This window comes from Lonchura striata, chromosome 35 (assembly GCF_050655825.1).
Source record: "Lonchura striata isolate lonStrDom1 chromosome 35, ASM5065582v1, whole genome shotgun sequence".
NCBI classification, from domain to species: domain Eukaryota; kingdom Metazoa; phylum Chordata; class Aves; order Passeriformes; family Estrildidae; genus Lonchura; species Lonchura striata.
The window spans coordinates 1612222-1751343 of NC_140737.1; the positions used below are offsets into that span (position 1 = coordinate 1612222).

Sequence of the window (139122 nt, forward strand, 5' to 3'; positions counted from 1 at the left end):
TGTATACAATAGAACAATATAAGTTTAATAATTAATATGTAAGTTATATAATGATAGAATATAACATACGTTCAGCTCGAAAGCCATGTCGGAGTCAGATTTGGGTCTGTACCCCTGATTCCCAGAGATCTTCAATAAAAGCACCTGCATATAATCATATCCTGTGATTATGTGTGTTCCTGAACGCCAACATGCCCCTGGTGGCCCAGAAGGCCAACGGCATCCTGGCCTGTATCAGGAATGCTGTGGCCAGCAGGAGCAGGGATGTCATTCTCCCCCTGTACTCAGCACTGGTGAGGCCCATCTTGAGTGCTATGTCCAGTTCTGAGCCCCTCAGTTTAGGAAGGACATTGAGATGATTGAGTGTGTCCAGAGGAGGGCAACAAGGTTGGTGAGGGGCCTTAACCTCCCATGACCGAGCTGCTGGGTATGATCTGTCAGATCCCCTTGAAGGTACCTCTTCCATGTATGCCCAAGAAAGAAATAATAACCAGGGTTAAGGGGGCCCTGCCTCTAGCCAGGAAGAGGCATGGGAAAAACAGACTGTTTTGTTTTGTTATCAGCCTGCTCACACCCCCACGGTCTGCTGGACACAGACGGCAGTACATAGTGCAGCTTTTTTGCTTTTTACTTTTGCTTTGACTCATGCTTTTGCTCTTGCTCTTGCTCCTGCTTGTGCTTGCTTTTGTTTTTTGTTTATTAGTCAGTTTACCTAGGCAGTCTGAATTTTCCCTGGACTGTTTTTCTTTCCCATTTCTTGGAAGCATTCAAACCTGCTCCAGACTGGGACCTGGGAAAACACCAAGAGTTTTGCACTTTGTGGCCTGCAGCAGCCATTCCCAGCATCGGAGGGACTGATAACAGAGCGACCACTCCCAGGAGAGACTTTCTGAATTTATCATCTCTCCAGAGCAGTGAAAGAGTTTTGTCATCTGGTATTGTTCATTTTGTGTGCTGGGGAGTGCTTGTTAAATAAACAGGGGTCTTTTTCCCTTCTCTCCAAGGAAATTCTTCCCAAACCAGGTGAGGGGAGGCACTGTGAGGATTTGCTTCCTGGGGGCTCCTTTTGGAGGTTTTCTCCCAAATTTGCCCTAAACTAGGACAAATACTTTGGCACCCAATGTGTGGCTCAAGAGAGTGATAAAAATGCTCTTCTAATTGTATTTTGGTTGCAATTACTCTGTGTTGGTATAGAGCAGTTAGTAGCCATGTTGTCCAAATTCATAATGTCTCTTGGGGTGGAGGCTTGCCTGTGTTTCTGGTCCCTAGGCTTTTTTGAGGTCTTAATACCTCTATCATCCCTAGGTTTATTTTCTTATTCACTAATAACTCCGGTACTGTCCCTAATACATAATTTTTGCAGCAGAGGGGCACTGACCAGCATATCCATCAGGCAGGGCTTGGTTGTAATGGCTTGTAGGAAATTTATGAAGGTACTGGAATCTGTTCCAGGAATGTATGGTTCATGGGTATGGTTATGCACCCAGTTGGTTAGAGGGGAAGCAGGGGATGAAGTTTTTCAGCTTTTGCTTTCCTTCTTCTACTCTGAATCTGTTACATCCCGACTGCAGAATGTTCAGTTTCCCTTGAATGTTAAAAATACCATCTTTCCTCTATTTAATGTTGCAAGCTTCCTCTATAAAATCTGCAGTTTCTCTGGAATGAGGGCTGAGATTTTTAGAGGGGCTGATGAGAACCCTGACCCAGGAGTAGACCCAGGTGTGAGAAATCCTGAGTAGTGTAGGAAACTGGAGGATATGGCCAAATCTTAATGAATTTTCTGACCCTACAGTCTGGGACTTAGCATGTGAATGAATTCAGAACCCAGCTGAGGTGGGGAAATACCTGAAAGATAAGTGCTGTGATAACTCTAAGGAGGAAAATATCATTGCAGTGAGCTGGGCCCTGGCATATGCTCATTGCACCCTGCTAGATACTGTAGGGCAGCAGACAGAGGAAGGGGGGCAGGGAGATAAATCAGCAGCTATCCCAGTCACTCAGGCTGCAGCCAACACCCCAGGCTTGAAGCCAGCAGCTAAACCAGAAAGTGAGCCTAAGCCAGCAGCTAAACCGGACTCAGCAGCCAAGCCTCAACCAATGGCTGTTGCTACTAGCACGAGAAATGGAAAGCGCACAGATAAGACCGATCGACCAGTGGATGGCAATGATGATTATCATGCAGGGTAAGGACCCTCAACGCCTCCTTACATAAAATCAGAAGTCAAAGCAACTGGTACAAGATCAGAGGCCAATACTGAGTCCTTTTCCCTAAAGGACCTTCGTGGCCTAAGAAAGGATTACACTCAATGACCTGATGAGTCTCTAATTACTTAGTTGGTCCGTCTTTGGGATGCTACAGGCGAGGCTACAATTCTGGATGGCACTGAAGTGAGACATTTGGGATCCCTGTCACATGATCCTGTCATCGGCCAAGGAATTATGACGGGGGCTAACCTCATAGGCTTTGGGCAAGGGTCCTGGGAAGTGTATCACAAAGATACCTGTGTGCAGATGATCTTTATATGCAGCAGACCCAGTGGAAGACTATAGAACAAGGGATCCAACGCCTGAGAGAAATGGCAGTGGCAGAGATTACCTTCTCAGATGAAATAACAACTAGGAATCCAGACTTGCCACTATGTACATCTGTGATGTGGCGAAAACTTGTACAGCTTGGGCAACATGAATACGCTTCTGCTTTAGCAATAATGAAGCGGGATGAGAGGGATGAGACCGTGCTCAACATGGCAAGGAAACTCCATGCATATGCAGATGCTGTACATGGCCCAACCCATGCCAGAATTGCAGCAGTGCAAACACGTCCGCAGAAATTAGAAGGTAAGATAGAGGAGAATCATAAGAGACTCAGGGAGGAGATTAAGGAGGACCTTCTCCAAATCTTGGCAGTACAGATCAGAGGTTCTGGTATCCAACGCAGACGTTCCTCAGATGGGGAAAGAAGGTACACCCCATGAGCTGAGCTGTGGTTCTTCCTGCGTGATTGCAGAGAAAATATGAGGAGATGGGACAGAAAATCTACTGCTGCTCTGGCACAACGGGTGCATGAATTGAAGGAAGGCAAGACTCAGAGAGGAAGTGCCACCAAAAGGAGAGTAGCTCCAGTTGCCCGTAGCCAAACTGCCAGGCATGATGATGATGATGACATGTCCAATCCCCTTGAAGGAACCTCTAAGACATACGCCCAAGGCAAGAAGGATAGCCAGGCTTAGAGGGGCCCTGCCTCTAGCCAGGTAGAGGCGAGGGAAAACCGTGTTTTCTGGACTGTGTGGATTCACTGGCCTGGCACATCGGAGCCACAAAGATAAAAGGCTTTGGTCGATACTGGTGCACAATGCACGTTAATTCCATCGAGACACGTAGGGGATCTGTCTCTATCGCCGGTGTGACAGGGGGATCACAGGACTTTACCTTGCTGGAAGCTGATGTAAGTCTGGCAGGAAAGGAGTGGAAGAAACACCCTATTGTGACTGGCCCAGAGGCCCCATGTATCTTGGGCATAGATTACCTTTGAAGGGGGTATTTTAAAGACCCAAAGGGACTCAGGTGGGCATTTGGGATGGCAGCTGTAGTGACAGAGGACATCCAGCAATTGAACACCTTGCCTGGACTGTCCAAGAATATAACTAGAGTAGGACTTCTGAAGGGAGAAAAGCAACGGGTACCAATTTCCATTTCAACAGTGCTTTGCCAACCGTACAGAACAACTGGAGATGCTGTGGTTCCCATCCATAAGATGATCCAAGAGCTGGAGAGCCAAGGAGTGGTCAGCAAAACCCACTCACCCTTCAACAACCCCATCTGGCCTGTGCGTAAATCTGAAGGAGAATGGAGATTGACTGTGGACTATCGTGCATTGAATGAAGTGACTCCAGCATTGAGCGCTGCTGTGCCAGACATGCTGGAACTCCAGTACGAGCTGGAGTCCAAGGCAGCAAAGTGGTACGCCACTATTGATATTGCAAATGGATTTTTCTCCATTCCTCTGGCAGCAGAATGCAGGCCTCAGTTCGCCTTTACATGGAGGGGAGTGCATTACACCTGAAACCAACTGCCCCAGGGGTGGAAGCACAGCCCCACCATCTGCCATGGACTGATCCAGACTGCACTAGAAAAGTGTGATGCTCCAGAACATCTACAATATATTGATGATATCATTGTGTGGGGGAAAACATCAGCAGAAGTGTTTGAGAAAAGAGAGAAAATCATCCAAATCCTCCTAGAAGCTGGTTTCGCCATCAAGAAGAGCAAAGTGAAGGGTTCTGCTCAAGAGATCCAGCTCCTGGGAGTGAAGTGGCAAGATGGACGGTGTCAGATTCCTACAGATGTCATCAACAAGATCACAGCTATGTCCCCACCCACCAGAAGAAGACAGAAGCTTTCATAGGTGCCATAGGTTTTTGGAGAATGCTTTGCTTTGCTTGATGGCTTTTGCTTGCTTTGATTTGCTTGCTTCTGCTTTTACCTTTGCTTTCTAGTTAGTTTAGCTAAGCAGTCCAATTCCTTCCCTGGACTGTTTTTTTTCCCTTTCCCTTTCCTGAATACCATCCAGCCTGCTCCGGACTGGGACTGGGAACACCGAGGAGCACCGGGAGCCTGTGCTCTGTGATCTGCAGCAGCCATCCCCAGTGCCCAGAGCAATCCCCAGCGCCCAGACCCGGGCGACCACTCCCAGGAAAGACTCTCTGGATTTGCTCATCTCTTCAGAGTGGTGGAAGAGTTTTGTTGTCATCTGGTGTTGTTCATTTGGTGCTGAGGAGTGCTTTGTTTGTTAAATAAACAGGTTCTTTTCCACTTCTCTCAGAGAAAGTTTTTTCCTGAACCAGGTGGGTGGGGCGGGGCTGTGGGGGTTTGTTTTCTGGGGGCTCCTTCCAGAGGCTTTTTCCCAAATTTGCCCTAAACTAGGACAATTTCAAATATGCCCTGCCAAATATTTTTGAGTCATGCCTTTTTTCATCAGAACACACAAGCACTGATGCGGACATTTTGCATTTCAAAGACCAAGCGAAAATCATCATAGGTGTTTGCCTTGATTGTCAGCTCGTGCAACCTCCTCTCTCCACAGAAGTGATCAATCTGAGAGGACTGCAGAGTCTGCAGTAGTGGCAGACAGATGTCACAAAATACCCATCTTTCAGGAGACTCAAAAATGTTCATATGTCAGTGGACACCTTCTCAGGCATGGTCTTTGCCTCCCTGCAGACAGGTAAAACAGCAAAGCATACATGTCAGCATTTTCTGCAGGCATTTGGATCATTGGGTGTTCCTCAAGAAATCAAAAGAGACAATGGCCCAACTTACAGATGCGGACAGACTCTTGACACATTCTCTAAGAAATTGGGGTGTTTGTCACAGTTTCGGCACCCCTCATTCTCCCACGGGCCAAGACATGATTGAGAGGACACACTAGACTTTGAAATCTCTTTTGGATAAACAGAAAAGGGGGGAGGCAGAGGCCACACCTCAGATGCAGTTGAACAAAGCTCTGTATGTTTTAAACTTCTTGAGCAGCTCCTTTACAGAACTCACTCCACCAATCTTCAGGCATTTTTTGAACAGTACCCAGGTGAAACTAAAGGAAAATCCTTTAGTTTTGATCAGAAACCTAGAGACAGGGTAGCTCGAAGGTCCATTCCAGCTAATAAACCTGGAGCAAACCTGTCTCCACAGGTGCAGAACCAAAGTGGATTCCAGCAAAACATGTAAAATCCTATCGAGTCCAGAGAAAAGCAGGCGGTGACCCCGGGAACAGAGAGGCAAGCACACAAACATGAACCACAGTCAAGACTGCGGTTGACATCACAGACATCAGTCATCTTTTCAACTCTCGTGCAAAGATTGTGGACTGGTGTTGGAACTCAAAATGTCCCTCAGACATTTTTAGAGGTTCCAGGCCTTGGTCAGAAGCATTTTAGATCCCAGCAGGCAGCTGGAAACAGCTGTGATTTTGAGTTTGAGCCATGGAATGAGTCACCAACTTTGAAGGTGGAACAAGCAGTCACAAAGGGTTAGATAGTATAGTAAAAGTAGTTACAAAACAGAGGGAAAAAAATTTTAGTATTGTACAGGGGGGTTTTAGCACCTGTACAGGGGGTTTTTACTTTGTACATGGGGGTCAGAAGTTCTAAGATGGAGGAAAGTGGGCTGATCTTGTTCTTCTTCCTTCTTCTTCCTTGCCTCCATGTTCTTGGTGATGCTGCCACTCACAGATTGGTTTAGAGTAGAAAAGCACTTGGTAATATAGGTAGTAGGTATTGGGGAAAAACTATAAACATGTAATATGTAATATATCATATAAAAGATAGCAGCAGCCCTGGGTGGGGGGAGAGAAGAAGAAGACACGGGACAGGGAGGATGTCAGTGTGTGTGTGTGTCTCTGCTTGGGCCACTGATCAAACAGCCTCAGCCCGCAAAGACAATCTTTTAGATAACTTGCAATAAACTGCCTTGAGACCAAACAACAAAAGGCTGCGGAGTTTTTCTTTGGAAGCACAGGTTGGAGAAGAGACTTTACCACCACACGAGACCCCAGACCAAGCCCGGGGTTCTCACACCTGGCGTCCCTGTGTGGGCATCAACAAAAAGAATGAAAAGAAACATCAAACAACCTCCAACCTTCATCAGCAGAGGAAAAAAAAAAAAAAAGAGCAGTTCATACACACTCTCCGCAAATTCCAAGAAGAGAGGGAACGGAAAGCTCAAGATAAGAAACTGACCTTCACCAAGGCAACTTGTCTCGGGGACTTTCCAGGGACGAGACAACCCAGAAGCGCTGCTGGGATCTCTCACTTGTGACCTGCTGGATGGTGAACAGTGCCATCTCCAGACTGACCTCGGGCTGACTCAGCTTTTGGTGAGAAAGGTCAAAATTAAGAACATGGGTGGGGAATTCTCCCAAGAGGAAATACAAATTGTATCTGCCTTCCAGGGCATCATCTCTAGTCATCCAGTAGAGATAGCTCAAAAGGAGCTGAAAGATTTGTTATTGTGGGTGCGGTGTAACTTCCCACACTCAGACCCAAATCTGTTGTTTTAGCCAAACTTTTGGCAGGAAATTAATAAGCAATTATATCAAGCTATAAAGAAAGATAAGCTTGCCACAAAACTTTTATCTTCAGCGAGAAGTTTTAGAGTGACTCTCACAACGCGGCAGCTCAAGCCAGGCAGCTAAGGCTCCTGGGGAAAAACAGGAGGGGGGGACAGTCGAGCCAGCAGCTTGGGACAGCCCCTCTCAACACAGGCACAGGACAGGCAGGATTGCTTCCTGTGGAACATCAGGGAGATGATACCCCTCTCATCCCACGTCCCCGGGTTCTCACTGTTCCTCAGTTTCCCAAGAGTCCCTAAAATCCTCCGACACAGAAACTCCCCAGACAGAGGCAAGCGAGCCAGGCACAGCCGCGACCCTCAGTGGGAGGAAGGCATTGCCCAAGTCCAAATCCGCGGTGGGGGCAGCAGCGACGGCGGTGGCTCCGGTGGGGGAGGGTGCAAACGTGAGTGCAGAGCAGGGGGAGAAGGGAGAGGAGAGCACTCTCGCAGCTGCGTGGGCTGAGAGTTCAAAACAGCCCATGCAGAAAGCGAAAGCGAGGAGAGCGGCGGGGGTGGGATGGACCAGGGCAAAAGCGGGGGCATGAGTGCGGTGGTGGTATGCTCGGAGCACTCAGTGATGTGTTCGGTGTCGAGAATCCATGAGGCCGCAGAAACGGCCACCCAAAAGGCACGGGAGGACAGCTCCCTAATTGCAGCAGCCAGATCTGCCAGGGGAGCAGCAGAGGGACAGCAGGAGGCTTCCCTTGCTGCAGCTCTGGCAGTGGGCATGCACGTGAAGGTTGAGCGGAACTCAAAAGCCACAGGGGGAGGGGATTTTTTGCATCTCAAATGCGTAGCACGGGTGCATGCAGAGCAGAGCCAGCACACGTGGGCTGTGGGTGCTGGCACAGAGCCAGGAGAAGGGCAAAGCAAGGCAGAGACATCGGGGCTGGAATGGGAACAGGAGAGTGGTTATGTCAGTCTCGGGGGGGATGACAGTGGCTCTGAATCAGAGGCGGTGCGGGCTGGAGCTAGGTGAAAGCATGGCCGGGGTCGGAGCAGAAGCATCCACACCCCTGTAATGATGCAGGCAGGGACGGGGCGTGGCCAGGATGTAAACATTCCCCAGGGCACAGTTCCATTGCAGTTCCCATGGCGACAGCCCAAGCCCATGGCCAATCCCTGTCAGCTTCAGACATGGCCAAATTTCACCGACTGCAGGGATTGCAAACGTGAATCAATTGTTACAAGAAATGCTCAAAAGTTTATCAGGAATTACTGTGGGGTTTGCAAATGTAAATCATTGTCAGAAGAAATGCTCAAATGTTTGTCAGAAGTGCAGATTGAAGAGCAGAGTGCAGTTCCAACCTCAGTTGGTCAGGTGGTATTGCCACCTAGTGGCGGAACCACAACATTGCAACAGGCTTCACAGAACTCGGCCAGTCAAATCACTGCACCACCCAGTGGTGGGACTATAACATTGCAGGACTTTTTTCCAGTTTCTTATAAGAAAAAATCCAGGGTGAAAAAAGCTGCATCTGCACGACAGCAGAAATCTCTGCTGACACCAGAACAGTGCGGGACTCGGGACATTTCTGCTGAGGCGCAGCAACAGGATGAAACGATACGTATCACTGCTTCGGAGGGTATCCCAGCTTCGACAATTCCAAAATCAAGGTCTGCCAAAATTTCGGGGCAGGGAGAGTCAATTTTAATACCAAAGGGAGTTGTTGAATTTCTTTTATGATATTTAAGCACAGCCTTGGAGTCACAGCCAGAGCTGTTGGTTCATCTTCCAAAAATTTTCCAAATAATGCAGGGCAGTCGTGTGTTCTCCTCCACAGCAGATGCTCCATTTTCTCCAGAGGCTCCCAGCCTTCATCTTCGCAGATGCTGCAGATGCCGTTGGTATCAGTGAGTGCTGCTGCACCAAAGCTGCAGTCACAACAGATGACTCCACTCTACAGGCAAGTACCCACTGAATTTCCAGCTTTGCAGAGTGCAAAAGTGGACTGGCAGGACATTCGAGCAGAATTGGAAAAGGAGAAAGGTTTATTACAGGGCTCGGGAAACATAATGATGCCAGTGAACTGACGCTTAGGGCCAAAACCCGAGATGGGAACGCCTGGATCGTGGAGCAATCAAAGATTTAGCTAAGGCCATTTGGGACAATGGGTTGTCATTACCATATTTCAAGCAGATGTTGAAAAGCATTTTTGGCATGTATGATTTAACACCATATGATCTTAAATATCTTGCAACATCAGTCCTTACAGACACCCAAGCTCTCGTGTGGCAGAAGGCGTGGAGGAGATCCCTGGAGGAGCTGAGAGCCAGATACCAGGGCAAGCCAAACGCGAACCTCACCATGGTGCAGCTTGCTGGTGATCCTCCTGAGGACGATCCAACTCAACAGGCAGTGAGGCTCCCATGCCTCGTGCTCAGCGACATCAAAGAGGCAGCACGGAGGGCAATTCTTCAAATTGCTCCAGCGGGAGTCTAGGACAACATCTACACCGAGATCAAACAGGGTCCTTCGGAGCCATTTTCTTCATTCGTGGATCGTCTTTCCCAGGCGGTGGAGCAGCAGGTGACCAAGGAGGGAGCGAAACCACACCTGGTCAAAAGCCTCGTGTTCTCCAATGCCAATCCGGAGTGTAGACGGATCATCAGCATGATGTCGCACCAGGCCACCTTGGCAGACATGATCGAGGTGTGCAGAAAGGTGGGGACACCACAACATGTTGTTTCCATCATGGAGGAGCAGTTGGGGGACCAAAGTGAAAAGCGTGTCAAAGAAGCTCTTGCAAATTATACAAAGGGCAACACTAGTGCAGAGAGACGGTGCTTTGTGTGTGGGGCACAAGGACATATTAAAAGGAACTGCCCACAACTTGCAAAGCCCAACAAGCCACCAGGCCTTTGTCCTCAATGCAGGAGAGGGAGACATCTCACAAGTGAGTGTCACTCACAGACAGACGTGGATGGAAAACCTCTTCCGATTCTGGGAAACGGGAAAAGGAGCGCGAATCAACGCCAGTGTGCTCCAACACAAATCCTGGCAGTGACACAGAACCAACAGGAACAATCCTCGGGGAACAACAAACAGAACCCCTCGGCAGAGCAATCTCCAAAATCCCCAGTGACCCAGACTTGGTACCACCCAGATTCCAATGCAGATTCCAACCTCCAAATTGATGTGTTTTTTGGACAATAGTCATGCAGTGATCCCCACAGGTGTCACAGGGACATCTTGGAAAAAACAAGATTTTTTAATAATGGCCAGGGACAGAAGCAGCATCCTTGGACTTGTTGTTTATCCATCTTTGATTTCAGTGAACCTTAACGAGGAGCTGATGGTCACAGCAAAAGCCTTGCGACCACCTCTGACAATTCCACAAAATACACCAACTGCTCGAGCCATGGCTTTGCCATCTCACCCAGAAAGGCAAGCCATGCCAGTGTTCAACAAACGGGACTCTTTTCCTGGTGATCAAGCAGAAGTGCATGCATCTTGGGTGAAACATCTGAGCCGAGATCGGCCCATTGTTACTTGTCAGTTGACTTGTAACGAAAAGACAATTGTTATCACAGGAATGCTTGACACAGGAGCAGATGTTACAGTTATCTCATAAATTTTTTGGCCCCGGGAATGGGACTTGGTTGCACCTTTGGGTTCTCTCACAGGCATAGGGGGAAGTTCCCTGTGCATGCAGAGTGAGAATGCAATTGTTGTCACAGGCCCAGGAAGAAAAACAGCAATCATCCGTCCTTTCATCATGCAAAAGCCCATCACAGTGTGGGGAAGGGACCTTTTGGCACAATGTGGACTGAAATTAGAATTGGATTTTTAACAGGGGTCACTGTGGCACTTGCCAGTCTGAAATTGACCTGGAAAACAAATGATCCTGTTTGGGTGGATCAGTGGCCCCTGGAGCGGAAAAAATTGAGTGCGTTGAAAAAGTTGGTTCAGGAACAGCTGCAGAAGGGACACATCAAACCAACAGACAGCCCATGGAACTCCCCAGTGTTCGTCATTTGCAAGAAAACTTCAGGATCTTGGAGACTGCTTCATGATCTCAGGAAAATCAACGAGGTCATCGAGGACATGGGGCCACTGCAGCTTGGGCTTCCATCTCTCTCGATGATCCCGAGGGACTGGTCGCTTGTGATCATCGATCTCAAGGACTGTTTTTTCAGCATTCCACTTCATCCAGATGATGCTCCACGCTTTGCATTTTCTGTCCCAAGCATCAACAGAGAAGAACCTCTGCAAAGGTACCATTGGACAATTCTTCCACAGGAACTCAAAAATTCTCCAACTATTTGTCAATGGTACATGACCCAAGCTTTGCATCCAGCATGAGAGAAACATCCAAAACCAAAAATTATCCATTATATGGATGATTTGCTCATTGCAGCACAAACAAAACAGGAGGTGCAAGAGGTTCGTGACTGTGTGATTGCACAGGTGCAAAAAGCAGGACTGGAAATCAGTGCACCAAAAATACAAGAAATTGCACCTTGGAAATACCTGGGATGGAAGATCACAAAGCAAACAATAAGGCCACAGAAACTGGAAATCGACACAAAGGTCATCAATCTGCAGGACTTGCAGCAGCTTTTGGGGGAGATCAACTGGATAAGACCAATCCTGGGAATCACCAATGATGACATCTCATCATTGCTCAATCTTTTGAGAGGGGACAACAACATCAAATCTCCCAGAACTCTGACGCCTGAAGCAAAAAGAGATCTTGAAAAGATCACAGACATGATTCAACAGACACAAGCACATTGCTTTGTAGAATCATTGCCTTTTCATTTAGCAGTGTTGGGGGAAACAGCACAGTTATATGGGTTGATTTTTCAGTGGGATTTGTCTCAAATGGACCCTCTTTTGTTGATAGAGTGGGGTTTTTTAGCTTACAGGCCCTCAAAAACAATTCTCACAGATTTAGAAATGATAGCACAAATTATTATTAAGGCGAGGACCAGGTTGCTGACAATGTCAGGCAGAGATTTCTCAGTCATTCATGTACCTTTAAAAAAAGTGTATTTTGAATGGGCGAGGCAAAAATCACAGGATTTTGCAATTGCTTTGTTAGGATATCCAGGAGTTTGTACAGTTCATTTTCCAGCTCACAGGATGTTAAATGCAAAAGTAAGTTTCAGGGAAAAACCAAAAATAAGCCAGGAACCAGTGGAAGGGGTGAGTGTTCACTGATGGTTTGGGAAAAACTCACAAATCAGTAGTCACATGGCAAAACCCAAAAACAGGGGAATGGGAATCAGATATTAAAATCGTACAGGGTTCACCACAAATTGTGGAATTGGCAGCAGTGGTCAGTGTTTTTCAATTGTTTCAGGAATCTCCCAATCTGATCACAGATTCAGCATATGTTGCAAATGTGGTCAAAAGATTGGAGGGATCACTTTTGAAACACACTGACAATGAAATTTTATATTCATATTTATCATGCATGAGAACAATCCTAGAAAGCAGAGAATACAAATATTTTGTTGCACATATCAGGGCACATTCCTCACTCCCAGGGTTCTTAGCAGAAGGAAATGCTCACACAGATAGACTCACAATGACCATACCACAGACATTGCCAGATATTTTTGAGCAGGCAAAATTGAGCCATGCATTTTTCCATCAGAATGAATAGGCATTGATGGAATCCTTTCGCCTTTCTAAAAGTCAGGCAAAGGAGATCATCAGTGCTTGTCCAGACTGTCAGCTTGTGCAGCCTCCTGCGTCTACAGGAGCTGTCAATCCAAGGGGATTGCAGAGTCTTCAGCTCTGGCAAGCTGATGTCACAAAATACCCATCCTTTGGGAGGCTCAAAAATATCCATGTCTCAGTTGACACATTTTCAGGGGCGATTTTAGCATCATTACATACAGGGGAGACCACAGAACATGCCTGCAGACATTTTCTACAAGCATTTGCATCACTCGGTGTGCCACAAGAAATAAAAACAGATAACAGTCCAACTTACAGAGGCAAGGTCCTTGACAAATTTCTGAAAAAATGGGGAGTGAAACACATTTTTGGTATTCCTTATTCTCCCTCAGGTCAAGCAATCACTGAAAGAACACATCACACCCTGAAATCCTTCTTGGATAAACAGAAAAGGGGAGAGGCAGGCACAACACCATATATGCGGCTGAACAAAGCTCTGTATGTGCTGAATTTTTTAAATGGTTCTTTCTCAGAGCCCACACCACCAATTGTCAGGCATTTTACAAACAGTGCACAAGCAAAGCTAAGGGAAAATCCTTTCATTTTGATCAGAAACCCAGAGTCAGGACAAATTGAAGGTCCATTTACATTAATAACTTGGGGCAAGGATTTCATTTGTGTTTCTATAGAACGAGGAACAAAGTGGGTGTCGGTGAGGCACATGAAACCTTATCAGGTGCAGATGCCAGTGAACGTGGACCTGAGAAGCAGAGAGGCAAGCACGCAGACGGAGACAGACAACGACACTGCAGACATCTCGTCAGACAACGATTGATTACCCAGAGACTTGGGGTTTTTTCAGGGAAATTAAGTGTTGTTTGGGTGTTGCTGCATCGCAGGGTTTTTCACAGAGGTTGGGGACATAGACATGGAGTTTAGACAGGCAGTGTTCATGTGTTTCATTCTCTTGCCTGTTGCCTTGGACAATGGGACAGACTTTCCCATGAAACAACCAAGGGAAAATGTGGGGGAAACTTTGGCAAAGGCAGCAGGTCTGCACAGTATTTGTCTGACTCATTCAAACCCAGGAAAACCATTTTCGACATGCTTGGTAGGTGTGCCTGTGAAGGAATGGCCAATCCCAAAAAATATCCCTCCAAAGGTTCTGAAATCTTTTTCAGATCCTGTGGGAGGATGGCATGTTTGGACAGAATACCTTCCTGTGGCTCACTTGGAACCTCCAGAGTTAGACATTTTTGGGTCAACAAAAATGAAATTCTGCATCAAATTTAATCCATTGGGAGTGGCAAAGACAGATAATCATAAAATAGATGTCACTCCAAATCAGCTCTTTTATAGAAATGTGTCCTCCTGGTGCAGTTACACCAAAGTGACGAGCAAAGCATCCTGTCCTGGTTTGTGAGATAAGCTTGTACTCTATTTGCCATCTGTTGGAGGTTGGGGCAGGTTTGTTATCTCTCCCAAAGACAATGGTTTGCCCGGTAGAGGTAATGGTTTGTTTATACACTACTGACTGACTCACTGCAGGGCTGGTAAATGTAACACCATCCCATTGTGAGAGGTTCCACCCAGAGGGGGAGGCCAAGCACTCCTTTATGGTATAAGGGGGTACCTTTTTGGGGACAGAGCAGCTCTCTCTTTGGGGGATTGCCAGAGAAGCAGCTCCTTCGGCGGCACTCGCTGAGAAGCAGCTGGAGCGCGGTGAGGCAGCGGCGTCAGAGCTCAGAGGCGGCTCCGGCGCAGAGGAAGACCGACCTGACTGCCACCAGATCTTCAGAAAAAACTATACCCTTAAAAAGATCACCACTGCAGCTGCAATTCATCAGCCACTGCAAGAGGAGCAGCTATCATTTCCACCGGACTACTACCAACACCCTGACTACTCAGGTTGTGGACTTTATCACTAGTTTTTGTTTGTACCAATTGCATTTGCCTTTTTAAATTGTTATCTAGTTTTCTCCTAGTAAAGAATTGTTACTCCCATTCCCATATCTTTGCCTGAGAGCCTTTTAATTTAAAAATCCTGGTAATTCGGAGGGAGGGGGGGTTGCCTTTCTCCATTGCACATGAGGCTTTAGCCCTCCTTCACAGACTCCTGTCTTGTCAAACCAAGACAGATTTTGGTGCATCAACGTGGGGCCCGAGGGCATTGAGAGGGAAAAAGGATTAACAGTTCTTAAGTAATCTGTTTTTGTTTTTTGTTGTTGTTGTGTGTAGAAACATCTTAAGCATCACCATGTGGTCTAGTTTACCTTGGTTTGGGTGGCATGTGATCGTAGCTGTACTTTTCCCATTTGCAGACCCTTATCTAAAAATGGGTCCTATAACTAAGGCTACTGTGTCTGTTATCAAGTTTGGCTTCTGGGTTAATTGGGTGAGGAATTCATGGATCTTTAATTTCCTCTGGAAGGCAGGTACATGGATTCATAGCTATCACACATTAACTGTATGTTTTTGGGGTTACTTTAATAACGGTACCTACTGCAAGGAAATAGCACGTGGGCAAACTTTCTCCCAACCTTTTAGCCATCTTTTTGGGTCTGCTCCACCAGTTCTCAAAGGGTTAAGATCCTTTCTAAGTGCTAATGATACCATACAATGGGTGGTGTTGCTGATAGGCCTGTTATATTTAGCACTCAGAGATAAGGGAAGATTAACCTGGATAACTACCCTCACACCCACACCAGAGGCTAGGTATGCTCCTGCAGAACCTGACACTGCCCCAGAGACTCGAGATGCTGCTGCTCCAGAGCCTGACCCTGCCCCACAGCCCGCCTCAGAAATGAACCGCCCAGATTGGGTGAGGGTTCTGGTTAAGGAGATACGAGAGATGCTGAAGGAGTGCATTTCCCCAGCTGGTGAGAAACCCGCCCTTTGCCTTGAGGAGGGACAGTCTATTAGTACAGCTGTGGAACCCAAAAATGTTACAACTGTCCAGGTTCCAGCTGAACCACAAAGGCAGTCACGGTCAGCAGCAGTTGCCCCAGTAGAAACAAGGAAGTCTAAGATGAAAGCAGAGCACCCTGCAGATAGGGACAGGAATGGAGGAACCTCACAACCCACAGGAGAGCCAGAGATTGCTATCATCACTGAGTCCCTGATGTACAAAAGTCTTCGTAATCTGCATAAAGACATTGTGCGACGAGGGCGTGAGGCTTATGCTACCTGGTTACTCCGGGTTTGGGATTTTATGGGTACAGGCGTGCAGCTGGACGGTGGTGAGGCAAGGAACTTGGGACCCTTGACCCAGGACTCGGGTATAAATCAGGTTTTTGTAAGGGAACCAGGGTCCCTTTCTCTCTGGGAGCGGCTTTTAATGAGTGTCAGGGAGAGGTTTGTCCACAGGGAGAGAATGCAGGAGCACCATCATAGAATGCGCTGGAAGACCCTCGAGGAAGGGATCCAACAGCTGAGGGAAGTGGCAGTATTGGAGGTACTCTTTGGGAGGGATGGACGACACAATAATGACCCCGACAAGGTCAGGTGTACGGGACAAATGCTGCGGAGTCTAGCAAATCTTGGGCCATCTCAATACACCACCTTCATTGCAACAATCAATGCTGACGCTCACCGAGAGACAGTGGGCTCTGTTGCCAACAAACTTAGGAATTATGAGAGTATGATTAATGGCCCAATGCAGGCTCATATCTCAGCTGTGATTAAGGAGTTCAAAGAGATGAGGGAGGAGATAAGGAAGGTTAATGCAGCACCTGTGAGAGTCACAGGCCCCAGAATCAGCGCCCAGCAATCCCCAGCTAGAGAGAGAGGGTACACCCCAAGGGCCAATCTGTGGTTCTTCCTGCGTGACCATGGGGAAGACATGGGGAGGTGGGATGGGAAACCCACTTCTGTCCTGGCAGCACGGGTGTGTCAACTTGAGGGAAACTCTAACCGGGGGAGTTCCACCAAAGTGAAGGTAGCCTCAACCTCCCGTGACCAAGCCTGTGGGTACGATCTGTCAGACCCCCTTGAAGGGACCTCTAGTATGTATGCCCAGGAAAGGAATGATAACCAGTGTTAGAGGGGCCCTGTCTCTAGCCAGGGAGAGGCACGGGAAAACCGGATCTTCTGCACAGTGTGGATCCGATGGCCTGGCACATCAGAGCCACAAAAATATGATGCTTTAGTTGATACTGGTGCACAGTGTACTCTGATACCATCGGGACATGTGGGGGCAGAGCCTGTTTCCATTGCTGGTGTGACAGGGGGATCACAACAATTGACTCTGGTGGAAGCCGAGGTGAGCCTGACTGGGAAGGAGTGGAAGAAACATCCTATAGTGACTGGCCCAGATGCTCCGTGTATCCTAGGCATAGACTTCCTCCGGAACGGATATTACAAAGACCCAAAGGGACTCAGGTGGGCTTTTGGAATAGCTGCTGTAGAGGCAGAAGACATTAAGCAATTGAACACCTTGCCTGGACTGTCAGAAAACCCCTCTGCAGTAGGACTCCTAAGGGTGGAAGAACAACGCGTGCCAATTGCGACCTCGACAGTGCACCGCCAGCAGTATCGGACGGATCAAGGTGCCGTGATCCCCATCCACAAAATGATTCGGGAGCTGGAGAGCCAAGGGGTGGTCAGCAAAACCCACTCACCCTTCAACAGCCCCATCTAGCCTGTGCGCAAATCTGACAAAGAATGGAGATTGACTGTGGACTATCGTGGCTTAAATGAAGTGACTCCACCGCTGAGCGCTGCTGTACCGGATATGCTGGAACTCCAGTACGAGCTGGAGTCCAAGGCAGCAAAGTGGTATGCCACCATTGATATTGCTAATGCGTTTTTCTCCATTCCTCTGGCAGCAGAATGCAGGCCTCAGTTCGCTTTCACCTGGAGGGGCGTGCAGTACACCTGGAACCGACTGCCCCAGGGGTGGAAACACAGCCCCACCATCTGCCATGGACTGATCCAGACTGCACTAGAAAAGGGTGAGGCTCCAGAACACTTGCAATACATTGATGACATCATTGTGTGGGGGAGCACAGCAGCAGAGGTGTTTGAGAAAGGTGAGAGGATCATCCAGATACTACTAGAAGCTGGCTTCGCCATCAAGAAGAGCAAAATCAAGGGACCTGCCCGAGAGATCCAGTTCCTGGGAGTGAAATGGCAAGATGGACGGCGCCAGATTCCCACTGAGGTCATCAACAAGATCACAGCTATGTCCCCACCAACCAGCAAAAAGGAAACACAAGCTTTCCGAGGTGCCATACATTTCTGGAGAATGCACATTCCCGAGTATAGCCAGATTGTGAGCCCTCTTTATCTGGTTACCAGAAAGAAGAATGATTTCCACTGGGGCCCTGAGCAGCAACAAGCCTTCACCCAGATCAAGCAGGAGATCGCTCATGCTGTAGCCCTTGGCCCAGTCAGGACGGGATCAGAGGTCAAGAATGTGCTCTACTCTGCAGCCGGGAACCATGGGTTGTCCTGGAGCCTTTGGCAGAAAGTCCCTGGGGAGACTCGAGGCCGACCACTGGGATTCTGGAGCCGAAGTTACAGAGGGTCTGAAGCCAACTACACTCCCACAGAGAAGGAAATCTTGGCTGCCTTTGAAGGAGTTCAAACCGCCTCGGAGGTGATTGGCACAGAAGCACAACTCCTCCTGGCACCCCGACTACCGGTGTTGGGGTGGATGTTTAAAGGAAAGGTTCCTCCTACCCACCATGCCACTGATGCCACATGGAGCAAATGGATTGCCCTCATCACTCAGCGCACCCGTATTGGAAACCTGAATCGCCCTGGGATTTTGGAGATAATTACGAACCGGCCAGAAGGTGAAAACTTTGGTCTCACTGATGATGAGGAGCAGGTACAAGTGACAAGGGCTGAAGAAGCTCCACCATACAACCAACTACCAGCAGAGGAGACCTGCTACGCTCTTTTCACTGACGGTTCCTGTCGCATTGTAGGGATGAACCAGAAGTGGAAAGCAGCCGTATGGAGCCCCACACGCCAAGTTGCACAAGCTACCGAAGGAGAAGGTGGATCAAGCCAACTCGCTGAACTCAAGGCCGTTCAGCTGGCTCTGGACATTGCTGAAAGGGAGAAGTGGCCAAAGCTCTACCTTTATACTGATTCGTGGATGGTAGCCAATGCTCTGTGGGGCTGGCTGGGAAGGTGGAGAAAGGCCAACTGGCAACGTAGAGGAAAGCCAATCTGGGCTGCTGATATATGGAAAGACATTGCCTCTCGGGTGGAAAAGCTAACGGTGAAAGTCCGTCATGTAGATGCCCATGTCCCAAAAAGTCGGGCTAATGAGGAGCACCGAAACATCGAGCACGTAGATCAGGCAGCAAGAATAGAGATGTCAAAGATAGACTTAGATTGGCACCATAAGGGGGAGTTGTTCCTGGCTCAATGGGCTCATGATGCCTCAGGCCATCAGGGCAGAGATGCCACCTACAAGTGGGCACGAGACCGAGGGGTGGATCTAACCATGGACAGTGTTTCTCAGGTTATCCATGACTGTGAGACGTGTGCTGCCATCAAACAGGCCAAGAGAGTGAAGCCCCTATGGTATGGTGGGCGGTGGTCCAAGTACAAGTATGGGGAGGCCTGGCAGATTGACTACATCACACTGCCCCAGACACGCCAAGGCAAGCGCTACGTGCTGACCATGGTGGAAGCCACCACTGGATGGCTGGAGACTTTCCCTGTACCTCATGCCACTGCCCGGAACACCATCTTAGGCTTGGAAAAGCAAGTCCTGTGGAGACACGGCACCCCTGAGAGAATTGAGTCTGACAACGGCACCCATTTCAAGAACAGCCTTATCAACACCTGGGCCAGAGAACATGGTATCGAATGGATATATCATATTCCCTATCATGCTCCAGCTGCCTGCAAAGTTGAACGGTGCAACGGACTCCTTAAGACTACCCTCAAGGCACTTGGTGGGGGAACATTTAGAAATTGGGAAATTAACCTGGCAAAAGCAACCTGGACGGTCAACACCCGAGGGTCTGTCAATTGAGCTGGCCCTGCCCAGTGAGAACCCTTACACACAGTAGATGGAGATAAGGTCCCTGTAGTACATATGAAAGGAATTTTAGGGAAAACTGTTTGGATTACTCCCACCTCAGGCAAAGACCAACCCATTCGTGGGATTGTCTTTGCTCAAGGACCTGGTTACACTTGGTGGGTAATGCAGAAAGATGGGGAGACCCTCTGTGTACCACAGGGAAACTTGGTCTTAAGTGAGAACTGGGTGTAAGATTTCATTGTGTGCAGATGGAAATAGAATAAGGGGTGGATAATGTCCTGGTTTGTAAGATAAGCTTGTATTCTATTTGCCATCTGTTTGAGATTGGGCAGATTTGTTATCTCTTCCAAGAACAATGATTTGCTACGAAGAGGTAATCGTTTGCTAATGGGCCATTGACTGACTCACTGCGGGGCTGGTAACAAAACACCATCCCATTTTGAGATGCTCCACCCAGAGGGGGAAGCCAAGCACTCTTTTATTGTATAAAGTGGTACCTTTTGGGAGACCAGAGCAGCTCTCTCTCTTTGCGGGATTCCCAGAGAAGCAGCTCCTTCGGCAGGACTCCCGAGAGAAGCGGCCGGAGCGCCGTGAGGCGGCGGCAGCGGAGCTCGGATGCAGCCCCAGCGCAGAGGAAGACCGGCCCAACTGCCACCAGATCTTCAGAGAAAACTATACCCTTCTAAAGATCACCACTTCAGCTGCAATTCATCAGCCACTGCAAGAGGAGCAGCTATCATTTCCACCGGACTGCTACCAACACCCCGAATCCTCAGGGTGTCAGGTTGTGGACTTTATCACTAGTTTTGTTTGTACCATTGCATTTGCCTTTTTAAATTGTTATTTAATTTCTCCTAGTAAAGAATTGTTACTCCCATTCCCATATCTTTGCCTGAGAGCCTTTTAATTTAAAAATCCTGGTAATTCGGAGGGAGGGGGTTTACCTTCTCCATTGCACAGGAGGCTTTTGCCCTCCTTCACAGACTCCTGTCTTGTCAAACCAAGACATTCGGCAACAGACCCTGGCTCATCCTCTCACCTTTCAGCTACCAGTGTGCCAGGAGAAAAGGAGAGAGGATGGTCTGCTGATCGGGACTTCAGATACAGACTGGACACCTCTTCCCCTCCGGCTACCAGTGTGCCACGGAGACTGCAGGGACAGACTCTGCATGCCTTCTCACCCTTCAGCTACCAGGAAAAAGCTACAACAGCAGGGCGAGATCCATGTGGAGCCCCCTGCCCAGCTGATCTTTTTTATAAAGAGCTGAACATTAATAAAGGCATAAATTTGGAGGCTTGTCCAGGATAGTAATGCCCAAAGAGGGCTCCCAGATAGCTGGACAGCTCGACCACCTGCTTCAAGGTACGTTTGGGATTTGCTGGCTACCGGACCCTAGGATCAGCGTGAGACGAGCCACGTGGAGGAGCAATGCAGAGGGACAATGGATTGGTGAGAAAATCCGGGAGAGGAGAGAGCGAGTGAGTGAGTGAGTGAGACGGGGGCCGGCAGCTCGGACCCCTGAAGTGAGAGGGACCTGCTAGTACCATGTTTCCGGACTCCTGCGAAGGGGCCAGCTAGGAACAGGGGGAAGTGAGTGGAACAGAGGAGTGACTGAGGTGTCTCCTTAGAGGTAAAGGCCCTCCTCTGGGCATGTGGAGATTCTCTAGGGATAAAGTAAGTCCCTGGCAATCAGGGCAGGGGGGTTGTTCACAGCCGGGCAGGTGGGATGTCCCTGGCAGGTGGGGAAGGATGTCCTGGCAGGCAGGGGGCATGTTCTGGCAGGAAGGAGCAGCAAGTTCCACGAGGCAGAGGGCATGTCCGTGGCAGGCAGGACAGGATAACAGGGCATGTGAGATGTCCCTGGAAGGCAGGGCAGGATGTCCTTGCAGAGCAGGTAGAGGGCACGTCCTAGCAGGCAGGGGCATGTCCTGGCAGGTGGGGCAGGATGTCCTGGCAGGCAGAAGTGGCAAGTCCCACCAAACAGAGGGCATATCTCCAGCAGGCAGGACAGGATAACAGGGCATGTGAGATGTCCCTGGAAGGCAGGGCAGGATGTCCTTGCAGAGCAGGTAGGGGCATGTCCTGGCAGGTGGAGGGCATGTCCTGGCAGGCAGAGTAAGTAAGCAAGTAAAGAAGCAGGTAGGAAGGCAAGCAAGCTAAGCCTAGTAGGAGAGTTAGGTGAGGGGACTTGGCCGGAATTCGAGTGTAAGGCTCGGCAGGACGTTCGACCTTACCTCGGCAGGGAGACCAAGCTTCCTAAGCCTAGTAAGAAGATTGGGCAAAAGGCCAAGTAAGAACTGGAGAGAGACTTAGCAGGGGTCCAAGCCTAGAAAGTCCATCAAGAAGTCCAAAAAAACTTAGGCCAAAGAACAAAAGAAGAGACAACAATATATGTGAGTGTGATTAGTGGTTATCTTGGCCAAGAGATAATGTAAAGTGTCCACAGAATAGTACCAAGAGTGGTAATTAATTAAAGATTAAGTTCAGTCAAGAGATTTAAAATACTAAGTTGTGAGAGAGAACCAGATGAACTGTAGTTGCATGTCAGTTATATTCCATTTTAGACAGAGGCACCATTTAAGGTTTTTTTTTTCTTTTCTTTTTGAGGCCTCAAAATGGGAAGAGTTATAGTAAAGGAGCAGATCCTTCAAAAGAGAAAGCAAAGAGAATTCCCCTAACAGTCCCTTGGAGTAATTGTTAGACCAATGGGATTCTTGGGAGACCACAAAGGGTCTGGACGAGAGTAAGATGATACATTACAGTACAGAAGTATGGCCGAAATTAACATTACAGGGAGAGTGGCCATAGTATGGAACCTGAGATCAGTAGATGTGTAATCAGTTAGACCAACACCTAGAAGCCCTAAGAGTATATTTAAGGAGGAAAGAAGAAAAAGCTAAAAACTAAAGCTAGAATTATGGTCGCAGTTGCTTGAGAAAGTATAAGAGCAAACAGATCACCAGCACTGCTGTCTAAGTCAAGTTGGAATAGACCGGGGCTATTACCAACAACAAAAAAAAAAAAAAAAATAGAGACCAACCAGCACCATCATATGAAACAAATAAGAACTTTAATGAGTTCAAGAAACCTGAAGCTTCACAAAGCAACAGGAGGTGTTATTACTGTGGTGAGCTAGGACACCTTAAAAAGAATTGTAAAAAGTTTCAGTTTGATGAGGTAATGCATAAAGAACAAGAAGTCTTAGAAGAGATTTCAACGGGAGACGACTAGGAGTGTCAGGGGTTCTATAAGTTAGGGGATCCAATGAACCATCAAGAAGAGCCCTTGGTAAACTTTGAAGTAAGTCTCCACTATGAGGATTTTGAGTTCTTAGTTAACACAGGGGCAGATAAGTCCAGCATAAACAAATTACCAGTAGGAGTCACCATTGGGAAGAAGATCTGAGAGGTTTTAGGAGTGGAGGGAAGGCCATTTAAAGCATCTATAGCTCAAAATATAGAAATCAAAGGGAACAAGGAGAATGGTTAACTCCTGATGGGTGTAAGTTCCTAAATAAAGCCCTGGCTTGAAGAGTGTTTAAGTAGAGTTATATTAATTGACCCGCTGGGGAATCCAAAGTTTGTGCGACCACTTTTTATGGGAGAATTTATGTATTGGAGTGTATGACCTGGCAAAAGCAGTCACAAGAGGGTGTGTGATTTGCCTGAAAACTGAACAATAAGTAATGAGAAAAACAGCACACGGGGGAGGAAAACTTGCTTTAAGACCTTTCCAAAACATACAAGTAGATTTCAGTAAAGTGCCCTCTGTGCAGAGGTACAAACATTTTCTAGTGATCGTAGATCATCCCACTCATTGGGTGGAGGCTTTCCCAACCAAAAAGGAAACAGCACAAGAAGTTACAAGAATAATCTTAGAAAACATCATACCTCAATACAGGCTAGTCAACAATATTGACTCGACCGAGGTCCACATTTTGTTGCTCGAACTTTGCATCAGGTAACAAAAAGCCCTGGGGATAAGGTGGAGATTGCACACCCCATGGCATCCTCAGAGCTCGGGAAGGGTAGAAAGGATGAATAGAACTCTTAATAATGTAATAACCAAATTAATTAAAGCAACAAAAATGAATTAGCTCAAGTGTTTACCTCTTACCCATCAGAACTAGACCTTGGTCTGACAAAGGGGTCTCTCCTTATGAAATAATGTTTGGACTCCCTGTTCTAATCACCCCTTTCAGTACTGCAGATTATTTAGCAGGGGGGGCAGCAACTCAGAAAAAAAAAAATCATAGGCAAATCCCTAGAAGGCCTCAGAAAGAAGGGGTATCTCCCCCAAACCTCCCCTCAGGATACCAATGCCCACAACATCAGTCCTAGAGATTAGGTGTTAATAAAATCCTGGAACACCACCACTCCACTAACCCCCAAATTCGAAGGACCTTTTCAGGTGGTACTCACCACACACACTGCAGTGCGAACCCAAGAAAAAGGCTGGATCCATATCCCCAGAGTAAAAGGACCAGTGCCACCCCCAGACGCCAGACCAGACCCAACAAGGTCACCCACCTCCTCTTGTGCATTAACGGTAATTAAGGGACCAGAAGACTTAAAATTAACTTTAAAGAAGACTTGCTAGAAGCTGATATACAGTAAGGTAGTAATAACCGTTTCTGAGTTAAGGTACTGTTTGATTCAAAAATTATTTTAAGTTTTTCAAAGATTAGGTTTATTTAGCTGACAAAGTTTAGTTGTTTTTCTTTAAGGATGGGAAGATTTCGACTGAAGGAGCTCACGAAACAGTGATGAGCATTGATTTAAGGAGAGGACAGTTTGTTGGATCCTTGGTTTTTTTTTAGTCTTTTCTGTTTTATTATAAGTTTGTCAGTATATAAGAGTTGTAAAGGAATTTATTTTGAGTTTTCTGCGATTGATTTCATTGTTTAATAGTCAGTTTTATAGTCTGTTATTTCTTTGTATAATGTTACAAGAGGTGTTTGTTTCCAAATCCTTTCTTTTATTTTTAACTATTTAAGTGTTTTATCAATGTTGTTGTTAAGAAATTTTATCATGTCATCAGGTGAAGCCTTGTGCTTTGTTTTTTCATAGCAAATTTTCATATGTTTTATTGTCATTTATGCAATCTTATCCAGGTTGCATGCTATTCTGAAGTCTCATTTTGGATTTTAACTGTATTGTGCTTTCTTCTAGGTGGACCTTCTGGTTTGTTTTTTTATCTCTTGTGAGTGGAATCATTGCATTTCTATATTTTATCATTCTCAAATGTTTTTCAGAAGATCTCAGAGGGAGAGGCCCAAAGCATTTTGACAGCCTTTTGTCACTGTTAATCTTATGATTTCTTCTAATTGACATCCTTTTCCCTCAAAGAAGTTTCAAGAAAAATGAATCCTTGTGTCATCTGATCAATTTATCATCTTGAACTTCAAGTGTTTATTTTATGTGAAAATGTTATAATAGGTTGTTATGTTTTAAATATCATATATGTATTGTTGGTACAAGCTTTGTTTTAGATAATATGTTAGGGGACATCACTCCAGTTTAAAGTTTGGGTCCTGGCCAGACCCTGATTTTAACTTGGACAGATGAGTTTGCCAGCAAAATCCAGAGGTTTCTGCACAAAAATGAATGTCATGTAGATAATTTTGATCCACCGATTCGATCCTACAAATGTGACAGCTGACACAGCTTTGAGGTGAAACTTGTCAGCCTTGCCCGGGAAAGGATGCCAAGGGTTTTCACTGGAAACAAACGTTTCGGCTGTCTGCAGACTCTGAAATGCTGGCACAATGTTTCTAATGATTATGCTTTGCTCAATTTTATATATGTTATTTAGAATCTTTCTTTTGAACTTTCTTGAATTGTTACCGGTTTTGATAAGTTTTATGCATTTTATCATTGAGGTATTTTGTCTTATTTTATATTGTTTTATATTTTTCAAGCTTCCTGTTTCAAAAAGGAAGGAGAAAAAAAAAAGAATTAATAAGTGCCTGAAATAAGGCTGGAATGAGGCTGAAGATTTTGTGTATTTTAATCTTTTTGTAGAGCTCATTTCACTGATCATCGAGAGAAACATGAGGAGAGTCCCAGACACTGGACAGATCAAATTGAAAAAAATCATTCAAATTAATAACTTTGGGCAAGGATTGTGTTTGTGTTTTCACAGGAATTGAAAGTGGGTGTCAGCAGGATGTGCAGGATCTTGTCAAGTTCAGAGGAGAGCAGAACCTGACTCCAGAAGCAGAGAAGTCAACATGCAGACGTGAGCGGGGTCAAGACAACAGACATCTCTTTGTTCTACATTCAAAAAGAGGACTTTGCGACTTGGGTTTCTTTTGGGACTTGAGTTGTCATCTTTCCATTTTAGGAAAGGGAGATGTTGATGTTGCATTCCAGATTCCCATGGGGAATGAGGCCTGTAGTTTGATCAAGTGTTATATTTGTGCCTCATCTTCTCACTGACTGCCTTGGGTAATGGGGTGATTTTGTCCATGTTTCAAACAAGAGAAATGTCTGGGAAACTCTGGGCAGCTCATCAGGGTTGACACCATCAGTCTGAAACACTCAAGGCCAGAAAGGCTCTTTTTAACATGCTTGAATTTGCCACTGAACAAATGGCTGATTCCAAGAGACACCTCTCCAACAATTTTGCAGGAGCATTCTCAATTTGGAGAATGGAGGTGGTGTTTGGATGGGGTTTCTTCCAGTAATTCCTTATGAGCCTTGAGAACTGGAAAGTTGCAACAAAAATGAATTTTTATATAACAATTCAGCTTTTCGAAGTGGCAAAAAACAAAAATAAAATCATAGAAGTCACTCCAAACCACAGAATTTGTAAAGCAACATCATCTTGGTGTATCTACACTAAGATGTTGAACAAACCATCCAACCACATTTCAAAATTATTGCCACGGGAAATTTTCTCACAGTTTGATTTGCTATCCCTGCAGATGTCGGGGACAGTCCATGCAGCATTGGGAGATCTTTTGTTAACACGCAACATGACTTTGATAAAAGAGTAAGAAGGAAAAAATCTGATTAATGAAGTGATCCAGATTGTGACAATGATAATGTTAACACCTAGAAAAAAGGCTCGGAAAAATGGAATGGTTCTGCTTTCACAGCAGGTGGCATCAAAAAGAGCCTTGGTACAGTTGGATCAAAAGAGGCTGTGGACAGAGTAAGGAAGTCCATGCCGTTTCTTTTGCATCAAACGATTTGTTAGCTAGCAATATGAAATGAGAACAAAGCAGCAATTGAACATTTATTGCGAACACATGGACACAAGAGTGATAAATTTGAAGAGGTATCATAAGAGAAAACACATCTGGAGAAAAATTAAATCTTACATGGATGGTGTGTTCAAATTGTTTTACCTTTCACAGTTGCAGCAGATTTTGAAAACAGCTGTATATATTTATAGAGTATTGTAATTCTTCTGATGCTTGTGCTGTGCTTGCTTCAATGCATGCGGCAGACCATGGACAAAGTTGTCAAAGAAGTGTTCTTGGTTCAAAAAGGATGGGGACATGTGGCAATCCAGGGCTTCCCTCTGGCTGCCCTGGAAGGTCTGGGACCCTGGCAAGGGGGTCAGGAACCCCCCTGGACAGAGCCCCCAGAGACACTGTCTCTGATCTCTGTCCATGGAAAAGAGTTTTCAATCTTACAGGAAGAATTACAAGCTCTGAGTGTTTGATATAAGTAATAATTAACTGTGGCATGGGGGCAAAAGTAAAATTTTAGAATTCTAGATAAGGGGACCAAAGGGGATAAGATGGAGGAAATTGGGTGTGTCTTGTCCTTTTTCTTCTTCTTCATGCCCTCCATGTTTCACTGTGGTGTTGGCATTTTTCTGTTGGTTCAGGCTGGGGACACACTGTTCAATGTAGGTGACAGATATTGGCACGTTAATGTAAATCCAGCCCAGGGAGTTTCTGGTATTTAATGTTTGTAACATCCCACTGAGGGGCAGAGCCCCACACGCTGCCCTGTAGGACAGAGCTGTGGCAGGGCAGCAGAACATGTTAGAGATGAGCAAGAATAAATAACCTTGAAAACCAGCACAGATGAATTACGACTTCTTTGGCTGCGGGGCTGACAGTGACTTTCTACAATCCTGGAATCATCAATACCACAGATTCCAACAGAGCACTCACAGCCTCTGGGCATGGATTCTGGAAAGTGTAGTACAAAGATACCTGTGTGCAGATGATCTTTATATGCAGCAGACCCAGTGGAAGACTATAGAACAAGGGATCCAACGCCTGAGAGAAATGGCAGTGGCAGAGATTATCTTCTCAGATTAAATAACAACTAGGAATCCAGACTTGGCACTATGTACATCTGTGATGTGGCGAAAACTTGTACGGCTTGGGCCACACGAATACACTTCTGCTTTAGCAATAATGAAGCGGGATGAGAGGGATGAGACTGAGACCGTGCTCGATATGGTGAAGAAGCTCCGAGCATATGCAGATGCTGTACATGGCCCAACCCATGCCAGAATTGCAGCAGTGGAAATACGTCTGCAGAAATTAGAAGATAAGATAGAGGAGAATCATAAGAGACTCAGGGAGGAGATTAAGGAGGACCTTCTCCAAATCTTGGCAGTACAGATCAGAGGTTCTGGTATCCAACGCAGACGTTCCTCAGATGGGGAAAGAAGGTACACCCCAAGAGCTGAGCTGTGGTTCTTCCTGCACGATTGTGGAGAAAACATGAGGAGATGGGACAGAAAATCTACTGCAGCTCTGGCACAACGGGTGCATGAATTGAAGGAAGGCAAGACCCAGAGAGGAAGTGCCACCAAAAGGAGAGCAGCTCCAGTTGCCCGTAGCCAAACTGCCAGGCATGATGATGATGATGACATGTCTGATCCCCTTGAAGGAACCTCTAAGACATATGCCCAAGGCAAGAAGGATAACCAGGCTTAGAGGGGCCCTGCCTCTAGCCAGGTATAGGCGAGGGAAAACCGTGTTTTCTGGACTGTGTGGATTCACTGGCCTGGCACATCAGATAAAATATAAATATAAATAATAAATATAAAATATAAAAATATAAAGCTTTGGTAAGTACATTACATTTGGTCAGCCCAGTGCACATTAATCTCATCAAGATATGTGGGGCAGAATCTGTCTCTATCGCTGGTGTGACAGGTGGATCACAGGACTTTACCTTGGTGGAAGCTGATGTAAGTCTGACAGGAAATGAGTGGAAGAAACACCCTATTGTGACTGGCCCAGAGGCCCCATGCATTTTGGGCATAGATTACCTACAAAGGGGGTGTTTGAAAGACACAAAAGGACACTCAGGTGGGCATTTGGGATAGCAGCTGTAGTGACAGATGGCATCCGGCAATTGAACACCTTGCCTGGACTGTCCAAGAATATAACTAGAGTAGGACTTTTGAAGGGAGAAGAACAAAAGGTACCAATTGCCACTTCAACAGTGCATCGTCAACAGTACTGAACAACTGGAGATGCTGTGGTTCCCATCCATAAGATGATCTGAAAGCTGGAGAGCAGAGGGGTGGTCAGCAAAACCCACTCACCTTTCAACAGCCCCATTTGGTCTATGGGTAAATCTGAAGGAGAATGGAGATTGACAGTGAACTACCGTGCATTGAATGAAGTGACTCCAGCACTGAGCACTGCTGTGCCGGACATGCTGGAACTCCAGTACGAGCTGGAGTCCAAGGCAGCAAAGTGGTATGCCACTATTGATATTGCCAATGCATTTTTCTCCATTCCTCTGGCAGCAGAATGCAGGCCTCAGTTCGCTTTCACCTGGAGGGGCGTGCAGTACACCTGGAACCGACTGCCCCAGGGTGGAAGCACAGTCCTACCATCTGCCATGGGCTGATCCAGACCGCACTAGAAAAGGGTGAGGCTCCAGAACATCTACAATATATTTATGGTAACATTGTGTGGGGGAACACAACAGCAGAAGTGTTTGAGAAAGGAGACAAAATCATCCAAATCCTCCTGGAAGCTGGTTTTGCCATCAAGAGTAAAGTTAGGTGATCGTGTCATGAAATCCAGTTCCTGGGAGTAAAATGACTAGATGGACGGTGTCAGATTCCAACTGAGGTCATCAACAAGATCACAGCGATGTCTCCATGTCCAAGATTGAAGACCAAAAAAAAAAAAAAAACACATTTTCCTATTACCATCTGAGTAGGCGTTGCCTCGGGGCAGTTTTCCATATCTGCTGTTAATGGCCCCATCAATGCCTGGCCACATGACTCAGAGATAATACTGTCCAGGAGGAGGTGATTAAGGACACACCTCGTGACTCATAATAACCCATTGTGAGATGCTCTGCCCAGGGGGGAGGAGCTAGGCATTCCCACCTGGATAAAACTGGGGATTTCTAGGCAGAGGGGCAGCCTTTTCACAGGTTCTCCAAGAAGACACAGCAACTACATCTGCCATCCCAAGAGGACTGCAGCTACTCCAGTTTGGACTGCTACCAGCACGCTGGCCAGGTTGTATTCTGACTTTGTCAGTAGCCTTTTCCTTTGTATTATTGCATGTATTTTTGTCCTTTTCCCTTTTCCCAGTAAATTGTATTTCTGACTTGGAGTCTCTCACTGTTTTTTCTTTCAAACCAGAACATATTTTTGGCGCCCAGTGTGGGGCAAGAAAGTACTGAGAGAAGTCAGAATTACAATTTTGTATTGTAGAGGGTACCTATTCACTGTGATGCTTAACATGCTTTTTTGGGTCTTATACCCAGCTCTTTATATTTTCCCAAATGTGGGGAATTATCTGGCAATTGTAATGCTCATGTGTAGACCAGGGTATGGTATAAGAATTGCTTTATTGGTCTACTATGTCTATTGCATTATGACCTCTGAGGCAATGAACATGATTTGGAATATGTACTGAATTCTGTTTGCTTGTCCTAATCTAGGCTGCTACCTCTGGGGCCTCGGCAACCACACCCAGCCCCTGGTGGGAGGGGTAAAGATTGATTTTTTCCAACCTTTCAGGCTTGACACAACAGTTTTTGAAAACATTAAGTTCCCTCTGGATGCCAAGGACAGCATAATGTTGTTAGTTCTGCTTTGTCTTCTCTGCACAGTCTGCAACATGCTTAGAAACAAAACACTACATAGTGTGGTGCAGCAAAACATACATTGTGTGATGCAGCGTCTTCTTGAGAGAGAGGAAACAAGAAGCAAAGCAGCAGTGTCCGTGCCTGTACAGAATACCACAACAGCATCCATGTCAACGCAGACTGCCACAGAGAAAGAAGGAACCAAAAGGAAAACAACAGTGTCCGTGTCTACGCAGGCTGTCATGGAGGAAGAAACCAAAAGCAAAGCAAAAGTGTCTATGTCTACACAGACCAGCACAGAGGAGGAAGGAACCGAAAGCGCCATCAGCATCTCCACACAAACCATCACCAAACCAGAGCAGCCTGAACTCATAGTAGTTGCCCCTGTTCAGAAGAAGAAATCGAGGAGCAAATCAGTCCGCATAGTGACTGATGAGGACACTGCAGGACCCTCGCACCCAGCGGAAGAGACAGAACCAGAGATCATCACTCGCTCTCTATCCCTGGGTGAGCTACGTGACCTGCGGAGAGAATTCACCCGCCAGACAAATGAGTCCATCCTGACCTGGCTTCGCCACATCTGGGATGCTGCAGCCAATGACACCATTCTGGATGGAAGTGAGGCCAGGCAACTGGGATCACTATCCCGGGATGTGGTGATTGGCACAGAAGCACAACTCCTCCTGGCACCCCAACTATCGGTGGTGGGGTGGATGTTCAAAGGCAAAGTTCTTTCCATCCACTGTGCCACCAGAGCTACATGGAGCAAGTGGGCTGCTCTCATCACACAGTGTGCCCATGTTAGTAAACTGAATCACCCTGGGATTTTGGAAGTAATTACAAATTGGCCCGAAGGTGAAAATTTTGGTGTCACAGATGAAGAACAAGAACAAGTGACACGGGCTGAAGAAGCTCCACCATACAACCAACTGCCAGCAGAGGAAGTTCGCTACACTCTCTTCACTGACGGTTCCTGTCACATCGTAGGGATGAATTGGAGGTGGAAAGCAGATGTATGCAGTCCCACACAATGGGTCACAGAGGACACTGAAGGAGAAGGTGGATCAAGCCAGCTTGCTGAACTCAAAGCTGTTCAACTGGCCCTAGACATTGCAGAAAGGGAGAAGTGGCCAAAGCTCTACCTCTACACTGATTCATGGATGGTAGCCAATGATCTCTGGGGGTGGCTGGAGAGGTGGAAAGAGGCTAACTGGCAGCGTAGAGGAAAACCAATTTGGGCTGCTGAAGATTGGAAAAACATTGCTATCCTGGTAGGGAGGCTACTTAAGAAAATCTGCCACATAGATGCCCATGTCACCAAGAGCAGAGCTATTGAGGAGCAGCAAAACAATCAGCAGGTAGATGGCTGCAAAGATAGGTGTGTCAAAGATAGACCTTGATTGGGAACACAAGGGAGAGTTGTTCCTAGCACGATGGGCCCATGATGCCTCAGGTCATCAGGGCAGAGATGCCACCTATAAGTGGGCAGGAGACAGAGGGGTGGATCTAACCATGGGCAATATTTCTCAGGTGATCCATGACTGTGAGACCTGTGCTGCCATCAGACAGGCCAAGCGGGTGAAGCCCATGTGGTATGGTGGGCGGGGGTCCAAGTACAAGTATGGGGAGGCCTGGCAGATTGACTACATCACACTGCCCCAGACACGCCAAGGCAAGCGCTACGTGCTGACCATGGTAGAAAAACATTTTTACAAATATATTAGTGGTAAAAAGAAGGGTAAGACCAACCTTTGTTCTTTACTGGATGAGGGAGAGAGCTTAGTAACTACAGATGACACAAAGGCAGAAGTGCTTAACGCCTTCTTTGCCTCAGTCTTTAGCTGGAAGACAGCTTGTCCCCAGGACAACTGTCCTCTTGGGTTGGTTGATGGTGCCAGTGAACAGAATGGTCCCCCATTATCCAACAGGAGGCAGTCAGAGAACTGCTGAGATGCTTGAATATTCATAAATCTATGGGACCAGATGGGATCCATCCCAGGGTGATGAGGGAGCTTGCAGATGAGCTTGCAAAGCCACTCTCCATCATTTACCAACAGTCTTGGCTCACGGACGAGGTTCCAGATGACTGGAAGCTGGCCAGTGTGGGACCCATTCACAAAAAGTGTGGAAAGGAGGATCCTGGTAATTATAGACCAGTCAGCCTGACCACAGTACTTGGCAAGATAATGGAACAATTTATACTAGCATCTACAGGATGGCCAGGGCATCAGACCCAGACAGCAGGGGTTTAGGAGGGGTAGGTCGTGTTTGACCAACCTGATCTCCTTTTATGACCAGGTGACCCATCTGGTGAATGCAGGAAAGGTTGTGGATGTTGTCTATTTGGACTCCAGCAAGGCCTTTGGCACTGTCTCCCACAGCACACTCCTGGAAAAGCTGCAGCCCATGGCTGGGAGAGGAGCACTCTGTGCTGGGTTAAGAACTGGCTGGATGGCCGGCCCAGAGAGTGGTGGTGAGCAGTGCTGCATCCAGCTGGGGACAGGCACCAGTGGTGTCCCTCAGGGGTCTGTGCTGGGACCAGTTCTATTTAATATCTTTACTGATGACATGGATGAGGGGATTGAGTCTTTCATTAGTAAATTTGCAGATTAAATTTGTTACAGTGCGCTCGGGCTATGACTTTCCCCATTTCCAGAGACCCCTGTGACTCTGATCAGATAAGCCTGGTCCCCTCCTTCCTGCCCTGATGGGGTTGGTGGAGAGACAGAGAAGCCCTCCCTGTCCAGAGCCTAGATAAACCCCTGACCTCTCTGGTTCGCTCTCCTTCCTCTGCTCTTTCCCCCTGGATCTCATGGAATAAAGAGCTGGACAACTATATCGGGGCAAGAGCCTCTTTTGAATCTTTGACCATCTCCTGATGTTCCTCCCCTCAAGGCCTCGTATCTCTGGGCTAGCCTAATGATTTAGGGGCTGAGAGAGGGTAGAGCATCAGAAACTGGTAGAGCATCAGAAACTAAGTTGAGAGCATGTGCCCATCTGTTGGAATGTAGGATGGCTCTGCAGGGAGATCTGGAATGGTTGGATGGATGGGCAGAGTCTAACAAGATGAAGTCTAATCCAAGTGCCCAGTCCTGCATTTTGGCCACAATAACCCCCTGCAATGCTATAGGCTGGGGACTGTGTGGCTGGACAGCGCCCAGGCAGAGAGGGTCCTGGGGCACTGGTCAGCAGACAGCTGAACATGAGCCAGCAGTGTGCCCTGGTGTCCAAGGAGGCCAATGGCTCCTGGCCCGTGTCAGGAATGGTGTGGCCAGCAGGAGCAGGGAGGTCATTCTCCCCCTGTACTCAGCACTGGTGAGGGCGCACCTCGAGTGCTGTGTCCAGTTCTGGGCCCTCAGTTTGGGAAGGATGCTGAGATGCTTGAGCGCATCCAGAGGAGGCAACAAGGCCGGTGGGTGGCTTGGAACAGAAGCCCTACGAGGAATGGCTGAGGGAGCTGGGGCTGCTCAGCCTGGAGAAAAGGAGACACAGAGGTGACCTTATCATTCTCTACAACTTCCTGAAGGGTGGTTGGAGTCAGGTGGAGGTCAGTCTCTTTCTCCAGGCAGCAACTGACAGAACGAGAGGTCACAGTCTCAAGCTGCACCAGGGGAAATATGGGTTGGATATTAGGAAAAAGTTTTTCACAGAAAGAGTGATAAAGTTCTGGAATGGTCTGCCCGGGGAAGTGGTGGAGTCACCATCCCTAGATGTGCTTAAGAAAAGACTGGATGTGGCACTCGATGCCAGGGTTTAGTTGAGGTGTTAGGGGACAGGTTGGACTCGATGATCTTGAAGGTCTCTTCCAACCTTGTGATTCTGTGTGATTCTCTGAAGCTGCCACTGGATGGTTGGAGACCTACCCTGTGCCTCACGCTACTGCCTGGAAAACCATCTTGGGCCTGGAAAAGCAAGTCCTGTAGAGACTTGAGACCCCTGAGAGAATTGAGTCAGACAATGGGGCCCATTTAATGAACAGCCTTATCAACACCCGGGCCAGAGAACATGGTATTGAATGGATATATCATATTGCTTATCATGCACCAGCTGCCAGGAAAGTTGAACAGTGCAACGGACTCCTTAAGACTGCCCTGAAGGCATTTGGCAGGGGAACCTTCAGGAACTGGGAATTTAACTTGGCAAAAGCAACCTGGATGGTCAATACCCAAGGGTCCATCAATTGAGCTGGTCCTGCCCAGTCTAAAACCCTGCACACAGTGGATGGAGATAAAGTTCCTGTGATACATATGAAAGGTATTTTAGGAAAGACTGATTAGATTAATCCCACCACAGGCAAAAGTAAACCCATCCGTGGGATTGTTTTTGCTCAAGGACCTGGTTACACTTGGTGGGTAATGCAGAAAGATGGGGAAACACGTTGTGTACCACAAAATTTTAAGTGAGACCTGTGTGTAAGGTTTCAGTCTGTATTTTTTATATAAATACATATGTGTATATATATATATCTGTAAGAGGGTTTGGGTATAATGTAGATGGTAAATAGAATAACGGGTGGGTTATGTCTCAGGTTACAATATAAAGATGTGCCCAACAGTATGTATTCTGTCAGCATCTTCATGAGCTCTTGAAACCAGGAGGGGCAATGTTTCCCTTGGCTCTTTCTCCTGGACTATCTCCTGTTAATGGGCCCATTAATGACTTGCCCCATGACTCTGAGGTAACTCCCTCTGGGAGCCATTTCTGTTTAACGGGCATTCAAGGATCCACTACAGGACTCATTGAGTTGTATCAGCCCACTGTGCGATGCTCTGCCCAGAGGGGAGGAGCTGAGCATCCCCACCTGGATATAATCTGGAGTTTAGTACAGAACAAGCTGCTCTTACCCACTGGTTTCCAGAGGACAAGAGCAACCAGACCTTTTCTACAAGATCACTACTTCAACAAGACCACTTCATCTGGACTGCTACCACCACCCTACCTAGAGAAGTGGCAGGTTGTATTCCGACCCTGTCACTGGTTTTCTTTTGTACTATTGCATGTCTTTTATTTTACTTTTTTTTTCTATAAATTGTTTTTCTGACTTAGAGTCTCTCACTGGTTTTGCTTTCAAACCAGAACACATGGAAAGAACAATCCTTAACTCCACAATGGGAAAGTCCTTTTCAGGTACTACTGTCTACTGAGGCAGCGATCCAGACCAGGCAACGAGGGTGGATCCACGCTAGCAGAATCAAAGGACCTGTGGAAGAACCTAAGAAGTGGACTGTAACATCTAAACCGGATGATACCAAATTGACTCTCAAATGAGGATGGGGTGGTAATGAACTGGGAGGTCCCAAATGATCCAAGGAATGTACCAAGAATTACACCTGACTGGGAAATAAGGCTGAGCTTATAACAGTAGTTTCAAATACCACCTGGACAAGTTCTGAGATGTCTCTGATACCCACCTTGGGGAGGAATACTTCCATTTCAAACAGGAGAATCAGGACTGTTTCGGTCAGGGAATTCTCATGTTCTGACCTTAGGCTTTGACTCATACAAAGAAGAGGAAGAATTACAACTTCCATCAGTGCCATATTGTCAGAACTCAAAATGTCCCTCAGACATTTTTGGAGGTTCCAGGCCCAGGTCAGAAGCATTTGAGACCCTGGCAGGCAGCTGGAAACAGCTGTGATTTTGAGTTTGAGCCATGGAATGATTTACCAACCTTGCAGGAAGAACAAGAAGTCACAAAAGTTTAGATATTATAGTAGAAGTAGTCATAAAGTAGAGGGAAGGATTTTTGAGTGCTGTACAGGGGGGTTTTGGTTTTGTACATGGGGGTCAGAGGTTTTAAGATGGAGGGATTTGGGCCTGTCCTGCCCTCCCTCTTTCTTCTCCCTTACCTCCATGTTCTTGGTGATGTTGGCACTCACAGATTGGTTTAGAGCAGAAAGGCACCATTTAATATAGGTAATAGGCATTGGGGAAAAACTGTAAACATGTAACACGTAATGTACCATATAAAAGACAGCAGCAGCCCTGGGCAGGGAGAGAAGAAGCAGTCGGGAGTCAGAGAGGATGTCAGGGTGTGTGTGTGCCTCTGCCTGAGCTGTGAGCAAACCACAGCAGCTCCAGAAGAAAATATTTTAGATAGCTTACAATAAAATGCCTTGAGACTGAACAACAGAAGAATACTGAGGTTTTTTTTTAAAGCATGGGTTGGAGGAGAGAAGTTTCCACCACACAGAGCCACCTGTGACCTAGGGTGAGCCCCAGCACCATACCATATAGCTTGTTTGATTCATTCTAATAATGGACGTGCTAGCTGGGTTAAATGTAAATGTTTAAATTGTGGGAAAAATTGGTATTGTAGCTCGTGCAATCGACGCTCTCATTGCAGGAAGTGTTGAGTACCAAATCTATTCCCTATCCAGATAGAACTCAGAACAACTGAAATAGTATCTTTGTTTTGTGGATGGGAATTATTAGTGCCTGTTGAATGGGAGATACCTGAGGAACAGTGGGAAACTACAGTTAGGGAGTGTCAAAAACTATTTGCCTAGAAATTAGCGAAAAAGGAAGTGACAAAGAAAGAAGAGGGCAAGCCTGGGTTGGCCACTGTACTCGCCAGGGAGAAGATCATATACACCTGCTATGGGCAGCAACCCCATAGGCATGGGAAGTGGAGGTATCAGCCATGCCAGACCTCTGCTACTCCTTTTTCTGTCACTCATGCTTTGTTTTTTTTCCTTTTGGAGTACCAGCAAAGTCATGTCACAGAGGTTACCGGAAGCTGTACATGGAAAGACACCAGGGTTCCTTTTTTGTTACACACACCCATATCAACAGTCACTGCTATTACACATCCAAATTAGGAAATTGTATACAAAATAGGAAAAAATACTGGATTGTGGAAAATTTAGGAACAAGTGGTAACAGGTTGGAAAATAAATGTCTGAAAGGAGAGAAATGGTTTTGTTTCACTTCTGCCACTGGGAGTAAAGTCCTGGACCTAGTTAAAGAGCAATTGGTAAACAAAAAGGCAAAGCCAATACAACAATCAAACCCTGTGCCAATTTCATTTCAAGATTTATATACAAAACTTGAACAGTAATTTTAAAAGGAAATAGACATCTCGAGACTGGGGAAAACTTTGTTTGTGGAATTGGAGGAGAGAATAAGTAAGGAACTTAACATAACCAACTGTGGGGTCTGTGCGGAGTTTTGATGGCAGAGGAACGGCCATGGAAAGGCAGCAGCTTAGGCCTGGTTGAACTCCTTAAGTGGAACCAGACAAATACTAGAGGGGAAAACTGACCAGAAGGATGGATTTGAAGTTCAACAGTGAGAGGGGATGAATGCCTCTGGCGTACTGAGGAAAATTTTCTTAATGAAGTAGGAAATACTCTCTGTGAGAGATATAAAGTGAGCAATGGAACTTTTAAATGGTGGATCCCAGAGGAACCAACTCAGTATTGGACTCGAGGAGAAATGAAAGAGAGAAACTGCAAATACAATAACAAAATTGGACTTTTTCAATGTAATGATACAGGCAGAAAATCCTTATTCTGGAATCCCAGAAATATCCAAATTTTGGGAGAATATAAATCAACAGAAAAATTACTATTGGAAATCACCAGACAGCTTATTTTGGATATGTGGAAAGAATGCATACCCAAAACTCCCCTGTAGTTGGAAAGGGAGATGCACTGTGGGAATTATACAGCCAGGATTTTTTTCTTCTACCAGGATCAAATGGAGATCAATTAGGAATACCAGTTAATGAGGAACTAAAAAGGAATAAAAGGGATTTGACTGAAGGATTCCAAAAATGGGGAGATGAAGAATGGGCCCCTGAACTCATACTGGAAATGTATGGGCCAGCCACCTGGACACAAGATGGGAGCTGGGGATATCAAACCCCAATTTGTATGCTAAATCATATTAGAAGACTCCAGGCAGTTGTAGAGATAATAACAAATAGAACTGGATGGGCAATGGAATTAATATCAAGGCAAAAATCCCAAATAATGGAGATGCCATCCTAGATATAGTTAAGGATATCAGAAAAATATATCCTGTACCCGTCCAAAAGTGGGAATCAAAGCTCAAAACGAGCTGGTAGGATAACATATTGGGCATAGAATGGTAAAAGGCTTCTTCCTTTTGTGTGCTACAGCTGGTTTGGTATTTCTTCCTTACTTGATCCCCAGTTTTATTCAGCTAATCACCAGCCCAGTCCAGGGCATGCAAGTGGTAACAATGCCTATAGACCCAAAATTGACTACATCTGGGACTGCACAAAAGATTATGGCATTAAAGAAACAAAAAAATTAAGAAAGGCCCTTGGAAGAAGCAGAAATTATTTATGGGGGGGGGGGGAAGGCAAATAATGGAGGATAGAAAACAAGAAATATTGCTCAAGCCAAATGATTTGTAAAAAGGGAGGAGGTGGGATTGTTATAAGTGCATATTATATTGTTGGCTTTTCATAAATATTAAGATGAATGTTGTATGTACAATGTTAAAATAACTTTGCTTTTATTTTTTCCTATTTACAAAAACTTAGACCTAGTAGTAGTGGTAGCTGATATAGCTAGGAGTGAACTGTCTGTTTGGTCAGGATAGCATCCAGTGAACATGTCAAGAGGACCCGGCTATTGATATGCCAATTATCAGCATCAGCTGTCTGAAGAAAGCATAGGCCAAGGCCCAGAGTGGAACTGATCAAGAGAGGGAACCAAAGCCACAGCCAAGAAACACGCATGCTCTAAAAAGCTGGAGCTGTGCAAGAGCCACGCTGAACAGTTCCTGGAATATGTAAACTAGTGGTGGATATGCATAAGGAGTATGAATATGCAACAAAGGCTGATGTAATAGAAATGGTACAAAAAGGGTGATTCCCAAATTAGCCGGGGTGCTCTTGGCTGAGTGCCAAGATGCACCCGGCCGTAATCCTTTGCTTTACTGTCTCTGCCTCCTATTGTCCATTATTAAACTTTGAAATTGTAACAGGGAAGTGAACCGTGTTTTTCACAAGGGAATATGGAACCTTTACATATATCGGCGCCGGGTTGCCCACTGCTAGTCATAACGGGGCTTGTCAAACCGGTTCTTTTCTCTTTCTTGATCTAGTAAGTTTTGCTATGGGGCTACACTCTTTGATGGCTTTTCTCACGATCTTTCCCCTCTTTCGCTTGCTCAAGGCTGCAGGGAGTTCATCAATTCCATCCTCCTCGGAACTACTTGAGCAAGAGCTCTCTGATTCGGCTGACTCTGTTGTACCATATAATCTATTTTACCTCCCCCCGGTCCTAGGAAGCACCACGGAGCATTTCCCGCATTTCTTAACCCGGGCTGCGAGTCTGCGTCATCGGTGATTTCATCCGGCGGAGCCGCTCAGGGTTGCTACGGAAACTCACAGGGCTGAGAGCGGAGAGACCCCTCCCCGCACGGGAGGTTCCCTCTCCCCTCTCCCGGAGAAGGCTCTGCCCCCGCTCCTCCTGGGCTGGACCGCCATCCATCCCCTCCTGTCCCGGCAGAAGGCTCTGCCCCCGCTCCTCCTGGGCTGGACCGCCATCCATCCCCTCCTCTCCCGCAGAAGGCTCTGCCCCCGCTCCTCCTGGGCTGGACCGCCATCCATCCCCTCCTGTCCCTGCAGAAGGCTCTGCCCCCCGCTCCTCCTCCTCCTCCTCTCGGGGCGGGGGCGGTGGCTGTACCGCCATCCATCCCCTCCTGTCCCGGCGGAAGGCTCTGCCCCCGGCTCCTCCTGGGCTGTACCGCCATCCATCCCCTCCTGTCCCGGCAGAAGGCTCTGCCCCCGGCTCCTCCTGGGCTGTACCGCCATCCATCCCCTCCTGTCCCGGCAGAAGGCTCTGCCCCCGGCTCCTCCTGGGCTGTACCGCCATCCATCCCCTCCTGTCCCGGCAGAAGGCTCTGCCCCCGCTCCTCCTGGGCTGGACCGCCATCCATCCCCTCCTCTCCCGCAGAAGGCTCTGCCCCCGCTCCTCCTGGGCTGGACCGCCATCCATCCCCTCCTGTCCCTGCAGAAGGCTCTGCCCCCGGCTCCTCCTGGGCTGTACCGCCATCCATCCCCTCCTGTCCCGGCAGAAGGCTCTGCCCCCGCTCCTCCTGGGCTGGACCGCCATCCATCCCCTCCTCTCCCGCAGAAGGCTCTGCCCCCGCTCCTCCTGGGCTGGACCGCCATCCATCCCCTCCTGTCCCGGCGGAAGGCTCTGCCCCCGCTCCTCCTGGGCTGACCGCCATCCATCCCCGCCCCTCTCCCGCAGAAGGCTCTGCCCCCCGCTCCTCCTGGGCTGGACCGCCATCCATCCCCTCCCCTCTCCCGGAGAAGGCTCTGCCCCCGCTCCTCCTGGGCTGACCGCCATCCATCCCCTCCCCTCTCCCGCAGAAGGCTCTGCCCCCGCTCCTCCTGGGCTGGACCGCCATCCATCCCCTCCTCTCCCGCAGAAGGCTCTGCCCTCCGCTCCGCCTGGGCTGTACCGCCATCCATCCCCTCTCCCCTCTCCCGCAGAAGGCTCTGCCCCCGCTCCTCCTGGGCTGGACTGCCATCCATCCCCTCTCCCCTCTCCCGGAGAAGGCTCTGCCCCCGGCTCCTCCTGGGCTGGACCGCCATCCATCCCCGCCCCTCTTCCCGCAGAAGGCTCTGCCCCCCGCTCCTCCTGGGCTGGACCGCCATCCATCCCCTCCCGTCCCTGCAGAAGGCTCTGCCCCCGCTCCTCCTGGGCTGGACCGCCATCCATCCCCGCCCTTCTCCCGCAGAAGGCTCTGTCCCCAGCTCATCCTCTCGGGGCGGGGGCGGTGGCATCCCTGCCTGCCCAGGCTCGCCTTTCTCCTCCTTCACTGCCCGGAGCCCGTCTGGGCTGCGCCTCCCCCGCTCCCCCGATCGTGTCGGCGGTGCCGGCGGGGGGGGCACGACCGACCGCACCCTCAGGGCGGGAGCAACGAGATCCAAGTCTTCTTCCTCCCTTGTTTTACTTTTGTTGTCCAGTCTTGGCTGTTTTTTCCTTTCTCCCCTTTCCCCCGTAGGACTGAGGTATGCTCTTTTGCTGTGCTGCTGGGCTCCGCTGACATGCTGACACCATAAAGAGCCTCGCATACTTTCGCTCACCTAAGTACCCTGAGTATTTATCCAGGGCTCTACCGGAAATCAAACTTGATACTAATCTCTTATCCAAACTACCAAACTCGGGCCTCGCATGATTGTCCTCTAGCTCATACCGCGACCAGATCTTTCCTGAGACTCTAATAAATTTGGATTTGAAAAACAAGGCTCCCCAGTTTCTCAGTACTAACCCCAGGGGATTGTCTCTCGGGTTATTATTTCTACAACACTCGCAGCAGAACACACACACACCGAATTGTAACAGACATGAGTAGGAATTAAAAGAACCAGCGAGAGGGAGAGCGACATTCAAACCCAAGCCCGCAGTGGCGACACGAGAGCGATCCTGCGAGCCAGCCCCGCCCGCATCCCGGAGCCAGAACAGCCCTTCCACCCGCCTGCCAAGCACAACACCCCCGGCACTCACGCCTGTCCCGCAGCTGCCGAGCTTCTTGGCCTCCGACACCCTCTGCATGCCCCGGGAGCAGCAGCCGGACCTTCCTCTGCCTCTGCTCCAGGGCTTGCCCAGATGCCGTGGCTCCCTTCGTGCTCGCCAGGAGCTGATGCCTTGGAAAGGCTCCCCTAGAACAGAGGCCAGAGTTCAAAAACAAAGGATGAGCCAAAATGATCACAAAATGGACGACTGGTCACAGGGTCTCTCACTTTTAGAGGTTCTGGTCCATTTGCATATTGGAGTTAATTGTCCAATTATACCTTTAGATGGTGAAGTCCCATCCTTCTTGTTTTCTCTCTTCAGACCACGTTGTTTATGTTCTTGGGCCTGAGATTTGGATTATTTGTCCTTGAGTCCCCAGCTAGAGCAGGAATTGTTTTGTCTCCCTGCTCTGTGAACAGAGCTCACCATCCCTTCATATGAAGCCCAGACCCACAGAGAAAAGCAGCACAGAATCTGAAACGAGAAAAGCCAAAACCTAAGGCATCAAATCCATGGGAGCCCCCTACACTCACCATGCCCCCCCTCAGCACCCCCTGGGCACCCCCCATTGATTGAACCCTCCAAAACGCCCCCAGGCCCAGGCCCCTTGGCCCCCCGAGTCCCCAGCCTGCATTCTCACCTGGGAAACCCCAAATCTTTGGGAATTCTCAACTGGGAAGGCCCAAATCCCTGGAAACCTCACCTGGGACCCCCAAAACCTCACTGGGACCCCTGAAACCTCAACTGGGACCTTCAAAACTCACCTGAGACCCCCAAACCTCACCTGGGAGCTCTCAAAATCTCCCCAGGACCCCCCAGAACCTCACCAGAGCTCCCAAACCCCACCTGGGACTCCCCAAAACCCTTCCAGCATCCCCCAAACTTCATCTGGAGCCCCTCAAACCCCTTCAAGGATTCCCCCAAATCCCCCAGGATCCCTCAAACTCAATCTGTCACTCCCCAAAACTCCCCAGGAGCCTCCAGACTCTACCTGGGACCCTCCCAAAGCCCCCAAAACACTGGTGACAGTGGGACAGAACTGGGTGGCACTGGGCTGGTGGCACTGGAATAATGACATGGGGCTGGTGGCATTGGGACAGTGGTGGGGACATTGGGGTGGTGACACTGGGACATAACTAGTGGCACTGGGATGGAACTGGTGGCACTGGGGGGGGACTGGTGGCACTGGGACAGGGATACTGGGACAGGACTGGGGACACTGGGATGGGGACATCAGGAAGGGACTGGGGACTCTGGGCTGGTGGCTCTGGGTTGGAACTAATGACACTGGGACACAACTGGTGACTCTGGAATGGGGACACTGGGATGGGACTGGGGACTCTGGGATGGAACTGGGAACACTGAGACACAGCTGGTGACAGTGGGACAGGACTGGAGACATTGGGCTGGAACTGGGTTGGTGACATTGGGCTGGTGGTACTGGGTCAGTGACAGAGGGACCGAACTGGTGGCACTGGGGTGGTGACAGTGAGATGGAACTGGGGACACCAGGTTGCTGGCACTGGAATGATGACACTGGGCTGGTGGCACTGGGATAGCCCTGGGGACCCTGAGGTGGTGGGACAGCAGCTTGTCACAGGGGTTTGTCACAGGGGATTGTCACAGGGGCTTGTCACCCGGCTGTGTTTGCCCCCCGCAGTGTCCCCGTCGTGTCCCCAGCGGCCACGGAGCCCCGCAAGGTGCCACAACCCCGGCACGGGGGGAATGGGAGGGGACAGGGAGGACGGAGGGGACACGGGGTTGACAGAGGGGACACAGGGTGGCAAAGGGGACAGGAGGGCGTGGCAGGAAGGAGGGAAGTGACAGAGGGATGGAGGGGACTGAGGGTGGCGGGAAGGGGGACAGCAGGGGATGGCAGAGGGGACGAGGGGTGACAAAGGGACAGAGGGGACAGCAGAGCCCTCCAGGGAGGGGACAAAGGGCACCCTGGAAGGGTACTGAGGCCACCCCAGGAGGCCACAAGTGCCACCAGGTCCCTGACACCTCCCCTGTCCCCTTCCCAGTGGCTGGAGGTGCTGGTGGCCGTGGTGGCCGCCCTGGGTGAGGTGGCAGCCACCATGGCCAGGCCATACAGGGGCGTGTGGCGGCGTGTGTCCCCAAAATCCCTGAATGCGAGCCTGGGGAGCTTCACCTGGCACCTCCGTAGGACCCTGAACCTCCACGCTGTCACCTCGCTGGGCCAGGCCCTGGCCACCCTCGGGGCCACCCCTGGGGCCACCCCTGGGACCACCTGGGTCGATGTGAGAGCCACGGGCAGCGCCTGGCGGGGGTCGGCTGAGGTGTTCAAACACAGCCGGGCCCGGCTGGCCAGGGAGGCCACCGAGCTCCGCGACGCCTGCAGGGACACGGCCACCGCCAAGGCCAGAGCTGCCATCACCACACGCCGTGCCTGGTACCTGCAGGACAAGGCCACCCGCCGGGGGACAGCTGGGGACAAGCAGGTGGCCGTGGCCCAGCAGCTGCCAGTGGCCCTGGGCAGGGAGGACGTGGCCTTGGCAGGGGCCACGCGCAAGACCTGGGTGGCAGCGGCCACCAAGGAGGAGCAGGCGGCTGCCATGGCCATGAGAGAAGCCATGGTGGCCAAGAACCAGGTGAGGGCAGCCACCCAGAAGGGACAGCGGGCAGAGGTGGCCCTGGGGCTGCTGAAGTGCTTGGTGGCCGTGTGTGACGAAGCCACCGCGTTCCCCCGGGAGCTGCAGTTCCGGCTCAGGGACATCGAGGCTACCCTGGAGGAGACAAAGAAGGTGTCCCCCATGTCCCCAAAGCCCTGGTGGCCACAGTGGCTGAGTTTGAGTAACTGTAGGAGGCCAGCAGCCATCTCTTCATGCGTCACCTGCTGGGGACACCTGGGGACATCCATGACCTCCTCTTGAGTCCCTGTGGTAGCTGCAGTGGTCCTGGTGGCACCAGTAGCTGCACAGTGGCCGAGCAGTGCCAAAAAAACATCGAGGACATCCTGAGGCTGCTGCAGGGACAGTGATGTCACCGCTGGGATGTCATGGGGGCAGATAACTGGGGAGACTTGTGGACACCTGAGTGCCACCAGTGCCTCATGTCACCAGGGCCTCGTACAAGGGAATTTGGGGGGCTCCTTGTGACACCAAGAGCCCCCCAAGTGTCACCAGGACCAGCCCAGCCCCCGTGTATAGGTCGCTGGTGTCACCAGGGTCTCTCTCTGTGTCACACACTGCCCTCAGGCACCCACCAGGACCCTCAAGCACTGGGACCCCTCTCCAAGCACTGGGACCCCCAAATTTCACCGTCCTTGTGCACCTGGAGCCTCCCTCAGGACCCCCCCTCAGGCATCAGGACCCTCAAGTTTCCCCTCTCGCCTCAGTCACCGGGACCTGAGCACCGGAACCCCCCCTGCATTGACCCTCCTTCACTGAGCACCAGGACAGGAACCAGACCCCCCCTTGTGCACCAACTCCCCCGAGCACCAGGGCTGGACCCCCCTTTGTGCCCCCCCACCCATCACGGGGGTTCCACCCCCTCCCCTTTGACCCTCCTGGAGCCACAGGACACCCCTAGAACAGCTCCAGGACTGGGGGGGTCCAGGAGCCGGAGTGGGGCCCCTGAGCACTGGGGGGCAGAGGGGGGTCCCCAGCACAGGGGGTTCCCTTCAGGCTCAGTCCTGTTCCCCCCCCATTGTCACCAGGGACCCCCCCCAGTTTACCCGGCCCACCCTATGCCCCGGAATCCCCCCATTCGCTGCCGCCCCCCGCTTCACCAATTCCCAAAGCGCTGGGACCCCCTGGGCCATGAGCCCCCCCTAGTGTGCCAGGACCCCCCCCTCACCGCCCCTCCCCCTTCCATGGGACCCCCTTCACTGCCCCCCACCACCAGGACCCCCCAGTCCACGGGACCCCCCACACTCACCAGGACCCCCCAATCCATGGGACCCCCCCCACTCACCAGGACCCCCCAATCCATGGGACCCCCCACACTCACCAGACCTCCCCCACTCTCCATGCCCCCACCCTCGGCACCCCCCAGGACCCCCACTGGGGGCATCGTGGGGGTTTGGGGGCCCCGGGGTTCCCAAATGATCCCAAATCCTGCTGGATCCCAAGGAACAACCCCAAAGGATCTCAGATCCTAAATCCTGGATCCCAGAAAATCACAGATCCTGAATGCTGCTGGATACACAAAACCAATCCCAAGCAATCCCAAACCCCAGATCCCAAATCCTGCTGGATTCCCACCAATAGTCCCAAATTATCTCAATTTCTGGATCCCAAGCAATCCCAAAATTACCCCAAATCCTGGATCCCTAGCAGTGTTAAAATCCAGATCCTAAATCCTGCAGGATCCCAAGGAATAGTCCCAAATGATCTCAAATCCTGGATCCCAAACAATCCCAAATCCCGGATCTCAAATCCTATTGGACATTCAAAACCAATTCTAAATGCTCTCAAATCCCAAATCCTGGATCCCAAAAAGTCCCAGACACCAAATGCTGCCAGATACCCCAAATCCGATCCTAAAAGATCTCCAATCCTGGGTCCCCAAACAATCCCAAATCCCAGACCCCAAATCCTGCTCTATCTGCAGAAACAATCCCAAAAACCAATTCCAAATCAGGGTCCTGGCAGGGAAAACAGAGCCCTGGTTGGGGTAAACGGGTCCTGAAGGGGCCAATGAGGTCCTAGAAGGATAAATGGGGTGTTGAGGGGAAAATGGTTCCTGAAAGGATAAATGTGGGCTCTGAGGGGTTCAGTGGGGTCCTAAAAGCATGAATGGGGGTAAATCAGAGTCCTGGCAGGGGAAATCAGAGCCCAGAGGGGTCAATGGGGTCCTGGCAGTGAAATGGAGCCCTGGAGGATGGATCTGTGCCTCAAAGGATTAAAGCCAGCCTTGAAAGGGTCCCTGAGGTCCCGGCAGGGCCAGTTCTGCCCCTCGGGGGAGGATCAGGGTGTGGGGCCCTCCCTCCTCCAGGAGCCTCAACACCCTCAGCCCTCAGAGCTCCGGCCACAGCCTCTGGATGAGGACAGGGATGGAGCACCAGGTGGGAACCCCAAAACCCCGGGGTCACCCCCATATGGTACCATAGGGGATCTGGGGAGATTTGGGGGGGATTTGGGGTATTTTGGGCCAGTTTGTTGAAGTTTGGGAATCCCCAGGGCCATGGGTGCGGCCAGGAGGGAAAAGGGAAGTGGAAAGTTCCGGAGTCTGGGGAGTTCAGAGGGGCCTGGGGAGGGGGAAAAGGGGGATGGGAGCTCCCAAATTCCTGGGAGGATTCAGGTGGAACCCGCTAAATCTCACCTGGGTACCTGAGAAGCCCAAAACCTCCCTGAAACCTCACCTGGAACACCTGGGAAACCCCAAATCCTTGGAAATTCTCACCTGGGACCCCCCCTAAACCTCACCTGGGAGCCCCTTGGGACCCTCACCTGGACACCTGGGACCCCCCAAATGCTCACCTGTGCAGCTGAGAAACCCCAAATCTTTGGGAAATCTCAACTGGGAAGCCCCAAATCCCTGGAGAACCTCACCTGGGACCCCCCTTGCCCCCTGTGCCCACCCTGACCCCACTGTGCTGTGTCCTCTAGATGTCCCCTGCTCATTTGTGACCCCCAAAACTCAACCTGGGACCCCCCAAAATCCTCCCATGACCCCCTAAAACCCTTCCAAGGCCCACAAAGCCCCCTCAGGATCCCCCAAACCCCCCCTGCGCTCATCCTACCCCCCAAAAACCCCACGGGGGACCCCCAGAACCCTGCCTGGGACCCCAAAACCCCCCCCCCCAGAACCCTCCAACCCCTCCCCCACTGCCCTAATCCCCCTCTCCTGTCCCCAGGTGTCCCCCCCTGCCCTCCCCCCTGAGGTGGACACAGCAGTGGCCGCGCGGCACAGGGCCCTGGTGGCCCTGGTGGCCTTGGCCGAGGCCCTGGGGACACCGGACAGTGTCCCAGCTGCGCTGGCTGAGGCCGAGGCTGCCCTGGACCAGGCCCAGGAGGCCCAGAGGGGGCTGGAGAGGGCCCGGGAGGCCGCGGTGGCCCCGGCGGTGGCCCTGGGAACCCTGGGGGATGAGAATGAGCAGTGGCTGCGGCAGCTCGGGGCCGTGGCCAAGGCGGCGGCGGCAGCACTGGAACGTGAGGAGAGACGGGCACGGCGGTGCCAGCGCTGGCTGCGGGCTGGGCACAGGCTGGCCGTGGGGCTGATGGTGCTGTGCGGGGCCGTGTGTGAGTAAAAACCAGTATGGACCAGTATAGACCAGTATGGACCAGTATAGAGCAGTATGGAATGGTATGGGGCAGTATGGACCAGTATGGGCCAGTATAAACCAGTACGGACCAGTTTGGATGAGTTGGGCTCTTGGCTGGGCACGGGCTGGCTGTGGGGCTGATGGTGCTGTGTGGGGCTGTGTGTGAGTAAAAATTACTTTGGACCAGTACAGACCAGTATAGACCGTTATAAACCTGTATGGACCAGTACGGACCAGTATAGAGCAGTATGGAATGATAGGGACTAGTATGAGGTAGTATGGACTGGTACAGACCAGTATAAACCAGTAGAGACCAGTATAAGCCAGTTCAGACCAGTATACATCTGGATCGTACTGTTTGCTGTGGGTCTGCACTGCCTCAGTGGGAGGCAGTATGGACCAGTTCAGACCAGTTCAGACCAGTATAGACCAGTATGAGTATCAACAGAGCAGTAGAGACTTCCCCCTGCCTGGACCCATACAGACCAGTTTGGACCAGTATAGACCAGTATGAATATTTACAGACAAGTAGAGACTTCCCCCTGCCCTGACCAGTATGAACCAGTACAGAGCCGTAGGGACCAGTTCAGACTGGCATGGACCAGTAAAAACCAGTTCAGACCAGTATGGACCAGTACGGACCAGTACAAATATCTACAGACCAAGAGAGACTTTTCCCTGCCCTGACCAGTATACGCCAGTTCAGACCAGTATAGACCACTACGGACCAGTGCAGAGCAGCAGGGGGCAGCAGGGGATGCAGGGAACCAGTACAGACCAGTTCAGACCAGTTCAGACCAGTATGGAGCCCTACCGACCAGTAGAGGCCTTCCCCTGCCCCAGGATGGGGACACTGGGATAGGGACACTGGGACAGGACTGATGACACTGGGATGGAACTGGTGACACTGGGATGACTCACGGGGACGATGACACTGGCACAGTGACAGCGCAGGAGACACTGAGCTGGTGACATTGGTGTGGGGACAATGGGGTGGTGGCACTCAGGTGGTGACAATGGGACAGAACTGGTGGCACTGGGGTGGCAACACTGGGATGGAACTGGTGACACTGGGCTGGTGGCACGGGGGCAGCCCTGGGGACACCGGGGTGGTGACAGTGGGATAGACTGGGGTGGTGGCACCGGGCTGGAACTGGGGACAGTGGGAGCGGATTGGTGACACTGGGACAGGGAGAGTGGGACAGGACTGGGGTCACTGGGAGGGGACACGGGGATGGGGACATCAGGAAGGGACTGGGGACACTGGGGTTGAACTGGTGGCACTGGGCTGCTGCTACGGGTGGTACTGGTGACATTGGCATGGTGACATAGGTATGGGGACAATGGCGTGGTGGCACTGGCATGGAGCTGGGAGCAGTGAGCTGGTGGTACTGGGACAATACTAAGGACACTGGGCTAGAACTGGGTTGGTGACACTGGGCTGGTGGCACTTGGGTGGTGACAGTGGGACAGAACTGGTGGCACTGGGTTGGAAGGGGGGACACCAGGACAGGACTGGTGGCAGAGGCACAGGGACACCGGGATTGAACTGGTGCCACTGGACGGGTAGCACTGCCATGTCCCTGGTGCCACCTATCCATTGTCCCCTGTCCCCACAGTGTCCCTGGACTCGGTCCGCGTTGCCCTGGGGGTGAGCGAGGACAATCACCTGCTGATGGCCCTGGCCGCGGTGGCCGTGTCCTGCGAGGTGGCCAGGCAGGGTTTGGGGACATCGCGGCGTCACCTGGCCACCGCCGCAAGCCGCCAGTGGGACATGGCCCTGTGCCTGCGGGACCGTGCCCGGCGGGTGGCAGCTGCCAGGGCCAGTGCCGAGGCCGCCGCGGCCACCAACAAGGCCACTGCAGATGTGCTGGGGCAGCTGGAGGAGGTGACACAGGCGCTGGAGAAATTGGTGGCCGCTGTCACCCAGGACAGGGAGGTGACACCGTGGGGGACACGGGGACAAGGCTTCCCCAGAGCTGCCCGGGCACTTGGGGACATCCTAGTGGGGTTGGACACATTGCATGAGGGGCACAAGGAGGTGATGCCAAGGCTGGAGGCGGCCCAGAGAGCGCTGGCGGGGCAGGGGTAGGGATGGGGTGGGGACACTGGGGTGGCACTGTCACCACTGGGGTACGGGGACACTCTGAGGGACAGTGGGGACTTCGGGGACAACCCCGTGTCCTTCCCTTGGGGACACCGGGACCACCCTGAGGTCCCCTGTCCCGTTTTGGGTCACCACGATGTCCCCGATGTCCCCACAGTGTCCCCAACAGGACCCCGGCATGTCCCCAGGGTCCCCAACAGGACATCGGGGGGGACACTTGGGTCTTGTTGGGGACATAGGGGGGACACTGGGGCCATGTGGGGACCCTGAGGGCACATCAGGTCCCGCTGGGGACATGGGGGGGGACAGCGGGGACTCCTCCCGGGCAGGGGGGAGGAAGGGGGGCGGGGACGTCACCTCGCCCTGCCCCCATCCGGCCGCGCCACTTCCCGCGTGTCCCCCGCGTGTCCCCCGGGCCGGTCCCCCCTCCCCGCCAGCATCTCCCGGAGTGTCCCCGCGGCGTCCCCGGAGTGTCCCCACGGCCATGGAGCCCCGCGAGGTGCGGCAATCCCGGGGCCGGGAGGGGACGGGGGACACGGGGCGGCGGCGGGGAAGGGGAGGGGACAGAGGCTGGAGGGGACCAGGGGTGACACAGGACGGGGGGACAGCAGAGCCCTCCAGGGAGGGGACAAAGGGCACCCTGGAAGGACACTGGGGCCACCCCAGGAGGCCACAAGTGCCACCAGGTCCCTGCCACCTCCCCTGTCCCCTCCACAGCTGCTGGAGGCGCTGGTGGCCGTGGTGGCCACCCTGGGTGAGGTGGCAGCCACCGTGGCCGGGCCCTGCGGGGACGTGCTGCTGGCTGTGTCCCCACGGTCCCTGAGCGCAGCCCTGGGGACCTTCCTCGGTCACCTCCGGGACACCCTGGACCACCACGGTGTCACCTCCCTGGGCCAGGCCCTGGCCGCCCTCGGGGCCACCCCAGGGGCCACCTGGGCCCATGTGTCAAGGGCGGCCAGTGCCTGGCAGGACTCGGTGGCCGCGCTCGGGGACCGCTGGGACCAACTGGCCAGGGAGGCCACCGAGCTCCGCGACGCCTGCAGGGACGCGGCCACCAGGGAAGCCACCACAGCGGCCACTGCCACCACCCTGGCCAGGGATCTGCAGGACAAGGCCACACAGTGGGGGACAGCCGGGGACAACCTGGTGGCCGCAGCCTGGCAGCTGCCGCTGGCCCTGGACAAGGAGGAGGTGGCCTCAGCGCTGGCTGCACACGAGGCCCGGGTGGCAGCGGCCACCAACAAGGTGGTGGCGGCCACCAAGGCCACGGAAGAGGCCGTGGTGGCCACCAGTGAGGCTGGGGCAGCCAGCAGGAGGGGACAGCGGGCAGAGGTGGCGCTGGAGCTGCTGGAGCACTTGGTGGCCGCGTGTGACAAAGCCACCGCGTTCCCCCGGGAGCTGCAGCGACGGCTCAGGGACATCGAGGCCACCCTGAAGGGGACAAATGAGATGTCCCCCGATGTCCCTGAGGCCTTGGTGGCCGCGGTGACCGAGGCTGAGCGGCTCTGGGAGGCCAGCGCCCGCCTGGCCACGTGTCACCTGCTGAGGACACTTGGGGACATCCGCAGGCTCCTCTCCAGTTGCCCTGGTGGCCCCGGTGGCCGCGCGGTGGCCGAGCGGTGCCAAAGAGCCATCGAGGACATCCCGAGACTACTGCGGGGACAGTGATGTCACCGCTGTGATGTCATCGGGGTGGTAACATCATCAGGGACATCGCTGGTGTCATTTGTCCCCGCCCCCATCTCAGGGCGGGATTTGAGACAAATTTGGGGAATTTTCTGGGAATTTTCATTAAAACTGCCCCAAATCCTGATGGGGATTCCTGGGGTGACATCACTGGGGACACTTGGGGACAGGGACCGACCCAGCAAGGCCAGTCACTTTCGTGTGCTGTTTCCATGATGATGGGGACACGAGGAGTCCTCAAAGGGAAAACAGGGTCTTGAGTGGGTGAGTTGGGTCCTGGCAGGGGAATGAGGGTCCTACAGATGTCACTTAGGGTCATGAAAGGGTAAACTGGGGGGCTAAGGGGGTAAATGGGGGTCCTGGCAGGTTAAACGAGTGTTGTGAATTCCATCTGTAGGACCCCATTGAACCCTTCAGAGCCCTCATTTACCCTTCCAGGACCCCATTTAGCCCCTCAGGACCTTCATTTCCCCAGCCAGGACCCTGAGCCCCCCACTCTCAAGGCGACCTTTCCCCTTCCAGGACCTCATTCACAACCCCACATCCCAGGCCGTGCCCCCAGGCTCCGCCCCAAGCTCTGATTGGTTGGATTGAAGAAAGGGGCGTGGCCATTGAGGTGGAAACCAAAATGGAGAAAGGGGGGAGGGGAAGAAGGGGTAGCGACACCCCAAAAATGAGACCAGGCTCCCCCAAATTCCAGGAATTCCATGGGAACCCCTAAAATACTGGAAATTACATAGAAATCCCCAAAACTGGGACTTAGCATTCCCCAGATGCCCCAAACTGGGATAAAAAAATTGATTTCCCAAGGGATTCTCAGTTTTTAATGTCCCAAATTGGCATAACAAGTTGATTTTCCAGGAAATTCCTGGATTTTAATGCTTCAGATTGGGATGAAACGTTGATTTTCCAGTGAATTCCCTTTTTTTCCAGCGAAACCCCATGAATTTCCTGGAAAGTCAACTTTTAATCCCAATTTGAGGCATTACAAAAACGGGGCCCTGGGGGGCTTGGTGGTCCTGGGGAGGATTTGGGGCTCCTGAGGGAATCTGGGCGTTCAGGAGGGTACTAGGGGGGATCTGAGGGGTCCTGGAGGACCTCAAGGGGTCCTGGGTGGGGTTTGGGAGGTCCCAAGTGATCCTGGAAGTTCTAGGATGGCTTTTGGGGAACCCTGGGGAGGATCTGGGGGGTCCTGGAGGGTTCCAGGTGGGGTTTGATGGTGGCCAGTGTGCTGCAGATGTGGCATGTGGTGGAGCCGTGCTTGCAGATCCTGCAGGAGCTGGAGGGGGATGGGGCTGGCTGGGGTCATGGGGAGGCACTGCCATCATCATGGAACGTTCATGCTCATGACGGGTCATCGGCATTGGCATCGTCACAGAACCTTCATGGCCGTGATGGGTCATCATCGCCCTTGTCAAGAACATCTGCAGTCATTAAGGGTCATCATCGTGGAATGTCTGTGATGGTCGTGATTCCATGCGTGGCCTTGATGGGTCTTCACTGTCATCATCAAAGATGGGTCCATCCATGGTCTTCAAGAGTCCATCCATGGTCTCGATGAGTCTTTGCCTTTGTCATCGTCATCATCATGGACCGTCTGTGGTCGTGAAGGGTCTTCACTGCCATCGCCAGTGACCATTTGTGCTCATGAAGGGTCATCATCGTTGTGGAATGTCCATGATGGAGATGAGTCCATCCACAGTCTTGATGGGTCTTTTGCTTTATCATCATCATCATCAACCATGGACATGGAGGGTCTCCACTGTCATCAAGGGCAGTCCATGGTAGTGAAGGGTCTCCATTGTCATCATCACCATCACCTGCGGTCCCAGTGGGTCATTGCATGCCAACCATGAAGGAGAAAGATCTTCATCATCCTTCTCTCCCTCCTGGACCCTCTGATGTGGCTCTGTGGCTCAGCCATGGTGAAGGACCGTCGTCATCAACGTTGTCATCATAGGGTTCCCACGGCAGTGAGGGGACAACCCATGGTGACATCAGGACCATCCATGGTGACACTAGGACTATCATCCATGGTGGGGACGGGACAATCCATGGTGACAATATGACAATCCAGAGTGACATTGTGACAATCCATGGTGACAGTGACCCTTCCTCCTCCTCCTCCTCCTCCTCCTCCTGGGCCACCTGCACTGCCACTGAGGAGCTCCTCCAGCTCCACATGGCCACCACCACAACCCTGTCTCTGCCATCCCAGGAGATCCTCAAGGTCCACATGGAGGACAGTGATGATGACAACAATGACGATGACAGCGATGACAACAATGAAGGCCCCACACAGATCATGCCAGATGACACCAATGCCCCTCTGGCTACGCCGCTGGACCCGCCCGCCATCGTCTACATCAAACCTGAGCTGGCCACCACCACGGTGACCACGCCGGACATCCCACTGCTGACCAACCCGACACCACCCAGCTGGATGCCGGTGGACCCGCACGGCAACGAACTCCCGTGCCGCAGTGGCCACAGGGCCCACGCGCCAGCGAGGCCCGGCACCATGCCAGACCACGGGAAGCGCTCGGTGGCACGGCCCAAGGGCAAGCGGCACATCCAGCTGAGCCTGGGCTGCGGCCGTTCCCGCTGACCCTCGGGCTGCGGCCATTCCCGTGGCCGTTCCCACTGACCCTCAGGCTGTGGCCATTCCCCTGCAGTCGCTCCCACTGACCCTCAGGCTGCAGCCATTCCCCTGTGGCTGTTCCCGCTGAGCCTCGGGCTGCAGCCATTCCCGTGGCCATTCCCGCTGACCCTCAGGCTGTGGCCATTCCCTTGTGGTTGTTCCCGCTGACCCTCGGGCTGCAGCCATTCCCTTGCGGGCATTCCTGCTCACCCTCAGGCTGCAGCCGTTCCCGCTGCCCCTCGGGCTGCAGCTGTTCCCACCATCACCAGCACAGGAAACACAGAGGGGCCCAAGTACAGCCAGTGACCAGTATGGACCAGTACAAACCAGTATGAACCAGTGCTGGGTCTGTGAGTGACCACTGCAGCCCCCAGATCATTCTGGGGCTCTGGTCCCAGTTCAGGTTCTGGTCACAGTTTATGACAGTTCCCAGTTTAGCCCCTACACTGGTTTGGGATCACTCCCAGTCCAGTCTGTACTGGTTCGTGCCCAGTTCCCAGTTTATCCCAGTTTAGTCTGTACTGATTCAGGCCCAATTCCGCGTTTAGCCCCGCCCCCTGCATGCCCAGCCAATGGCAGCATAGGACGGGCGGGACTTCTGTTACCATGGGAACGCACAAGCAGTGTCTTCATGGCAACGGGCGAAGGCGCTTCCGGGTTTATTGTTCCCGCCCTCTGCTGCTCTCACCCAATCAGCGCTCGCGGGGCCGGGCGCAGCAGCCAATGGCGATGCAGAAGGGGCGGGAGCAGCGTTGCCATGGGGACGGCCCGGGTGGTCGCCATGGCAACGAGGGTGAAGGAGCAGGAAAAGGTTAAAAACAGGAATAAAAACACGGGATTGGTGTGGGCTGGGAGAGACCGGGGGGCCCTGGGGACAGTGGGACCCCCCGGGGACACTGGGACCCCTCCAGGATGGGCCTGGGGCCTTCGGGGACTTCAACTGACCCTGCCAGGACCCAACGGCCCCTCAGGACCCTGAACTGGGAGGAACTAGGCTGTCCTCAGTGATGTCCCCATTGTCCCCATGTCTGTCCCCGGCTGTACCAGGCACTGTGGGTGGTACGAGGGCACCTTTGGGACACTTTGGGGGGTGTTGGGGACACCTTGGGGGCACTTCGGGGACAGTTTGGGAGCTCTTGGGGGCACTGGGAAGGGTTGAGGACAGTTTGGGGACATTTTGAGGCATTGGGGACACCTCGGGGACACCTCGGGGGAATTGGGGACATTCCTGGGACATGTGGAAGAACCTTTGGGACACCTGAAGGGCATTGAGGGCATTGGGGACACCAAGGAACCTCCTTGGGGACATCGGGGACTCTTTGGGGACCCTCTGGTGGTTGTGGTGGCTTTGGGGACATTGGGGGCTGGACAGGGACAAAGTGACACCGAGCCAGGGCTGGGATAGAGTTGTGACATCATCACCATCACTGTGATGTCATCACCGTCACAATGACATCATAAACGTCACCATAGTGACATCACCACCACCACAGTGATGTCACCTCTGTCCCCACAGTGCCACCGGTCCCTGATGATGTCACCTGTGTCCCCAGTGATGTCACCGGTGTGCCCAGAGGGGCGCTGGCTCCGCGGGGTCCCCGATGTCCCCAGTGTCCCCGAGGATGGCGGCACCGAGGGCCTGGAGCTGCGTCACCAGCGGGGCCAGGGACACTGCGGGGACACGTTGGGGACACATCGAGGGGACACTGAAGGCACTGGGGACGTTGAGAGACATCTGGGGACACTCAGGGACACTTTAGGGACACTGAGGGACATCTGGGGACACTTTGGGGACAGTGAGGGGACACTGGGGACACATCTGGGAGCTTTTAGAGGACTTTGGGAAGGACATTTGGGGCATTGGGGATACTCAGGGACATTTTTAGGGACACTGGGGACACTCAGGGACATTTTTAGGGACACTGGGGACACATCGAAGGACACTGAGGGATCCTTTGGGGACATTTAGGGACACTCAGGGACACACTTGGGAACACACTGGGAAATCTGTGGGGACATTCAGTGACACTGAGAGGACACTGGGGACATTTGGGACAGGTTTAGGGACACATTTGGGGACGCACCCACCTGTGCCTGGGCGTGGCCGGGTCCTGTCCCCGCCCTTGGTGGCCTGGGGGGGACACGAGGGTGACAGCCTGGGGACAGAGCCACCTCCGGTGTCTCCTCGGTGCCACCCTGTCACTTGCTCCGGTGTCACCTGTGGGGCCACCGCGCTGGGGACAGAGAGGGGACACAGAAGGGACAGGGAGGGGACAGAGCGGCTGTGTGACTGCCAGGTCAGCGCTGTCCCCAGGGCCGCCCCTGATGTCACCGGTGCCACCCCAGTGTTCCCAGGGCCACCCTGGTGGCACTCACCACTGTCCCCAGTGTCACCCTGATGCCCCCTGTGTCACTCACCCGCTGTCCCCAGGGCCACCCTCCAACATCCCCAGGGCCCCAGTGATCCCAGGGCACCTCCAGTGTCCCCTGGGTCACCCAGATGTCCCCAGTGCCACCCCGGTGTCCCCGGTGTCACTCACACACTGTCCCCCGCTGTCCCCTCCGGCTCCCGCTGCCACCGGAGCCGCCCCGAGGCCACCAGCGCTGGGGACAGAGGGGACACTGGGACAGGGACGTGGGCACAGCCACCACACTGTCCTCACAGTGTCCCCAGCCTCTCCTAAGGTGTCCCAAAGTGTCCCCAAGGTGTTCCAGGAATGTCCCAACCCCCCAAAGCGTCCCCAAAGTGTCCCCAACCCCCCAAACCATTCCCAATGTCCCCAAACTGTCCCCAATGTCCCGAGAATGTCCCCAACTCCCCCAAAGTGTCTTCAAGGTATCCCCAACCCCTCTCAGGTGTCCCCAGGTGTCCCAGATTCTCTTTGAACACCTCCAAAGTGTCCCCAAAGTGTCTCCACCACCTGCAATGTCCCAGTGTGTCCCAAAACCCCCCAAGGTGTCCCCAATCCTCCCCCATTGCCTCCAAAGTGTCCCCAAGGTGTCCCCAACCTCCCCGACTGTCCCCAGACTATCCCCAGAGTGTCCCAAATCCTGACAAAGTGTCCCCAAGGTGTGCCCAGGTGTTCCCAAAGTGTCTCCAGTCCTCCCACAAAGCCTCCAAAGTGTCCCTGCAGTGTCCCGGCAGTGTCCCCACAGTGTCCCCAGTGTCACTGACCCTGCAGTCGGTGCTGGGCCTGTCCCAGGCGCTCACTGAGGGTCCCCAGGGCCCCGATGGCCGTGGTGACATCAGCCAGGGCCACGCCCAGTGTCCCCAGCAGCCTGGGGACAGCAATGGGGACAGACCAGTACAAACCAGTAACCCCCAGTGTCCCCAAAAGCCTGGGGGACACCTGGGGAACAGCAATGGGGACATCCTGGTTCATCCCAGTACAAACCAATTCATCCCAGTTCCGCCCAGTGTCCCCAACAGCCTGGGGACAGCAACGGGGACAGCCCAGTCCTCCCCAGTTCCCTCCCAGTCCCTCCCAGTTCCCCCCAGCCCTCCCCAGTGCCCCCAGTACCGGCTCAGGGCCTGGCCCAGTTTCCCCAGTTCCTCCTCGGCCACGTCCGCCCGGAGCCGCTCCTGGGACAGGGCCTGGACACAGAACAGCCCCAGATTGTCCCCAGGTGTCCCTCACCTGCACCAGCTGTGTCCCCAATGTCCCCAGGTGTCCCTCACCTGCACCAGCTGTGTCCCCAACATTCCCAGGTGTCCCTCACCTGCACCAGCTGTGTCCCCAATGTCCCCAGGTGTCCCTCACCTGCACCAGCTGTGTCCCCAATGTCCCCAGGTGTCCCTCACACCTGTGCCTGGTGTGTCCCCAGCTGTGTCCCCAGGTGTGTCCCCAATGTCCCCAGGTGTGTCCCCAGGTGTCCCCCACCTGTCTCTCCTGCTCTGCCCGGCGCAGCCGCAGCTCCAACAGCGACACCTGGCGGGACCCAGCGGCCACTGCAGCACCCAGGGAGCGCACCTGGGACAGGGGGACACGGGGGGGACACGGGTGACATCCCTGAGGGACACGGGTGACATCCCTGAGGGACACAGGTGACCCAGAGGGTCCCCCCCGGTGTGGGGTTGGTTCCACCTGTGGCGTCTCACTGCCCCAGATGTGGGGTGCCACCGTGTCCCCTCCCCTGTCCCCCGTCCCCTCACCTGTCCCTGCAGCCGCAGCTCCTGGCCCCGCTGCAGCCTCACCTGCAGCAGCAGCTGGAAAACCTTCTGGCGCCAGCGGCCCAGCAGCACCTGAGAGAGAGCTCACCTGAGAGCCCAAAAACTCACCTGAGAGCCCAAAAATGCACCTGAGACACCCCAAACACACCTGGGCCATCCCAGGGTGTGTCCCCAACCTCCCTACGTGTATCACCAGTGCCCCCAGGTGTGTCCCCAGGTCCCCCCAGGTGTCCCCGGTCCCTTCCAGGGTGGCTCTGGCCCCAAGACAAACCCAGAACACCTGGGACAGATGAGACTGGGAGTTACTGGGGGTTACTGGGAGTTGCTGGGGGGGTTACTGGGAGCACTGGGGGGGTTACTGGGAGCACTGGGGTTTACTGGCAGCACTGAGGGGGTTACTGGGAGAACTGGGGGGGTTACTGAGAGTTGTTGGGGGGGTACTGGGAGCACTGGGGGGGTTACTGGGAGCACTGGGGGGGTTACTGAGAGTTGTTGGGGGGGTACTGGGAGCACTGGGGGTTACTGGGAGTTGTTGGGGGGGTTACTGGGAGCACTGAGGCCTCACCTGCTCTGGGCTTGGCTCCGCCCCCTCTGGGCCAAGGCCCCGCCCCCTCAGGGTCTCCAGCTCCATCTCCAGGATTTGGCTCCGCCCTTTTTCTGCCTCCAGCTCCGCCTCCAGGCGCTGGCCACGCCCCCTCAGGGCGCTGAGCTCCGCTGCCAGGGCCTGGCTCTGCCCCCTTTCTGCCTCCAGCTCCGCCTCCAGGCTCTGGCTCCGCCCCCGCAGTGCTTTCAGCTCCTCCTCCAGTCCATGGACACGCCCCCTTTCTGCCTCAAGCTCCGCCCCCAGGGACCTGTGAGGGGGACTGGGGTTACTGGGAGCACTGGGAGGTCATTGGGGGCTTACTGGGAGCACTGGGAAGCTACTGGGGGGGTTACTGGGAGCACTGGGAGCCTCACCTGGGGCGCAGCACAAAGTGGGAGGGGGGGATGAGCCCCTCCAGACTGGGAGGATGCAGCTGGGAGCACTGGGGGGCACTGGGAGCACTGGGAGGGCCCGGGCGGGGCTCGGCCATCAGCGACCTGCGGGGGAACAGTTCCCAGGATGGACCAGTAAAGACCAGTATGGAGCAGCATAGCCTGTCCCCAGTCCCAGTAACCTCCCAGTCCCTCCCAGTCCCTCCCAGTACCCCCAATCCCTCCCAGTCCCTCCCAGTCCCTCCCAGTTCCCCCCAGTCCCTCCCAGTCCCTCCCAGTTCCCCCCAGTCCCTCCCAGTCCCCCCAGTCCCTCCCAGTTCCTCCCAGTCCCTCCCAGTTCCCCCCAGTCCCTCCCAGTCCCCCCAGTCCCTCCCAGTCCCCCCAGTCCCCCCAGTCCCTCCCAGTCCCCCCAGTCCCTCCCAGTTCCCCCCAGTCCCTCCCAGTTCCCCCAGTACCTTCCAGTTCCCCTCCCAGTCTCCCCCGGCTCCCCCACGCGGTGCACGCCGGGAAGGCTTCCCCGCCGCCGCTTTCCCGCGCTCCCGCCTCAGCCAATCAGAGGCGGTGGCTCCCGGGTCCCGCCACCCCTTCCAACCAATGGGAGGGCGTATCTGGGAGAGGTGGGCGGGGCTAGGGCGGATCGGGGCATGGAAGGGGAAATGGGGTCCTGGAAGGGAAAATGGGCACTTAGGAGGGGTAAATGAGGTCCTGAAAGGGTAAGGGGAGCCTTAGGGCAGGGTTAATGCGGTCCGGAGCGGTCCTGGAAGAGTAAATGAGGGTCTGAAAGGGTTCTGAGGGGGGAATGGGATCCTGGCAGGGTAAGTCAGGGTCCTGAGGGGCCCTTGGGTCTTAGCAGGGTCAGTCAGGGTCCTCGAAGACCTCACGCCCATCCCGGAAGAGTCCCGCTGTCCCCAGGGGGTCCCGCTGTCCCCAGGGTCCCCCGGTCTCTCCCAGCCCACACCAATCCCGGGTTTTTATTCCCGTTTTTAACCTTTTCCTGCTCCTTCCGCCCTCGTTGCCATGGCGACCACCCGGGCCGTCCCCGTGGCAACGCTGCTCCCGCCCCTTCTGCATCGCCATTGGCTGCTTTGCCGGACTCCGCGAGCGCTGATTGGCTGAGAGCGGCCAAGGGCGGGAACAATAAACCCGGAAGCGCCTTCACCCGTTGCCATGGAGACCCCGCTGCGCGTTCCCATGGTAACAGAAGTCCCGCCCGTCCTGCGCTGCCATTGGCTGCTGCGCTCGGGAACGAAAGCGCTGATTGGCTGGGGCAGAAGGGTCAGAAGGGTCCCGGATGTCCCCAAAGAGACCCTTGATGTCCCCAGCCCCGCGTGACCAACGCAGGAGGGTCTCCAATGTCCCCAGGAGGCTCCCTGGTGTCCCTAAAAGGATTCCCGATGTCCCCAAGGCCACCAGGACCATCCCAGCAGGTCCCCAAAAGGGTCCTTGGTGTCCCCACAGTGTCCCCAGGAGAGTTCCTGATGTCCCCAAGGGCTCTGATGTCCCAACCCCCCATGGCCATCCCAGGGGGGTCCCCAGTATTCCCAAGGGGGTCCCTGGTGTCCCCAAGGGTTCCCACATGTCCCCAGAAGTATCCCTAAATTGCACAGGGGGGTCCCCAATATCCCCATGGGGTCACCGATGTCCCCAAGTGTCCCCAACCCTCCCCAAGGCCACCCCAGGGCAGTCATCGAGGTGTCTCCATTGTCCCCAAACCCCCCCCATGTCCTCCCGCCCAAAATTTGGGATTTTTGACCCCAAAAACCCCCAAACTCCGCTGCCCAAATTCACTTTATTGGGATCCCACGGCGGCTCCGGGTGCGGGGGGGGCTCGGGGGGGGCTCGGGGACCCCAAAACTGGGGGGGGAACCCTCGGGGGAACCCCGGGGCCGTTTTGGGGTGGAATTTGGGGCTTTTTGGGTGGAATTTGGGAGTTTCTGTGGGGGATTTTTGCTTCTTTGGGTGGGATTTGGGGTTTTTTGGGAGGGATTTTTCAGTTTCTGGGCAGGATTTGGGGGATTTGGGGTGGGGGGTTTTTTTGTTTGGGTGGAATTTGGGGCTTTTGGGGGCTGGTTCGGGGTTTTTGGGGGATTCCCTGGATTTGGGGGCAGTCTGCGGCCGCTCCGGGTCCTGGGGGGCTCCTGGGGGGGGTCAAGGGGGGGATCTGGAACCCCAACATTGGGGTTGGAACCCCCTGAAAGACTCCGGAGCTGTTTGGGAGTTTTTTGGGGTGGATTTGGGGTTTTTTTGGGTGTCCCTGAACTTGGGGGGTCCCGAGGGGGATTTTGGGGGAGTCCACGATGGCTCCGGGTCCTGGGGGGATCCGGTGGGGGGCTTGGGACGCCAAAATCGGGGTCAGGACCCTCTGAATGACCCTGGGGCCATTTTGGGGTTTTTTTGGGTGGATTTGGGGTTTTTTGGAGGGTCCCTGAATTTGAGGCTTTTGCGGGGGGATTTTGGGGGGTTCTCCGCCCACTCCGGGTCCTGGGGGGGCTCGGCGGGGGGGAGGAGCCCCCAAAATGCGGCCGGGCATGGGTTTGGGGTGGGGTACTTTGGGTGGGATTTGGGCGCTTCTGGGGGAGATTTTTTTGCTTCTGGGCAGGATTTGGGGTTTTTTGGGGTGGGTTTGGAGCATTTTGGGTGGGATTTGGGGATTTCTGTGAGGGATTTTTGCTTCTTTGGTTGGGATTTGGGGTTTCTGGGAGGGGATTTGGGGTTTTCTGGGAGGGATTTTTCTGTTTCTGGGCAGAATTTGGGGGTTTTTGGGCGGGGTGTTTCTGGTTTTGGGTGGGATTTGGGGGTTTCTCGGGGGGTTGCCAGGGGCTCAGCAGGAACGGGGCCAGCTCCAGGCGCTGCTGCAGGACCCCCGAGAGCAGCAGCTCGGCTGAGAGCAGCGGGAGCCGCGCGGCCGCGGCCCGGGGCCACAGCCCGCGGTCCTGGGGACACGAGATCACCAGGACACGGGGCTGGGAAAAACCCAAAACCACAGTGAGGGACCCCAGATAACCCAGAGAAAAATCCCAAATAACCCACCCAGCCCAGTCCTGGAAACACAAGATCACCAGGACTCCTTGTTGGGGGAAAACCCCGTCAGAAACCCCAAGTAACCCATCAGAAATCCCCAAATACCCCATGAGGAACCCCAAATACCCCATAAGGAACCCCAAACAACCCAGAGAAAAATCCCAAATAACCCACCCAGCCCAGTCCTGGAAACACAAATCATCAGGACAGCTGGCTGGGGGAAAACCCCATCAGAAATCCCCAAATACCCCATGAGGAACCCCAAATAACCCATGAGGAACCCCAAATAACCCAGAGAAAAATCCCAAATAACGCACCCAGCCCAGTCCTGGAAACACAAATCATCAGGACACCTCGCTGGGGGGAAAACCCCATCAGAAACCCCAAATACCCCATGAGGAACCCCAAATAACCCAAGAAAAATCCCAAATAGCCTACACAGCCCAGTCCTGGGGACAGGAAATGACCAGCACATCCAGCTGGGCAGAAAAACCCCATCAGAAACCCCAAAAACCCAGAGAGGAACCCCAAAAACCCCATCAGAAACCCCAGAAACCCAGAGAGGAGCCCCAAAAACCCCATCAGAAACCCCAAAAACACCATCAGGACCCCCAGAAACCCAGAGAGGAGCCCCAAACCCCATCAGAAACCCCAAAAACCCAGAGAGGAGCCCCAAACCCCATCAGAAACCCCAAACCCGAACGGAATCCCAGTGGTCCTGGGGACAGTAAAGGACCAGCACCCGGAGCTGGGGGGAAACAGGGTCAGGACTCCAAAAACCCTCTCAGAAACCTCAAATAGCCCAAAAGAACCCCAAAAACCCAGTGAGGATCCCCAAATCCCACCCAGCCCGGTCCTGGGGACATGAGATCACAAGGACATGGGGCTGGCAGAAAACAGGGTCAGGGGCCCAAATTCCATCCAAAACTTCCAAAAAAACCCCAAAATCACCCAAAGAGAAATCCCAAAAACCACCAAATACCCCAAAAATATCCCCCCAAAAAACCCCAAATGCCCCAAAACCCAGTGAGAAATCCCCAAAGCCCCCAAGAACTGAATGAGAAACCCCAAAACCCAAAAAAAACCCCAAAAACCTTCAAACACCCCGGGAGAAACCCCAAAAACCCCCAATGTCCCCACTGTCCCCAGTGTCCCAATGTCCCCAGTGCCCTCGATGTCCCCGCTGTCCCCTTTCCCTGCTGTCCCCTCACCGCGTGTTCCCGGGGCAGCTGGGGCAGGAAGGTGCCACCACAGCAGGTGACAATGTCCCGCATGTCCTCGGGGCACGGCTGGACACTGGGGGTGACATGCACCTGGTACCCCTGGGGACAGAGGGGACATCAGGGGGACAGTGAGGACATCCAGGGGCTTGGGGACATTGGGGACAGGGGCAGACTGGGGACACTCGGGGGCTGGGGATATTGAGGGGATCGGGAGACTGGGGGACTGGGAACTCTCAGGGACATTGAGGGTGATGAGGGGACACTGGGGACATTAAGGGGGTTGGGGACATTGAGGACACTCAGGGACATTGGAGGACATTTGGGGACATGGGGGAATTGGGGGCTGGGGACATCTGGGGCCATTGGGGGTGGCAGGGGGCACACTGAGGACATGGGGACATTTGGGGACATTAATATCATTGTCAACTGCAGGAGAGGGTGACACCATGTCCAGGACTGGATCAGGGGTGGGTTTAGGTGACATTTGGGGACATTGTCACCTGCAGCAGGGGGTGTTGCTGTGCCTGGGGCTGGGTCAGGGATGGCTTTAGGTGACATTTGGGGATGTTGGGGACATTTGGGGACATTGTCACCTGCAGCAGGGGGTGTTGCTGTGCCTGGGGCTGGGTCAGGGATGGGTTTAGGTGACATTTGGGGATGTTGGGGACATTTGGGGACATTGTCACCTGCAGCAGGGGCCGCTCCTGGGCCCGGGCCAGCGCCGGGCGCAGGCGGAAGCCAAAGCGCCGCTCACAGGAAGGGTCCCGGGGCAGGAAGGGACCTGGGGACAGCGGGCGGCCAACGTGGGAACTCTGGGGACAACGGGGACACAGGGGTCACACATGGCCACCAGAGCCACCCCAGTGTCCCCAAGGCCACCCCCTTGTCCCCAGAGTCCCTTTGACTGTCCCCAAGTCTTTTCCCTTGACCCCCAAGGCCACCCCCAGTCCCCAAGGTTCCAAATACCCTAAGGCCACCCCTCCTGTCCCCAAGACCATCCCAATGTCCCCAAATCTGCTCCCATTGTCCCTGAGCTCCCCCTGTCCCCAAGGTCACCCCACCTGTCCCTAAAGTCCCCAGGACCAATCCCCCTTGTCACCATGTCCCCAATGTCCCTCTGTCCCCAAGGCCACTCCAGCTGTCCCCAAAATCCCCGTTGTCCCCAACCAATGTCCCCAAATCCCCACAAAGTCCCAAGTGCTGCCCCCTGTCCCCAATGTCCCCAGATCCCTCTCCTTGGCCCCACACCCCCCTGATTGTCCCCAATGTCACCGCAGCAGCCACTGGGAGGTGACAATGGGGACACTGCTGCCAAGGGCACACAGGAACTTCAGTGTCCTCAATGTTCCCAATCCCCCACGTCCTCTCCATGTCCCCAGTGTCCCCAATGCCCTGATGTCCCCAACCCCCTCAGCTGTCCCCAGTGTCACCGCTGTCCCCAATGTCCCCAAGCCCTCATTGTCCCCAATGTCACCAGCAGCAGCCATGGGGGGGTGACAATGAGGACACCCATGGCGAGGGCACACAGGAACTTCAGCATCCTCAGTGTCCCAAGTGTCCCCAGTACCCCGATTGTCCCCAGTCCCCAATGGTCCCGATGTCCACAGTGTCCCCAACCCCCCAAAGTCCCCAAAGTCCACAACCCCTTGATTTTTCCTAATGTCCCCAACCCCCACTGTCCCCGATGTCCCCTGCAGCAGCCACTGGGATGTGACAATGGGGACACCCTGCCCAGTGCACGCAGGAACTCAGTGTCCCAAATGTCCCCAGTCCCCAATGTCCTCCCAATGTCCCTGCTGTCCCCAGTCCCCACCATGTCCCAGATGTCACCTCTAGCAGCCACTGGGGGGTGACAATGGGGACGCCCCTGCCCAGGGCACACAGGAACTTGAGTGTCCGGCGGATGCCATCGGTCACCAGGTGGCTGCAGTCGTGCACTGACGTGGCCTCGGTGCCACCCAGCATCCCCAGGGCCACCCGCAGCGCCGGAGAGGCCACCAGGCCCGTGAACAGCACCTGGGGACACATTGGGGACATCCCTGAGTACCACCAGGCCCATGAACAGCACCTGGGGACACATTGGGGACATCCCTGAGTGCCACCAGGCCCGTGAACAGCACCTGGGGACACATTTGGGACATCCCTGAGTGCCACCAGGCCCATGAACAGCACCTGGGGACACATTTGGGACATCCCTGAGTGCCACCAGGCCCGTGAACAGCACCTGGGGACACACTGGGGACATCCCTGAGTGCCACCAGGCCCGTGAACAGCACCTGGGGACACATTGGGGACATCCCTGAGTGCCACCAGGCCCGTGAACAGCACCTGGGGACACATTGGGGACATCCCTGAGTGCCACCAGGCCCATGAACAGCACCTGGGGACACATTGGGGACATCCCTGAGTACCACCAGGCCCGTGAACAGCACCTGGGGACACACTGGGGACATCCCCGAGTGCCACCAGGCCCGTGAACAGCACCTGGGGACATCAGTGGAGAAATCCCTGAGTGCCACCAGGCCCATGAACAGCACCTGGGGACATTGGGGACAAGTTGGGGACAGCCCTGGGGGTGTTGGGGACATTGAGGGGGCACTGGGACAGGTTGGGGACACATTCAGGACATAGTGGGGACATCCCTGAGGGATGTCAGGGACACTCTGGGGACATCCCTGAGGGGCTGGGGACACCTGGGGGACACCAGGACAGGTTTGGGATAGTTTGGGGACACAATGGGGACATGCCTGAGGGACTTGGGATCACACTGGGGACACTGTGGGGACATCCCCAGGTGCCACCAGCCCCAGAACAGTGGCTGGGGACACAGTGGGGGAGGGGATGGGGGGACACTGGTCTGTGCTGGTCTGTACTGGTCTGTGCTGGTCTGTGCTGGTCTATACTGGTCTGTGCCGGTCTGTGCTGGTCTATACTGGTCTGTGCTGGTCTGTGCTGGTCTGTGCTGGTCTATACTGGTCTGTACTGGTCTGTGCTGGTCTATACTGGTCTGTGCTGGTCTGTGCTGGTCTATACTGGTCTGTGCTGGTCTATACTGGTCTGTGCCGGTCTGTGCTGGTCTGTGCTGGTCTGTGCCGGTCTGTGCCGGTCTGTGCTGGTCTATACTGGTCTGTGCTGGTTTGTGCTGGTCTATACTGGTCTGTGCTGGTCTATACTGGTCTGTGCTGGTCTATACTGGTCTGTACTGGTCTGTGCCAGTCTGTGCTGGTCTATACTGGTCTGTGCTGGTCTATACTGATCTATACTGGTCTGTGCTGGTCTGTGCTAGTCTGTGCTGGTCTATACTGCTCCATGACAGTCTGTGCTGGTCCGTACTGGTCTATACTGGTCTGTGCTGGTCCGTGCTGGTCTGTGCTGGTCTGTGCGGGTCTCTGCTGGTCTATACTGGTCTGTGCTGGTCTATACTGGTCTGTGCCGGTCTGTGCTGGTCCATGCTGGTCTATACTGGTCTGTGCTGGTCCGTGCCGGTCTGTTCTGGTCTGTACTGGTCCGTGCTGGTCTATACTGGTCTGTGCTGGTCTGTGTTGGTCCATGCCGGTCTGTGCTGGTCTGTGCTGGTCCGTGCTGGTCTGTGCTGGTCTGTGCTGGTCTGTGCTGGTCTATACTGGTCTGTGCTGGTCTATACTGATCTATACTGGTCTGTGCTGGTCCATGCTGGTCTGTGCTGGTCTGTGCTGGTCTGTGCTGGTCTATACTGGTCTGTGCTGGTCTATACTGATCTATACTGGTCTGTGCTGGTCCATGCTGGTCTATACTGGTCTGTGCTGGTCTGTGTTGGTCCGTGACGGTCTGTGCTGGTCTGTACTGGTTTGTGCTGGTCTATAATGGTCTGTGCTGGTCCGTGCTGGTCTATACTGGTCTGTGCTGGTCTGTGCTGGTCTATACTGGTCTGTACTGATCTATACTGGTCTGTGCCAGTCTGTGCTGGTCTGTACTGCTCTATACTAGTCTGTGCTGGTCCGTGCTGGTCTGTACTGGTCTGTGCCGGTCCGTGCTGGTCTGTACTGGTCTATACTAGTCTGTGCTGGTCCGTGCTGGTCCGTGCTGGTCTGTACTGGTCTGTGCTGGTCCGTGCCGGTCCGTGCTGGTCTGTGCTGCTCTATATTGGCCTACATTAGCCTGTACTGGCTGATGCTGCTCGTACCATCCCACACTGGTCCATACTGGCCCTACTGGTCCTTACCCGGATGTGGGCGGAGCCCGGCGCTGCCCGGGGGCGGAGCCTGCGCTTGGCGCCCCCTGCTGGATCCTCCTCTGGGGGCGAGGTCGCCGCCGAGCCCCGCCCATTTCCTTTTATGGAAATCGGGGGCGTGGCTTCTTCTGGCCCCGCCCCCTCTTGTACCTGCCCCCGCTGTGGGCGGGGCTTGGCTGGGGGGCGGGGCTTGGAGCCCCCATCGTGCCTCTTCTGGGTGGGGGCGGGGCCACGAGAGGCTCCGCCCCCTCCGCTCTCAGCCAATCGCCGACTGCGCCGCACCTGGGGATGGGGACCCCAAAATCCAAAGGGAACCCCCAAAAAATTCACAGGGTACCCCCCCAAAATCCCCCCAGGAACCCTCAAAATCCACCTGCCACGCCCAAAATGCCCCAAATTCCACTGGGAACCTCCAAAATTCCACCTGGGCCCCCCCCCAAAAATCACCCAGAACCCCCAAAAATTAACGCGAGACACCCCCAAACCACACTGGATCTCCCAAAATGCACCGGGCACCAGGAACCCCAAAGCCCACTTGGGACCTCCCAAAATCCAAAAAATCCACCTGGACTCCCCCCCAAAATCCCTTTGGAGCACCCGGAATTGACCGGAGACCCCCAAAATCACCTGGAACCCCCCAAATTCACCTGCAGGGTGAGTGGAGCTTCTGCTTCTTCCTGGGTGGGGCTTGGGGGATCCCCAACATCTGGATTTGGGGCCTCTTGCTCCACATCTGGAATTTGGGATCCCTCCAGGGCCGTTTTGGGGCTTTCCGGGCATCCCACAACTGGGTTGGGGGGCAGGAACAGCTGAGTGGCCACATCTGGATCGAGGTCAGGGCTCCCCAGCTCCTCCACATCTGGATTTGGGGTGTCCACCTCCACATCTGGAATTCTGGGGACTTTTGGGGCTGTTTGGGGTCTTTTTGAGGCTGCCACATCTGGATTTGGGTCTGCCTGCTCCACATCTGGATCAGCATCCCCCAGTAATGTCCTGTGGCTCCTCAGTGACTCCTCCACATCTGGATTCAGGCTCTCCAAATCCACATCTGGAACTTCAGGCGAGTTTAGGGGACTTTTGAGTGGTTTTGGGGACCCAGTATCTGGATCTGAGGGTCCTTCCCCCTCCACATCTGGATCGGGGGGCAGAAACAGCTGGGTGGCCACATCCAAGTCCTCCTCCACATCTGGATCTGGGTTCTCCGCCCTCACATCAGGAGTTTTGGGTTCATTTGAGGCCACTTTGTGTTGTTTTGGACCCAGAACATCTGGATTTGGGCCAACCCCCACACCTGGATGTGGGGGCAGGAACATCTGCGTGGCCACATCTGGTTCCAAGGAGGGCAGCCCCTCCACATCTGGGATTTTGGGGTCCTTTGGGGCCATTTTGGGGCTTTCTGGGCTCCCAACATCTGGAGAGGGCAGGAACAGCTGGGTGGCTACATCTGGATCTGACTCCTCTTCCTTCTCCGTATCTGGAATTTCATGTAGCTTCTGGGTAATTTGGAGTTGTTTTGGGCTCCCAACATCTGGATCCACCTCAGCCTCCCCCACATCTGGATTTGGGGGCAGGAACAGCTGGGTGGCCACATCAGGATCCCACCCTTCCTCTTCCTCCTCCACATCTGGAGTTTCAGCCACATTTTGGGTCCTTCGGTGCCTCCCAGCATCTGGATTTGGGGGTTTCAGCCCAACATCTGGCGTTTCGGGCACATTTTGGGTAATTTTCTGTCTTTTTGAGGGCCAAACATCGAGACAAGCCTCATCCTCCTCCACATCTGTGTCGCTGTCCACCACCAAGGCTCCACATCTGGATTCAGAGCCTCCAACAGCTGGATTTGAAGATGGTGTGGGCACATCTGGAGATTCAGGTACATTTGGGGTCATTTTCCGTCTTTTTAAGGGCTGAACATCTGGACCTGTCTCATCCTCCTCCACATCTGTTTCACTGTCCACCAGCAATGTCCCACAGCCCATTTTCCCGCCTGAAACATCTGGATTTGGCATTTTCAGCCTCACATCTGGAGTTTCAGGCACGTTCGGGGCTGGTTTTAGTCTTTTTAGGCATCGAACATCTGGTTTTGCCTCCTCTTCCACATCTGTGTCGCTGTCATCCAGCAGCACTCTGTGCCTCTGGGAGCCCTCCACAGCTGGACTTGGGGGCTGTGTGGGCACATCTGGAGTTTGGAGCATGTTTTGAGGATTTTCCCATCTTTTTGAAGGACAAACATCTGGATTCCCTTCCTCCTCCTCCACATCTGTATCACTGTCCACCAGTAGTGCCTGACACCCATGTTTGGTCACTCCAGCATCTGGATTTGGGGCCTGTGTCACCACATCTGGACTTTCAGGCACATTTTGGGTCATTTCAAGCTTTTTTAGGGTTACAACATATGGATCCTCCTCCACATCTGTGTCACTGCTGTCCACCAGCATCTGATACCTGATTGTGGGGCCTGAAACATCTGGATTTGGTGTCCCCCATTGCACATCTGGAGTTTCAGGCACATTCTGGGTCCTCCTGAGCCTTTTTGGGGGCTGCACATCTGCATCTTCCTCCACATCTGTGTCGCTGTCCACCACCAACGTGTGATGACCAATTTTGGGCCTTTCCGCAGCTGGATTTGGGGTTTCCACCTCCACATCTGGAATTCTGGACACATTTTGGGTCCTCCTGAGCCTTTTTGGGGGCTGCATATCTGGATTCACTTCATCTTCCACATCTGTATCGCTGTCTACCAGCAGCATCCAGGAACGGAGTTTTGGGCCTGAAACATCAAGATTTGGGGCCGCTGCTGCCACATCTGGTGTTTCAGGCACATTTTGGGTCATCCTGAGTTGTTTTGGGGGCCGCACATCTGGATTCTCCTCCTCCCCTTCCACATCTGTGTTGCTGTCCGCCAGCATTGTCCAGTGTCCAGTTTTGGGCGTTCCCACAGCTGGATTTGGGGTCTCCACTTCCACATCGGGAATTCCAGGCATGTTTTGGGTCACTTTGAGCCTTTTTTGGGGTTGCACATATGGATCCTCTTCCACAACTGTGTCACTGCCCACCACCTGCATCCCACATCGCATTTTTGGGCCAGAAACATCTGGGTTTGGGGTCTTTGCTACCACATCTGGAGTTTCTGGAACGCTTTGGGTCATTTTCAGTCGTTCTGGGGGCTCCACATCTGGATCAGCCTCCTCCTCCACATCTGTGTCACTCTCCACCTGCAGCATCCCACACCCATTTTTAAGCCATGGAACATCTGGATTTGGGATTTTCAGCCCCACATCTGGAGTTTCAAGCACATTTTGGGTAATTTTAAGATGTTTTGGGGACCCAACATCTGGATTTGGCCCCTCCTCCTCGACATCTGTGTCACTGTCCACCAGCAACATCTGGTGCCCAGTTTTGGCCTGCAGCACATCTGTACTTGGAGTTTCTGCTGCCATATCTGGAGCCTCCAAGGCATTTTGGGACACTTTGGGCATTTTGGGGTCCCCAGCATCTAGATCTGGCCCCTTCCTGACAACATCTGGGGTGTTTTGGGGGTAGGGAAGGTGTTTTTGGGGGCCCTCAACATCTGGGGCCACAGCTGGATCGTCAAGAGCTCTGCAAAAGAGGGGTTGGGGGGGCTTCAGGTGTTTGGGACCACCCAAAATCCCCCAATGATCCCAAAAATGACCCAAAGAACACCAGAAACCTCCAAAAATGCCCCAGGGACCCCAAAACCCCCACAGAGACCCCCAAAATGCCCCCAAATTGCCCCAATGACCCCAACTCCTTCCCAGAACCCCCAAAATGACCCAAAACAGCCCCAAACTGTTCCAGAGACCCCCTAGAACTTCCACCGCCCCCAAATCCTCCTAAACCATCCCAGGACCCTCCCAAACACCCCAAATTCTCCAAGGAACCCCCCAAAATCACCCAGAGACACCCAAGCTGCCCCCAGAGGACCCAAACCCTGGCCTGTGACTCCCCAAACTGCCCCAAAAAGACTCAAAACAAACCCAGGGACCCCCCCAAAACTCTCCAAGCTGCGCCCAAATGACCCAAAATGCCACAAGATCCCCCAAAACTGCACCCAAAAGGCCCAAACCCCCCCCCCGGGGACTTCCAATCCCCCCTCAGGAACCTCAGATTCTCTCACAGAACCCCCAAAGCCCCTCAGAGAGCCCAGACCTCCCTCAGGAACCACAAATCCCCTCAGGAACCCCGAAGTTTCTCTCCGGACCCCCAAACTGCCAAACCAAGCCCCCAAACTTCCCTCAGGAAGCTCCAATCCCCGCCAGAGCCTCTCCCAGTCTCCCTCGGGAACTCCCCCAAACCGCCCCCGAGGCCCAAAGTCCTCCCCAAGGGCCGCTCCAGCCTCCGCTGAGACCCCCAGATCCCTCCAGGAAAGCCCAGATTCCCCGCGGAGCCCAGAGCCCCCCGAATTGCCCCAAATTTCCCTCAGGGCCCCCCAAAAGCGGCCCCGACCCCTCCCGCTCACCCCTCCCGCGGCATCCCCGCCGGGCCCCGCCCCCAGCGCTCCCATTGGCCTCTTCTTCCGCGCGCCAACGCCGGTCCGCGCTTCCCATTGGCTGCTGTGCGTGTCCATCATCGCCCGGCCACAGAGACGGGGCGGGGCGGTCCTCCGGGAGCGCCGGAGCGTCGCTGGGAGGGGCTGAAGAGAGGCCGTAGACCAATTGGAGAGCAGAGAGCTGGATTGACGACGAGATTGACCAATAGAAGGATGGAAAGCGGGCGGCACCGACCAATGAGAGCCGCGGCTTTGTCCTATATGAGCGCGCGCGGGGCCGCGGCTGCCGCCATTTTCACCGCTGTCGCGCTCGCGCCTTTGCTCCGCTCTTAAAGGGGCCGCGCCGCCTCTTTAACGTTTTTTAATTCGGTTTTCCGAGCGCCTCCGCGCCGTCCGGGTGGGCCCGAACCGCCCCGCCAGACTCCGCCGCCATGAGGGAGATCGTCCACATCCAGGCGGGCCAATGCGGCAACCAGATCGGCGCCAAGGTGAGCGCGGCGGGCCCCGCCTCTCTCCGCTGCCGCGGCGGCGTGGCCCCTTTAAGAGCCCCCCCACCCCCGCGCGCCAAGACAAAGGGTGACCCAAAGCGGGGCTATTTTACCCCAGAATCGCCGCTTTCCTGCCGCAGAAGCGCCTGCGAGGGAGGGGGCGGTGATGGGTGGGGGGGATTTGGGGGGAAAATGCGGAGATTTTGTTGCTAAATGAGGATTTGCGGTGCCGAACGCGCGCCCCCCACACGCGGCCGCAAAATGGCGGCTCAGGGCGGCGGCCCCGGACCGCGGCCAGTTCTCCTCCAAAATCGCCTTTTCTGGGGTGCTTTAAGGAAAAAACATTCTTTTTTCCCGGTTTAAATGACTATTTCATAGGTTTGGCTGTGAATGCGGCTTTTTGCCCCAAATCCAGAGGGTCTAGCCGAGGATGGGCGGGGAAGGCGCCAAAATGGCGCCGAAGAGTTCTGAAATTAAAGGATTTAACCCCAGAATTAAAATTTCCACGATAATATTTTTCATAATTAAAACATAATTTGTTTGGTTTTTTTAAACTTCTTATTTTTCATGCCCCTTTTTCAGACTGAACTCGGTTGTTTTCACCCCATAATTGCGTATTTTTGTCCTTAAGATCCGCTACTTTCACGGCAAAACAGTCCAATTTTACCTCAAAAAAATGTGGATTTTGTGCCCCAAAATGAAGATTTTTGACCCCCAAACGGGGCGTGACGCCCTGAGGGGTCAGACCTGAGAATGGGAGGATTCAACCCATAAAAAAGCGGCTTAATACCTACAATAAATGTTTTTAGTCCCTAAATAACAGGCGTGCTCCCAGTTTTTTCTAAAATGAATTTTTTTGGTTTTTTTTTTAATCCGCAAAGTGAAGATTTTTAAGCTTCACGATTTTATAACAAGAAAAGTTCTTTATCTATTCTTTAAATGTGGATTCTGGATCTTCAAATTGAAATAGTCATTCTTAAAATTAATGTTTTTCTTCCCTTGAATCAGCCTTCTCTGAAATGCCGTTTTTACCCTTTAAAATGGATTATTTTATTGTCAGAAAGCAAACTAAACTGTTAATTTTTTTATTTATGTGATTTTTTTTCATTGATTAGAGTTTTTTTCCTGCTGCTGAAATGCATCTTTTTGGCACCAAAACATTTTTTTTTTTTCCCAGCCCCAAAATGGAGCTTCGGAGCTCCAGCTCAGCATCTTTGTTTTACAAAATAACATTTCGCTCCAAAATCAAAATTTCTATCCCCAAAGTAGGAAGTTTTGAAGAGAAAAAGGGCTGGGTTTATTTTCTAGAAGCTGATTTTGGGTTAAAATCGGCATTTTCTCCAGCTCATGGGGAGTTCCAGCCCCAAAATGGAGGTTTCCAGCCCCAAAATGGAGGGTCGGGGAAAGAATTGCAGCTTTGTGCTTCCGAATATGCTTTTTTTTTTTTTTTTAACCTCAAAATACTGCTCTTTCTCCAAATTTAATGGGTTTTATTTAATTTACTTTTTTTTAAGCACAAAATGGTGATTTTTGCACCAAAAAGCATTGTTTAGGCCTCGGAATTTGCAATTGTTCACATCTGCTTGTCATTTTTGCTGCTTCAAAAATCCCTTCTTTCCCCTGAATATATTCAGCCCCAAAATGGCTGCTTTTAGACTCATATTTAATTTTTTTTCTTTATAGAATGCCTCTTTTTACCCTTTTCAGCTTCAAACCCGTTTCTTTGTGTCTGCAGACTGCATTTCCTGCCCCCTGAGTGAACATTTCCATTTTCAGCCCCATGCCGAAATCTTTGTTCTCCAGAACGCCTCAAATTTGAGTTTTTAACCCCAAAATGCGATTTTTTTTTTTTTTTTTAGCACTGAGAAGGAGGTTTTGAACCAAAATTCTGATTTTGAGGTCCAAAAAAGATTTTTTATTCTACAGAAAATATTGTTATTTAAAAGGTCAAATTTGCTCTCCAAAATTACGGTTTAGCCCCAAATCTGCATTTTTCCACCCCAAAATTTGCAACTTTTACCTTTAAATATTCTATTCCCCCCATAATCTATATTCCTCTCACTAAACTCTCAATTTCAATCGCAAACCAACGGTTTTCCTCAAACTTTGTAGTTTTTAACCATGAGTTTCCCAAGGCTCCAAAATGCAGAAATTTTTTTACCCAAAAATACTGAATATTCTGAATTAGATCTTTTAAACTAATTTTTCTTTTTAATTTGCCCAAAATACCCATTTTTACCCCAAATTAAATTTTTTTGAGCCATTTTTTCCTACATTCCCCGAAACTGCTCTTTTTTAACCTATTTGTTTCATCACCCCCAAAATCACTTAATTTTTAGCCCATTTTCACTCTCAAACCTCCAAAATGTCCTTTCTCATCTCCTAAATCAGCCTTTTAAAGCCCATCTTTCTTTTATTTTTTAACTCACGTTGTTGATTTCTAATGCACTTTTCTCTCTCATCTCCAAAAATAATGTTTTTAAACCCTTTTTTCTTCTCTGGCCCTAAGGTGTGGGGTTTAAAATACATTTTTCCCTCATGCCAAAACTGCAATTTCTATTTCAAATCACCATTTTTTAGCTCTCTTTAAATTTTAAATCCAAAAATTACCAGTTTTAACCCAAATTAATATTTTAACTCAATTTTTCTCTCCACGTTCCAAAAATCCCCATTTTTGCCACATTACTTGTGTTTTACCCCAAAATTGCCCTTTTTTCACTTCATTTTTCCTCATGTTTTGTTCTCCCCCAGCCCATTTTAACCCCAAACCCCCACATTTGTAGAATCTCGCCTTCAAATGCAAAACTTGGAGCCCCCCAAGGTGAAGTTGGGTATCAAAGTCCTGATTTGGGTGCAAAAAGCTGGTTTTGGAGGCGTTGGTTTGAATTTGAGCGTTTGCCGCCATTTCCCGCGTTCCCGCCCTTTTTAGGGAGCGGGGCTGCCCTGGCCACGCCTCCAAACCACCAGAAAATCCTGAAAATCGCCTTTTTTCCCCCCAGAGAGGGCCCTGGAGTGGCTTTGGGTTGTAGCTGCACCCTTCTAGGACCTCACCACAGCCTAAATTTATTTTAAAATGTTATTTATTCCAAAATCCCCATTTTTCAAACCAAAACTGGTCCTGGATGAGGGGGGAGCTCTTCTGGATCCCACGCCTCACTTGGCCACGCCGCCAAATTCATTTAAATCCCTAAATCCTTCAGGTTTTCCCCAAAAACACTTCCTAGGGGAGGTGGGTGTGGCCAGGTTTACATCTTGATCTTCCTATGAGGTACCAAAATCCCCTTTTTTAATCCCCAAAACAAATCCCAGTTGCCACAAAGTGGGCGTGGCCTGCCTCCCCCACCCCTTTAACCCAGACCATGCCCCCAGTTTCCTTTAAAATCCCAGTTTTTTCTCATAAAATCTGGATTTTTTTATGCTTCTCAACTGCCTTTTCCTGTAATACAATCCTAGTTTCTTACACTAAAATTCCTGACTTTTTTTAGCCCCAAATCCTCATATTCTTCCATTAAATGAGGTCCCAGGTGTACCAAAGTGGGCAAGGCCCAGCTGCCCTCATCCCTCCTTGAGCTCCACCCCCTTTAACCCCAGTCACGCATCCAAGAACCATTTCCCACCCTGAAATCCCCATTTTTAGCCCCAAAATCCCCCTTTTTTTGCCCCAAAACCCTGTTTTTTTCCAAAATGACATCTGAGGTGGACGTGGCCCACCTGACTGCACCCCCCTTAAGCCCCACCCCTTTGGTTTCTTGTCATGCCACCTTAAAGTACCCAAATTTTTTCCCCAAAATTGAATCTGGGGTGGGCACAGCCCAGCTGACCCCACCCCTTCTTATGCCCCACCTCTTTAACCCCCAGACTCCCATTTCTCATCTCAAAATCCCCATTGTTGCCCTTTAAATAGTAATTTTTTCTCCTCCAAATCCTCTTTTTTCCCCCAAACCAGGTCCCAGTTGTCACAAAGTGGGTGTGGCCCAGCTGGTCCCACCCCTTTAACTCCTGCTCACACCCCCAACTCCCCTTTTCCCCTTAAAATCCCCGTTTTCCCTCCCAAAACCTCCGGGTTTTTTCCCTAAATCCCTGTTTTTTGCCTCAGACCCGCTCCTGGGCTGTCCCTGAGCTGTCCCTAAGCTGTCCCCTTGTCCCCACAGTTCTGGGAGGTGATCAGTGATGAGCACGGCATCGACCCCACGGGCACCTACCATGGGGACAGCGACCTGCAGCTGGACCGCATCAGCGTCTACTACAACGAGGCCACAGGTGGGGACAGCTGGGGACAGCTGGTGGCACTTGGGGACAGCTGCCACAGCCCCCCAGGGCTCCTCTGCCCTTCTCCCCCTCATTGTGTCACTCATTAGTGGTGGGTGGCACTTGGTGGCTTTTGTCATCTCCCCAGTGTCACTTGTCCTGTTGTCACGCCCCCAGTGTCACTTTACTTTGTCACCTCTTTGTGCAGTCACTTTGTCACTTACAGTGTCACCTCATCACTCCCACAGTGTTTTTTTTGGTCACCCACCCATGTCACCTCATCCTCCCCATTGTCACCTTGTCTCCAGTGTCACCCCCCACCACGATGTCGCTTTCCTGTCTGTTGTCACTTTGTCATCTCCATGTCACTGTGTCCCCATGGTTCCCCATCAGTGTCACCGTTGTCTGTCTTGCTGTCACTCTCCAGTGTCACCTTGTCCTTGTCCGTACCCTGTATCACCTCATCTCCCGTGTTCCTTAGTGCCACCCCCTCCTTTGTCATGCCAGTGGGGTCACCTTGTCCTGCCACCTCCCAGTGTCACCCCTCAGTGTCATTTGTCCACTGTCACCTTACAGTGTCATCCTGTCACCATCAATCCTAGGGATGCCCTGGTGTCACCTCGCAGTGTCACCCCCAATTCTCTGACACCCCTCAGTGTCGCTGCATCCTGTCCCTTCCCCATGTCACGCTGTTCTCTGTCACCCCCCCCCTTGTCCCCAATGTGCCTCCATTGTCACCCCCTGTGTCACTTGTCCCCTAGGCCCCCATCCTGTTCCTGATGTCCCCCCCAGTGCCACCTGTGCGTTGTCACTTTGTCCCCCCCGTGTCCCCATGTCCCATTCTGGGCTGCTCCAGGAGAGTTTTTGGGGTGGCTTTGGGGAATTCTGGGTGATTTTGACACTTCTGGGGTTATTGGGGAGTTTTGGGGTGCACTGGGACATTTGGGGTTGGTTTGGGATAAATTTGGGGATTTGGGGTATTTTGGGATGTTTTAGGTCATTCAAGCTGGTTTTGGGGTGAATTGAGACCTTTTGGGGTGAATCAGGGAGGTTTTGGGTGTTTAAGGTTATTTGGGGCATTCTGGTAGTGCTTTAGGGTTGAGATTTGGAGGGCTCTGGATTGGTTTTAGGTCATTTTGGGGTGTGCTCTGGGGCAATTTTGTGTATTTTTGAGAGATTTTGGATATTTTAGGGTTGGTGAGAAGTGGGTTTGAGGTGACTTGAAAAGATTTTGGGATGATTTTAAGCATTTTTGAGTAATTTGGGGTGTTCTGGGATTCATTTTGGGTGGGTTTGGAGTGAAATTTGGGGTGATCTTTTCTGGGTTTTGGGTGATTTGGGGTATAGTTTGGGTGGATTTGGGGTTGATTCCAGGTGATCTGGGGTAGTTTAATGAATGCCTCATCTGGGATGGTTTTGGGGTGATTGTGGGTGTTTGGGAGATTTTGGCGTCATTGCGGGTGGCTTGGGATATTTTTGGAGCTATTTTGGATTTTTCTGGGGCAATTTTTTGTATTTCTGGGTTAACTCTGAGCATTTTGGGGGCAGTTCTGGGTGGTTTTAGGGTCATTTTGATGGTTTTGAAGTAATTACGGGTATTTGTAGGAATTCTGGGACGTTTTGGGTTGTTTCTGGGTGGTTTTGGGGGCTAATTCCAGGGGTTTCTGGGGTAATTCCAGGTGGTTTGGGGGTGATTTGGAATGGTTTTGGGGTAATTCTGGGTGGGTTTGGGGTGATTCCAGGTGTTTATTAGGGTGATTTGGGTGCTTTTAGGGTGAATCTGTGTGGTTTTGGGGTGACTCTCCTGGTTTTGGGTTGAATTCTCCGGGTTTTGTTCACTCCTCAGGGGGCAAATCTATTCCCAGGGCCATGCTGGAGGTTTTGGGGTAAATTCTCTGGGTGGTTTTGGGGTGAATTCTCTGGGTTTTGGTGACATTCCTGCTGTCCCCAGGGGGTAAATTGGTGCCCAGGGCCATGCTGGAGGATTTTGGGTGAATTTCCCTGTTTTTGGTCCCTCCCAGGGGGTAAATACGTGCCCAGGGCCATCCTGGTGGACCTGGAGCCTGGCACCATGGACTCAGTGCGCTCCGGCCCCTTCGGGCAGATCTTCCGGCCTGACAACTTCGTCTTTGGTGAGTGACACCCCTGGGACATGCCTGGGGACACCTGGGATATACCTGGAGACATCTGGGACACTTGGGAGCTCCTGGGACACCTGGGTCTGCCTGAGGGGACACCTGGGGGCACACCTGGGGACACAACTGAGACACTCCTGGGCACACTTGGGGATACCTGGGACATCTGGGGGCACACCTGGGGACATTGGGGACATGCTTGGGGACATCTGGGACCTGGGACACCTGGAGGCTTCTTGGGACATTGAGGACATCTGGAAATACCTCCAGGCACACCTGGGGACATCTTGGGCATGCTCAGGGACGTCTGGGACACACCTGGGGCACTTCAGGCATGCTTGAGGACATGTGGGCTGCACCTGGAGACATCTGGGGGCTCCTGGGGACATTGGAACACACTTGGGGACAGTTAGGACGTATATGGGGGCTCCTGAGGAACATCTGGGGGTGGTCGAGACAGCTGGGGACTGTCAGCACATGGCAAGAATGGCTGCGGACATCTGGGGACATTCTGGGACATGCCTGGGAGTCCTGGGGACATAGGGGATACCTGTGGACACCTGAAGGCTCAAGGGCATGTGGGGACACCTGGGGGCTGCTGAGGGACATTAGGGACACCTCCGGGTATTTGGGGGACACCTGGGGACTCTCAGGGACATCAGGTTCATTTCAGGACACACTTGAGGACACTCAGCAATATTGGGGGTAGCTGGGGACATTTAGGATGTGTAGGAAACACCTGGGACATACCTGGGACAGTGGTGGTGGTCTCAATGGATGGCAGGACCTCAAAGGGGAGATCAAGGTCCCCAGGTGTCCCCAGGGTGCGGTTGGAGGTCCTAAGGGTGGCATGAAGGTCTCCAAGTGTCCCTGTAAAAGATACAGGTTAAAGGTCCCCACAGTGGGATGACGATCTGCAGGTGTCCCCCCAAGATGGGTTTGAAGGTTCTCAGGTGTCCCCAGAGTGGGGCTGAAGGTCCTAAAGAGAGAGCTGAGGATCCCGAAGTTGACCCCAGGGTAGAGTTGAGCAGTCCCCAAGGGTGGCATGAAGGTCCTCAAGTGTTCTTCCAAGCTGAATTTAAAGAGCCAGAGGCATCCCCAAGGTCAGGGTAAAAGTCCCCAAGATCTCTAAAGATGGGTTTGAGAGTCCCCAGCTGTCCCCAGGGTGGAGTTAAAGTCCCTGAGGATCTCCAAGGTCAGGTGGAAGGTCCCAAAGGTGGTGAAGAGTTGCCCTGGGTCATCAGAAATGGTTTGAGGGGTTCCCAAGGTTTGCAACATTATTATGAAGATCTCCGAAAGTGATCAAAGGTTTTTGAAGATTCCCAAAAAGGTTTTGAGGGTCTTCAAGGACCTCAGCATTGGTTTGAGGGTCTCCAGCTGTGGTTTGATGGTCCCCAAAGTCACCTCGATGACCCCAACCCAACCCATCCATGTCTCCCACAGGCCGAGGGTCACCACAGGAAGGGGCCAAGCTTGAGGGGTCAGGGGTCCTCAGAGGTGCCTCAAAGGTCCCCAAAGATGGTTTGAAGGTCCCCAAAGTGGCTTGAGCATTCTCAAGGTGGGAAGGAGGTGCTTATCATCACCAAAGGTGATTCAAGGGTTTTCAAGGTCATCAGGGTTGGATTGAGGATCCCCAAAGATGCTTTGAAGGTCCCTAAGGTCCCCAAAGATGTTCTGAGGGTCTCCAGAAAAGTTTTGAGGGTCCCCAAGATGGTCAAGTCTAGTTCAAAAGTTCTCAAAGATTATTTTGAGGCTTCCCAATGTGGTTTTAAGGTTCTTGAAAATCTTAAAGATGGTTTAAAGGTCTCCAAAGGTCGTGTAACGGTTCTCAAAAGAGGTTTGAAGACCCCAACCCAAACCTTCCACCCCTTTTCCAGGCCAAAGCGGTGCCGGCAACAACTGGGCCAAGGGTCACTACACGGAGGGTGCTGAGCTGGTGGACTCGGTGCTGGACGTGGTGCGCAAGGAGGCCGAGAGCTGCGACTGCCTGCAGGGCTTCCAGCTGACCCATTCCCTGGGCGGTGGCACCGGCTCGGGCATGGGCACGCTGCTGATCTCCAAGATCCGCGAGGAGTACCCCGACCGCATCATGAACACCTTCAGCGTGGTGCCGTCCCCCAAGGTGTCGGACACGGTGGTGGAGCCCTACAACGCCACGCTGTCTGTGCACCAGCTGGTGGAGAACACGGACGAGACCTACTGCATCGACAATGAGGCGCTCTACGACATCTGCTTCCGCACCCTCAAGCTGACCACGCCCACCTACGGCGACCTCAACCACCTGGTGTCGGCCACCATGAGCGGCGTCACCACCTGCCTGCGCTTCCCCGGCCAGCTCAACGCCGACCTGCGCAAGTTGGCCGTCAACATGGTGCCCTTCCCGCGGCTGCACTTCTTCATGCCCGGCTTCGCGCCGCTGACCTCGCGGGGCAGCCAGCAGTACCGCGCCCTCACCGTGCCCGAGCTCACCCAGCAGGTCTTCGACGCCAAGAACATGATGGCCGCCTGCGACCCGCGGCACGGCCGCTACCTGACGGTGGCCGCCGTCTTCCGCGGGCGCATGTCCATGAAGGAGGTGGACGAGCAGATGCTGAACGTGCAGAACAAGAACAGCTCCTACTTCGTGGAGTGGATCCCCAACAACGTGAAGACGGCCGTGTGCGACATCCCGCCACGCGGCCTCAAGATGGCCGTCACCTTCATCGGCAACAGCACGGCCATCCAGGAGCTCTTCAAGCGCATCTCGGAGCAGTTCACGGCCATGTTCCGGCGCAAGGCCTTCCTGCACTGGTACACGGGCGAGGGCATGGACGAGATGGAGTTCACCGAGGCCGAGAGCAACATGAACGACCTCGTGTCCGAGTACCAGCAGTACCAGGATGCCACGGCCGAGGAGGAGGAGGATTTCGGCGAGGAGGCCGAAGAGGAGGCCTGAGGGGTTTCTCCAGAGGTTGTGGTGCTCGGCAGTGTTGCTCCTCCCCTTCCCGGTGTGTTGTCCCAGAGAGGCGTCAACCGGTGGGCGGCGCCTTCAGTTTCCTCATCATTGTCCTTCATCGTCAGTGTTGGCCCTGGTCATCAGCGGCAGCGGAGTCCCCACCTGACCTTCAGCGTTGTCCTCACAGTCCCCAGGTTTCACCATCTTTGAAGAGTCTCCAACCTTCATCGTCATCAGTGAGTCCTTGGCCTTTTGTCACCCTTGAAGAGTGTCCAATCTTGATCATGGTCAGACCTTCCAACTTCTGTCATCTTCATTCCTGAGGAGTTCCCAATTTTCATCAGCATTGAAGAGTTCCTAACCTTCATCATCATCTTTGAAGAGTCCCGAGCCTTCAGCGTTGTCCTCACAGTCCCCAGCCTTCATCATGGTCATTCTCAAAGAATCCCCAGTCTTCATCATCATTGAAGAGCCTCCAGTCCTGATCATTGTCAGAGCTTCCAACTTCCATGATCGTTGAAGAATCCCCAAGGTTCATCATCGTCAAGGAGTCTCCAGCCTTCATCATCCTCGAATTCCCAGAGTTCATCATCATCCTCCTCACAGAGTCTCCAGGAGCTCCTGGCCTTCATCATGGTCCTTGCAGAGTCTTTCTTCATCACCCTCAGCCCTTGGTCTTCATCAGTTGGCCTTGACCTTCATCATCCTCATCATGGAACAGTTTCAGAGAGCCCTTGGCCTTCATCATGGTCCGTGAAAAACCCTCGACCTTCATCATGGAAGAGCCTCCAAGAGTTTTTGACCTTAACTCTCATCATGGAAGAGTTGCTGACCATCATCATCATCGACACCTCTGCCCCTCCCCCACTCCCACCGTGGCCTCCTGTCCCTTCTCCTGCCCCACTCTGGTTCCATTTTCCCCATGTTTTTTGTATTTTTTCCCAAATTCTCTTAATTTTTCCCAGTTTCTGTCAGTTTTTCCCAATTTTTTGTTTCTTTCCCCCTTTTTTTGTTATTTTCCATGTTTTTTGTCATTTTTTCTTTTTTTGATTAATCTTCCTCGTTTTTCCCCATTTCAGTTTTCATTTTCACCCATTTTTCTTCATTTTTGGCGAGTTTCCCCCATTTTTAGTCTTTTTTTCCATTTTTCCAATTTTTGCTCTTTTATTTCCCAGTTTTGGTCTCTCTCAGTCCAATTCCATTCCTTTCTCCGAGCTTTTGGGTCCTTTCTCCCAGTTTTTACTTGATTTTTCCCTATTTTTATTGAGTCATTTTATTACCCATTTTTCCTTCTTTTGGGTTCGTATCCCTCCATTTTAATGATTTTTTTCCCATTTTTTTGTTCATTTTTACCCATTTCTGTCCGTTTTTCCCGATTCCGTCGCCGTGCCAGTGTCCGGTTGCTCTCTCCCATTTTTTGGATGTTTTTGTTTTTTTCCCGTTTCTTTGGTTTTTCATATTGAAAAGTCGCCCCCGGGTCCGGAATAAACTCGGGATGGAAAAGCCACTGTGGGTGTCACCTGTGTCACTCTGGGGTCACCTGAGGGTCCCCAATGTCACCTGCAGTGTCCTGGGGGTTCCCTGTGTCCCTTCCTGAAGGTCCCCAGTGTCACCTGGGCGTCACCGGGGTCACCTGAGGCATTCCAGTGTCACCTGGAGGGTCCTAGTGTCACTTCAGGGTCACCTGCATGTCCCCATGTCCCTCCTGGAGGTCCCTGTGTCACCTGGAGTGTCTCATTGTCACCTTGGGGGTCACTGGGAGGGGTCTTGGTGTCACCTTAGGGTCACCTGGGAGGTCCAGGAGTCACTTTAGTGTCACCTGGGGGGGTCTCAGTGTCATTTCAGGGTCACCTGGGGGTCCCCATGTCTATCTTGGGAGTCCCAGTGTCACCTGGAGGGTCTCACTGTCACCTGGAGTCCACATGCCCCCCCTGAGGGTGTCCCCCCAATGTCACCTATGTCCCTCTTTAGGGTTCCTGTTGTCACCTGGGGTCACTCAGAGGGGTCCCTGATGTCACCTGGGGCATCTGTGTCCCCTTCACTGTCCCCCTGATGTCCCCAGGGTGTCCCCGTGTCCTTTTGGGGTCCCCAGTCCCCCCTCAGTGGCTCCAGCAGTGACAGCACAGGAATGTCACTGGCTGGGGACACACTTGGGACAAGGGTTTGGGGACACACTTGGGACATGGTGAAAGGGAAGATGGTGGCTCTTTGGGGACACAGTGGCACCTTGGGGGCACTGCAGGGGTGGTTGCATTTAAAGGACAAAGGGACACTGCTGTGGTGGCACCTTGTGGACACTTTATTGACATGGTGACACTGGGAGTAGTGACATTTTGGAGACACTGAAGGTGGTGACAGGACACACTTTATTGACATGGCACTGCCGTGGTGGCACTTTGGGGACACGTGGGACAGGAAGACACTGCAGTGATGGCACTCCGGGGACACTGAGGACATGGTGACATTTGGGGGTGCCACTTGTGGAACATTTTGGGACATGAGATTGGCATGGCACTTTAGGGACAAAGTGACACCAGAGGGTGGTGACACTTCAGGACACTTTGGGGACAGACACCACAGGGGCACTTAGGGGACATGATGACATTGGGGCTGGCACTTCGGGGACACTGGGAACATGCTGACATCACAGCAGTGGCACTTTGGGGACATGCAAGGCATGGTGGCACTTTGGGGACAAAGGGACTTTGGGGCCGGTGGCACCTTAGGGGCCTCAGGAGCCACTGGTGGCACTTAGGGGACGCAGTGGCATTGGGATATGGTGGCACTTGGGTGGCTCTTTGGGGATACAGCAGGGTCCCAGTGGCTCTAAGGGGTGGTGGCACTTTGGGACACTGGGGACACTTTGGTGTCACTGGGGGGTGGCACTCAGGGACACTCTGGGGGTATTTGGGGACACTTTGGGGACATTCGGGGATGTTTCAGTGGCTCCGGTGCCAGCCTCGGGCTCCGTTGGGGTCACCTGAGGGGACAAAGTGGGGACGGGGGGACCTGGGGGTGTCACTTCCCCCAGGGGACCCCAAATGTCCCCAGAATCCCCAAAGTTCAGCCCAAATCTCACCTGAGACCCCCAAAGCCATCCAGGGTCCCCCCAAATCCCCCCTGGGACCCCCAAAAATCCCCCAGACCCACCCTAAAATCCAGCTGGGACCCCCCAAATCCCCTCAGTGACCCTCCTCAGCCCGTCCAGGATCCCCTAAAATCCCCCCAGATTCACCCCAAAATCCCTCAGGGACCCCCAAACCTCACCTGGGACCTCCAAAATACCCCCTGGGCCCCCACAGATCCTCAAAATTCACCCTAAAATCCATTGGGGACCTCCCAAAATCTACTCAGAGACCCCAGTTTCCTCCTGGGACCCCAAAATCCCCCAAATTCACTGTAAAATACACCTGGGATGCTCCAAACTCCACCTGGAACCCAAAATTCCATCTGGGACCCCCCCCAAAATTATTCTGGGATTCTCCAGATTCACCTGGGATTCCCCAAACCCCATCCAGGACCACCCAAAAATCATCCACAATTCACCCGGGGTGCTCCAAACTCCACTTGGGACCCCCAAGTTCACCCCAAATCCCCTCTGGGACCCCCCCAAACTCCCCCCAGCTCACCTGGGAGCCCCTGGCCAGCGCCCCCACGGCCCCCGGCAGCCGCGTCACCAAGTCCAGGATTTCCGAGGGGATTTTGGCCACCCCGACGGCCCCGGAGCCGCCCACGAGCGTCACCCGGCGCGTCCCCAGCAGCGGCTGCGCCACCGCTTCGGCCACCTGTCCCCAGCCGGGATCCCAAATCAGCCCCAAATCAGGAATCCCAAATCAGCCCCAAATTTGGGATCCCCAAATCAGCCCTAAACCACCCCCACATCAGCCCCCAACCAGGATCCAAAATCAGGGATTTCCAAATCAGCCCCAAAATCAGCCCCAAGTCAAGGATCCCAAAATCAGCCCCAAAACAGGATCCCCAAAATGTCCCCAAGTGTCCCCAAAACATCTCCGTATCCCCAAATGTCCCCAGAATATCCACAAAGTGGCCCCAGTGTCTCCAAGTGTCTCCAAAACACCCCCAAATGTCCCCAGGTGTCCCCAAAACATCCTTAAAGTGTCCCAAGTATCCCCAAAACATTCCGTCCCGAAAACATCTTCAAAGTGTCTGCAGTGTCCCCAAAACACCCCAGAACACCCCCACAGTGTCCCCAGGTGTCCCCAGGCCATCCTGAAAATGTCCCCAGATGTCCCCAAAACATCTCCGAAGTGTCCCCAAAGCATTCCCAAAATGTCCCCAAGTGTCCCCAAAACATGCCCAGGTATCCCCAAAACGTCCCCAAGCGTCTCCAGTGTCCCCAGAGTCCCCAGGTGTCCCCGCTGTCCCCACCTGGGGCAGTCTCTGCAGCACCAGATCCACCACGGCCGCGTCCTGGAACTGCCCGAAGGCCTCGGCCTTGGCTGCAGCTGCCGCGGCCTCGGCGCGGGCACGAGAGGCCACGGCCGCGGCACGGGCAGCGCCCGTCACCTGCGGAACGCGACACGGGATGGGGACGGGATGGGGACGTCGGAAACGGGACTGGGGACATTGATGGTGATCAGGGACACAAAACAGGATTGGGAACCCAGGAATGGGCACGAGAGGCCATGGCCATGGCACGGGCAATGCCCGTCACCAGCAGAGACACAAAACGGGATGGGGGACTTCGGAAATGGGATTGGGGACTTCGGAAATGGGATTGGGGACATCAAAAAAAGAGTGGGGACACTGACAGAGGACTGGGGACACAAAATGGGGACAGAACCCCCAAAAATGGGATCAGGAACCCGACACGAGATTGGGAACCCAGGTGCAGGCATGGGAGGCCACAGCATGGGCAGCACCCGTCACCTGCAGGGACACCAACATGGGATCAGGGACATTGGAAATGGGACTGGGGACATTGACATGGGATCAGGGACCCGAACTGGGGACAGAACCCCCAAAAACGGGATCAGGAACCCAAAAACAGGGACAGAGCCCAAGGAATGGGATCATGAACCCCAAAACAGGATCGGGACCCAAAACAGGATCAGGGACCCAGCACAGGATTGGGAACACGAAATGGGATCAAGAACCCAAAACAGGACTGGGGACATCGGGAATGGGATCAGGGACCCAGGAACAGAATCAGAGACACCAACACAGGATCAGGAACCCAAAACGGCATTGGGGACCCAAAACGGGATCGAGAACCCAGGAACAGGATTGGGGACATTGGAAATGGGGTTGGGGACACCAACACGGGATTAGGGACAGTGCAAACAGCGTCAGGGACTCAAAATGGCATCAGGGACACGAAATGGGATTGGGGACCCCAAAACAGGATAGGACCCCTGGAAAGGGGTGGCAGGATCCCTGAAGAAGGGATCGAGAACCCCAAAAATGGGATTGGGAACCCCAAAACGGGATCCGGACCCCCTGAAATTCTGGAAGAGCCAAAAATCCCCCAGAGAACAAAAAAATTCCCAGATTTGGGGCCACAAAATGCAACTGGGACCCCCAAAATCCCCTGAGGAGCCCCAGACCTCACCTGGGATCCCCAAAGCCCTCCGGGCCCCCAGACTCACCTTGAGGCTCTCAGCCTCCGCCTCCGCCTGCAGCAGCACCTGCGTCCTGTAGGGGGCGCCAAGTCAGGGGGTGGGGCTGCTCTTAAAGGGGCAATGGTGAAATATGACTGGGCCCACCAGAGTAGGGGTGTGGCTTATTCAAAAGGGGCGTGGCTTATGTTAAAGAGGCAATTGTGGGTCTTAAAAGGGCAATGGAAGCATGCAGGTGGGGCAATGTGTCTCTTAAAGGGGTCATGGCTAGAAAATGGGCTGGTGGGGCCCACCAAGGTATGATGGTGGCTGACTGGGAGGAGGTGTGGCTTCCCTTAAAAGGGCCACAGCTTTACCAAAGGTGGTGGGACCCACCATGGTGAGAGTGTGTCTCTCCTCAAGGGGTGGGGATTGTCTTTAAAGGGGCGATGGCTTCACACAAACTCCTGTGACCCACCACAGTGAGGGTGTGGCTTCCCCTTAAAGCAACATCACCTCTCTTAAAAGGGCAGCGGCTCACCCCAGACTGGTGGAACCAACCAAAACACCACCACTGCCACTGGAAGTGGGTGTGGCTCCTTCTTAAAGGGGCAATGGCTTCACCTTTAGGGAGGGACCCACCAGGAATAGGACTCACTGTAACAAGTAGGGTTTCTCTTAAATGGCTTCAACTTTACTGGGGGGGGGTCCACCAGGTGTGTGACCCCCTTTAATGGGCAGGGCTTCTCTTAAAGGAGCAATGACTCCACTCAAACTGGTGGGACCCACCACAGTGAGGGTGTTATTTCTTAAAAGTCTACACTTCTCTTAAAAGGGCAAGGCATGGGACCCCCCAAAACACCACTACACCTGAGCAGAGGAGGGTGTGGTTCGTCCCTGGAGGGGCATGGCTGCCCTTAAAGGGGCGGTGACTCACCGCTGTGCCTCGGCCAGCCGCTCCAGCCGGTAGCGTTCGGCCTCGGCCGGTTTGCGCACGGTGGCCTCGAGCTCCTGGCGGCGCCGCCCGACCTCCTGCTCCTGCAGCTGCACCCGCTGCGCCCGCTCCACCAGCGCCACCTCCCCGCGCTGCGCCGCGATGGCCTGCTGGGAACGGGCTGCCTGCGGGGGACACGGGGACAGGGGACAAGGGGACAGGTCACCAATCGATCCAGGGAGGGACACAGGGACAGGGCACAAAAACCCTTCAGGGGAGGGACACAGAGACAGGTAACAACATGCAGAGGCCCAGGTGCTTCTAGAGGGAGATCAGGTGATCTGGAGGGGTCTCTTGGGTCACCTGGGATTTGGGAATCTGGGAAGGAAACCCCAGGATTTGGAGATTCCCAGTGTTCTGGAGGGGTCCCAGGTGCTCCGGGTGAGTTCCCAAGTTCCATTCCAGCCTCGCCAGGTCTGTTTGTTACGTGTCCCGGGTGCATTATCGGTCCCAGATATGTGTGTTACCTGTCCCAGGTGTGTTTGTTGCCTGTCCCAGGTGTGTCACCTGTCCAGGTGTGACCTCACCTGCAGCTGGAACGCCAGCTCAGCCGTGGCCCTGCGGGCGCTGACGGCTCCGTCGCACTCAGCCTGGGCCACCTGGAAGTCGCGCTGGGCTCGCGCCGTGGCCTCCTCGCTCAGCAGCTGTGCCGACACCTGCTCCTGCCGCGCCCGCGCCTCCTGCAGGGACAGCGGCACTGGGACCAACTGGGAGGGACTGGGAGGGACTGGGATGGACTGGGGAATGGGGTACTGGGAGCACTGGGGGTGTTGGGGCAGTTTGGGGGATGGGGGTACTGGGAGAGACTGGGAGGAACTGGAAAGGGACTGGAAGGGCACTGGAAGTACTGTGAGGGACTGGGGTACTGAGGGCATTTGGAGGGGCTGGACAAGGACTGGGACATGCTGGAGTGGGATTAGTGGGGAACTGGGAGAGTACTGGGAGCACTGGGAGCACGGAGGGTACTGGGGCACTTTGGAGAATGGGGTACTGGGGGCACTGGGAGGGGCTGTGAGGACACTGGGGAATGGGGTACTGTGGCTATCGGGGGTACTGGGAGTACTGGGATGAACTGGGGCCACAGGGAGAGCACTGGAAAGTACTGGGAGTACTGGGAATATTGGGGGTGTGACCCAGCTTCTCCTAGGTGTCCCCAGGTGTTCCCAATATCCCCAGTGTTCCCAGGTGTGTCCCTAGATGTCCCCAGTGTCACTCACGCGGATCCCGGCATCGCGTTTGGCCTCGGCCTCTCCCACGCGGGCGTCGCGCTGCACCTGCGCCGTGCGGCCCTTCCCAAGGGAGCGCAGGTAATCCTGCACGGGGACACCCCTGTCACAACTGTGGCACCTCCCTGTCACCTGTGTCACCCCTCTGTCACACCCACACCACCTCCCTGTCACACCTGTTTCACTCTGTCACCCCCGCACCTGCACCATGTGGCCCTTCCTGAGGGAGGGAGCACAGATAATCCTGCACAGGGACACCTGTGTCACCTCCTTGTCACACCTGTGTCACACCTCTGTCACACCTGTGTCACCCCATCCCCCCCAGACAAATCGCAGGAGTGTCTTAGGTGCCCCAAGTTGTGCCCAGGTGTGTCCCAATGTTGCCATCTTGTCCCTGGGCGTCTCCAAGTGTGTCCCAGGTGCGTCCTGAGTGTGTCTCGGTTGTGCCCCAGCTGTGCCCAGCCGTGCTCAGCTATCTCCAGCTGCCCCCCAGGTGTGCCCAGCTCTCCCCTGCTGTCCCCAGCTGCATCTAAGGTGTATCCTGGCTGTCCCCAGCTGTGCCCAGGTGCCCCAGCAATAGCTCAGGTGTCCCCAGCCATGCCCGGGTGTCCCCAGCTGTCCCCAAGCATGCCAGGTGTCACCTGCTCGTCGTGCACATCCTTGAGGGTGTAGCTGACCACGGAGATGCCCATGTTCACCAGGTCGGAGGAGGCCACGCGGAAAACCTGATCCGAGAACTTCTGCCGGTCCTTGTAGATCTCCTGGGCGGGGCCGGGGCGGGGCTTAGTGGGGCGGGGCTCAGATGGGGGCAGGGCCTGGCTGGGCAGGGCCCAAGAGTGGGGTTTAAGCTGGGCAGGGCTCGAGGGAGAGCAGCTCAGTAAGGTGGGACTCAAGTTGGGCGAGGATTAGCAGGGTGCAGCCCAGAGAGGGGGGTTTAGCAGGGTGGGGCTCAGCGGGGCAGGGCTAAGCAGTTTGGGGCTCAAACTGGGTGGGGTTTAGTGGGGTGGGGCTCAAAGGGGCAGGGACAAAATAAGGTGGGCTTAGCAGAGAAAGGGCACGGGGCTGGTGGGCGTGGCTTATCCAGAGGTGCCAGGTGGGCGGGGCTTTGTCCTGGGGGTGTGGCTTGAGCCAAGTGGGCGTGGCTTTGGACAATGGGTGGAGCCAGGTTACTGTGGGTTTGTTTGGGGGTGTGGCTTGTACAAAGGTGTGGGATAGGTGGGCGTGGTTTGACCCAGTGGGCATGGCTAGCTACAAAATGGGCATGGCTTGAACCAAGGGGTGGAGCCAGGTGGGCATGGTTTGGGATTGGGGATGTGGCTTGAGTGTTTGGGGCCTGGAATGAGCCAAAGGAGCGTGGCTTGACCCCAGGTTGGAGTGAGGGGAATGGCTCAGTTTAGCGGGTGTGGCTTGACCCAAAATGGGCATAGCTGGAGCAAGGAGGTGGTGTGAGTTGGGTGTGGCTTGTGTAAGGGGTGGAGCCGTGGGTGTGGTTTGTACTGGGTGGAGCCAGGTGGGCATGGCCCAAACTGAGGGGAGGGTCAGGATTAAGGCAGGGGCGTGGGTTGGCCTGGGGAGTGGGGCTTGAGTCATGGGGTGGGGGCTGGTGGGTGTGGCTGTGAGATGGAGTGGGGTTTATACTGGGACAGGGCCAAGATGGCAGGTGGGACATGGCAGGGATGGGGCAGGTGTGGGTGTGGCTTTAAAGGGGGTGGGGCCAGGGAAGGAGAATTGTGAGCAGGTGAGTGGAGCTTTAACAAGAGTGACATCTTTGGGGTGTGGCTTCACCAGTGGGTGTGGCCTCCTCCAGGGGTGGGGCCTTTCAAGGGGTGGAGCTTATGGGCCAAATGGGGGAGAGGTTTCTTAAAAGGCCACATCCCACCCCAAAGGGAATGGGTGACCTGTCCCTGAGGGGGTGTGTCCATCCAGGTGGGCACAGCCACCTCAGGGGCGTGGCTCCTGAGATCTGGGCCTTCTTAAAAGGGACACATCTCATCCCAAGTGGGGAGTGTTTGGTTGGGTCCCAAGTGGGTGTGGCTGTTCTGGAAGGGGCGTGGCTTCTCCAAAATGGGCGTGGCTCCCCCCAGCCCCACCTCCACAGTCATGTGGGCCATGATGGCACGCTGGTGGCCCTCCAGCGTCTCCAGGGCGATCTGGCCAATCTCGCTCTCCGACTTTCCCAGGAACATCTGACAAGCAGCTGCGAGCATCTCCTTGTTCTGCCCCTGGATCTTCACCTGAGGGGGGGCTGGGATCACCTGGGGATCCCCCAGCCGCCCCTGGTACCCCCCAAAATTGGCACGGCCCTTTTAAGGTGTAGGTATAGCATTGCCCTTTTAAGAGGCTGGTTGCTTGACAGGGTGGGGACCACCAGGGCTGGGCCATTTTAAGGGGTCTCATCCTCTTGGAGGGGGCTTGGGGGTCCCCACCAACCCCAGCCCATTTTTGGGGGTGTCTTACCCTTCTTAAAGGAGTCCCCACCAACACAAGTCCCTTTATAAGGGAGGTCAAGACCCCCCCACATAGGTTTTTGGGGTCCCCACCACCCCAAGCCTGATCAAGGATTGGACCTTGACCCCTTTAAGAAGGATTTAGGGAGGTTGTCCCATCACAAACTCTTTTAGTTTTTTAAGGTTTTTTAAAGTGTTTTAAAGGGTGTTTAAAAAGTTTGTAAGGTTTTTAATAGGTTTTTTAAGGGTTTTTTAAGAGTTTTTCCCTTCTCAAAGATTTTTTGGGTTCCACCACTCCAATCTCCTTTTTAAGGAGAATTCCCCCTCCCATCCCAGGGTTTGGGGATCTCCCAAACTTCGAGCTCCTTTCAAGGGATTCCCCACCCCCAAATGCCCTTTTTAGGAGTGTTTTTACCCCTTTAAATGTTTTTGGTGGGCCCCACCACTCCAAACCCCCTTTAAAGGGCTCCTCCCCTTCCCCCCTTTGTTTTGCACCACGATTGCCGCTTTAAGAACACTCTTAGGTGGGCCCCACCACAACCTCCATTAAAAGGGCAACACCGCCCAGGTTGGTTGGGGCAGGGGAGCGCAGGGGGGGATTTGGGGGTTCCCGGGGAAATTTGGGGGTGCCAGGGCGAATTTGGGGGGTCCTGGAGCATTTCTGGAAGGCTCCAAGGAGATTTCAGGGGCTCAGAGTGTGAGTTTTAGGGTCCCGAGGGGGTTTTCGGGGTACCTGTGTGGGATATTTGGGGTTCAGGGGGAGGATTATGGGAGTTCCTAGGGAATTTTGGGGGACCTGAGAGGAATTCTTGGGGTTCCCAAAGTGACTCTGGGGTTCTGAGTGGATTTTTGGGGGCTCTGAATGAGGTGTTCAGAGTCCCAGTGGCTGTTGGGGACCAGGGAAGACTGGGGCTTTTGAGGGACATTCTGGAGATCCCGGTGGGGATTTTGGGGCATCCTGAATGTATTTTTGGGGGATTTTTGTGGGTCCAGAAGGGGATTTTTGGAGTTTTGATGGGCGATTTTTTAGGTTTTTTTGGGTGTCCAGGAAGGGATTTTTGGGGATTCCAAAGGGGGGACTTTAGGAAGCCAAGGTGGGGATTTTTAGGGTATTTTTGGTAGTCCAGGAGGGGATTTTTGGAGGATTTTTAGGGGATTTTTGGCGGTTCCGATAGGGGATTTTTGGGATAATTTCTGGGATGTTTTTGGGGTATTTTTGGGGGTACTTTGAGGTGGCTTTTGGAGCATTCAGGGGTTACCTGGGCGATGCCGGTGACAGAGATTGGCACCCCGTGGCGGGTGTAAACCTTCTCACTGCGCACGGGCAGCGTCAGCGTGTTCAGGGAGATCCTGGGGGGGCCGGGGGGGTCACCCCAAATCTCGGGGGATCCCCCCTGAACCCCAGAAAACCCTCCCAGCCCCTGCTCACCGCTGGATCTGCTGCAGGCAGGGGATCACCAACACCCGGCCCCCGGCCACCATCACCGGGGGGCTGCGGCAGAAACCTGGGGGGCACCGAGAGCTGAAGGGGACCCCAAAACTCCAGGGGGACCCCAAAACCCCGGGGAGGACACGGGGACACCCCGAAGAATCACGGGGAGGGGTCTGGGGGAGACCTCCAGGAATTTTTGGGAGGGGAATTTGGGAGGAAAATTTGGGGGAGGGGCCCCAGGAGGCCTGGGGTGGGGGAATGGATTGGGGGAGACCCTCAGGGAGGGGTTTGGGGGGTCCCTGGAGGGGTTGGAGGGGTTGGGAGGGGTCCAAGGAGTCCCCGCGTGGGTTTGGGGGTCCCGGGGGAGTTCCCAGGAATTTTGGGGGAGGGATGCCAGGGGTTCCCTGGAGGGCTTCGAGGGGATTTTGGGGTTTTCCGGGAGTTTTTGGGGTTTCTGGGAGTTCCTGGGAAATTCTGGGGGATTTGGGGGTTCCCAGGAGATTTTGAGGGGGAGGATGCAGGGGGTCCCCAGGAGTGTTTGGGGGGAAATTCGGGGGGTTCCTGGGAGTTTTGGGGGGGTTCCCTGGAGGTTTAGGGAGGATTCTGGGCGTTCCCGGGAGTTTTGGGGGGCCCCAGGAGCCCCCGGGCCCCCCGAACTCACCCGACACCACCATGGCCTCGTTGGGGCCGCAGGTGAAGAACATCGCGGCGGGGGAGAGCCGGGGAGCGATGGGACCGATGGGGATCAATCGCTGCCGACCGGGATCGATGGGAGCGATGGGATCGATCGGGATCGATCGGGATCGATCACGACCTACGTCCACCGCCCCTGTCCCGGCAGCCCCCGCGCCCGCTACTTCCGCGTTAGCGCGGTGACGTCACCGAACGCGCGGTTTCCCATTGGCTGCCGTGCCAACGGCGGGAAGGAGAGATCTGTTCTGCCTGGCAACTTGTGACGTCACTGATTCCTCGGCGCTCCATTGGCTGCGCCCTGCTCAGATTGCCGTATTACCCATGGAAATGAAAATTTCAGTTCGGGATGAACCTGAGGTGAGGGCAGTGACGGGGTCCGGGGAGCTCCAGACCATGGCCGGCTCCTGGTCAGCTCCTGGTCAGCTCCTGGTCAGCTCATGGTCAGCTCATGGCCATAACCGCATTACGGTCATCTCACAGCCATGGTGGTGTCATGGTCATCTCATGGTCTTGATCACCACATAGCCACAGTGTGCAGTGGTCATCTCACGGTCACCTCTTGGTCAAGATCCTGTCATGGCCACAGTCATGGTCATCTCAAGGCCTTCATCATTTCATGGCCATGGTGGTGTCATGCTCGTCTTGTGGTCGTCTCATTGTCCCGATCATCTTACGGTCATCTCATTCTCATGTCATTGTCGCTTCATTGTCACCTCATGGCCACCATCACATCAGGGCCACCTCAAGGCCATGGTTGTGCCATGGCCAACCCATGGTCATCTCTCGGTCCAAATCATCTTGGTCAGCATTGTGGTTGTGTCATGGCCATGGCCATCCATGGCCATCTCAGGCCGTGACCCACTCATGGTCACTCTCACGGCCATCTCGTGCTCGTGTCATGGCTGTGGTCATGGCCAGGGAACCTCTCTGAGATCCCGAGCCCAGATTTTGGGACACTCAAGGACCACTGGGGACAGCAAGGCCTGGTCTGACCCCTCCCCCCACCCCACTGTCCCTCCAGGAACCCAACATGGCCAAACCCTCCTGGGGACACCTCAGACATGGGACATGGAGCAGGAAATGAATGTCAGGGGAGGGACACAGGCATAGCTGGCAAGTCCGCATCCCAGTCATGATGTCCCCATCCCAGTCCTGGTGTCCCCATCCCAGTCATGATGTCCCCATTCCCACTCCTGGTGTCCCCATCCCGCTCCTGGTGTCACTAACCCACTCCTGGTGTCCCCATCCCAGTCATGATGTCCCCATCCCACTCCTGGTGTCCCCATCCCAGTCCTGGTGTCCCCATCCCAGTCATGATGTCCCCATCCCACTCCTGGTGTCCCCATCCCAGTCATGATGTCCCCATCCCACTCCTGGTGTCCCCATCCCAGTCCTGGTGTCCCCATCCCAGTCATGATGTCCCCATTCCCACTCCTGGTGTCCCTAATCCACTCCTGGTGTCCCCATTCCCATTCCTGGTGTCCCCATCCTGCTCCTGATGCCCCCCATCCCTGTTCCCATTCTTCCCAATCCTATTCCTGCGTCCCAGAGAGGAAAAGCTGGACACCAGAGGAGGGAACATGGATTTATTGCCCCAAGCAGGATTTATTGTCCCAAGCAGGATTTATTGCCCCAAACTGGATTTATTGCCCAAAGCGGGATAATTTCTACCAGAACTGAACCACTGGGAATATTTGTGGTTCTTCCCACTAAAAGACTGTGAAATGGAAAACAGGAAATTGATCAGTTAGCAAGAGTTGTGGGGTGGGTGGGAGCAGCGGGATGAGCTCTGCTGGCAACTCTCAGCATTCCTGGGAAGAGGGAAGAGGCCGGATGCAGCTCCATGGATCGCTCAGGCGGTGATTCCTGTCAGGATGAGAGAGGGTCACAGTGTCACCCTGTCCCTGTCCCCATTCCACAGGACAGATGTGGCTGGAGCCCATGGGGAGCAGGAGCTGCTCCAGAATCCCACCTGATCCCACCTCAATCCTGCTCCATGCATCCCATCCCATCCCATCCCATCCCATCCATCCTGCCCTGATCCTGCTCCATCCAGCCCACCCAATCCTGCACTGGAATCTCTCCCTGAACCCACTCCATCACTCCTGCCCCATTCCCGCTCCATCCATCACAAATGATCCCACTCCAGAACCCAGCCCCAGTCCCACTCTACAATTCCCCCTGATCCCACTCTGGACCCCTGCTCTGATCCAGAATTCTTCCCTGATCCCAGTCCATCCATCCTGCCCTGATCCCCCTCGAATCCCACCCTGATCCTGCTCTGTACTTGCAGCTGAGCCATTAATTCCCACATCCTTTCCTGCAGAAATAGAAAATCCATGAGATTCCAGCATGGATCACACACTGGGATTAACCCCAGGATCCATCCTGGGATCCACACAGAGGGGACCCAGAGCTGGATCTGCCACTGGAACTCACCGGCTGCCACGTTGTATCCACTCCTGTCTCTCCTCCCTGTGGAAACAAAGTGGGATCAGCCTCGGTGGCACAGGATTCCCAGAACAGTGTGGCTGGATCCGTGCCCCTTCCCAACCCCCATCCCGTGTGTTACCGGATAGGAGCTTCCGGACACCGACTCCAATGAGGACAGCAAGGATAAGGAAGGCAGCGATGACGAACACAGTGACCATCATGTTGAGAATGCTGCCAGACTTCGGCTCTGGGAAACGTGGGATAGTGAGGATGGGAATCCCCATTTGGGAATTCCAAATTCCCAATTCCCACATTCCCAGCCTCACCCCAAGCGAAGATCCCGGGCTCCAGCATTCCGGGATGCTCCACCCTGCACCGGTACTGCTCCCGCTCCTGTGGCAGCGCCTCGATCCTGGCCCAGGTGTGGAAGGTGCCGTCGCTGTTGGGAACGATCCCGCCCCACTCCGTCTCCTGATCCAAGGTTGTATTCTCCTTCATCCAGCTGACTGCAATGGTGTTGGGGAAGAATCCGTACGCGTGGCAGGACAGGATCAGCGTCCCATGTTCCTCTTTTCCGGACACGTGGACATCAGGGGGCTCTGGAATGGGATAATTGTGGAATTCATGCACGGAATTCCACGGGAATGGCATTGGGGTGAGCTCTGCCCAAGGAATTCCCATTAGAATGGGACTGGGGTGAGCTATACCCATGGAATTCCCAGTGGAATGGGATGAGAGTGAGATCTGACCATGGATTTCCATGGGAATGGGATGGGGGTGAGATCTACCCTTGGAATTCCCACAGGAATTACCGTGTTCCCAAGTTCTCCATTCCCAAATCCCCGCAGGAATTCTGCTCCCACCTTTGCGCTCCAGCTCCTTCTGCCCGTATCCAACGTATTTCCGGAGCCATTCCGGGCAGACGTGCTTCAGGTAATTCGTCCAACTCTCAGCCACCTCCTCCTGCTCCCAGCGTCTCCTGGTGATCTCGGCAGCGCTGTCGGCCGCCACGAATCCCCCGGATCCCAGGTCCAAGGAGATGAAATCCCGCCCGTCGTAGCCATTGCGGTAGGATCCACGGACAGTCCCGTCAGACAGGAGGTCACAGCCATAAACTCTCAACACTGTGTGGAGACCTGGGGGGATTGTACCCACAGAGACCCATGGAATTGTGTCCCGGCCACACAGAGCCCCATCCCAGCCCTATGGAGCCCCAGAGTCTGATGGAGACCCACAGAGCCTCATTCCAGCCCCCTGGATCCCCATGGATCCACATCCCAACCCCACGGATCCCATCCCAGCCCCACAGATCCTATCCTAGCCCCAGAGATCCACATCCCAGCCCCACAGATCCAATCCCAGCCCCAGAGATCCACATCCCAGCCCCACAGATCCTATCCTAGCCCCAGAGATCCACATCCCAGCCCCACAGATCCCATCCCATCCCCACAGATCCCATCTCTAGCCCCATGGATCACAAGATATTCCATCCCAGCCGAATGGATCCCCATTTCAGCCCCTTGGATCCCTGTGAATCCACAGCTGAGACCTACAGATCCCATCCCAGCCCCATGGACTCTCACCCCACCCTCACCCCATTCCAGCCCCACAGATTCAATCCCAGCCCCATGGATCCCATCCCAGCCCCATGGATAACAAGATAGTCAATCCCAGCCTAGTGGAACCCTATTTCAGCCACTTGGAGCCCTGTGAATCCACAGCTGAGACCCACAGATCCCACCCCAGCCCCACAGAATCCACCCCAGCCCCACAGAATCCACCCCAGCCCCACAGATCCCATCCCAGCCCCACAGATCCCACCCCAGCCCCACAGAATCCACCCCAGCCCCACAGAATCCACCCCAGCCCCACAGATCCCATCCCAGCCCCACAGATCCCACCCCAGCCCCACAGAATCCACCCCAGCCCCACAGATCCCATCCCAGCCCCACAGATCCCCATTCCACCCCACAGATCCCCATTCCACCCCACAGATCCCATCCCGGCCCGACAGATCAAATCCCAGACCCACAGATCCCATTCCACCCCACAGTTCCCATCCCAGCCCCACAGATCCCATTCCATCCCCATGGATCCCATCCCAGCCCCAGAGTTCCCATCCCAGCCCCACAGGTCCCATCCCAGCCCCACAGAATCCACCCCAGCCCCACAGATCCCATCCCAGCCCCACAGATCCCACCCCAGCCCCACAGATCCCATTCCACCCCACAGATCCCATCCCAGCCCCACAGATCCCATCCCAGCCCCACAGAATCCACCCCAGCCCCACAGATCCCATCCCAGCCCCACAGATCCCATCCCAGCCCCACAGATCCCCATTCCACCCCACAGATCCCCATTCCAGCCCCACAGATCCCATCCCAGCCCCAGAGATCCCATTCAATCCCCATGGATCCCGTTCCACCCCACAGATCCCATTCCACCCCACAGATCCCCATCCCAGGTCTACAGATCCCCATTCCACCCCACAGATCCCCATCCCAGCCCCACAGATCCCATCCGACCCCACAGATCCCATCCGACCCCACAGATCCCACCCCAGCCCCACAGAATCCACCCCAGCCCCACAGATCCCATCCCAGCCCCACAGATCCCTCCCCAGCCCCACAGATCCCCATCCCAGCCCCACAGATCCCCATCCCAGCCCCACAGATCCCCATTCCACCCCACAGATCCCATCCGACCCCACAGATCCCATCCCAGCCCCACAGATCCCATCCCAGCCCCACAGATCCCATTCCACCCCACAGTTCCCATTCCACCCCACACATCCCACCCCAGCCCCACAGATCCCGTTCCACCCCACAGATCCCATCCCAGCCCCACAGATCCCCCTTCTACCCCATGGATCCCATCCCAGCCCCAGAGATCCCACCCCAGCCCCACAGATCCCATCCCAGCCCCACAGAATCCACCCCAGCCCCACAGATCCCACCCCAGCCCCACAGATCCCATCCCAGCCCCACAGATCCCATCCCAGCCCCACAGAATCCACCCCAGCCCCACAGATCCCATTCCACCCCACAGATCCCATCCCAGCCCCACAGATCCCACCCCAGCCCCACAGAATCCACCCCAGCCCCACAGATCCCATCCCAGCCCCACAGATCCCATCCCAGCCCCACAGATCCCCATTCCACCCCACAGATCCCCATTCCAGCCCCACAGATCCCATCCCAGCCCCACAGATCCCCATTCTACCCCAGCCCCACAGATCCCATCCCAGCCCCACAGATCCCATTCAATCCCCATGGATCCCGTTCCACCCCACAGATCCCATCCTAGCCCAGAGTTCCCATCCCAGCCCCACAGATCCCAGCCCAGCCCCACAGATCCCCATCCCAGCACCACAGATCCCATCCGACCCCACAGATCCCACCCCAGCCCCACAGAATCCATCCCAGCCCCACAGATCCCTCCCCAGCCCCACAGAATCCACCCCAGCCCCACAGATCCCATCCCAGCCCCACAGATCCCATCCCAGCCCCACAGATCCCCATCCCAGCCCCACAGATCCCCATTCCACCCCACAGATCCCCATTCTACCCAACAGATCCCTCCCCAGCCCCACAGAATCCACCCCAGCCCCACAGATCCCATCCCAGCCCCACAGATCCCCATTCCACCCCACAGATCCCATCCCAGCCCCACAGATCCCATTCCACCCCAGAGATCCCATCCCAGCCCCACAGATCCCATTCCACCCCACAGATCCCACCCCAGCCCCACAGATCCCATCCCAGCCCCACAGATCCCCATCCCAGCCCCACAGAATCCACCCCAGCCCCACAGATCCCATCCGAGCCCCACAGATCCCACCCCAGCCCCACAGGTCCCATCCCAGCCCCACAGATCCCATCCCAGCCCCACAGATCCCATTCCACCCCACAGATCCCACCCCAGCCCCACAGATCCCACCCCAGCCCCACAGATCCCCATTCTACCCCAGCCCCACAGATCCCATCCCAGCCCCACAGATCCCATTCAATCCCCATGGATCCCGTTCCACCCCACAGATCCCCATCCCAGGCCCACAGATCCCATCCGACCCCACAGATCCCACCCCAGCCCCACAGAATCCACCCCAGCCCCACAGATCCCATCCGACCCCCCAGATCCCATCCCAGCCCCACAGATCCCATTCCACCCCACAGATCCCATCCCAGGCCCACAGATCCCATCCCAGGCCCACAGATCCCCATTCCACCCCACAGATCCCCATTCTACCCCAGCCCCACAGATCCCATCCCAGCCCCACAGATCCCCATTCCACCCCACAGATCCCATCCCAGCCCCACAGATCCCATCCCAGCCCCACAAATCCCGTTCCACCCCACAGATCCCATCCCAGCCCCACAGATCCCATCCGACCCCACAGATCCCATCCCAGCCCCACAGATCCCATTCCACCCCACAGATCCCATCCCAGCCCCACAGATCCCATCCCAGCCCCACAGATCCCATTCCACCCCACAGATCCCACCCCAGCCCCACAGATCCCATCCCAGCCCCACAGAATCCACCCCAGCCCCACAGATCCCACCCCAGCCCCACAGATCCCATCCCAGCCCCACAGAATCCACCCCAGCCCCACAGATCCCATTCCACCCCACAGATCCCATCCCAGCCCCACAGATCCCACCCCAGCCCCACAGAATCCACCCCAGCCCCACAGATCCCATCCCAGCCCCACAGATCCCATCCCAGCCCCACAGATCCCCATTCCACCCCACAGATCCCATCCCAGCCCCACAGATCCCATTCAATCCCCACAGATCCCCATTCCACCCCACAGATCCCCATTCCAGCTCCACAGATCCCAGCCCAGCCCCACAGATCCCCATTCTACCCCAGCCCCACAGATCCCATCCCAGCCCCACAGATCCCATTCAATCCCCATGGATCCCGTTCCACCCCACAGATCCCCATCCCAGCCCCACAGATCCCATTCCACCCCACAGATCCCATCCCAGGCCCACAGATCCCATCCCAGGCCCACAGATCCCCATTCCACCCCACAGATCCCCATTCTACCCCAGCCCCACAGATCCCATCCCAGCCCCACAGATCCCCATTCCACCCCACAGATCCCATCCCAGCCCCACAGATCCCATTCCACCCCACAGATCCCCCTTCTACCCCATGGATCCCATCCCAGCCCCAGAGATCCCACCCCAGCCCCAAAGATCCCATTCAATCCCCATGGATCCCGTTCCACCCCACAGATCCCCATCCCAGCTCTACAGATCCCATTCCACCCCACAGATCCCCATCCCAGCTCCACAGATCCCAGCCCAGCCCCACAGATCCCCATCCCAGCACCACAGATCCCATCCGACCCCACAGATCCCACCCCAGCCCCACAGAATCCACCCCAGCCCCACAGATCCCATCCCAGCCCCACAGATCCCATCCCAGCCCCACAGATCCCCATCCCAGCCCCACAGATCCCCATTCCACCCCACAGATCCCATCCCAGCCCCACAGATCCCATCCCAGCCCCACAGATCCCGTTCCACCCCACAGATCCCATCCCAGCCCCACAGATCCCATCCCACCCCACAGATCCCACCCCAGCCCCACAGATCCCATTCCACCCCACAGATCCCCATTCCACCCCACAGATCCCACCCCAGCCCCACAGAATCCACCCCAGCCCCACAGATCCAACCCCAGCCCCACAGATCCCATCCCAGCCCCACAGATCCCATCCGACCCCACAGATCCCACCCCAGCCCCACAGATCCCACCCCAGCCCCACAGATCCCAGCCCAGCCCCACAGATCCCATTCCATCCCCATGGATCCCATTCCACCCCAGAGATCCCATCCCAGCCCCACAGATCCCATTCCACCCCACAGATCCCACCCCAGCCCCACAGATCCCATCCCAGCCCCACAGAATCCACCCCAGCCCCACAGATCCCATCCGAGCCCCACAGATCCCACCCCAGCCCCACAGGTCCCATCCCAGCCCCACAGATCCCACCCCAGCCCCACAGATCCCACCCCAGCCCCACAGATCCCACCCCAGCCCCACAGATCCCATTCCACCCCACAGATCCCACCCCAGCCCCACAGATCCCACCCCAGCCCCACAGATCCCATGCCACCCCACAGATCCCATCCCAGCCCCACAGATCCCGTTCCACCCCACAGATCCCATCCCAGCCCCACAGATCCCATCCCAGCCCCACAGATCCCAGCCCAGCCCCACAGATCCCACCCCAGCCCCACAGATCCCATCCCAGCCCCACAGAATCCACCCCAGCCCCACAGATCCCATCTGAGCCCCACAGATCCCAGCCCAGCCCCACAGATCCCATCCCAGCCCCACAGATCCCAGCCCAGCCCCACAGATCCCAGCCCAGCCCCACAGATCCCCATTCTACCCCATGGATCCCATTCCAGCCCCACAGATCCCATCCCAGCCCCACAGATCCCATTCCACCCCACAGATCCCACCCCAGCCCCACAGATCCCATCCCAGCCCCACAGAATCCACCCCAGCCCCACAGATCCCATCTGAGCCCCACAGATCCCAGCCCAGCCCCACAGATCCCATCCCAGCCCCACAGATCCCAGCCCAGCCCCACAGATCCCATCCCAGCCCCACAGATCCCCATTCTACCCCATGGATCCCATTCCAGCCCCACAGATCCCACCCCAGCCCCACAGATCCCATCCCAGCCCCACAGACCCCACTCACCCCCGCTCTGGTTGTACCGCTCCCGCAGTGTCTCCAGGTCCCTGGCAGCCACGTGCTGGTTCCCCACAGCAGTCTGGGTCTGCCTATCCCAATATCCCGGCTCGGCTCCATCCTTTATCCACTGCGTCAGCGGCTCCACCCGGCCCCGCTCGCTGTCGTAGCGCACGAAGGGGATCCCATCCACAAACCCAATGATCATATACTGGGGGACCCCCGGGCTGGGCTCTGACACCGCCACGTGCAGGTTATGCAGGGAGTGGAGAACTGGGGGGAAACAGAGATTTGGGGCGGTTGAGGGGGTCATGGATCAGTGAAAGGGGAACTGGGAGAGCTTGGAAGGGGTTTGGGGATGCTGGGGCCAAGGAAAGGGTGTGCAGAGGTGGGAGAGCTGGGATGGACAGGAAAGGGCGTGCAGGGGGGTCCTGGTGTCCAGGAATGAGGGCTCAGAGGGATCCAGGGCTATGGAAGGAGCGTGCAGGGACTGGGAGAGGCAGGATGGGGGTTCCAGGGGATCCCAGTGCCCAGGAAAGGGCATCCAGGGGTCCCCAGAACCAAGGAAAGTGGGGGCACAAGGTGGGCAGACCTGAGAATAGGAGGCTCAGGGGTCCTTGATGTAGACGTAAGGGGGGGCTGGGGGCTGAGAAAAGCAGGAATGGGGGCCATGGGGGCTCAGAGACAAGGAAAAGGGGGGTCTGGGGACTGGGGAAGGCAGAACGGATGGGAAAAGGAGGCAGGCAAAGGGGAACTGGTAATGGATAAGGGGGTGCAGGGAGGTGCCAGTGCCCAGAACTGGAAATTCAGGGGGGTCCCAGGGCCCACAATCCCCCTGGGACCCTCCCGGACCCCCTGGCGCTCCTCCACAAGACATGCCAGGAGCGAAGAACGGGGGGAACACAGAGACTGGGGAGCTGGGGGCATCCAAGGTCAGAAGTGGAATTGGGAGAGTCAGAAGGGTCTAAGGTTCAAGGAAGGGACTGGGAGAGGCAGGATGGGATCCAGGGGGTCTAGAGGTCCCCGGTGTTGAGGGAAGTAGGGTCTGGGAGCTGGGAAAGGCAGGAATGGGGAACCAGGGGGTCCCTGGTCTCGGGAAAGGGGGGCCTGGGGCTGGGAGAGGCGGGCGGATCCCGGGGACGAAGCTTCGGAGACGGGAAAGAGACCGAGGGAACGTGGGGGGATGGGACGGCTGAAAAGGGGAATTCCAGGGAGATCATCTGGATTCCTCTGGATCCCTGCAGTGGCCCCCCGAGATCCCTGGGGACCCCGGGACCCTCTGGGACCCCGTTTCGGGAAGTGGTGGGAGTGGAAAGCAGGAGAGACACGGAAAGTTGGGAGATCTGGGGGGTCCAAAGGTCAAGGAAAACGGCGGGTCTGGGGTCTGGGAAAAGCAGGATGGCCGGAAAAGGGAGAGCAGGGAGTCCCCGAGCACTGTGGGGGTGCAGGGGGATCCCTTTCCCGGATAAGGGGGTGCAGGAGATTCCCAGTACCAGGAAATGGAGATTCAGGGGTCTCCCAGTGCCCAGGAACGGGGGTTCAGAGAGGATTCCCTGCCCAGGAATGGGGGTTCGGGGGGGATCCTGTCCACGATTTGGGGTTCAAAGGGATCCTGACCCCCAGGAATGGGAGATCCGGTGGGTCCCGGGGCTGGATAAGGGGCTGCAGAGGGATCCCACTGCCAGGAAATGAATGTTCATGGGGTCGATGCCGAGGAATGGGGGTTCAGGAGGGTTCCCCTGCTCAGGAATGGGGGTTCAGGGGATTCTCTTCCCAGAATTCGGGGTTCAAGTGAGTCCCGGTGCCAGATAAGAGGGTACAGGGGGGTCCTGGTGTCGGAAATGGGCGTTCAAGGGGGTCCCGATGCTCAGGAATGGGGGCTCAGTGGATTCTGAGGCCCGGGAATGGCGATTCAGGGGGCTTTCTCTGACCAGGAATGGGGATTCAGGGGGATCCCAATGACAGCTAAGGCGGTACAGGGGGTTCCGGTGCTGGCGAAGGGGATTGAAATGGGTCAGTGGATCCAAGATGGGGTTCAGGGGAGCTCCCCTGCCCGGTAATAGAAGTTCAGGAGGATCCCGGAGCCCGGAAATAGAAGTTCAGGGGGTCCCGGTTTCGGGGTTCCCACTCACCTTTCGTCGCGCCCCCCGGGTCCGCCAGGAGCCCCAGGAGCCCCAAGAGCAGCCCCAGCCGCAGCGCTGGAGCCATGGCGCTGCTCCGCTGCAGCCCCGAGCACTGCCCTGGCCCCGCCCCGGCCCTGGCCCCGCCCCCAGAGCCGCCTCCGGCCCCGCCATTGGCCCCGCTATTTCCTGTCCACCAATGGCAGCTCGCTCTGGTACTGACGTCACCGGTCGCCGGGTAGATCCCGGCTTCACAGGTTGGGACGCGGAAACGAAAGCGACCGGGGAGGGCGCGAGGGAGGGGGGACGGGGGAATTCCACAGAATTCCTCCGGATCCCTCTGGATCCCCGCTGCGACCGCCCTGGAGCCCTCTGAGAACCACCTGGGGACCCCTGGGACCCCCCTTAAGAAAGCGCCGGGAGTGGAGAACTGGGGGTCACGGAAATTTGGGAGCTCTGGGGGTGCAAAGGTGAAGGAAGAGGGCGAGTTTGGGGCCTGGGAGGGGCGGGATGCCCGGGGAGGTGGGCAGGGGGTACCAGAACACGGGAAGAGGGTCCAGGACGGGATCCCAGTCGCGGATAAGGGGGTGCAGGGGGTCCCTATGCCCAGAACCTGAGGTTCAGGGGTTCTCCGGTCAAGAAAAGGGGGGTGAGGGCAATGGGGGACCAGGGGGTCCCCGGGCCCAGGGAAGGGGTGCACGGGGCCCCGCTGTTGAGGAAGGTGGTGGGTGGGGGCTGGGGAAGGCAGAAGTGGGGGTCCAGGGGGTGCCGGGCTCAAGGAAAAGCGGGGGCTGGGGCTGGGAGAGGTGTCAGCGTCTCCCAAGCTGCGTCCCCGGGATCCGCTAAAGCGAGACCGGGGAAAGGGGAATTCCAGGGGATTCATTTGGATCCCACTGGATCCTCGCTGAGATACCCTGGGGCGTGGCGGGAACGCTCCGGGAGCCCCTAGAACCCCTTCCAGGAAACGCCGGGAATGGAAAATTGGGAGGACACAAAAATTTGGGAGATCTGGGGGTCCAAAAGCCGAGGAAAAGGCGGGACTGGGGCCTGGGAAGAGCGGGATGGCCGGGAATGGGGGTGCAGGGGGTCCCAGAGCACTGACGGGGGTGCGGGGAGATCCCAGTCCCGGGTTAGGGGGTGCAGGGGGGTCCCGGTGCTGGAGAAGGGAGTACAGGGGATTCCCCGTGCTCGAAAATGGGGGTTCAGGGTGTTCCTGTGCCGGGAAATGCGGGTTCTGGGGGAGTTTCCTTCCCGGAATTCGGGGTTCAAGGGAGTCTCCATGATCGCGTTTCCGGGGGCGCCGGTGACCAGAAGTGGGGGTTCAGGGGTGTCCCGGTGCCAGGTGAGGGGGTACAGGAGTGTCCCGGTGCTCCCGAAGGGATTGCAGGGGGGTCGGGGTGGCCGTAAATGGGCGCTCAAGGGGGTCCACGTGCTCAGGAATGGGGGTTCAGGGGGATCTCGTTGCCGGATAAGGGGGTGCAGGGGCGTCTCGATGCTGGGGAGGGGGATTGAGGTTCGGAGGGCTTCCCCTGCCCGGGAACGGAGATTTAGAGGGGTCCCGGTGCCCGGAAATGGAAGTTCACGGGGTCCGGGTGCCCGGGAGTTGCGGTTCTGGGGAGTCCCGGTTTCGGGGTTCCCACTCACCTTTCGTCGCGGCGCTCGGGTCCCCCAGGAGCCCCAGGAGCCCCAAGAACAGCCCCAGCGCCGCAGCCATCGCAGCCGCCCCGATCGCGGCTCTGGCGCAGCTGGAGAGACGCGAAAGCGAAAGTGCCGAGGGAGCGCGGGGGGAGGGGAAAAGGGGGAGGGGAAAAGGGGGAATTGCAGGGAACGGACCGGGATCCCCTCCTGGCACCCCTCCGGATCCCTCGGGGATCCATCTGGGACCCTCCACGGCCGCGCCCTGCGGGACCCCCGGGCCGGGCCGTGCTGAGCTCCCGGGCCCTGCGCTCCAGCTCTGCCCGGACCCCGCTGGGCTCGGCCCAAAGCCGGGCAAGCACCGGGAGCAGCGGATCCCATTTTTCCTGCGGGTGCGGGTCTGACCCTCGGCGGAGCGCGACTGGGCACTTGGACCTCGATCCCCGATTCCTTCTCTCTCTCTGCTGTTCTCTCCCTTTCCTTTGGGGGATCATAAATCGCAAAGCGGCTGCAGAGCCCCGTGCCCAGGCCGGGTTTCCCAGCAAAGGGAGGCATGGGGGTGATGTGCCCCGGGCTGGCTGGGAATGGGGGCCCGGGGGTCCCCGGGGTCACGGAAACGGGGGATCCAGGGGCTGGGAGAGGAGGATACCCGGGAAAGGGGGTGCAGGGGGGTGTTGGTGCAGGATAAGGGGGTGCAGGGAGGTCCCAGTGCTCGGGAATGGGGTGAGGGGGGGCAGAATCTGGGAAATGGCAGTGGCTGCTGGGAAAGGACCAGGACAGGCTGGGATGGACTGGGACAGACTGGGAAAAGAACCCACTGGGAGCAGAACTGGGGCACCAGGGATCATACTGGGATATACTGGGACCCCACTGAGGGCCACCGGAAACAACTGGGAACATGCAGGGGACAGTTGATATACTGGGAGAGACTGGGAGTGGTTTGGATCATCCTGGGACTGACTGGAATCATACCGGGAGTGATCAGATCTGTAGTAGGGGTGAATAGGAGAAACTGGAATAAAGCAGAGGGCAACTGGGATCACACTGGGAGCAGCTGGTCCATGCTGGGGTCATACTGGGATCATACTGGAACTGATGGGGTAACACTTGGAGTGACTGGCATTGTACTGGGAGTGTCTGGGAGTAACTGGGATCATACTGGAGGCGACTGGGATCAAACCAGACTCCTACTGGGAGCATCTGGGAGTTACTGGGATCGTACTGGAGGTGACTGGACTTATACTGGGAGCGGCTGAGACCCAGTGGGGCCAAATGACATCGTGTAAGATGCGACTGGGTTCATACTGGAAGTGACTGAACTCAGGGGCCACATCGAACTCTTCGTGAGAAGGACTGAAAGGAACCATACCGGGGATGACTGGGAACACTGGGACCGTGTTGGGGGCAACTGGGATCCTGCTGGGAGTGATTTGGACCATACCGGGAGTGACCGGGAACCACCGGCGAGGCGGCGGCGGCGGAGCTCGGAGGCGGCCCCGGCGCAGGTGGGAGCCGCCCTGGGCTCTGCGGGGGCTCGGGGCTGGCTGCGGGCGGAGGGGGCGGCAGGGGGCTCCGGCGGCTCGCCGGTGCCGTGTCCGGCCCGTGCCGGCCCCGGGCCGAGGGCGCTGCGGGAGCGGCTGCCCGCGGTCTCCTTCCCGCCGGGGCTGGGCAGGAGCCGCTGCCGGAGCAGCGCTGGCTCGGCCCGGCTGCTGCGGGCAGGACGGAGGGGCTGCCCCGTCCCCGGAGGCTGCGCTGGGGCCGCCCCGAGCTCCGCCACCGCCGCCTCACCGGGCTCCGCTCATGGCGGCTCTGCGGAGCCAGGGGCGCCCTGGGGGCGGCACCGGGGCCGTGCTCGGGCCCGCTCTGGCCAATCAGCGCGCCAGATCCAGGAGTGACGGCAGAACCAGCCAATCGCGGCGAGGGCGGGCTCTGCACACGGCGCGGCCTCGCCTCCATTCCCCGAACTCCGGCGTTTCCCGGAGCCCGCGGGGGAGGAGCGGCCCCGCCTGGGCCCGGCCCGGGCAGGAGGCCCAGAGCCGCCGCTGCCGCGCACCGCCGGGAGCTCGGCTGACCGCTGTTATGGACGAATTCAATTGGGGGGCTAAGTATAGATAAATCAATTATCAAGAATTTATTAAGCAAGCGGTATTAAGCAAAAGAAGAGCGCTGGGCGCCCGGGGAGCCTCTGCTCTGCCACGGAGCGCCTTCCCCCTTTGACCTTTTTGTTTTTATAATCCCTTTTTTTTGTCCGTTGACGTATTTTCTCTCGATGCACTCTGTGCCGATGCAATTGGTTGCTGGGGGGTCTTTTTTTCTGCCCTTGGTGGTCAGGAATGAAGGCTCCTCATCTTCCTTGCAGATTGTCCTTGGCCTAAAAGTTAACTTTATATAATTAGTTACACGGTCTTCTATGCTAGTTGCATTCCCTACTCAGTTCAAATTCTTATCTCCTTTAATATTCATTTTGATGAACAAAGACCTTTTTATTTATTACAATCCCCCCTTTTTCTCTTTACCGATTTGTTCATTAAAACGCTTTAACTCTTGGTAGCTTAAGACCAGGGTTTCATCTACTTCTAAGTCCCTGGGCAATGTTTCATACCTATCTCTAATAAGCATTAGATGAGCTGCCTCTAGTCTTACTTTTATAAAAATGTAAGGTCTGAAGGTTAAACTTAGTAACAACAATATTATGGGACCTGCAATCCCCCTTATACAGAATTTCTCCTTGAGTGCCATACCCCGGAGTTTTGCACCTCTCAGGTGAGACCTTTAAAAATGTATCTGGATGGTGACAGCCAAGGTGGTTGCTATGGTTTCACAGCCCCAATACCCACACAGATATTCCCCAGGATAATGACAATATCCCCTCCCAGGATTGGAACTAGGACACCAATAGGTAGCCCGGAGTTCAGGTTTACTCCATCCCCACATAGAGTTTACCAAGTCTTTGTTAGTAACAAAAAAATGGGAGCTACAGTGGTGGCATTATGCTTAACAACTTCCCCTTGGTCTGTTTTGGTCAGAGTCCAATTAAATGGCTGGTGTGCATAGTCCCCTTGTACAGGCCAGGTACAACATATAACTAACATGCACAGGATTTGCCAGCAAGGGTGGAGTCCAAACTGCCCCAGGGTTTGATTGTCATTATCTCCCCATTCCCAGTGTTTGTTTTGACATGTTATTGCCGGGCTCACCTTTACCCTTGGGAGATCAGTATCCTTGAGGCAGTTCTTGAAATACTTTGAATTGTCCCATTTGAGGGCTCTTTCCTCCACCGCTTCTCATCCCTCTGCCTCGCTCGCCGACTCGGTTGCTCCGGGCCGTGAGGCGCACCATCTCCTCAGAGCAAGGATATTCTTCAGGAGAACCCAAACTCTGTTTTTGTTGCCTCTTTTTGAATGATTCCCAGCTTTTATCCTTCACTTGTGGTGAGTCACACTGAATCCCAGGTAAAGTTTTCCGGCAATTCCCTTTTATAATTTGAACAATTAGGGGAATTGGTTCATTGGAATGGAAACAACAATTTTCAGGCCTAGCCCCCTTAGTAAACACCTCCCACCACTCTTGGATTCCCTTGGTAGGGTCCCGTTCTCTTCTCCAATCCTTAGGACTGACTCTGTCAGTTCTCTTTCTAACTGATAACACCTTTACAAATACCCCTAGGAGGAGTGCCTCTGTAACTATGGACCCACCACCGGTGGTTCCTGGCAAAGTTTACAAATATAGCATACAAAAGGGTAACAATCACAATCCTTATTTGTACAATATACTCTAAAATCATTAGTTATAGGATATCCATAGTCCAATATCTCACTGTACCAGCTGGTTCGTACAATTCTTACTGAGTCCATTCAGTCCATTTAAATGTGACCTTTAGGTCCCCGGGCTGGCTGGTTATTCTCCAGGGCTCTTCGGCAGCAGCAGGAATCGCTCCCTTTATTCGGCTCGCATGGGTCCACCCCTTCTCGGCGGTTCTGACTGCAGTTTCTGTAGTGAGTAAAACAACATAGGGGGCTTCCCAATTTGGGGTTAGTGAGGTTTCTTTCTAGGTTTTTTATTAACACCTTATCACCTGGATTTATATTGTGGATTGCTAAGTCTAAAGGAGGTTGTTGCACTAGTAACCCAGCTGTTCTAAGCCCTTCCCGAGCCTTCAAAAGTTGCATGACATATTGGTTCATTTGTTGATTACTTATTTCAGGGTGATCTATGGGAGAATCCATGTCATAAGGCATCCCATAAAGCATTTCAAATGGAGAAATTCCAATATCGGTTCTGGGCTGAGTTCTTATATTTAACAAGGCTAAAGGCAAACATTTTACCTAAGATAACTGTGTTTTATACATCAATTTAGTTGTTTCTTAATTTTCCCATCTACCCTTTCCACTTTACCTGAGCTTTGTGGATGCCAGGGAGTATGATATTGCCACTTTGTTCCTAGAGCTGTAACTACTTTAATTATTTTGGAGGCAAAGTGTGGCCCTCTGTCTGAGTCTATTATTTCTGCTAGTTCATAGCGGGGGATTATCTCTTCTAATAGTATTTTTACTACTGTTTGTGTAGCTGCCCTGGAGGTAGGGAATGCCTCTACAAAGTGAGTCAAGTGATCTATTATCACCAATAAGTGTTTATACCTTCCTTCTTTAGGCAAATCAGTAAAATCTATTTGAATGTAGGAAAATGGTCTTATGTGCCAATTCCTATCCCCCCCATTTCCCACACCACTCAGGATTTCTCACACCTGGGTCTACTCCTGGGTCAGGAGTCTCTTCAGCCCCTCTAGAAATCTCAGCCCTCATTCTAGAGAGACTGCAGACTGTGTAGAGAAAGCTTACCAGATTAAACACCAGGAAGATGGTCTCTTTAACAGTCAGGGGAAACGGAATATTCTCTAATAGGGAGCTGAGAGATTCAGAGGAGAAGAAGGAAAGCAACGTCTGAAAAGCCTCATCCCCTGCTTCCCCTCTAACAAACTGGCTGCACAACCATGACCATGAGCCATGCATTCCTGGAACAGACTTCAGCACCTTCATAAACCCCCTGCAAGCCATGACACCCAAGCCCAACCCGATGGATATTCTGGTCAGTGCCCTTCTACTCCAAAAGCTACGTATTAGGGACAATACCAGAGCTATTCCTGGATAAGAAAATAAACCTAGGGACCATAGAGGGATTAAGATCTCTAAAAAACCCTAGGGACCAGAAACACATGCAGGCCTTCACCCCAAGAGACACTATGAATTCAAACAACATAACCAGTAACTGCTCCATACTAACACAAAGTAATTGGAACAAAAATATGATTAGAACAGGGTTTTTTTCCACTCTCTCCAGCCATGAGATGGGCAGCAAAATATTTGTCCTTGTTTAGGGCAAATTTGGGAGAAAAACCTCTGTAAGGAGCCCCCAGAAAACAAACCCCCATGGCCCCTCCCCACCCACCTGATTCAGGAAGAATTTTCTTGGAGAGAAGTGGAAAAGAACCTGTTTATTTAACAAACAAAACCTTTCTCAGCACTAAAAAAATGAACAACACCAGATGACAACAAAACTCTTTCACCACTCTGCAGAGATGACAAATCCAGAAAGTCTCTCCTGGGAGTGGTTGCCCGGGTCTGGGTGCTGGGGATTGCTCTGGGCACTGGGGATGGCTGCTGCAGATCACAGAGCGCAGGCTCCCGGTGCTCCTTGGGGTTCCCAGGTCCCAGTCTGGAGCAGGCTGGATGGTATTCAGGAAAGGGAAAGGAAAAAAGAAAAAAACAGTCTAGGGAATGAATTAGACTGCTTAGCTAAACTAATTTAAAAAGCAAAGGCAAAAGCAAAAGCCAGCAAGCAAAGCAAAGCAAGCCAGCACTGGCCTCTTCTAGACAGCAGAGCATGGGGGGAGGTGAGCCAGCTGATAACAAGGCAAAACAAACCTTCACTTTCTGAGTCAGTTCTGAAAGCACAGAACAGAATATCAAACATGAACAGAACACACAATTGGGGATACAAACACCAGAACCTCACCCTAGGACATTCCACCCCATATCTCCGTATCTTCAACATCATGTAAAAACTCCATCAAGTTAAAACTTCTATCTTTCACTTACTCATACATATTTCCTTCCATCTCACTTGCTCATACCTTTGACACTTCCTCCTATTTCACTTGTTCAAACCTTCAACACTTACACATTTCCTTCTGTCTCATGTCTGTGTGTTTTCATGTACAGACACTGGCAGTAACACCCAGCAAACGGTGATATTTGCACGAGTCTCACCCCACAATCAGATTCCCCTGAGGTACACATCGTGTTGCTCCATCTCTCTGCATTATCCACCATGTACAACCTGGTCCCTGAGCAAAGACAATCCCGCAAATGGGTTTGTCTGTACTCGAGGCAGAATTGATCCACACTGATTTCCCTAACAAACCTCTGACATGTGCCACTGGGACTTCTTGTGGGACGGACGGGTGGATTTTGTCTGGAGGATTTGTGCCATCTCCATCTCTATCTCCATCTCCATCTCCATCTCCATGCAGAGCTGGTCTCATCTTTTGGGTCTTCTGTGCTGGTCTCAGGATTTTTTGCCACTGGTATATTTGTTGGTCCAAGAAACAGTTTTAGAAATTTCCCTGGGAGCCACCTGGGTCCTGATAGTGTTGAGATATAGGCATATCCTCTTCCCCAAGTTATTAAAGGGAAAGGCTAGAAATGTGTTTGGTGTCTGGGTCTTTGATCAGTACCAGCACTTTTTCAACTAGTTTTCCTTGGGACGAGTTGGAAAAGTGCCAGAGGACAAGCTTTTAAAAAAATTTATTGCATAAAGAGCCTTACAGAGCATCTTAATTGCAGAGGTTGTCCCTGTCCCTCCCTGTTGCTGATTGAGGACCCATTTAAGGGTAGAATGGGCTCTTTCAATGACGGCTTGGCCGATGGGAGAATGAGGTATACCCATATTGTGCTTTACCCCGCACTGATTGAAGAAGTCTTTGAGCTTGTGGGAGGTATAAGCCGGACCATTGTCTGTTTTAATCTCTCTGGGGACTCCCAAGGTGGCAAACAAAAGGAGAAGGTGCCTGATGGTTTCTTTGGCGCTTTCTCCTGCCCAGGCCAAGACAAATACTGCACCTGAGAATGTGTCAGTTGACACATGTAAGTATTTGGATTATCCAAAGGCAGGGTAATGTGTAACTTCTGTTTGTCACAGTTGGCAGCTGTTCAGGCCTCGGAGGCTAACCCCTAAGGCTAAAGGTGGAATTTTATAAACTTTGCAATCTGAGCAGGTGGACACCATTGCCCTGGTTTGATCCTGAGGTAGTCTGAATGTTTGCATTAACGCAGGAACATTTTGATGAAAGAAATCATGGCTTAGTTAGGCCTGTGAAAGAATATCTGGCGTGTTGGCATGGTGCACAGACATGGCCAGGGCATCTGCTCTATGGCTGCCTTCCGCAAGGGGTCCTGGGAGGTTGGTGTGCGACCTCACATGCATAATGTGAAACGGGTGCTTTCAGTAGGAGAGGAGGTATATTAATTCTGAAAGCAACTTGTAAAAATTTGGGTTTGTCACCTCCCTTAATAACTAATGTTCTGCCCTCATAACTACTCCAGCAACATAGGCCAAATCAGTGACTAAATTAACAGGTTCTTGGAACCTCTCTGATGCAGTGCCAGAGTCTCACAGCTAGCTCAGTCACCCCACAGCACCATGCTGAGAGTGGGACCCACCCCAGAAGCAGGGTGATCTGGGGTGCAGCTTAGAGTGAAAGCTCTACGGCACTTGGATGAAACAGGCACAGAGTGTGGAGGCAAGGATGAGGAGGAGGCTGTCAGTCTGGGTTCCAGGGAAAGGTTTATTTCAGGGAAGATGCAAGGACGAAGAGCCCTGATCAGAGGTTTGCAGACACCTTTAAACAGGGGAGGTTTAATAGGATAGTGCAAAGCTTCAACCAATTAGGGATATCCTGGGGAGGAGCAAAAGGTGGGGTCTTACAGTGTATCAACCAATGAGGGAGATGAGGGGAGGAGAATGGGTCACATAGTCCAATGGGGCGTTGAGGATGAGGGAATTTCCAAAGGGGAGGTCCAAGCCAGGGTGGTACAAAGAGATTGGCAGGGAACTTGCTAGAACAAGGGTCTGGTATGAAGGGGGATTGACGTGCATGGGCTGGGCTGAGGGAGGATTGACACAGAACATTCGAGAGCAGTGGGCAGGGTTAGTGTTGGAATTCAAAATGTCTCTCAGACATTTTTAGAGGTTCCAGGCCTTGGTCAGAAGCATTTTAGACCCTGACAGGCAGCTGGAAACAGCTGTAATTTTGAGTTTGAGCCATGGAAGGAGTTACCAGCTTTGGAGGTGGAACAAGCAGTCACAAAAGGTTAGATAGTATAGTAAAAGTATTTACAAAACAGAGGGGAAATTTTTTTACTATTGTTCAGGGGGGTTTTTATTTTGTACATGGGGGTCAGAAGTTCTAAGATGGAGGAAAGTGGGCTGATCCTGTTCTTCCTCCTTCTTCTTCCTTGCCTCCATGTTCTTGGTGATGTTGGCACTTATGGATTGGTTTAGAGTAGAAAAGCACTTTGTAATATAGGTAGTAGGTATTGGAGGAAAACTATAAACATGTAATACGTAATATATCATATAAAAGATAGCAGCAGCCCTGGGCGGGGGGAGAGAAGAAGAAGACAGCAGACAGAGAGGATGTCAGGGTGTGTGTGTGTCTCTGCCCAGGCCGCTGACCAAGCAGCCACAGCCCGAGAAGACAATCTTTTAGATAACTCACAATAAACTGCCTTGAGACTGAACAGCAAGAGCCTGCGCAGTTTTTCTTTGGAAGCACGGGTTGGAGGAGGAATTTCACCACCACATGGGACCCCAGACCAAGGCTGGGGTTCCCACAGGTTAGGTGAGACAGACAACTCAGGGGAAGATTACAATTTCAGGGACAAACCATTAACTCTGGGGAATAAGGGGGATACAGAAAAGTCCATTAAATGTAAACATGCACCATAACACCTCTCAAAGGCTCTGATTATGGCAGCAAGTTCATCCATTTGAGGGAACCCCTCAACAATTTGGACATCAGACTCCCAATTCTGGATCAAAGGATACCTCCAAGTCATCACTGATGTGTGGGTTGCTCCTGAGCTGTCTGTGAAAATTGTCAATGCCTTTAGAGGTTTCCTACTTTGGACTAGTTTTGGGACCAAATTAAAAACTTAATTGAACAGCTTATGACTTGGTGGATGGATGGATATTTGGCCTGGGTAGCTATTCAGGGAGAACTGAAGGTGTTTGTCCGGAGCAAATTGTCCAGACCTCTAGCTGTCAATGGCACAGATATGCATGTGAAGTCACACCCAGCAGGGTGGGAGGCATTTTCTGGCTCTAGCAATTAGTTGTGCCTTTAGTTCCTGTGAGGTGGTGACTGTTTTCATCAGTTGATTGTGAAGAAAGACCCACTCAATTAGGAGGAGTGGATGTCTCATCTGTGTGTCCCAACAATGAATATTAGTGCGTGGAATTTGAGTGATTTATCCAGAATTATAAGTTCCCTTCAGGGAAGTGCCGGATACATTAGATGAGCTGTCGGGAGGAGAGGGCTTCTTGCACTTTTTGGATGGATTCCTGGGCCTCCAGAGTGATGCTCCTTGGGGAATCAAGCTCCTTGCTGCTGCAAAGGAGGCAGAAGAGCAGGGCAAGGTCTTCCATCGTAATCCCCAGCAGCGGATGTACTTGGCTGATGGATCTGCAAAGCAGGTGAAGATCACAGAGGGTCCTGGCGTTGTCCTTGATGGAAAGCTGCAGGGGTACGATGGTGTGCTCATGGATCCAAAGTCCCAGGTAAATCCAAGGGCAGGTATGTTGGATTTTGTCCTCCCAGATTTCAAATCTGGCTTCCTCAATTGTCTTGATGGTCTTGGAAAGAACTATATTAAGGTAAGTCTCTTCCTGGGCACAACTAAGAGTATGTCTCAGGTTTAGCTGGGTGTTAATTACTCAGTGTTCAATTACCATCTGTTAAAGGTGGGGCAGTTATCCTCTGTTAATTGGCCACTTTTCTTTATCTCTTCCACAACCAATCCTCCCTCCAGAGAAGCATCTACTGTTAATGAGCTATTGAATGTCACTGCATGACTGATAAAAATGACATCATCTCATTGTAAAATGTTCCACCCAGAGGGAGGAGCCAAGCATTCCTACTTGGATATAATCTTATATTTGGAACACCAGATCAGCCTTTTCCCACCGGATTCCCAGAGAAGCAGCTTTCTTCCTTACTGGATTTCTAGGGGAAGTCCAGGCCCATCTACACCACCACTGGACCTTCAGAGGAAGACTACACTCTTCTACAGGATCACTGCTTCAACAGAACCACAGCTGTCACTCCAGGAGCACTGAGCCACCATTTAATGGGGCTGCTACCACCACCCTGACCCACAGGGTGTCAGGTCATATTCTGACTCTTTCAGTAGTTTGGGGATTTTTTTTGTTTGTACTATTGCTTTTGTACTTTTAGTTTTCCCAGTAAAGAACTGTTATTCCTATTCCCATATCTTTGCCTGAGAGCCTTTTAATTTCGAAATTATAATTCAGTGGGAGGGGGTTTACATTTTTCATTTCACAGGAAACTCCCGCCTTCCTTAGCAGACACCTGTCTTTTCAAACCAAGACAGAATGTCATCCATATAATGTAGGATGATGGCATCTGGGATGGCCTTTTGGATGGAAGACAGGACATGGGCCACGTACCACTGGCATATAGACAGCGAGTTTTGCATTCTTTGGGGGAGGACTCACCAGTGGTACCTCTTCCGTCGTGCCTGTCTGATCAGGGAGGGGACTGGAAAGGCAAATCTGGGAGCATGTTGAGAATGGAAAGGGATGCTAAAAAAGCAGTCTTTGATATCAATGGCTGCCAGTGTCCAGTCACGGGGAACATGGAGGGAAAAGGAAGACTGCAAGGGACCCAAGTCCTCAATGACCTTATTAATTTTACAAAGGTCATGGAAGAGCCTCCACCTGTCCTTGCCAGGCTTTTTAAGAACAAAAACAGGGGAATTCCAAGGGCTGTTGGTAGGAATGATGTGGAAAGCTGCTCCTCCACAAGGAGCTCGAGGGTACATAATTTCTCCACTGAGAGGGGCCACTGATCCACTCATGCTGGGGTGTCAGTCTTCCAGGTGAGTAGTGTGTTGGTGCACTCTGCAGTGGCCCCAGCTAGAAATCCCAGGATGGAGGTGGGATTTCTAGCAGAGCTCCCCATTGAGACAATACATCCCTGCCCCACAAGGTGATGTCAGAGTGACTACAAATGGCCTGATGCTGGCAGTTTGACCCTCTGGTCCCTCTAGTATGATAGCATGTTTGCTTCTCATGGAGATAGAAGCTCCTCCAGTGCACAAGATGACTCCAGTGACAGGAGTCAGCTCCCTGTTTGGGGGCCATTTAGGTTGTGTAATAGTAGTAATATTGGCCCCTGTGTCCACCATCCCTTGTAGGTAGATGGTATTACCTTTATTTGACAGGCTGCACTCTATAAGGGGTTTTTCTTGGCCCATGATTTCAACCCAAAATGCCATCAGGTGCTGCAGGATATTGTCCCTGTTTAATAGCAATAAAATGGCTTGGGGGATCACAGTCTCTTTGCGCAGGAAGTATGGTGGTTTTGTGCAGCAGACAGTGACTGATTTTGTTGGTTGGCCCAACAGGTTGTACTTGTTGGTATAACATGTATTTAACTTGGTCCATCGTCCTGGCTTGTAAGATGAGCATGTATTCTATTTGCCATCTGTTGGAGGTGGGGCAGATATTTTCTGTTAAGGTGGGCAGTTTCCTTATCACTTCCAAGAACAATGTCTCCCTCCAAAAAGATATCTTCTGTTAATGGACCATTAAATTACTCACTGCATGACTGGTAAAGTTACATCATCCCATTGTGAGATGCTCCACCCAGAGGCAGGAGCCAAGCACCCCTACCTGCATAAAATCAGCATTTTTTGGGAAACCAAGACAGCCTTTTCGCTGAATTCACAGAGAAGCAGCTTCTCTGCTAGATTCCTAGAGGAGCAGCTTCTTCCCTGCTGGATTCCCAGAGGAAGACTGGGCCCATCTACTCTATCACCAGACCTTCAGAGAAAACTACACCCTTCTACAGGATCACCGCTTCAGCAGCAATTCATCTGCCACTCCAGGAGGAGCAGCCACCATTTAACTGGACTATTACCAGCACCCTGACTCCTCAGGGTGTCAGGTTTCTGACTCTATCAGTAGTTTTGTTCATACTAATTAATTTTTTTTTATTTAGCTTTTTTTCCTAGTAAAGAACTGTTATTACCATTCCCATATCTTTGCCTGAGAGCCTTTTAATTTTGAAATTGTGGTAATTTGGAGGGAGGGGTTTACCGTTTCTGTTTCACAGGAGGCTCTTCCCTTCCTTCACAGATTCCTGTCTTTTCAAACCAAGACAGATTTTGGCGCCCAATGTGGGGCTCGAGGGCATTGAGAGGGAAAAAAGGATTAACAGTTCTTAAGTAATTAAATTTTTTGTGTGTGTGTGTGTGTGCTGCTATAGACATATCTTTAAGTGTCACCATATGGTCTAGTTTACCTTGGTTTGGGTGGCATGTGGTTGCAGCTGTATTTCTCTTATTTGCAGGTCCTTATCTAAACATTGGTCCTATAACTAAGGCTACTGTGTCTGTTATCCAGTTTGGCTTATGGGTTAATAAGGTGAGGAATTCATGGATCTTTAATTCCCTCTGCAAGGCAGGTACATGGATTCAGAGCTATCACACACTAACTATGTTTTTGGGGTTACTTTAATAATGGTACCTACTGTGAGGAAATGACACTGGGGGAAACTTTTTCCAAACTTTTTAACCATCTTTTTGGGTCTGCTTCAGCAGTTTTCAAAGGGTTAAGATCCACTCCAAGTGCTAATGATATCACACAATTGGTAGTGTTGCTGATATGCCTGTCAAGCCTGTTATATTTAGCACTCAGAGATAAGGGAAGATTAACCTGGATAACCACCCTGACACCTACACCAGACACTAGGGATGCTGCTGCAGAGCCTGACACTGCCCCAGAGACTGGAGATGCTGCTGCCCTAGAGCCTGACCCTGCCCCACAGCCCACCTCAGAAATGAACCACCCAGATTGGGTGAGGGTTCTGGTTAAGCAGATATGAGAGATGCTGAAGGAGTGCATTTCCCCAGCTGGTGAGAAACCCGCCCTTTGCCTTGGAGAGGGACAGTCTAATAGTACAGCTGTGGAACCCACAGATGTTACAACTGTCCAGGTTCCAGCTGAACCACAAAGGCAGTCACAGCCAGCAGAAGTTGTCTTGGTAGAAACAAGGAGGTCTAAGATGAAAGCAGAGCACCCTGCAGATAGGGACAGGAATGGAGGAACCTCACAACCCACAGGGGAGCCAGAGGTTGCGATCATCACCGAGTCCCTGACATACAAAAGTCTCAGTAATCTGCACAAAGACATTGTAGGGCGACGTCGTGAGGCTTATACTACCTGGTTACTCCAGGTCTGGGACCTTATGGGTACAGGCGTGCAGCTGGACGGTGGTGAGGCAAGGAACTTGGGACCCTTGACCCAGGACTCAGGTGTGAATCAGATTTTTGTACGGGAGCCAGGGTCACTTTTCCTCTGGGAGCGGCTCTTAATGAGTGTCAGAGAGAGGTTTGTCCACAGGGAGAGAATGCAGGAGCACCACCATAGAATGTGCTGGAAGACCCTTGAGGAAGGGATCCAACAGCTGAGGGAAGTGGCAGTATTGGAGGTACTCTTTGGGAGGGATGGACAGCATAATAATGACCCCGACAAGGTCAGGTGCACAGGGCAAATGCTGTGGAGTCTAGCAAATCTGGGGCCATCTCAATACACCACTTTCATTGCAACAATCAATGCTGACGCTCACCGAGAGACAGTGGGCTCTGTTGCCAACAAACTTAGGAATTATGAGAGTATGATTAATGGCCCAATGCAGGCTCATATCTCAGCTGTGATTAAGGAGTTCAAAGAGGAGATGAAGGAGGATATGAGGAAGGTTAATGCAGCACCTGTGCGAGTCATAAGCCCCAAAGTCAGGGCCCAACAATCCCCAGCTAGACAGAGAAGGTCCACCCTAAGGGCTAATCTGTGGTTCTTCCTGTGACCATGGAGAAGACATAGGGAGGTGGGATGGGAAACCCACTTTTGTCCTGGCAGCACAGGTCCGTCAACTCAAGGAGGGAAACTCTAACCGGGGGAGTTCCACCAAAGAGAAGGTAGCCTCAACCTCCCATGACCAAGCTTTTGGGTACGATCTGTCAGATCCCCTTGAAGGAACCTCTAGTATGGTGCCTCTGGTCATCAGGGTAGAGATGCCACCTACAAGTGGGCACAAGAATGAGGGGTGGATCTAACCATAAACAGTATTTCTCAGGTCATCCATGACTCTGAGACCTGTGCTGCCATCAAACAGGCCAAGCGGGTGAAGCCCCTGTGGTATGGTGGGCAGTGGTCCAAGTACAAGTATGGGGAGGCCTGGCAGATTGACCACATCACACTGCCCCAGACACGCCAAGGCAAGCACTACGTGCTGACCATGGTGGAAGCCACCACTCGATTGCTGGAGACCTACCCCGTGCCTCATGCTACTGCCTGGAACACCATCTTAGGCCTAGAAAAGCAAGTCCTGTGGAGACATGGCACGCCTGAGAGAATTGAGTCTGACAAGGGCACCCATTTCAAGAATGGCCTTATCAACACCTGGGCCAGAGCACATGGTATCGAATGGATATATCATATTCCCTGTCATGCTCCAGCTACCAGCAAAGTTGAACAGTGCAACAGATTCCTTAAGACTACCCTGAAGGCCTTTGGTGAGGGAACATTTAGAAACTAGGAAATGAACCTGGCAAAAGCAACCTGGATGGTCAACACCCGAGGGTCCATCAATCGAGCTGGTCCCGCCCAGTCAGAACCCTTGCACACAGTAGATGGAGATAAAGTCCCTGTGGTACATATGAAAGGTATTTTAGGAAAAACTGTTTGGATTAATCCCACCCCAGGCAAAGACATACCCATCCGTGGGATTGTTTTTGCTCAAGGATTGTTTTTGTTTTGGTGGGTAATACAGAAAGATGGGGAAACTCATTGTGTACCACAGGGAAACCTGGTCTTAAGTGAGAACTGGGTGTAAGATTTCATTGTGATGCAGATGAAATAGAATAACAGGTGGATGTTGTCCGGGCTTGTATTTTATTTGCCATCTGTTGGAGGTGGGGCAGGTATCTTCTGTTAAGTTGGGCAGTTTCCTTATCTCTTCCAAGAACAATGTCTCCCTTCGGAGAGGTATCTTCTGTTAATGGACCATTAAATGACTGCACTACATCATCCCATTGTGAGATGCTCCATCCAGAGGGAGGAGCCAAGCACCCCTACCTGCATAATATTAGCACTTTTTGGGACATCAGGACAGCCTGAATTCCCAGAGGAGCAGCTTCTTCTCTGCTGGATTCCCAGAGAAGCAGTTCTTCCCCGCTGGATTCCCAGAGGAAGACTGGGCCCATCTACTCTATCACCAGACCTTCAGAGAAAACTACACCCTTCTACAGGATCACCACTCCAGCAGCATTTCATCTGCCACTCCAGGAGGAGCAGCCACCATTTAACTGGACCATTACCAACACCCTGACTCCTCAGGGTGTCAGGTTTTTGACTCTATCACTAGTTTTATTTGTACTAACTGTATTTTTTTTTTTAATGTAGTTTTTTTCCTAGTAAAGAACTGTTATTCCCATTCCCACATCTTTGCCTGAGAGCCTTTTAATTTTGAAATTGTGATAATTCGGAGGGTGGGGGTTTACCTTTTCCATTTCATAGGAGGGTCTTACCTTCCTTCACAGATTCCTGTCTTTTCAAACCAAGACATTGCATCAGCCCATTCAGGGAAAATGGCTAAAGATGTCTCTAGAACTTCACTGCTGCTTTTGTAACTCTTGGTATACCACCTGAAGTAAAGACTGGCCCAGATTATACTTCCTGCTGAGTTGCTACCTTTTTTGCCTTATGGGGAATTATGCACAAAACAAGTATTCCTCATTCCTCAAAAGGCCAATCTGTCACTGAATGGGCTCATGGCTCCCTCAAGCATCTCTTGGCACAATAGAAATGGGGGGGCAGAGAGAACAAGCCTTCGTATTATAATCAGCTGAATATCCATTACGGCTGTGCAATCGTGTTTCCTTAACTGGGTCTTTGGGATTTTGAAATAAGGGAGTGGGTGTAAGGGAGGAAGAAAGCTGTCTTCCTCAAGGTAAACTCTTCACCCATGGCCAGTTTGCAGGACTTTTTGATCTGCTGGTCACGGTAGCCTCTCCTAACTGCTTTATTCTTAAGGCAAGATATTTCCGTGGTCTCTGCTCCTTCACAATTCCTACATCTATCCCTGTCACTCCTAGCTTTACTTTTCAATATATTTGCTACTCTTTAACTAAGGCATGTGATTTTTGCTAGCTAACTTGACTTCTTAACTAATTTTAGAATCTTAACTAAAATATGTAATCTTCTGCTATCTCAGTTATATTCCCAGCTGTCCCCTCGACTCATCCACAGTTTTCAATTATCCTAAATACATTTCCAGCTGACCCCTTGGCTCATTACGATGAGATAGGAGTGGAAACCACTTCCTACACTTGGGACACACATAGGGCCTCTCCCTGGTGTGAATCTTGTGGTGATTGATGAACTTGGAGATCTGCCCAAAGCCTTTCCCACACTCCCCACACTTGTAGGGCAAATTGATTCCCCATCTGGATCACCTGGTGCCACATCAGGTCTGATCTCTGGAGCTCCGGTGGAGGCCCTTCCCACATTCCAAGCACTTGTGGGGCTTCTGCCCACCATGAGTCGTCTCCACCATCTCTGAGTGCCAAATGGATCTTTGGCTGACTTCTAGGCACAGAGGGGCTCTTACCTCCTCACAACTCCCAGGGCTGGGTTTGCAGATCCTTCTTGTGTGGGATGCTGTCCTAGGCTGACTGTATGATGCCTTTATCCCCAATCGTCTGCCCTGTTCATGTTGAATAATAAGTTCTACACCTTTAAGACTTGTTCCAGGAGGGAAGAGGGGGTGGGAAGAAGCGCGGAGTTTGTTTTCAAGAACTGCACTCCCTCCTCCACATTCCTGCTCCTGGACTGAGTTGTCTGCATCCAGACGGACAACGAGACGGAGCTCTCCTTTGTTTTTTTTCCTAGTCTAGTTAGTTTTAGCTAGCTGAGGCAAAGAAGTTCCCTGGACTGTGGTTTGTTCCCTTTCTCTGGACCTGCTCTGGACTGCACACCAGAAGAGCAGCAGCGCTGGTGGCCCAGCGGCCGGGCCTGGGCCGTGGCATTTCCAGCGCCGGAGGGACTGAGCAGAGACTGAGTGAGCCCAGCTGCGACCTGAGGGATCTTTCTGGGATTGTCTCTCTCTTGGAGTGGCAAGAAGTTTTGTTGTTCAATATTGTCTAAGTTTGCTAGTTTAATAAACAGGTTTTTTTCCACTTTTCTCCAAAGAGGTATCTTTCACGAACTGGTTGGGGGAGGGGCCAATTGAATCTGCTTTCCGGAAAGAACCCTTTTGGGGGTCTTTCCCTAAATTTGTCCTGAACCAGGACAGGCCGGATGCAGCTCCATGGATCACTCAGACGGTGATTCCTGTCAGGATGAGAGAGGCTCACAGTGTCACCCTGTCCCTGTCCCCATTCCACAGGACAGATGTGGCTGGAGCCCATGGGGAGCGGGACCTGCTCCAGAATCCCACCTGATCCCACCCCAATCCTGCTCCATCCCATCCCATCCCATCCCATCCCATCCCATCCCATCCCATCCCATCCCATCCCATCCCATCCCATCCCATCCCATCCCATCCCATCCCATCCCATCCCATCCCATCCCATCCCATCCCATCCCATCCCATCCCATCCCATCCCATCCCATCCCGTCCCGTCCCGTCCCGTCCCATCCCATCCCATCCTGCCCTGATCCTGCTCCATCCACCCCACCCAATCCTGCACTGGAATCTCTCCCTGATCCCACTCCATCACTCCTGCCCCAATCCCGCTCCATCCATCACAAATGATCTCACTCCAGAACCCAGCCCCAATTCCACTCTACAATTCCCCCTGATCCCACTCTGGACCCCTGCTCTGATCCAGAATTCTTCCCTGATCCCAGTCCATCCATCCTGCCCTGATCCCCCTCGAATCCCACCCTGATCCTGCTCTGTACTTGCAGCTGAGCCATTAATTCCCACATCCTTTCCTGCAGAAAGAGAAGATCCATGAGATTCCAGCATGGATCACGCACTGGGATTAACCCCAGGATCCATCCCGGGATCCGCACAGAGGGGACCCAGAGCTGGATCCGCCACTGGAACTCACCGGCTGCCACGTTGTATCCACTCCTGTCTCTCCTCCCTGTGGAAACAAAGTGGGATCAGCCTCGGTGGCACAGGATTCCCAGAACAGTGTGGCTGGATCCGTGCCCCTTCCCAACCCCCATCCCGTGTGTTACCGGATAGGAGCTTCCGGACACCGACTCCAATGAGGACAGCAAGGATAAGGATGGCAGCGATGACGGGCACAGTGACCATCACGTTGAGAATGCTGCCAGACTTCGGCTCTGGGAAACGTGGGATAGTGAGGACGGGAATCCCCATTTGGGAATTCCAAATTCCCAATTCCCACATTCCCAGCCTCACCCCAAGCGAAGATCCCGGGCTCCACCATTCCGGGATGCTCCACCCTGCACCGGTACTGCTCCCGCTCCTCCGGCAGCGCCTCGATCCTGGCCCAGGTGTGGAAGGTGCCGTCGCTGTTGGGAACGATCCCGCCCCACTCCGTCTCCTGATTCAAGGTTGTATTCTCCTTCATCCAGCTGACTGCAATGGTGTTGGGGTAGAATCCGTACGCGTGGCAGGACAGGATCAGCGTCCCATGTTCCTCTTTTCCGGACACGTGGACATCAGGGGGCTCTGGAATGGGATAATTGTGGAATTCATGCACGGAATTCCATGGGAATGGCATTGGGGTGAGCTCTGCCCAAGGAATTCCCATTAGAATGGGACTGGGGTGAGCTGTACCCATGGAATTCCCAGTGGAATGGGATGAGAGTGAGATCTGACCATGGATTTCCATGGGAATGGGATGGGGGTGAGATCTACCCTTGGAATTCCCACAGGAATTACCGTGTTCCCAAGTTCTCCATTCCCAAATCCCCGCGGGAATTCTGCTCCCACCTTTGCGCTCCAGCTCCTTCTGCCCGTATCCAACGTATTTCCGGAGCCATTCCGGGCAGACGTGCTTCAGGTAATTCGTCCACCTCTCAGCCTCCTCCTCCTGCTCCCAGAGTCTCCTGGTGATCTCGGCAGCGCTGTCGGCCGCCACAAATCTCCCGGATCCCAGGTCAAAGGAGATGAAATCCCGCCCGTCGTAGCCATACCGCTCAGATCCATGGACAGTCCCGTCAGACAGGACGTCACAGCCAAAAACACGCAGCCAAGTGTGGAGACCTGGGGGGATTGTACCCACAGAGACCCATGGAATTGTGTCCCGGCCACACAGAGCCCCATCCCAGCCCTATGGAGCCCCAGAGTCTGATGGAGACCCACAGAGCCTCATTCCAGCCCCCTGGATCCCCATGGATCCACGTCCCAACCCCACGGATCCCACCCAGCCCCACAGATCCTATCCCAGCCCCATGGATCCACATCCCAGCCCCACAGATCCACATCCCAGCTCCATAGATCCTATCCCAGCCCCACGGATCCCACCCCAGCCCCACAGATCCCATTCCAGCCCCATGGATCCACATCCGAACCCCATGATCCACATCCCAACCCCATGGATCCCATCCCAGACCCACAGATCCCATCTCTAGCCCCATGGATCCACATCCCAGCCCCACAGGTCCCATCCCAGCCCCAGAGATTCAACCCCAGCCCCACAGATCCCATTCCATCCCCACAGATCCCCATTCTACCCCAGCCCCAAAGATCCCATCCCAGCCCCACAGATCCCATCCCAGCCCCACAGAATCCAACCCAGCCCCACAGATCCCATTCCACACCACAGATCCCACCCCAGCCCCACAGATCCCCATTCCACCCCACAGATCCCATCCCAGCCCCACAGGTCCCATCCCAGCCCCACAGATCCCCATTCTACCCCATGGATCCTATCCCAGCCCCACAGATCCCACCCCAGCCCCACAGAATCCACCCCAGCCCCACAGATCCCATCCCAGCCCCACAGATCCCAGCCCAGCCCCACAGATCCCAGCCCAGCCCCAGAGATTCAACCCCAGCCCCACAGATCCCATTCCAGCCCCACAGATCCCATTCCAGCCCCACAGATCCCCATCCCAGCCCCACAGAATCCACCCCAGCCCCACAGATCCCATCCCAGCCCCACAGATCCCATTCCACCCCACAGATCCCATCCCAGCCCCACAGATCCCCATTCCACCCCACAGATCCCATCCCAGCCCCACAGGTCCCATCCCAGCCCCAGAGATTCAACCCCAGCCCCACAGAATCCACCCCAGCCCCACAGATCCCATCCCAGCCCCACAGATCCCATCCCAGCCCCACAGAATCCACCCCAGCCCCACAGATCCCATCCCAGCCCCACAGAATCCACCCCAGCCCCACAGATCCCATCCCAGCCCCACAGAATCCACCCCAGCCCCACAGATCCCATCCCAGCCCCACAGATCCCATCCCAGCCCCACAGAATCCACCCCAGCCCCACAGATCCCATCCCAGCCCCACAGATCCCATCCCAGCCCCACAGATCCCAGCCCAGCCCCAGAGATTCAACCCCAGCCCCACAGATCCCATTCCAGCCCCACAGATCCCATCCCAGCCCCACAGATCCCATTCCACCCCACAGATCCCATCCGACCCCACAGATCCCATCCCAGCCCCACAGTTCCCACCCCAGCCCCACAGAATCCACCCCAGCCCCACAGATCCCATCCCAGCCCCACAGATCCCATTCCACCCCACAGATCCCACCCCAGCCCCACAGATCCCCATCCCAGCCCCACAGAATCCACCCCAGCCCCACAGATCCCATCCCAGCCCCACAGATCCCATTCCACCCCACAGATCCCATCCCAGCCCCACAGATCCCCATTCCAGCTCCACAGATCCCATCCCAGCCCCACAGATCCCACGCCAGCCCCACAGATCCCACCCCAGCCCCACAGAATCCCATCCCAGCCCCACAGATCCCATTCCACCCCACAGATCCCATCCCAGCCCCACAGATCCCATTCCATCCCCACAGATCCCCATTCTACCCCACAGATCCCACCCCAGCCCCACAGAATCCACCCCAGCCCCACAGATCCCACCCCAGCCCCACAGATCCCATTCCATCCCCATGGATCCCATTCAATCCCCATGGATCCCGTTCCACCCCACAGATCCCATCCCAGCCCCACAGATCCCATTCCACCCCACAGATCCCACCCCAGCCCCACAGAATCCACCCCAGCCCCACCGAATCCCATTCCAACCCACAGATCCCATCCCCGCCCCACAGATCCCACCCCAGCCCCACAGAATCCACCCCAGCCCCACAGAATCCCATTCCAACCCACAGATCCCATCCCAGCCCCACAGTTCCCATCCCAGCCCCACAGATCCCATTCCACCCCACAGATCCCACCCCAGCCCCACAGAATCCACCCCAGCCCCACAGATCCCATCTCAGCCCCACAGATCCCATCTCAGCCCCACAGATCCCATCCCAGCCCCTCAGATCCCACCCCAGCCCCACAGATCCCATTCCACCCCACAGATCCCATCCCAGCCCCACAGATCCCATTCCACCCCACAGATCCCATCCCAGCCCCACAGATCCCAGCCTAGCCCCACAGAATCCACCCCAGCCCCACAGTTCCCATCCCAGCCCCACAGATCCCATTCCACCCCACAGATCTCATCCCAGCCCCACAGATCCCCATTCCACCCCAGAGATCCCATCCCAGCCCCACAGGTCCCATCCCAGCCCCACAGATCCCACCCCAGCCCCACAGATCCCACCCCAGCCCCACAGAATCCACCCCAGCCCCACAGATCCCATCCCAGCCCCACAGAATCCACCCCAGCCCCACAGATCCCATCCCAGCCCCACAGATCCCCATTCTACCCCACAGATCCCACCCCAGCCCCACAGAATCCACCCCAGCCCCACAGATCCCACCCCAGCCCCACAGATCCCATCCCAGCCCCACAGATCCCATTCCATCCCCATGGATCCCATTCAATCCCCATGGATCCCGTTCCACCCCACAGATCCCATCCCAGCCCCACAGATCCCATTCCACCCCACAGATCCCATCCCAGCCCCACAGATCCCATTCCACCCCACAGATCCCCTCCCAGCCCCACAGATCCCCATTCCACCCCACAGATCCCATTCCACCCCACAGATCCCATCCCAGCCCCACAGATCCCCATTCCACCCCCACAGATCCCATTCCATCCCCATGGATCCCATCCCAGCCCCACAGATGCCACCCCAGCCCCACAGATCCCATCCCAGCCCCACAGATCCCAGCCCAGCCCCACAGATCCCCATTCCACCCCACAGATCCCATTCCATCCCCATGGATCCCATCCCAGCCCCACAGATCCCATCCCAGCCCCACAGATCCCCATTCCACCCCACAGATCCCATCCCAGCCCCACAGATCCCCATTCCACCCCACAGATCCCATCCCAGCCCCACAGACCCCACTCACCCCCGCTCTGGTTGTACCGCTCCCGCGCTGTCTCCAGGTTCCCGGTATCCACGTGCTGGCTCCTCTGGCAGATCTGGGTCTGCCAATCCCAATATCCCGGCTCGACTCCATCCTTTATCCACTGTGTCAGCGGCTCCACCCGGCCCCGCTCGCTGTCGTAGCGCGTGAAGGGGATCCCATCCACAAACCCAATTTCCATGTACTGGGGGACCCCCGGGCTGGGCTCTGACACTGCCACAGTCAGGTAATGCAGGGAGTGGAGAACTGGGGGGAAACAGAGATTTGGGGGGGTTGAGGGGGTCACGGATCAGTGAAAGGGGAACTGGGAGAGCTGGGAAGGGGTTTGGGATGCTGGGGCCAAGGAAAGGGTGTGCAGGGCTGGGAGAGCTGGGATGGACAGAAAAGGGCGTGCAGGGGGGTCCTGGTGTCCAGGAATGAGGGCTCAGAGGGATCCAGGGCTATGGAAGGAACGTGCAGGGACTGGGAGAGGCAGGATGGGGGTTCCAGGGGATCCCTGTGCCCAGGAAAGGGCATCCAGGGGTCCCCAGTGCCAAAGAGGGGTCACAAGGTGGGCAGACCTGAGAATAGGAGGCTCAGGGGTCCTTGATGTAGAGGTAAGGAGGGGCTGGGGGCTGAGAAAAGCAGGAATGGGGGCCATGGGGGCTCAGAGACAAGGAAAAGGGGGGTCTGGGGACTGGGGAAGCCAGAATGGATGGGAAAAGGAGGCAGGCAAAGGGGAACTGGTAATGGATAAGGGGGTGCAGGGAGGTGCCAGTGCCCAGAACTGGAAATTCAGGGGGGTCCCAGTGCCCACAATCTCCCTGGGACCCTCCCGGACCCCCTGGAGCCCCTCCACAAGACATGCCAGGAGCGAAGAACGGGGGGAACACAGAGACTGGGGAGCTGGGGGCATCCAAGGTCAGAAGTGGAACTGGGAGAGTCAGAAGGGTCTAAGGTTCAAGGAAGGGACTGGGAGAGGCAGGATGGGATCCAGGGGGTCCCTGGGCCCACAAAAGGGGGTCTAGAGGTCCCCGGTGTTGAGGGAAGTGGGGTCTGGGAGCTGGGAAAGGCAGGAATGGGGAACCAGGGGGTCCCTGGTCTCGGGAAAGGGGGGCCTGGGGCTGGGAGAGGCGGGCGGATCCCGGGGACGAAGCTTCGGAGACGGGAAAGAGACCGAGGGAACGTGGGGGGATGGGACGGCTGAAAAGGGGAATTCCAGGGAGATCATCTGGATTCCTCTGGATCCCTGCAGCGGCCCCCCGAGATCCCTGGGAACCCGTTTCGGGAAGTGGTGGGAGTGGAAAACAGGAGAGACACGGAAAGTTGGGAGATCTGGGGGGTCCAAAGGTCAAGGAAAACGGCGGGTCTGGGGTCTGGGAAAAGCAGGATGGCCGGAAAAGGGAGAGCAGGGAGTCCCCGAGCACTGTGGGGGTGCAGGGGGATCCCTTTCCCGGATAAGGGGGTGCAGGAGGGTCCCAGTACCAGGAAATGGAGATTCAGGGGTCTCCCAGTGCCCAGAATTGGGGGTTCAAAGAGGTCTCCCTGCCCAGGAATGGGGGTTCAGGAGGGTTCCTGTCCACGATTTGGGGTTCAAAGGGATCCTGACCCCCAGGAATGGGAGATCCGGTGGGTCCCGGGGCTGGATAAGGGGCTGCAGAGGGGTCCCACTGCCAGGAAATGAATGTTCATGGGGTCGATGCCGAGGAATGGGGGTTCAGGAGGGTTCCCCTGCTCAGGAATGGGGGTTCAGGGGATTCTCTTCCCAGAATTCGGGGTTCAAGTGAGTCCCGGTGCCAGATAAGAGGGTACAGGGGGGTCCCGGTGTCGGAAATGGGTGTTCAAGGGGGTCCCGATGCTCAGGAATGGGGGCTTAGTGGATTCTGAGGCCCGGGAATGGCGATTCAGGGGGGTTTCTCTGATCAGGAATGAGGATTCAGGGGGATCCCAATGACAGATAAGGCGGTACAGGGGGTTCCGGTGCTGGCGAAGGGGATTGAAATGGGTCAGTGGATCCAAGATGGGGTTCAGGGGAGCTCCCCTGCCCGGTAATAGAAGTTCAGGAGGATCCCGGAGCCCGGAAATAGAAGGTCAGGGGGTTCCGGTTTCGGGGTTCCCACTCACCTTTCGTCGCGCCCCCCGGGTCCGCCAGGAGCCCCAGGAGCCCCAAGAGCAGCCCCAGCCGCAGCGCTGGAGCCATGGCGCTGCTCCGCTGCAGCCCCGAGCACTGCCCTGGCCCCGCCCCGGCCCTGGCCCCGCCCCCAGAGCCGCCTCCGGCCCCGCCATTGGCCCCGCTATTTCCTGTCCACCAATGGCAGCTGGCTCTGGTACTGACGTCACCGGTCGCCGGGTAGATCCCGGCTTCACAGGTTGGGACGCGGAAACGAAAGTGACCGGGGAGGGCGCGAGGGAGGGGGGACGGGGGAATTCCACAGAATTCCTCCGGATCCCTCTGGATCCCCGCTGCGACCGCCCTGGAGCCCTCTGAGAACCACCAGGGGACCCCTGGGACACCCCTTAAGAAAGTGCCGGGAGTGGAGAACTGGGGGTCACGGAAATTTGGGAGCTCTGGGGGTGCAAAGGTGAAGGAAGAGGGCGAGTTTGGGGCCTGGGAGGGGCGGGATGCCCAGGGAGGTGGGCAGGGGGTACCAGAACACGGGAAGAGGGTCCAGGACGGGATCCCAGTCGCGGATAAGGGGGTGCAGGGGGTCCCTATGCCCAGAACCTGAGGTTCAGGGGTTCTCCGGTCAAGAAAAGGGGGGTGAGGGCAATGGGGGAGACCAGGGGGTCCCCGGGCCCAGGAAAGGGGTGCACGGGGCCCCGCTGTTGAGGAAGGTGGTGGGTGGGGGCTGGGGAAGGCAGAAGTGGGGGTCCAGGGGGTGCCGGGCTCAAGGAAAAGCGGGGGCTGGGGCTGGGAGAAGTGTCAGCGTCTCCCAAGCTGCGTCCCCGGGATCCGCTAAAGCGAGACCGGGGAAAGGGGAATTCCAGGGGATTCATTTGGATCCCACTGGATCCTCGCTGAGATACCCTGGGGCGTGGCGGGAACGCTCCGGGAGCCCCTTCCAGGAAACGCCGGGAATGGAAAATTGGGAGGACACAAAAATTTGGGAGATCTGGGGGTCCAAAAGCCGAGGAAAAGGCGGGACTGGGGCCTGGGAAGGGCGGGATGGCCGGGAATGGGGGTGCAGGGGGTCCCAGAGCACTGACGGGGGTGCGGGGAGATCCCAGTCCCGGGGTAGGGGGTGCAGGGGGGTCCCGGTGCTGGAGAAGGGAGTACAGGGGATTCCCCGTGCTCGAAAATGGGGGTTCAGGGTGTTCCTGTGCCGGGAAATGCGAGTTCAGGGGGAGTTTCCTTCCCGGAATTCGGGGTTCAAGGGAGTCTCCATGATCGCGTTTCCGGGGGCGCCGGTGACCAGAAGTGGGGGTTCAGGGGTGTCCCGGTGCCAGGTGAGGGGGTACAGGAGTGTCCCGGTGCTCCCGAAGGGGTTGCAGGGGGGTCGGGGTGGTAAATGGGCGCTCAAGGGGGTCCACGTGCTCAGGAATGGGGGTTCAGGGGGATCTCGTTGCCGGATAAGGGGGTGCAGGGGCGTCTCGATGCTGGGGAGGGGGATTGAGGTTCGGAGGGCTTCCCCTGCCCGGGAACGGGGATTTAGAGGGGTCCCGGTGCCCGGAAATGGAAGTTCAGGGGGTCCGGGTGCCCGGGAGTTGCGGTTCTGGGGAGTCCCGGTTTCGGGGTTCCCACTCACCTTTAGTCGCGGCGCTCGGGTCCCCCAGGAGCCCCAGGAGCCCCAAGAACAGCCCCAGCGCCGCAGCCATCGCAGCCGCCCCGATCGCGGCTCTGGCGCAGCTGGAGAGACGCGAAAGCGAAAGTGCCGAGGGAGCGCGGGGGGAGGGGAAAAGGGGGAGGGGAAAAGGGGGAATTGCAGGGAACGGACCGGGATCCCCTCCTGGCACCCCTCCGGATCCCTCGGGGATCCATCTGGGACCCTCCACGGCCGCGCCCTGCGGGACCCCCGGGCCGGGCCGTGCTGAGCTCCCGGGCCCTGCGCTCCAGCTCTGCCCGGACCCCGCTGGCTCGGCCCAAAGCCGGGCAAGCACCGGGAGCAGCGGATCCCATTTTTCCTGCGGGTGCGGGTCTGACCCTCGGCGGAGCGGGACTGGGCACTTGGACCTCGATCCCTGATTCCTTCTCTCTCTCTGCTGTTCTCTCCCTTTCCTTTGGGGGATCATAAATCCCAGAGCGGCTGCAGAGCCCCGTGCCCAGGCCGGGTTTCCCAGCAAAGGGAGGCATGGGGGTGATGTGCCCCGGGCTGGCTGGGAATGGGGGCCCGGGGGTCCCCGGGCTCACGGAAACGGGGGATCCAGGGGCTGGGAGAGGAGGATACCCGGGAAAGGGGGTGCAGGGGGGTCCCAGTGCTCGGGAATGGGGTGAGGGGGGGCAGAATCTGGGAAATGGCAGTGGCTCCTGGGAAAGGACCAGGACAGGCTGGGATGGACTGGGACAGACTGGGAAAAGAACCCACTGGGAGCAGAACTGGGGCACCAGGGATCATACTGGGATATACTGGGACCCCACTGAGGGCCGCCGGGAACAACTGGGAACATGCAGGGGACAGTTGATATACTGGGAGAGACTGGGAGTGGTTTGGATCATCCTGGGACTGACTGGAATCATACCGGGAGTGATCAGATCTGTAGTAGGGGTGAATAGGAGAAACTGGAATAAAGCAGAGGGCAACTGGGATCACACTGGGAGCAGCTGGTCCATGCTGGGGTCATACTGGGATCATACTGGAACTGATGGGGTAACACTTGGAGTGACTGGCATTGTACTGGGAGTGTCTGGGAGTAACTGGGATCATACTGGAGGCGACTGGGATCAAACCAGACTCATACTGGGAGCATCTGGGAGTTACTGGGATCGTACTGGAGGTGACTGGACTTATACTGGGAGCGGCTGAGACCCAGTGGGGCCAAATGACATCGTGTAAGATGCGACTGGGTTCATACTGGAAGTGACTGAACTCAGGGGCCACATCGAACTCTTCCTGAGAAGGACTGAAAGGAACCATACCGGGGATGACTGGGAACACTGGGACCGTGTTGGGGGCAACTGGGATCCTGCTGGGAGTGATTTGGACCATACCGGGAGTGACCGGGAACCACCGGCGAGGCGGCGGCGGCGGAGCTCGGAGGCGGCCCCGGCGCAGGTGGGAGCCGCGCTGGGCTCTGCGGGGGCTCGGGGCCGGCAGCGGGAGGAGGGGGCGGCAGGGGGCTCCGGCGGCTCGCCGGTGCCGTGTCCGGCCCGTGCCGGCCCCGGGCTGAGGGCGCTGCGGGAGCGGCTGCCCGCGGTCTCCTTCCCGCCGGGGCCGGGCAGGAGCCGCTGCCGGAGCAGCGCTGGCTCGGCCCGGCTGCTGCGGGCAGGACGGAGGGGCTGCCCCGTCCCCGGAGGCTGCGCTGGGGCCGCCCCGAGCTCCGCTACCGCCGCCTCACCGGGCTCCGCTCGTGGCGGCTCTGCGGAGCTGGGGCGGCACCGGGGCCGTGCTCGGGCCCGCTCTGGCCAATCAGCGCGCCAGATCCAGGAGTGACGGCAGAACCAGCCAATCGCGGCGAGGGCGGGCTCTGCACACGGCGCGGCCTCGCCTCCATTCCCCGAACTCCGGCGTTTCCCGGAGCCCGCGGGGGAGGAGCGGCCCCGCCTGGGCCCGGCCCGGGCAGGAGGCCCAGAGCCGCCGCTGCCGCGCACCGCCGGGAGCTCGGCTGACCGCTGTTATGGACGAATTCAATTGTGGGGCTAAGTATAGATAAATCAATTAACAAGAATTTATTAAGCAAGCGGTATTAAGCAAAAGAAGAGCGCTGGGCAGCCGGGGAGCCTCTGCTCTGCCATGGCACACCTTCCCCCTTTGACCTTTTTGTTTTTATAATCCCTTTTTTTTCCGGTTGACGTATTTTCTCTCGATGCACTCTGCGCCGATGCAATTGGTTGCTGGGGGTCTTTTTTTCTGCCCTTGGTGGTCATAGGAATGAAGGCTCCTCATCTTCCTTGCAGATTGTTGTTAGCCTAAAAGTTAACTTGTATATAATTATTTACACAGTCTTCTATGCTAGTTGCATTCCCTACTCAGTTCAAATTCTTACCTCCATTAATTTTCATTTTGATGAACAAAGACCTTTTTATTTATTACAATCCCCCCTTTTTCTCTTGACCAATTTCTTCATTAAAACGCTTTAACTCTTGGTAGCTTAAGACCAGGGTTTCATCTACTTGTAAGTCCCTGGGCAATGTTTCATACCTATCTCTAATAAGCATTAGATGAGCTGCCTCTAGTCTTCCTTTTATAAAAATGTAAGGTCTGAAGGTTAAATTTAGTAACAACAATATTATGGGACCTGCAATCCCCCTTATACAGAATTTCTCCTTGAGTGCCATACCCCAGAGTTTTACACCCCTCAGGGTACCATGAGACCTTTAAAAATTTATCTGGATGGGTGACAGCCAAGGCGGTTGCTATGGTTTCACAGCCCCAATACTCACACAGATATTCCCCAGGATAATGACAATATCCCCTCCCAGGATTGGAACTAGGACACCAATAGGTAGCCCGGAGTTCAGGTTTACTCCATCCCCACATAGAGTTTACCAAGTCTTTGTTAGTAACAAAAAAATGGGAGCTACAGTGGTGGCATTATGCTTAACAACTTTCCCTTGGTCTGTTTTGGTCAGAGTCCAATTAAATGGCTGGTGTGCATAGTCCCCTTGTACAGGCCAGGTACAACATATAACTAATATGCACAGGATTTGCCAGCAAGGGTGGAGTCCAAACCGCCCCAGGATCTGACTATCATTATCTCCCCATTCCCAGTGTTTGTTTTGACATGTTATGGCCGGCTCACCTTTACCCTTGGGAGATCAGTATCCTTGAGGCAGTTCTTGAAATACTTTGAATTGTCCCATTTGAGGGCTCTTTCCTCCACCGCTTCTCATCCCTCTGCCTCGCTCGCCGACTCGGTTGCTCCGGGCCGTGAGGCGCACCATCTTCTCGGAGCAAGGATATTCTTCAGGAGGACCCAAACTCTGTTTTTGTTGCATCTTTTTGAATGATTCCCAGCTTTTATCCTTCACTTGTGGTGAGTCACACTGAATCCCAGGTAAATTTTCCCAGCAATTCCCTTTTATAATTTGAACAATTAGGGGAATTGGTTCATTGGAGTGGAAAGAACAATTTTCAGGCCTAGCCCCCTTAGTAAACACCTCCCACCACTCTTGGGATTCCCTTGGTAGGGTCCCGTTCTCTTCTCCAATCCTTAGGACTGACTCTGTCAGTTCTCTTTCTAACTGATAACACCTTTACAAATACCCCTAGGAGGAGTGCCTCTGTAACTATGGACCCACCACCGTTCCTGCAAATTTTACAAATATAGCATACAAAAGGGTAACAATCACAATCCTTATTTGTACAATATACTCTAAAATCATTAGTTATAGGATATCCACAGTCCAATATCTCACTGTACAAGCTGGTTCATACAATTCTTACTGAGTCCATTCAGTCCATTTAAATGTGACCTTAAGGTCCCCGGGCTGGCTGGTTATTCTCCAGGGCTCTTGGGCAGCAGCAGGAATCGCTCCCTTTATTCGGCTTGCATGGGTCCACCCCTTCTCGGCGGTTCTGACTGCAGTTTCTGTAGTGAGTAAAACAACATAGGGGCCTTCCCAGTTTGGGGTTAGTGAGGTTTCTTTCTAGGTTTTTTATTAACACCTTATCACCTGGATTTATATTGTGGATTGCTAGGTCTAAAGGAGGTTGTTGCACTAGTAACCCAGCTCTTCTAAGCCCTTCCCGAGCCTTCAAAAGTTGCATGACATATTGGTTCATTTGTTGATTACTTATTTCAGGGTGATCTATAGGAGAATCCATGTCATAAGGCATCCCATAAAGCATTTCAAATGGAGAAATTTCAATATCGGTTCTGGGCTGAGTTCTTATATTTAACAAGGCTAAAGGTAAACATTTTACCTAAGATAACTGTGTTTTATACATCAATTTGGTTGTTTCTTAATTTTCCCATCTACCCTTTCCACTTTACCTGAGCTTTGTGGATGTCAGGGGGTATGATATTGCCACTTTGTTCCTAGAGCTGTAACTACTTCTTTAATTATTTTGGAGGCAAAGTGTGGCCCTCTGTTTGAGTCTATTACTCCTG

General features: G+C 54.0%; 8 protein-coding genes and 1 pseudogene across 14 annotated transcripts; 4 read left to right on the forward strand and 5 right to left on the reverse strand.

The window, feature by feature from the left end:
• Positions 1-43368: 43368 nt before the first annotated feature.
• On the forward strand, positions 43369-45847 carry LOC146764237 (uncharacterized; annotated as a pseudogene).
• Positions 45848-47214: 1367 nt separating this feature from the next.
• Positions 47215-50900, forward strand: LOC144247618 (uncharacterized). The gene is made up of 3 exons (XM_085565327.1): positions 47215-47321; positions 48114-48498; positions 50141-50900. The coding sequence occupies exons 1-3, from the start codon at positions 47298-47300 to the stop codon at positions 50611-50613; spliced, it is 882 nt and encodes a 293-aa protein (XP_085421453.1). The 5' UTR covers positions 47215-47297; the 3' UTR covers positions 50614-50900.
• Positions 50901-50981: 81 nt separating this feature from the next.
• On the forward strand, positions 50982-52441 carry LOC146764238 (uncharacterized). Its single transcript, XM_085565274.1, has 2 exons — positions 50982-51127; positions 51346-52441. Exons 1-2 carry the CDS (start codon positions 51113-51115, stop codon positions 52294-52296), a joined length of 966 nt encoding a protein of 321 aa, XP_085421400.1. The 5' UTR covers positions 50982-51112; the 3' UTR covers positions 52297-52441.
• Positions 52442-55598: 3157 nt separating this feature from the next.
• Positions 55599-60601, reverse strand: LOC110483666 (uncharacterized). Its single transcript, XM_077788966.2, has 10 exons — positions 60557-60601; positions 60084-60206; positions 59692-59977; positions 59109-59198; positions 58837-58926; positions 58477-58550; positions 58131-58234; positions 57496-57559; positions 57044-57189; positions 55599-56626 (listed from the first exon to the last, which is right to left on the reverse strand). Exons 2-10 carry the CDS (start codon positions 60197-60199, stop codon positions 56514-56516), a joined length of 1083 nt encoding a protein of 360 aa, XP_077645092.2. The 5' UTR covers positions 60200-60206; positions 60557-60601; the 3' UTR covers positions 55599-56513.
• Positions 60602-61864: 1263 nt separating this feature from the next.
• On the reverse strand, positions 61865-73155 carry LOC110483780 (uncharacterized). Of its 3 annotated transcripts, none has more exons than XM_077788925.2 (7): positions 73033-73155; positions 69203-72152; positions 68547-68837; positions 66176-66361; positions 65032-65157; positions 64334-64444; positions 61865-63064 (listed from the first exon to the last, which is right to left on the reverse strand). In XM_077788925.2, exons 1-7 carry the CDS (start codon positions 73044-73046, stop codon positions 61886-61888), a joined length of 4857 nt encoding a protein of 1618 aa, XP_077645051.2. In that variant the 5' UTR covers positions 73047-73155; the 3' UTR covers positions 61865-61885. The 3 variants fall into 3 exon arrangements, with proteins under 3 accessions (XP_077645051.2, XP_085421362.1, XP_085421360.1); XM_085565236.1 differs by having other exon boundaries at positions 62561-63064; positions 65032-65126; positions 73033-73154; XM_085565234.1 differs by lacking the exons at positions 61865-63064; positions 64334-64444 and having other exon boundaries at positions 64544-65157; positions 73033-73154.
• A 195-nt stretch (positions 73156-73350) lies between these two features.
• Positions 73351-84375, forward strand: LOC110483781 (tubulin beta chain). The gene is made up of 4 exons (XM_021553923.4): positions 73351-73550; positions 77702-77810; positions 79820-79930; positions 81811-84375. The coding sequence occupies exons 1-4, from the start codon at positions 73494-73496 to the stop codon at positions 82866-82868; spliced, it is 1335 nt and encodes a 444-aa protein (XP_021409598.1). The 5' UTR covers positions 73351-73493; the 3' UTR covers positions 82869-84375.
• An 842-nt stretch (positions 84376-85217) lies between these two features.
• On the reverse strand, positions 85218-95375 carry FLOT1 (flotillin 1). 2 transcript variants are annotated; one of them, XM_021553924.4, is made up of 12 exons: positions 95187-95375; positions 94523-94598; positions 94353-94443; positions 92737-92880; positions 91288-91407; positions 90638-90733; positions 89948-90100; positions 89364-89545; positions 88478-88523; positions 87258-87395; positions 86498-86653; positions 85218-85848 (listed from the first exon to the last, which is right to left on the reverse strand). In XM_021553924.4, exons 1-12 carry the CDS (start codon positions 95227-95229, stop codon positions 85738-85740), a joined length of 1356 nt encoding a protein of 451 aa, XP_021409599.2. In that variant the 5' UTR covers positions 95230-95375; the 3' UTR covers positions 85218-85737. The 2 variants fall into 2 exon arrangements, with proteins under 2 accessions (XP_021409599.2, XP_085421399.1); XM_085565273.1 differs by lacking the exon at positions 94523-94598.
• Positions 95376-96789: 1414 nt separating this feature from the next.
• On the reverse strand, positions 96790-106655 carry LOC110483779 (class I histocompatibility antigen, F10 alpha chain). Of its 2 annotated transcripts, none has more exons than XM_077789002.2 (7): positions 106504-106655; positions 104381-104644; positions 98515-98787; positions 97978-98250; positions 97791-97898; positions 97658-97693; positions 96790-97084 (listed from the first exon to the last, which is right to left on the reverse strand). In XM_077789002.2, exons 1-7 carry the CDS (start codon positions 106577-106579, stop codon positions 97071-97073), a joined length of 1044 nt encoding a protein of 347 aa, XP_077645128.2. In that variant the 5' UTR covers positions 106580-106655; the 3' UTR covers positions 96790-97070. The 2 variants fall into 2 exon arrangements, with proteins under 2 accessions (XP_077645128.2, XP_085421366.1); XM_085565240.1 differs by lacking the exon at positions 96790-97084 and adding an exon at positions 97303-97538.
• An 18971-nt stretch (positions 106656-125626) lies between these two features.
• LOC146764239 (class I histocompatibility antigen, F10 alpha chain-like) lies at positions 125627-134763 on the reverse strand. 3 transcript variants are annotated; one of them, XM_085565280.1, is made up of 8 exons: positions 134661-134763; positions 130918-131181; positions 127403-127675; positions 126866-127138; positions 126679-126786; positions 126546-126581; positions 126376-126426; positions 125627-125820 (listed from the first exon to the last, which is right to left on the reverse strand). In XM_085565280.1, exons 1-8 carry the CDS (start codon positions 134728-134730, stop codon positions 125807-125809), a joined length of 1089 nt encoding a protein of 362 aa, XP_085421406.1. In that variant the 5' UTR covers positions 134731-134763; the 3' UTR covers positions 125627-125806. The 3 variants fall into 3 exon arrangements, with proteins under 3 accessions (XP_085421406.1, XP_085421404.1, XP_085421405.1); XM_085565278.1 differs by lacking the exon at positions 134661-134763 and adding an exon at positions 133039-133175; XM_085565279.1 differs by lacking the exons at positions 126376-126426; positions 134661-134763 and adding an exon at positions 133039-133174.
• Between the last annotated feature and the right edge of the window lie 4359 nt (positions 134764-139122).

Excerpts from the sequence above, each read along its gene's own strand:
- LOC110483780 (XM_077788925.2), bottom strand. Across the intron at positions 68,838-69,202 it reads AAGCTCCACTCACCCTGCAG|GTGCGGCGCAGTCGGCGATT; the intron begins GTGAATTTGGGG and ends CCCCATCCCCAG. Across the intron at positions 66,362-68,546 it reads CGGGCTCCGCCCACATCCGG|GTGCTGTTCACGGGCCTGGT; the intron begins GTAAGGACCAGT and ends ATGTGTCCCCAG.
- LOC146764239 (XM_085565278.1), bottom strand. The coding sequence starts at position 133,114 with ATGGCTCCAGCGCTGCGGCTGGGGCTGCTCTTGGGGCTCCTGGGGCTC. Across the intron at positions 127,139-127,402 it reads GAAGGAGCTGGAGCGCAAAG|AGCCCCCTGATGTCCACGTG; the intron begins GTGGGAGCAGAA and ends ATCCCATTCCAG. Across the intron at positions 126,787-126,865 it reads GCCCGGGATCTTCGCTTGGG|AGCCGAAGTCTGGCAGCATT; the intron begins GTGAGGCTGGGA and ends CACGTTTCCCAG.
- LOC110483781 (XM_021553923.4), top strand. The coding sequence starts at position 73,494 with ATGAGGGAGATCGTCCACATCCAGGCGGGCCAATGCGGCAACCAGATC. Across the intron at positions 73,551-77,701 it reads GCAACCAGATCGGCGCCAAG|TTCTGGGAGGTGATCAGTGA; the intron begins GTGAGCGCGGCG and ends TTGTCCCCACAG. Across the intron at positions 77,811-79,819 it reads CTACTACAACGAGGCCACAG|GGGGTAAATACGTGCCCAGG; the intron begins GTGGGGACAGCT and ends GGTCCCTCCCAG.
- LOC110483666 (XM_077788966.2), bottom strand. The coding sequence starts at position 60,199 with ATGGCCGAGCCCCGCCCGGGCCCTCCCAGTGCTCCCAGTGCCCCCCAG. Across the intron at positions 57,560-58,130 it reads GGCCCAGCACCGACTGCAGG|CGCTGGTGGCCTCGGGGCGG; the intron begins GTCAGTGACACT and ends CTCTGTCCCCAG. Across the intron at positions 56,627-57,043 it reads CCGGCCACGCCCAGGCACAG|TGTCCCTGGCCCCGCTGGTG; the intron begins GTGGGTGCGTCC and ends GTGTCCCCGCAG.
- LOC144247618 (XM_085565327.1), top strand. The coding sequence starts at position 47,298 with ATGAGGACAGGGATGGAGCACCAG. Across the intron at positions 47,322-48,113 it reads GGACAGGGATGGAGCACCAG|GTGTCCCCCCCTGCCCTCCC; the intron begins GTGGGAACCCCA and ends TCCTGTCCCCAG. Across the intron at positions 48,499-50,140 it reads GGTGCTGTGCGGGGCCGTGT|TGTCCCTGGACTCGGTCCGC; the intron begins GTGAGTAAAAAC and ends CTGTCCCCACAG.
- FLOT1 (XM_021553924.4), bottom strand. The coding sequence starts at position 95,229 with ATGTTCTTCACCTGCGGCCCCAACGAGGCCATGGTGGTGTCGG. Across the intron at positions 87,396-88,477 it reads CGGAGGCTGAGAGCCTCAAG|GTGACGGGCGCTGCCCGTGC; the intron begins GTGAGTCTGGGG and ends CGCGTTCCGCAG. Across the intron at positions 86,654-87,257 it reads TGCTGCAGAGACTGCCCCAG|GTGGCCGAAGCGGTGGCGCA; the intron begins GTGGGGACAGCG and ends GGCTGGGGACAG.
- LOC110483779 (XM_085565240.1), bottom strand. The coding sequence starts at position 106,579 with ATGGCTCCAGCGCTGCGGCTGGGGCTGCTCTTGGGGCTCCTGGGGCTC. Across the intron at positions 104,645-106,503 it reads CCCGGGGGGCGCGACGAAAG|TTCTCCACTCCCTGCATAAC; the intron begins GTGAGTGGGAAC and ends GTTTCCCCCCAG. Across the intron at positions 98,788-104,380 it reads GCGGTACAACCAGAGCGGGG|GTCTCCACACAGTGTTGAGA; the intron begins GTGAGTGGGGTC and ends CAATCCCCCCAG.